The following is a 144,179-nucleotide window of genomic DNA, read 5'->3' as shown; positions in this document are numbered from 1 at the left end:
GCATTCTGCCCATGCTCAGAGGCCCTGATTATTTTATTAGTTGTTCAGACGGTTCGGTGCTGGTGAGCCTTTGCTCAAGATATCGGCTCTCAGAACAGCAGATGGAGCCAAAGGCAGGTGCATTCAGGATCCAAGAGGGGGGAAAGGTTACTAGTCCTCATTAAAGGGCAGATCGTGGGGAGGTAAAAAGGTAAAGGATCCCTGGGCGATTACGTCCAGTCAAAGGTGACTATGGGGTTGCAGCGCTCGTCTCGCTTTCAGGCCGAGAGAGCCGGCGTTTGTCCACAGACAGCTTTCTGGGTCATGTGGCCAGCAGGACTAAACAGCTTCTGGTGCATCGGAACACCGTGACGGAAATGCCGTTTACCTTCCCGCCGGAGCGGTACCTATTTATCTACTTGCACTGGCGTGCTTTCGAACTGCTAGGTTGGCAGGACCTGGGACAGAGCTCACCCTGTGGCAGGGATTCGAACCGCCGACCTTCTGATTGGCAAGTCCAAGAGTCTCAGTGGCTTAGACCACAGTGCCACCCACATCCCTGGGGTAGATATTGGTGGGAATGCGCAGATGGTTCTAAAGACCCGGGTGCACCCAGGGCATCGCTTGCCAGGGGACTTACCTCATCAGACGACTGGGACAGGGTGTGATAGGGGTAGGAGCACTTTGTCGTCTCAGGATGAGCTCCACTCAGGATCTTGGGGCTGCTGCTACTGCTGGGAGGGGTGGAGTCATCACTCAGGGTAGATTCCTGTTGGCAGGACAGAGAAGGGTTAAGGGAAAGTCCTGCAAGGCGACTCTCGGCCTGGTCCATTATTGATTAGGGGTTCCTGCTGGAGTCAAGATTCAGTTTGGGATATGTGTTCAAGTTTGCTACTTTATCCGCACCTTATTCTTTATCGTTAGCTCTTGCTAGCGGCAAGTGTTTTACTGAACATTTATTCATAGGAGCCTATTGTTTATATTTGTGTTACTGTTTAGAAATGTTGTGGTAGATTGCAATTCTTACAGAATTAGCTGGTCGCTTTGATGGCATGCGGTACATCGAGCATGGTCGACTGCAGAAAAGGGGCACGTGGACAAACCATTATTATACCGGAGGGAAGGGGGGGGCGGGGACAGACACCAGTCTTATGCAGGAGTAACACCACTCATGCAGCTGTTATATTCTGGAGCCCTGCACCGCATATGCAAAAATCATGCAAGAGGCTAAAAGGGCCTCTAAATGCCTGTTCCCTTCTGCTCTGGCTCCTGCTCTCTCTCTACACACACAACTCCCTCCTCAACTAAAGCTGCTGCACTACCCTGTAAGTCAGCTGCTAGGCGGGGAGGCTGAGCAGCCTAAAAAAAAAAGCCCCATGGGGCACCTCTGGTCTCTTTGGGCTTCTTCTGCTTTCATTGACATCCTCTCTGGGCTCTGGGGAGGATGTCTTCTCCAGCACAAGGACTCTCCAGCTCTCCCCCACCATTTCCTGGTTTGAACCTATTTATTTATTTCCCGGTGCCATGCATATACATGGTTGTACATGAGTTGATCACGTGTAACGGGGGGTGGGGGGTGGCAATGCCTGCATACACAAACTGTATGCAAAACGAGTCTCCTCATTTGGCGAGGCATATCCTCTTTCCCGATCACCCAGCTCCCGCTCCCTAGGAAAAGCTGCTCTTTCTCAACCTCACCAAAACAGCACAAGCTGTCATTGGCGTAGCGTGGGTTGTCAGTGCCCGGGGAGGTGCGGAGGAGAATGGACACATGCACATTCAACGGCCTAATGGCACCAGTGTCACCCAGGAGAGTGCAGAGGTAAAAAAAAAAAGAAGAGTTGTTCCATTGTCTGGAAAGATCCCTTCCTGGTTTGCATGCCATTTTCAACGGAGCCCAGTGACTGCATTGAGGCAGCACGAGGTGTTGACATTTTGTGCCCCCTAACAATCTTGCACCCGGGGCAACCACCCCTGTGGGCCGCCCCCCCCCCAATACATACTGAGTGCCTGGAGGTGGTTAGAGGATTGGTGGCGGTTAATGGATTGAGGTTGAATCCTGACAAGACAAAAGTACTGTTTGTGGGGGACAGGAGGCGGCTGGTGTGGAGGACTCCCTGGTCCTGAATGGGGTAACTATGCCCCTGAAGGACCAGGTGCACAGCCTGGGAATCATTTTGGACCCGCAGCTGTCCATGGAGACACAGGTCAGTTTGGTGTCCAGGGCAGCTGTCTGCCAGCTCCATATGGTATGCAGGCTGAGACCCTACCTGCCCGTGGACTGTCTCGCCAGAGTGGTGCATGCTCTGGTCATCTCCTGCTTGGACTACCTTTGAAGGTGACTTGGAAACTACAACTAATTCACAATGTGGCAGCTAGACTAGTGACTGGGAGTGGCCGCCGAGACCACATAACATCGTTCTTCAAAGACCTACATTGGCTCCCAGTATGTTTCCGAGCACAATTCAAAGTGTTGGTGCTGACCTTTAAAGCCCTAAACGGCCTCAGCCCAGTATATCTGAAGGAGCGTCTCCACCCCCATCGTTCAGCCCAGTGACTGAGGTCCAGCTCCGAGGGCCTTCTGACGGTTCCCTCACTGTGACAAGCGAAGTTACAGGGAACCAGGCAGAGGGCCTTCTCGGTAGTGGCACCTGCCCTGTGGAATGCCCTCCCTTTCAGATGTCAAGGAAATAAACAACTACCTGACTTTTTAGAAGACATCTGAAGGCAGCCCTGTCTAGGGAAGTTTTTAATGACTGCTGTTGCAATGCATTTTAAATCTTTTGTTGGAAGCCGCCCAGAGTGGCTGGGGAAACCCAGCCAGATGGTCGGGGTATAAATAATACATTCTTGTTATTGTATTACCGTCCTGCAAGCCATGCCCTAGTATGGGGCTTGGGGTACCAACCCATTACCCATCAGACGGGCTCATAACCTGTGAGGCAGACTTCTTGCGGCTGAAGGCCTCGTTCTTGGGGGAGGAGGTGGGGGAGGCGGTGCTTCCTGAGGAGGCGGAGCCTTTGCCGCTGTCCGTGAACCAGGAGAAAGGCATGAAGGTCGAGGCAGAGGCGCGGCTGGGGCCCTCCATCAGCTCCCTGCAGGAAAGGGGGACAAGTATTAACAACAAGGAAAAGGGGTTGCAAAGCAGTATGGGTGACTTTATGCAGAAACTGAAAGAAGGAAACCATATAAGTGGGATATAACTTGCATTTCAAGATACCACTCATTCTTAAAAGGGGGAAAAACTACTTTTAAAATCTGGGAATCTGGCATATACTGTAGAATATTCATTGTTTACATGAGCACATCAGAGTCATAAGGACCGTGGTGCGGAAGATCTAAGTTAAAAAGTGACGAAGGATCTGCTTTCTTCATAATAGTAAAAAGTCATCATCTAACAATTATCTTTTATGGGTAGATCTAAACACGGGGACGACGACGCTATAAATAAGTCAGAAATTAAATCATTATAACAAAAGAAAAAAAAACGCTATGTAAAAATTGGATAGAATTTCTTTCTTCATCTTTTTGCTTCTTTTTTCTTTTCTTCTTCATTTTTTATACTTTTTTTTTAAAAAAGCGAAGCGTATTGCTTTGTTATTGTTTAGACTGAACAATAACAAAGCAATACACTTCACACACAAGATTGCTTTTTTCATTGACTTCTGAAATGCTTATTGAATGCTTTTGCTTTTTTTAAAAAAAAGTTATGTTAGCTTGAAGTTGCCCATCCTTCTGTGGCTTGTACTTGCTTCTAGAAAGAGCCATTGTGTTTGCCTTTCCTTGATGTCTTTATCTGCTGCCTTTTGGATACAACAAAAGCCTTCGTTCGAAAGCATCGCAGACAGGAAAGAAGAGGCAGCTAGCAAGTCGGCTTATGAAGCCATGGCCTCCTCATTCTCCATCTCCCCCATTAACCAGCTGACACACAGAGAATGTGCAATTAACACTTTGATTCATTAACCCATTGATTAAAGTTTGCCAAGCTGCATTGGGGGTTGGCGGGGGGGGGGTACCTACTAGACAAGCACATTTGATTACAACATTTGTGCTCAAAAGCAGCGTGCAGCTCATAAATAGCCTGCAACGTGCGAGAAAGAAGTGATTCCCGGCACTTTCATTGTGCCAGTACAATTGAGAAATCAAGGTTGTGTTGATTTAAATGGCTAACACTTCTAACAGGGTCTTGCTTTAAAATCAAACCTGAAATATTTAACCACTGCCTAAGGTGGCCACCTGCCACTCTGTTTAAGCAGGCATCCCCAAACTGCGGCCCTCCAGATGTTTTGGCCTACAACTCCCATGATCCCTAGCTAACAGGAGCAGTGGTCGGGGAAGATGGGAATTGTAGTCCAAAACATCTGGAGGGCCGATGTTTGGGGGTGCCTAGTTTAAAGGGCTGTCAGATGACAGCCCTCTGCTTGATGAAGTCTTTTATTTGATCCCGGAATGTCTTGCTGTTCCTTAGAACGTCCCTGTTTTCATCAGAGAAATGTTGGAAGGTATGGAGTTATCCGACCACAGAGCCAAGGAGATATGTAACTATGCAACTTTTAGAAGACATGTGAAGGCAGCCCAGTATAGGGAAGTTTTTTTAAAAAAATGTTTCATGTTTTGTTATGTTTTTATAAATCTTGTGTGTGTATATGTTGTGTAGGCTCCTGTGATGTAAGTAATGGGCCCCGCCTGCTAGCCTGCTCCTTAAAATATCACTGGGTTGCTCATTTCTATTTAATTACTTCGATAAAATACATATTTTGTTATGTGCAAATGGCTTTAGATACCTATTAGGTCCATAAATTACCATATAGCATATATTCAATACAAAAAAACAGCGACAATTTGTTGCTGACAAAGGACAGCGGGACATAAAAAGGGCCCCATTACCTTCAGTAGCTTAGGGCCTCATCAAACCTAACGTGCACTGGCGTGCTTTCAAACTGCTAGGTTGGCAGGACCTTGGACAGAGCAACGGGAGCTCACCCCGTTGCGGGGATTCGAACCACCGACCTTCCAATCTGGGTAAGGAAGGTGCTCAAATGGGCCAGCTATCCTACCCAAAGCCAGTTCCTTCCTGATCTTATGCCTTGCAACATCAGGCATCTCTCTTACTCTCCACTGGACCAGCTAGCTAAGGATAAGGGGAGCTGTAGTCCAAAAAACAGCTGGAGACCCAAATTTGGGACACCTTGTAAAATCTATCGCTAGGGGCATCTTAAGTAAAGGTAAAGGTAAAGGGACCCCTGACCATTAGGTCCAGTCGTGACCGACTCTGGGGTTGCGCGCTCATCTCGCATTATTGGCCGAGGGAGCCGGCGTATAGCTTCCAGGTCATGTGGCCAGCATGACAAAGCCGCTTCTGGCAAACCAGAGCAGCACATCTTATTCAGACACAATTGCATGACACTTTTTGGGGTGGATGTTTCTGACGCCCCTGTGTGTGTGTGTCTGTGTGTGTGTGTGTGTGTGTCTGTGTATCATCCCACCTTCCACATAATTTACAGGGTTCTACGAGAAATCAATTTGAGAGGAGCCTCAGGAAATTGCCAATTGCTTACCTGTTGCCCATGGAAAGTCGATTGCCCCCTTTTTCTTTCCTGCTCTTCCCAGAAGATGCCCTTCTGAGGGTGACCCTGTGCATCAGGAAGGGGAGAATTAGGCACATGTGGAAGAACCAGGTGCAGTTCTGAGATATGTAGAAAGCACACAAGCAGAGGGGGCTGTGAAAGAGATCCCAAAGATACAGAATGAATCAGTGTGGTCCACTCCTTGTCTTTGAATAGCCAGCTTTCAAGACTCACCCTAAATCCAGAAACTTCCGCCGGGTTTTCTTGTCGAGACCAATAGTTGGGCTTGCAGGATCTGGTGGGCTCGTGTCCCGGCTGTCATCTGGAAGCGGAAACAGGGAGGTGAGAGGGAACAATGTTTAATTTCTGAAATGAGAAGTGCTTAGGCCAAAGCCTGATACACAAATAATGTCGGGATTTTAACCACTTTTGAATTACAGTGGTACCTCAGTTTGCGACCACAATTGGTTCTGGGGAGCAGGTCGCTCCCCAAATTTGTCGCTCCCCGAGGCACGCTTCTGCGCATCTGAGCGCTGCGGAACCCGGGTGTAAACACTTCCGGCTCCGCAGTGGTTGGAAACCGAAGCGGTTGCTCCCCGAGGCGGTCGCAAACCAAGGTTTGACTGTAACCTGTTTTGTTGCCTGTTTTTCTGACTGCTGTATGGAAAAGCACATGAACCTGACATTTGAAGTGTTTGTAAGTAAACATTTTTAGCTTTCCAAATGTGTGGTCTTTTTCTGTGCTAGGGAAAATGGAAGACTTTGGAAGGACCTTAGAAGAGCATATTTTAAAGGCACAGTAGCCTATTCAGTGGTACCTCGCAAGACAAATGCCCTGCAAGACGAATTTTTCGCAAGACGAATGCGTCTTGCAATTCTATGGGTGACTCGCAAGACGAATTCATTTTGCGAAAAATTCGTCTTGCGAATCACGGTTTCCCATAGGGATGCATTGAAATTTAATTAATGCGTTCCTATGGGCAAAAAAAGAAATTTCAATGCATTCCTATGGGAAACCGCGATTCGCAAGACGATTTTTTTGCAAAACGAATTGACTCACGGAACGAATTAAATTCATCTTGCGAGGCACCACTGTATTTACATGCTTTGCTTGGTTGCATATTTTGTGATTTAAAATCTCTGCTGGGGGGTTTTCACCAAAGATTTCTTGCACCCAAACCTGGATCTCAGCATCTGGGGAATTCTCCTTTTTATACTCCCTCCTTGCCAACCAACTTTCTGCACATGCTCAAGAGCTCTGTTGCTTTTACTAATGTTTCCCATGTTCTGCGCATATGGCCTGGGGTTGGGAAACTAAGCTCTGAAATGAAGCCCTGGCTGAAATGAAGCCTTGGAAAGATGTGCAAGGAATATTATTCAAGAGCAAATTAATTTAAGAGCAAAAACGTTCTGCTTATGCTATGTCAAATTAGTCGGTCGCCTCGGTTGGCCGTGGGGCCGGGTAGGATTTTTTCCACTTGGATTAGCCAATCTGGTTTTTTCGCCTACCTCATAGCATTTCGTCACAACTTGGTTTGGTGGTTAGGCATTGGAAATTTGCATAGATAAAGAATGGGGGGGCAGATTACGTCATCCTCTGCCCGAAATTGGAGATTTAATCCCGTTAAAGGGGTTCCGGGGGCGGTAGCTTTGTCCTGGGCCTACGGAGGTCAGGGCCTTAGAGCACCCCCCAACGGTGGCCACAGGAGGTGTCTCGGTAGATATATATCACCGGGCTCCTTTCTGGTGGTTAATTTCTCCCGGACTGTAACACACGGGTTGCAGTTGGATATAGTCGGTTAGGGTCCAATGCCTAAGCCAATACCGCTCAACATCCTTAACCAATAAAGTTGTGGCCTTTTCACCCACTTAAACTTATTTCACTGTGTCTTGTGCCTTATTTCTGGGGAGGGAGGGACATTGCCACACAATAACCTTTTTTGAGGTTATTGTGTGTTTATTTTCTTTAAGAACTTACAGGATATTTCTGGGAGGATGGAGGTATAACCTTTTCGGCATCAAGTCAATATAGGGAGAGCAAGGCCCGGGGGCCGGATGCGGCCCAATCGCCTTCTAAATCCAGCCTGCGGACGGTCCGGGAATCAGCATGTTTTTACATGAGTAGAATGTGTCCTTTTATTTAAAATGCACCTCTGGGTTATTTGTGGGGCATAGGAATTCATTCATATATTTTTTCAAAATATAGTTCGGCCCCCACAAGGTCTGAGGGACAGTGGACCGGCCCCCTGCTGAAAAAGTTTGCTGACCCCTGCTTTAGGCTCTTCTTTCTTCAAGGATGCCATGTGTTGTGGCAAGATCTATGGCAGGCACCCCCAAACTCGGCCCTCCAGATGTTTTGGGACTACAACTCCCATCACCCCTAGCTAACAGGACCAGTGGTCAGGGATGATGGGGATTGTAGTCCCAAAACATCTGGAGGGCTGAGTTTGGAGATGGCAGATCTATGGTTTCCCCCCAGCCCCAAGCTGCCCAGAGCCCATGCTTACCTTCACTGTGCCTCTCCCTGCGTGCATAGATGGGTGAGCTGTCTGAACTGTGGCAGGACTTGGGCGAGGAGCTGGTGGGGGTCCCCCCTAAGGCCTCCTGGGAGGGGGTGTTGGTCAGAGGCCGGTAACGGATGAGAGGCGACGACGGCTGCTCTTCCTGCTCCACCGACCTCCGGACTGTCGGGGCATCAAAGGAGAACTCGCCAGCGCGAGTGAAGGGTGAGGAACCGGAGAGAGGAGATGAGGCCTGGAGGGAACCGCGGAGAGGAGATCTCAGGCGGTGGAGAGGACTTCCAGAGCTATCACCTGCCTGCAATGAGAAGTAGACAGAAAAGGCTCCAGCTGCGTTGTGACTGCAGATGGACTTGCATGCCCAGTGGACCAGGAGTGGGGCCTCAGAGGACAATAACTGGCCACCTGGCCATCCATGGTAATGATAGTAATAATAATAATAATAATCATTCATTCATTAATACCCCGCCCATCTGGTTGGATTTCCCCAGCCACTCTGGACGGCTCCCAATAGAATATTAAAAACACGATAAAACATGAAACATTAAAAACTTGCCTAAACAGGGCTGCCTTCAGATGTTTTCTAGAAGTCAAGTAGTTATTTATCTCCTTGACATCTGATCGGAGGGCATTCCACAGGGCGGGTGCCACTACCGAGAAAGCCCTCTGCCTGGTTCCCTATAACCTCACTTCTCACAGTGAGGGAACCGCCAGAAGGCCCTCGGAGCTGGACCTCAGTGTCTGGGCTGAACGATGGGGATGGAGATGCTCCTTCAGGTATACTGGACCAAGGCCGTTTAGGGCTTTAAAGGTCAGCACCAACACTTTGAATTGAGCTTGAAACTTACTGGGAGCCAATCTAGGTCTCTCAGGACCAGTGTTATGTGGTCTCAGCAGCCACTCCCAGTCACCAGCCTGGCTGCCACATTCTGAATTAGTTGCAGTTTCCAGGTCACCTTCAAAGGTAGCCCCACGTAGAGCGCATTGCAGTAGTCCAAGCAGGAGATAACCAGAGCATGCACCACTCCGGCGAGACAGTCCACGGGCAGGTAGGGTCTCAGCCTGCTTACCAGATGGAGCTGATAGACGGCTGCCATGGACACAGAATTGACCTGCGCCTCCATGGACAGCTGTGAGTCCAAAATGACTCCCAAGATAGCGTCTTGAAAATGCCCAATAGTCTGGAAAAGTAGATGCCGTTTGCAATCTTCGTTGGAGAGAGGCCAACACAGCACCCAGTAAACCAGGTGAGAACAGGATGCTGTACTAGATGGGCCATTGTCCTGATCCGCATGCTCCTTTTATGTTCTTAGTCTTTTTGATAGTCTATATTTCCTCCTTTTATGGAGCGTATTTAATTGCTCAATTAATCTGGGGAGCGCTCATATAGATACTGCAAGAAATGTACAGATCAGTGGAAACAGACACAGTGACATTTAAGCTTTTTCTCCTACCCAAGCAGTGGTGAAAAAAGCTTGTGAAACTATCTATCTCTCTATCTATCTATCTATCTAATCTGTAATATCTGATGATGTTCCAAAATAACCTGAATTTGAAATGTTTCTCCTTAGGCTAGGGTTGCCATATTTCAAAAGTCCAGACACAACGTTATTGAGCTTTTCTTTTTGGCCAAAATTGTTGACTTGTTTGTTTTTTGTTTGTTTTTTTGCTGAATCTATAAAATAAAATAAAATAAAATAAATTGAGGGATTAGCGATTTCTGCCCGGACACTGCTTCCGACTGCAGTATTCCAGCTATGTCCAGGAAATTCGCTACTTTAGGCCAGCCTTCCCCCAAGATGGAGCCCATCAAATGTTTTGGACTACAACTCCCATCAGCTCTAGCCAGCGTATCCAATGATCAGGGATGATGGGAGTTGTAGTCCAACAAACCTGCAGAGGGCACCATGTTGGAGAAGGCTGCTGTAGGCTGTTTCCTGACTGTTTTGGCCACCAAATTTCGCATGGTGTTTCCTGATCAGTTAAATGGGTGAAAACTTTCAAGCCACTTACAGTTTGGGAAATAAATGCAGACTCAAAACAGCTAGGCAGGGCACAGCTTCACAGCCCACAACCTGTTTCGTTAAAAAAGTTCTAGTGAAACTACTGAAAATGTGAAATTGTGCCGGATGATGCTTTTACCTTGATACGACCCAACACATGGAGGGGAGTGAGCATGCACACTAATGCCACCTGCAAATACAAGCTAGCATCACTTGATTCATTTTCTAATGGCATCTGGATCCACATATCTTTTGCCTGTGCATGCTTAACTGTGCACAGGCAGGTGACTTTTGGACATTCTGTCTCTCTTTGTACAGGTGGGGCTTGCAAACTGGATGCTTAGCAAGGAGGAGATGGACACACTTCCTCCCCGCTATGCGTTGGAATTGTAGTAGTTCTCCAATCGGCACCTTCAGATCTTTCCTGAGAGGTGGAGTTCAGAGAGTACAATTATGGGGGAAGAAGGCAGCTACTAGCATTCAGTAGGATTCAGATATACACTAGTGTCGTCCAGAATTGCTACAGACTCATTGCGAGGATGTGGGCAAGGCATTATCTCCCAGGCTCAGTTAGAGCACAGCGCCACCCACTTCCCGCCACTCGCAATGACATTAAAATACTGTTAATTAAAACATACACTGAAACAAACCATTAAAAAGCACAAACATTAAAGCAGTGAAACAAAGAGAGTTACACTATAGAATTATAGAGCTGGGAGGGACCACAAGGGTTGTCCAGTCCAAACACCCCTGCAATGCAGGAATCATTTGCCCAACGTCTGGTTCAAACTCATGACCTTAAGATTAAGCGTCTCATGGTGTTCCAGCAGAGTTATTCAGACTCATTGCGAGGTTGTGGGCAAGGCATTATCTCTCAGCCTCAGTTACTCGGTCTAGAAAATGGGAATACTGTGGCCTATCTCACTGGACTAGGATGAGGAAAGACCTAAGACCCCCAGCGAGATCATCCCATTAACTCCAGCATCCTAGTTCTCACAGTGACCAACCACATGCCGGTGGGAAGCCCACAACAAGGACAAGAGGACAATGAAGTTCCCCTTCTGTTAGGCCACAGAATAGGCGATCCCATGGCATACGGCCTCTGAATCTGAGGAGGTGCCTATAGCCATCGTGACTAGTAGTCATTGATGGACTCATCCTCCAGGAATTGGCCCAATCTCCTTTTAAAAAGCCATCTAAACAAGTGGCCATCAAGCAATTTGCAAAATGGAGATGAAAACGCTAATGGGCCATAATTGTAGTGATCCTCTAAACAGCCCCTCCAGATCTTTCATGAGAGATTTCATCCGGGGGCGGAGTGGAGTGAGTACAATTATGGGGACAGAAGGCGGCTACTAGCAGGATTAAACACATTCACTGCCTGGGTGTAAATAACAGGATAAACACAATCTATGAGCACCTTCCCTACATAATGTGTAGAGAGCAGCAACACTAATGTGGAAATTAGGGAGGCTTAGGGACCCAGGTGGCGCTGTGGTTAAACCACTGAGCCTAGGGCTTGCTGATCAGAAGGTCGGCGGTTCGAATCCCTGCGACAGGGTGAGCTCCCGTTGCTCGGTCCCAGCTCCTGCCAACCTAGCAGTTTGAAAGCACGTCAAAATGCAAGTAGATAAATAGGAACCACTACAGCGGGAAGGTAAACGGCGTTTCCATGTGCTGTTCTGGTTTGCCAGAAGCGGCTTTGTCATGCTGGCCACATGACCTGGAAGCTATACGCCGGCTCCCTCGGCCAATAATGCGAGATGAGCGCGCAACCGCAGAGTCGGTCTCAACTGGACCTAATGGTCAGGGGTCCCTTTACCTAGGGCTGGTCCACCCACAATGTATCTCTATACAACTGTTATAAATTAAAAACCATCATCTGAATGGGTGAACTGGCCCCACTGGGGATTCTGTTATTGGGGTGGTTAATGGTCTATCTGTGATATTATACATAGGAATAAAGGAAAAGTCGGACCAATGGCTTATCCAGTTTAGAACCTTGTTTAACAATGGCAACCTGGATGAAATTTACTAATTTTCCTTTTGTTTAAAAGCATTTATATACAGTCATACCTGGGGTTGTGTTAGCTTTGGGTTGCGTATTTTCATGTTAAGTACTCATGTTAAGTGTTTACTTCCGGGTTCCGCCGCTTGTGTGCGCGCAGAAGTGCTCTATCAGCGCTTCGCGCATGCTCACTATCGCCGCTCTGGATACGTACTTTTTGGGGTGTGAATGGCACCCTGGAACGGATCAGGTACGTATCCAGAGGTACCACTGTACTTCTTAATGTTTAAAACTAAGCGATGCACAACATAGAAGCAAAACAATGTTGTGGAAGCAAAAACACAACATGAAACTAGTAAAATGGTTGTGTCAAGACATATAAAACAAGAACTTGGGTACTTAATGAACGCTCAAACTTTCACCTGGGCAAAAAGGTATATTTTCACGAGTGATCTGAAACAACTGGTGGCTACTGCTTCACATAGCAGTGAAAAGGGCATCCCATATTCCAAGGGAAATAGTGTGAAATGCCAACTTTTGGGTCACTGCCCTATGATATTCTGTAAGGTGCAGTACCATGAGTGCATTTTGCCCAGATTATCATCAACCAAAGCTTTGAGTTTTAGCACACATGGAAAAACTTAAAACAAATCCTTATTCCCTGATGAAGAGCCTTTGGACTATAAGGTAACTTAAATAGAAAACTATCTTTAGAAAGATATTTCCCTCCAAAAGCATTTTATTTTTTTAAAAAAAATCTGATTTAAATTTTAAAAATCCGTTTTAAATAAAAAAAATCCGATTTAAAATTTCAAAATCCGATTTAAAATTTTAAAATCCGATTTAATTTAAAAATCCAATTTAAATTTTAAAAAATCTGATTTATTTATTTTTATTTTAAAAAATAATAATTGATTTTTATCCACCTTGGTCCGTTGGTGGAGTGAGTGAGAAATAGCCCTGTTTTCATCCGTGGGATGTTGGAGGGTCTGAAAGCGAGAGTAATGCATAGGGAGATATTGGTCGGTCATTGGCCAGACACTGACCTTTTTCTCCAAGGTATCATCCCCTTCTGTGGAGCTGACGCTGTCTCTCAACCGGGACCTGGAGGGGCGCTGCCGCCTGCCCTTGGCGGAGAGCTGGGCTCTGGCCTTCTGCAAGCTGCTGTCCAGCCTCTTGGTCTCTGGAATCACATCATTAAAATCTGGGGGTGAAAGAGAGAAACGGGAAGGGGGGCAGAGCGGTGGCAGGCGAGGAAAAGCGAGTGTGAGAGGAAGAGGTCGGCGTAGAAGTGGCCGGGGAGGGGCGGCCGCAGGAGGAAGGATGGAGTGCGGAGAGGGCAAGATGCAACGTAAAGGCAGGAAGGACGGAAGAGGGGAGGGCAAACGAGTGAAATTCAAGCCCCACCGAGCGGGGGGGACGGGACGGGACATAGAAAAGGGGTGGTGGAATGGAGGGCAAGAAGGGAAGGAGACACACAGAGAGAGCATTCAGAGAAGAGAAAAAAGCACAGTCGTCATTCAGAAGTATCCTTTCAAAGACATGACCAGAGACTGGCTTTGACCTCCCAGAACAGAATAGGTTACCTATAGGGCGGGCATCCTATTACTGTACACCTATTTGCCTGGGAGACCTTCCAAAGGGCAGTCCTGCATTTACAGAAGCCGTCCCAGTTTCTGATTTGATCCTGGAATGTCCCGCTTTTCCTTAGGTCCGGACGTCCCTATGTTCATCGGAGAAATGTCGGAGGGTATGGAGTTATGCGACCCCTGGGCCAAGGAGATAAGTAACTAGACAACCTTTAGAAGACACCTGAAGGCAGCCCTGTATAGGGAAGTTTTTTTTTAATGTTAATGTTTTGTTGTTTTTATATATGTTTGAAGCCGCCCAGAGTGGATGGGGCAAGCCAGTCAGATGGGCAGGGTATTATTATTATTATTATTATTATTATTATTATTATTATTATTATTATTGAATATGATGTCCCTATTTTTATCGGAGAAATGTTGGAGGGTATATATGTGGAGACTTGTTTAACTTGCCCCTACTGCAGGGCTGGGGGACCCTGTTGAAGTGAGGAAACCTCAGCTCTTCCCATTTTGATTTTAAAACTATGCTCCATCCACCCCTCACTTTCATACCTGCCAAGTTGCAGTCAGAGAAATAAGGGACCGGGACGGAAATAGCAGACCGGAAGTAGCGCTGCCGCCATTTTGGAACTGGGCGGAGCATGCTCAGAAGTGACTTTTGATGCTGCTTTGCCCAGTTCCAAAATGGTCGCCGCGCCAGAATGAACCAGGAAAAAACAAAAAAAATCTGTTTTTTCAGCTAGGAGCAGCTGGAAAAACGGGGATTTCCCGGGGGAAACGGGAGACTTGGCAGCTATGCCTCACTTTACACAAGGACGAGGAAGGCAGTGTGAACAAGAAACACGCCTGAAGCAACGTAGTTTGGTTGTCAGGACCCCTTTTCAAAATGGAGGCCTGCGTGTGTTTTAGAAACTGCAGCTACTACTAAATGGAAAGGGCAGCAAGTTGCTGCTGTTATTGTCGGTACGCCTCTTCCTATAGGATTTTTCCGCCTCAGATGGCAAAAGAACTAGGCCGTCCTTAGGTACCTTGGTGGTTTTAAGGGCACCATTTCTGTTCTGCCTCAAGCAGCAAAATGTCTTGGGTCTGAAGCACTGTGCTATCAGAATGTGTTGTGGGTTTTAATTTTTATATTGGAAAAAAAAATTCTTATCATTTTTTTTTGCAGTCGGTGTTTTAGACTCCACGGCTTCTGATTTATTTTTGATTGCAAGCCTCCCCAAACGTGCAGGGGATTACAAATGTCCCAACCAAGTAATAAAATCAAGGTTTTTCAGGGTGGTATAGAGAGAGCTGTGGAAAATCGTCTGTGAGGTATCGACCGCCCTGTTCCCCATTGTGCAATATCTGGACTTGGCATTTCTCACTTTGAAATTCTGCTGCAGATGCTCACCAGAAGTTTATTGCTGTAGGTGTGATCTTGTTTAATGTTGGCATTCACACAGTGTGGCCATGTGTCCTCTTTTACCGGGCAAGCTTCTGGTTGAAAGGTTGTCTCGAGATGATCCTCTCTCTGTTTGAAGAACCGCTTGGGCCAAGCCAGTTGAAAGACAATGGACTCTTAAGGAGGTGGGCCTTAAAGTTGACCATCAACAGTTTTGATGCCTTACTGGGTTTTCCTTTGTTGGAAGACACCCAGAGTGGCTAAGTTAACCCTGTCAGGTAGGTGGCATATAAATAGTATATTAATCATGTCACAAACTTGACATGAGTCAGCATTGTGAAGAAGCAGCTAAAAAAGCCAATGCAATTCTGGGCTGCATCAATAGGAGTATAGCATCTAGATCAAGGGAAGTAATAGTACCACTGTATTCTGCTCTGGTCAGACCTCACCTGGAGTACTGTGTCCAGTTCTGGGCACCACAGTTCAAGAAGGATACTGACAAGCTGGAACGTGTCCAGAGGAGGGCAACCAAAATGGTCAAAGGCCTGGAAATGATGCCTTATGAGGAACGGCTTAGGGAGCTGGGTATGTTTAGCCTGGAGAAGAGAAGGTTAAGGGATGATATGATAGCCATGTTCAAATATATGAAAGGATGTCATATGGAGGAGGGAGAAAGATTGTTTTCTGCTGCTCCAGAGAAGCGGACACGGAGCAATGGATTCAAACTTCAAGAAAGAAGATTCCACCTAAACATTAGGAAGAACTTCCTGACAGTAAGAGCTGTTCGGCAGTGGAATTTGCTACCAAGGAGTGTGGTGGAGTCTTCTTCTTTGGAGGTCTTTAAGCAGAGGCTTGACAGGCATATGTCAAAAATGCTTTGATGGTGTTTCCTGCTTGGCAGGGGGTTGAACTGGATGGCCCTTGTGGTCTCTTCCAACTCTATGATTCTATGATTCTAATATTATTGTTATTATTGCCACAGCTGGACAGCAGACTGAGCAGCTTTTCCTGCCTTAGTGAAATGCACTGTATTTCTATTTAAATGATAATAACTCTTTCTAAATTTTCTTCTATTCTTACAATTCAGCATATGCAACTTTTATGCAAACCTATGCCACCTATCATCCTAATTTATGCGAAAGGTAGTGGTGGAGGAAACTACCACTAATCCAGAATGCGGCAGCTAGACTGGTTACTGGGAGCGGCCAATGAGACCTGATATTATTACACTGGTCCTGAAAGACCTACATTGGCTCCCAGTACGTTTCCGAGCACAATTCAAAGGGTTGGTGCTGACCTTTAAAGCCCTAAGCGGCCTCGGCCCAGTATACCTGAAGGAGCGTCTCCACCCCCATCGTTCTGCTTGGACACCGAGCCAGTGTGGTGTAGTGGTTAAGAGTGGTAGATTTGTAATCTGGGGAACCGGGTTCATGTCTCTGCTCCTCCACCTGCAGCTGCTGGGTGACCTTGGGCTAGTCACACTTCTTTGAAGTCTCTCAGCCCCACCCACCTCACAGAGTGTTTGTCGTGGGGGAGGAAGGGAAAGGAGAATGTTAGCCGCTGTGAGACTCCTTCGGGTAGTGATAAAGCGGGAAGCGGGATATCAAATCCAAACTTCTTCTTCTTCTTCTTCTTCTTCTTCTTCTTCTTCTTCTTCTTCTTCTTCTTCTTCTTCTTCTTCTTCTTCTTCTTCTTCTTCTTCTTCTTCTTCTTCTTCTTCTTCTTCCACTTCCAGCTCCGAGGGCCTTCTGGAAGGTCCCTACCTTCGAGAAGTGGGGTTACAGGGAACCAGGCAAAGGGCCTTCTCGGTAGTGGCGCCCACCTTGTGGAACGCCCTCCCATCAGATGTCAAGGAAATAAACAACTACCTGACTTTTAAAAGACATCTGAAGGCAGCCCTGTTTAGGGAAGCTTTTACTATCTGATGTTTTATCACTTTATTATTATTATTATTATTATTATTATTATTATTATTATTATTTCTGTTGGGAGCTGCCCAGAGTGGCTGGGGTATAAATAATAAATTATTTATTATTATTATTATTATTGTTATTATTATTATTATTATTATTATTATTATTATTATTATTATTCCCTCTATTTCTGGTGTTGCGCATGTGGTCACCCTGAATCTGGTGCAAATCGACTGTCAAATATGAGTCTCATGCAGTTAAATACCAGATGTGACACAAACACACTCCGTTCTTAAAGAAGCATTTACCCCGCTCTTAATACAGACATCTTATGTGTACTCAGAAGTAAGTTCTGTCGAGTTCAATGGGGCAAATTCCCAGCTCAGGGTGTGGTGAGTTGCAGTCCGAGCCCCACACAGAGAGACATACTGTATTTCTTTTTCATTCATTTTCTTCTTCTTCAGACACAGAGGTACATGAGAGCTGTACATAACACATATGCACACCTCTGTATTTCTCACACATATTTTTTTACTTTTGTTGCTGTTGTACACAAGACTTTTTTACTCTCTTCCTCCCCCCCCCCCCCCGCAAATATACATTCAACATCTTTCAGGGAGGAATGCTACGGGTGTGTGTGTGTGTGTGTGTGTGTGATTTAGTAGGGGGAAATGGCGGCTGAAGAAAGGTTAAGGACCTTCCCTGTGTGCCACTTTTGCAACCATGTCCTTCTGAAGTGGCTTTTAAAGCAAACAAACGTGGCTGTCAGATTATAGTTCCCTATGTTTGCAGTCAGTTTGACCACAGACTTTGACCCCGTCGTGCACAGATTTCCATTCTGAGACTAAACCATTTATCTGTACATACCTCTCTCTTTCACACACACAAACAGACACCCACACATGCCTGCCTGATCCCTCAAATGCTCCAATTATGCCCCACACCCCACACCAACGGTACAGTAGTCCTATCTCCCTTGCCATTTGCAATGCATGTTTGCACCATCTCCCAACAGCACCTTCCCCGCATACAGAACAGCCTCATGAATTAATCAGATCCGCTAGGCATCTCGAGGCAGGAAGCGCGAGGGGCTCGCTTGTTTGTGTGAGTGTGTGTGTCGCTGTGCGCGTAGCCATGTGTGAGGCAAGGTGTCTCCCGGGAGCAAAAAGTCAGCCACCGCTTAATTGACTGCACAGGGATGCCAGGAGTGGGAAACGAGGAACAACGGTATCAAGAGGCATGAAATATCGGCAGGCAAAGTTGGAGAGGTGGCAGAGGACCTGTGCTCGCACATACAAGACAAAACACAACACTGCTTAGTTTTAGAAAGGGCTTGGGTTGCTCTCTGCCATAGGGCACCTGCTCCCCATATCTCAGGTGCATCAAGGCACGGTGCAGGTAGCACTGTGGTCTAAACCACTGAGCCTCTTGGGCTTGCCGAATGGAAGGTCAGCGGTCCGAATCCACACAATGGGGTGAGCACCTGTTGCTCTGTCCCAGCTCCTCCCAACCTAGCAGTTCGAAAGCACGCCAGTGCAAGTAGATAAATAGGTACCGCTGTGGCAGGAAAGTAAACGGCATTTCCATGTGCTCTGGTTTCCGTCACCGTGTTCCATTGTGCCAGAAGCGGTTTAGTCATGCTGGCCACATGACCTGAAAAGCTGTCTGTGGAAAAACGCCGGCTCCTTCACCTTGAAGTGAGATGAGCGCCGCAACTCCATAGTCGCAACTTAACCGTCCAGGAGTCCTTTACCTTTTTTTTTTTTACCTATTGGTTACTCTACAAAGAGAGTTTTCTGCACATGCTCAGAGATCCTCTCGTAATGCAGACCCTTATATGAAATATGCATGAGTGCATATGCAGAAATCTAATTTGGGGGTAGACTTGAAAAAGCTGGAGAAAATCTGGCTCTGGGTGAATAATAGGATGAGGAACAGAAGAATGTGGAGCAGATGTAGCTTTTTGCACTGCCTGGATTCAGCCTGCCCTCATTGCAACCAGATATTCTGAATTGTTTACCATGAGCATTGCCACGATTGTTCTGGCAGGAAGAAAAGCATCACTAGATTTAAAATCTAGTGCCCTGGATGAATGTTGTGCTCTCTGTGTTTGCTTGGGAAACTGCCTCAGTCCCTGCGCAAGGAGCCACTGCACACAGGCTTTTGAACCACAGCGTAATAGAATACGTGCCGCCAATGCGAGAACAATTACGACAATCGTGTGTCTCCAATTTGCCATCTCTATGGGGGCCTTATGAATGTGAGAGTGTCTCTGAGCACATGCAGAATGTTTCCCTTGCCACATTATTTTTGTTGCTAAACGTCTATCCCGCCCTTCATCCGAAGGTCACAGGGCAGTTTACAATATAAAAAGACTCCCCCCCCAAAAAAAACCCACCCTCCCGCCAACATGCCACCTGCGATGAGGGTCCTAGGAGGTTTACGAATGCTTCTTTTTAGGCGCAGCCCCTGGGTGGCGCAGGGATCGGGTGAGGCCGGGGAGGAATAAGGAGCTTACCGAAAACCTCATCCGCATCTTGGAGTTTGGAGGAAGACATAGTGAAGTAAATCTGCAAAGGAAGAGAGAGAGATGGAGGGAGGGAGAGAGAAGGAGAGAAAGAGAAACAGTAGTCAGTCTTTACAACTAGCATGAGGAATTTCCAGACCTCCCTGTCTGGCACATGGGAGTCCCTGTAAGACACACCTCCTCCTCAACCCTTTTCCATGCCCTTCCCAACTGGAATGTCTTCTTGAATTGCGATAGCGCCTTGTGAGACAGCCTTGCCTTATGTTTTAGCAGTTACGCAGCCGCGGGATGGTTTTTTCACTTTGTTCTCTGGCTCGAGGTATCACAGAACCCTGCAACTGCAGAGTTGGAAGGGATCCCCGATGGTCATCTAGTCCAATCCCCTACAATGAAAGGATCTCAACACACCCGACACCCATCCAATTTGAAAGCTGACCAGGCCCTGCTTAGCTTTGCAAACGTGCTTGCAGTTTATTGCTGCACTGCACGTCCAAAAAAAAACCCAACCAAGCATATACATTCCCTTCTGCCCCTGCATGCTGCTGCTTTTCAGCTGCTGGGGCGGGACAGGAAGGAAGGAAGGAAGGGAAGCAGGGATTCACACTTCTTGGCCAAGTGGATCTGAATAAGCCATCTGAATGGATTTGATTGCTTTTGCAATCAAGTACATACTGGAGTACATACTCTGTGTGTTCAATTCTTGCATCACAACACCCCATCACTCAACAGGGCCTGCCCAGTATCGTACAGCCGGCAGCCTGCCTAGTCAACATCTCCGGTATCCACCAGCCTTGGGCTGGAGCGGGGGAGAGAAAAATTCAAACCTCCTCATCTAATCCCACCCTCTGCCTTGACGCAAAAGTTGCATACATTTCAGGAAAAAGCCAGGGACTAAAGAGATGGTGAAAATACAATTCTATGTCCAGGGCAGCTGCCTACCAGCTCTATCTGGTATGCAGGCTGAGACCCTACCGGCCTGCGGACTGTCTTGGCAGAGTGGTGCATGCTCTGGTTATCTCCCGCTTGGACTACTGCAATGCGCTCTACGTGGGGCTACCTTTGAAGGTGACCCGGAAACTACAACTAATCCAGAATGTGGCAGCTAGACTGGTGACAGGGAGTGGCTGCCGAGTCCATATAACACCAGTCCTGAAAGACCTACATTGGCTCCCAGTACATTTCTGAGCACAGTTCAAAGTGTTGGTGCTGACCTTTAAAGCCCTAAATGGCCTCGGCCCAGTATACCTGAAGGAGCGTTTCCACCCCCATCATTCAGCCCAGGCACTGAAGTCCAGCTCCGAGGGCCTTCTGGCAGTTCCCTCCCTGTGAGAAGTGAGGTTACAGAGAACCAGGCAGAGGGCCTTCTTGGTAGTTGTGCCCGCCCTGTGGAATGCCCTCCCATCAGATGTCAGGGAAATAAACAACTATCTGACTTTTAGAAAACACCCGAAGACAGCCCTATTTAGGGAAGTTCTGAATGTTTGATGTTTTATTGTGTTTTTAATATTTTGTTGGGAGTTGCCTAGAGTGGTTGGGGAAACCCAGCCAGATGGGTGGGGTATAAATAAATTATTATTATTATTATTATTATTATTATTATTATTATTATTATTATACCTAAACTCACAGTGAACTATTGCTTAGGCCTGTCTACCAGCAACTTTGACCTACCAGTAACTTTGGGTGGGGTAGGAGAAAAGATTTGTTTAACTAAACAGGAAGCTGCTTTATACTGAGTCACAACATTGATACATAGAACCATAGAACTTAGCTCAGTAGGTTCTTGTGTTGTCTATCCTAGGTTTCAGGCAGAACACACCCTCAGCCCTACGTGGAGAAGCTGGGGATCAAACCTGGGACCTTCTGCATGCAAACCAAAATGCTCTACCATGGCCTACAACCACAGAGCAATATATCATTGCCTGTTTTCTGATGGCCTGGATAGGAAAAAGTTGTAGCTTGCGCAACACCTCCCATGTCCCAAGCTGCATTTTTGTTCTCATCCGTCATGTCCCAGCTACACTTTTGCAAACAGGGGTGTGTTTTAGCTCTGCCTGACATTATAAAGGCCAAGATAGCTTATCTTACAAGTTCTTTCTAAGCCATGAAGGATAGGTAAAGGTAAAGGGACCCCTGACCATTAGGTCCAGTCGTGACCGACTCTGGGGTTGCGCGCTCATCTCGCATTATTGGCCGAGGGAGCCGGCATATAGCTTCCAGGTCATGTGGCCAGCATGACAAAGCCGCTTCTGGCGAACCAGAGCAGCACACGGAAACGCCGTTTACCTTCCCGCTGTAGCGGTTCCTATTTATCTACTTGCATTTTGACGTGCTTTTGAACTGCTAGGTTGGCAGGAGCTGGAACCGAGCAACGGGAGCTCACCCCGTCACAGGGATTCGAACCGCTGACCTTCTGATCAGCAAGCCCTAGGCTCTGTGGTTTAACCCACAGCAACAAGTAAATAACCACTGCTGGTTTTTATCTAAATGCCCATTCTTTGGGGGCATATGAACTTCATACCCGTCCCAGTCCAGAAAACAAATGAAGCAGCCTTTTGTTTCCAAAGAGAAATGTTGCTAAAATTGCATGTAGTTGGAACATGTGGAGGGAGACCTTTATGGGGAATATGCGAAGAGCTGCACATACATTATAGTATCCCCCCGAAATTGCCTTTTGTTTCGTGCCCCCAGAGGCATCTTGTACAGGGCACAGCTGGTTCCAGATGTGCTCACAAATGCTCATGTTAGCACATTTGCAGGATCAGTTTTTCCTTTTAGAGGCGCAGAGCTCCTGACTATTATTCTTTTCCTTCCCAGGTGCCTGACAGAGAGAAATTCAGGAGGGGAAAATGGGGAGGAAAAAGCAGAGAGGGGTGGAAGGGCTTGTGGGAACGCCGAGGGTGTGTGTGTGCATGAAAACAAAGAGGAGGGGAAAGAAGGGATTCAGAAAAGAGCAGGTCTGCAGAGATGCAGAATGGAGGATGGGAAGCAGGAATGGGAAATGGATGCAAAGGCCAAAGGTCCTTGATTCATGCAATAGCACTCAAGACACGTGAAAGACGGTAGCTGGGCTAGGATCACACCCAAGGCCTAGATCTGAGCTGGCAGCCCTCCTCACCTCAGCAGCATTAAACTGCCCGGCCCTTTTCTTGCAAAAAAAGAAAAAGCAATCCAAAAGTAAGAGCCTCATTTATGTGTTGCATTTCTCTGTTCCACCCTTCCGCTTAGCTCACAGCAACAGTTCACCCTCACAACAACCCTGGATGGTAGATTAAGCTAAGAGAGGGAAAGAGGGAGATATTGAAAAGGCCACCCAGCGAGCTCCATGGCTGAACAGGGACCCAAACCTGCTTTCCCTACACCCAAGCCAAACATTGTAGCCAACGCACCACGTCTTCCTAACCCTCCGAATTCACAGTGACATGCAGAGAGCGGGGTGGGTGGGGGGAAAAGACCGATTAGCTGCTCAGAATCTCTTCCAGGGTCGGAGAAAGGCAACAGAACGAAGGAGGGGGGGGGAGAGAGGAAATCCACCCACAAATTGGATTTTAAAAACACAGTGTGGAATGGCTAGTGTCGAAGGCCAGGAAAGGGGCTTGAATAAACGGCAGTGCAACTCTCAGCACACTTACTAGGGAGTAAACGGAACAAGGCTTATTTTTTGAGCGAACATGCTTAGAATTGCATTGTAAATAATAATAATAAATCACACACACACCGTGACACACAAGCATGTCAGCAGCCCAAGGCCCGCCTATAGACTAGCGTAAAGAATAACAGGAAAGGGAAATAAAGGAAAGGGGGGGACACACGAAGGTAAAGTAGGAAGGTAATTCAAAATACTGTTCACATCTCAGGTATGGGCATAGTTTTAGGATTACTGTATACTAAAGAGGTCGATGAAAGGAGAATTTCCAAATATTCTCTATACAGCAAAAATTATGGTAAAATACTGGTTTGAATGTCCAAACCTGCAGAGCCATGCATGCAGACGCCCAAATATGCAAATAATAATAATAATAATAATAATAATAATAATAATAATAATAATAATAATAATGCCACTGTCCCTGGGCTCTGCTACACCACAATACTGTAATTAGAGGCTGGGAGTAAACGTTTCTTTTATCTCCCACTAGGCAAATTTCATTCATGTTTCCCGTTCTGATCCGACGTGCGGGAAATCCTGCAGCCAGCCTTTCCCAGCGAGAGCAGAAAAGAAGAAAGAAGGGGGAGATATACTTTGCAGGGCCAAAAGGGCAAGTGAGATAAGAATGGTGATGTTGATGGTCGTGGGAAATCTCCAGCGAGCCACAATGCAGCAGCAGCAGTAGCAGTAGCCCAAATCCAAGGCAAGAAAAAAGCAGGAAGGAGGAACGATGGAAAGATGGAAAGATGAGCGTCAAGAGAAAGTGCCGCCGCTGAATGCAAGGGCCTACATTACCACTCATTCGTGTTTGGTTTTTTTTTTTTTGTAAACAGCACTGCTTCCAATTCTTAGCCCCCCGCCCCCCTCCACTTTCGCTCTTAAGGACTCTCTCAAAGTCCGGGTGGGGCGAGGGGAAAGTGAAATGGATAAACCCCACCAAGGAAGAGCAAGCGTAGCTTACCTGGCGCGCGGAGGCATCCTCAACAAACGCCTAAAGGTCTCCTACAAATCCCACGCCCGGCTGCCAGGGCCATTCTCCTTTCCCTGCCATTCCCTTCTTCTCTGTTAGTCTCCCGCCGGTTGTTCTCCCGATGCTTTATCTTCTGGCCCTTGCGATGTTTGCCTCCAAAAATCAAAGCATCATCGGGAGGCAAAGCCGGAGAAGAGAAGGAGGGGAGAAACACAGGCAGGATCCGAGGCTGCCGCTGTCCAGTGCTGAAGGTTGCAACTACTTTGCGGTGCTGTATTCCCCACCCCCGGGTCTGGGAGGCACCTCGGTTTTTGTTTTTTTTCCAAAGGGACCCGTGAAATCGCCAAACTGGGATTGGGATGGTCCCAGGGAGATGCTGGGAGGGGGAGGGGGAGGAGGCGGGGAGTAACTGGAACCCGGAAGCAGCAGCTTGGCTGGAAGTCATCCGGAGGAAGGCGCGCTCACTGCGCTGCTTTTCCTGAAATCCCCGCCCAGATGCTCTCGCTTGGCTCGGCTCCTGTGATTTCCCAGGAGCCCGGGATGCGATTTGACGACGCGAGGCTCGCCTGCCCTCCTGAGGGCAGGGCAGGGGAAGCAATAAAGGGGCGGGATGGAGGGGAAGAGATGGAAAGGGGGTGATGGTGCAAGGAGAGGAAAGCGCAGGAGCCTTCACGCTGACATATCCTCTAACATTTCTCCGACGAAAACAGGAGCGTCCTGTTCTAACATCCTCATAGTTTTACGATCTATACCCCCACCCACCTGACTGGGTTGCCCCAGCCATTTTGGACGCCTTCCAACATACATAAAAACATAATGAAACAATAAACTCCCCCCCCCCCAACTTCCCTGTACAGGGCTGCCTTCAGATGTCTTGGGTCAAGGGTCGCATAACTCCATAAGCTCCAACATTTCTCCGATGAAAATAGGGACTTCCTAAGGAAAAGTGGGACATTCCGGAATCAAATCAGAAACCGGGACGGCATCTGTAAATGGTGACTGTCCCTTGAAAATAGGGTGACTAAAAGGTGACTGTCCCTTGAAAATAGGGACACCTGGAGGGCCTGCCTTGCGCTTGCAGGTAAACCCACCACCCCCTGGATCCTAAGCATCATCTCCTTGGTTTGGGCTTTCAGAGATGCCTGTTCATCTCCTGGTGGCTGAAACATCAAGGGATCAAATCATGTTGCCTAGAACAGTATTTCCCAACCTTGGATCGCCTGCTGTTTTTGGACTACAACTCCCGTCATCCTTAGCCAGCAAGATCAGTGGTTAGGGATGATGGGAATTGTAGTCCAAAAACAGCTGGAGACCCAAGGTTGGGAAACACTGGCCTAGAAGTCTGCCCACCCCTGGGTGGACCTGGAAGGTCACTTAAAGGCCCACTGGGGGTTGCGGCCAGGTCTAAAATTGGGCGCAGCAGGAACACTGCCAGCATTGCAAATCTAGGGTGAACGCATAGCAGACAACTCCTAGGGGCTGAGGTCCCTTTCCTCCCCCCCATAAAATATAATGGGGGGGGCAAAGTTGATGGGCATTGATTATGCAGGGCAAGGCTTAGCTGCCTCCCCTATTTTATTTTATTCAGGTTGGCACACCGGGGTTAAGAAAAGGGGTCCCCAGAGGCATGTTTAGATTAAAAGTGGGTTCTGGGTCTGAACAGGTTGACAATCATCTGGGCAAAAGGCACTCGTGGTAACAGACCTAACAGAATATCCTAGGGCAATGAGCCAAAAGTTGGTATTTCACACTATTTCCCTTGGATTATGGGATGCCCTTTTCACTGCCATGTGAAGAAGCCGCCACCACTTTTTTGGCCAGGGGAAATGTTGAGCCTTCGTTAATGCGTTTGAAGTACCCAGGTTCATGTTTTACATGCCTTGACACTACCATTTTACAAGTTTTATGTTGTATTTTTGTTTCCGCGATATTGTTTTGCTTCTGTGTTGTACATCACTTAGTTTTAAACATTAAGCAGTATAAAAATGCTTTTAAATACAGTAAATGAAAAATAAGTAACTTTCATCCAGGCTGCCTTTGTTAAACAAGGTTCTAAACTGGATAAGCCATTGGTCCGACTTTTCTTTTATGCTTACATATAATATCACAGACCATTAACCACCCCAATAACAGAATCCCCAGTGGGGCCAGTTCACCCATTCAGATGACGGTTTTTAATTTATAACAGTTGTATAGAGATACATTGTGGGTGGACCAGCCCTAAGCCTCCCTCATTTCACATTAGTGTTGCTGCTCTACACATTATGTAGGGAAGGTGCTCATAGATTGTGTTTATCCTGTTATTTACACCCAGGTAGTGAATGTGTTTAATCCTGCTAGTAGCCGCCTTCTGTCCCCATAATTGTACTCACTCCACTCCGCCCCCCGGATGAAATCTCTCATGAAAGATCTGGAGGTGCTGTTTAGAGGATCACTACAGTTATGGCCCATTGGGACGCGGGTGGCGCTGTGGGTTAAACCACAGAGCCTAGGACTTGCCGATCAGAAGGTTGGCGGTTCGAATCCCCGCGCGGGGTGAGCTCCAGTTGCTCGGTCCCAGCTCCTGCCAACCTAGCAGTTTGAAAGCACGTCAAAGTGCAAGTAGATAAATAGGTACCACTACAGCAGGAAGGTAAATGGTGTTTCCATGCGCTGCTCTGGTTTGCCAGAAGCAGCTTAGTCATGCTGGCCACATGACCTGGAAGCTGTACGCTGGCTCCCTCGGCCAATAATGCGAGATGAGCACTGCAACCCCAGTGTCGGTCACAACTGGACCTAATGGTCAGGGGTCCCTTTACCTTTACAATTATGGCCCATTAGCATTTTCATCTCCATTTTGCAAATCCTGCTAGTAGCCACCTTCTGTCCCCATAATTGTACTCACTCCACTCCGCCCCCCAGATGAAATCTCTCATGAAAGATCTGGAGGTGCTGTTTAGAGGATCACTCCAATTATGGCCCATTAGCATTTTCATCTCCATTTTGCAAATTGCTTGATGGTCACTTGTTTAGATGGCTTTTTAAAAGGAGATTGGGCCAATTCCTGGAGGATGAGTCCATCAATGACTACTAGTCACGATGGCTATAGGCACCTCCTCAGATTCAGAGGACATATGCCATGCGATCGCCTATTCTGTGGCCTAACAGAAGGTGAACTTCATTGTCCTCTTGTCCTTGTTGTGGGCTTCCCACCGGCATGTGGTTGGTCACTGTGAGAACTAGGATGCTGGAGTTAATGGGATGATCTCACTGGGGGTCTTAGGTCTTTCCTCATCCTAGTCCAGTGAGATAGGCCACAGTATTCCCATTTTCTAGACCGAGTAACTGAGGCTGAGAGATAATGCCTTGCCCACAACCTCGCAATGAGTCTGAATAACTCTGCTGGAACAGCATGAGACCCTTAATCTTAAGGTCATGGGTTTGAACCCGACGTTGAGCAAACGATTCCTGTATTGCAGGGGTGTTTGGACTGGACAACCCTTGTGGTCCCTCCCAGCTCTATGATTCTATAGTGTAACTCTCTTTGTTTCACTGCTTTAATGTTTGTGCTTTTTAATGGTTTGTTTCAGTGTATGTTTTAATTAACAGTATTTTAATGTCATTGCGGGTGGCGGGAAGTGGGTGGCGCTGTGGTCTAAACCACAGAGCCTAGCGCTTGCTGATCAGAACAAGTGTAGTGTAGAAGGTCAGTGGTTCAAATCTCCGCAATGGGGTGAGCTCCTGTTGCTCAGTCCCTGCTCCTGCCAACCTAGCAGTTTGAAACCACGTCAAAGTGCAAGTAGATAAATAGATACCACTCCAGCAGGAAGGTAAACGGCATTTCCGTGCACTGCTCTGGTTCACCAGAAGTGGCTTAGTCATGCTGGCCTCGGAAGCTGTCTGCGGACAAACGCCGGCTCCCTCGGCCTATAGAGCGAGATGAGTGCCACAACCCCAGAGTCGTCTGCGACTGGACCTAACAGTCAGGGGTACCTTTACCTTTACCTTTAATGTCATTGCATATTTTAATTTTGGAGACATGATTTTGTTGCTTTGGAGTCTTTCTCCCCCTCTTCCCTCTTCAGCTTTCCCCATGCTTTCTGTAACATCCAGCTTGATGTTTTGGCAAACCCAAATGCTTTCTCACAAGAGTTTTGGAATTCATCTTGACAAGACACAGGAGTTATTCAAACACCCCAATTCTCTTTTGTATTTTAACCCACTTCTCTCTCTATTGTGCCTTGTGAATATAAGGTAAACAATTCAGAGGTCGAAAATAACTTATCTCAAGAGGACAACCTCTCCTTAGCACAGTGTTTCTCAACCTTTTTTGGGCCACGGCACACTTGTTCCGTGAAAAAAATCACGAGGCACACCACCATTAAAAAGTTTAAAAAATTAACTCTGTGCTGCTCTATATTATAATTATGACTGTAAGAAACACTTGCCAAATATTGCTTTCCGGCGGGTCAGCGCTGCCAAGTTCTTAAAAGATCCGGGTTTCTGATCCACCCCACCCGACCCCGCCGTCCCGTATCTTACCCTGTGCGTGTTCTCGGACTTGTGAGAGGACGATTTGGTCTTCATGCCTCCATGAATTAGCAACAAACTACCTTTTGAATGATGGAGATTGAATATTTTAAAAGTAGCTACTTGAAGTCCGCTCGATTTTCCAAAAAAGAGACACACGTGCGGCACTATTAGCTGCTGGGGGCTGCCATCTTGGCTAAAGGATTCTGGGATGATCCTGTCATGTGAGGCATGGGGAAAATTGAAATAATGAAAGCTGATTGGTCTGTGGAAACTAGAAGGGGCAAAGAAATAGGACGCCCAGGGAGGTGGAGTTTGCAGCTGCAAAATCACCCTTCTCGTCGCCGCACGTCGTGGCACACCAGCCAGCGTCTCGCGGCACACTAGTGTGCCGCGGAACAGCGGTTGAGAAACACTGCCTTAGCAGATCAATTATTTGGCTTATTAATGCCTCACTCTGATCATGCAGAGATTATCCCCAATAATTATTCTTGCTTCCCTAAGATGAAGGAACCGAGATACCCACCTCCTCCACACTGAGACTTGAACTCAAGTTCTTCCAGCACCTTCCTGGAGCAGCCGGCTCTTGGGAATGAAAAATTGGGTATGGGAATTAAGGTATGAATTTGCTTGTGATGGGGAGAATAGTTGGTGCTGAATGGACAGCTCCAAGAAAACCACTCTACCAACTTGCAGAAGAAGATAAAAAGGGAACCTGTCTTGCGGGCTGACGTTGTTGATTTACATTTAAGTATTTTGTTACATGCAGTGAAATATTCTAATCTAAGCAAAAAAAGGCAAAATCTCAGATGAAGAGGGAAGATATAATCTGATTCCCACGGTGTCCAGCCAATCTGAGGGGTTCATTGTTTCACTTTGAGACATGTTTCAGTTTCTGACCAATCAGGTATAGATCTTTTTTTTAATTTTAATTAGTTTTTAATTAAAATGCAAAGGTGGATAAATTACAAAAAAACACCTTTTCTTTTAAAATGTGGACTATCCGGGATATCCAAATAGGTGAGACTTCTGGCCAATCTAATCAGCCATTATCCGCTAGAGAGTTGCTTGCCTGGGCATTTAGAAAAACACCGCTAGATCAAAGAAATATTTTTAAAGGATATGTGTGAAACCAGGGTCATCTCTGCTGGCTACAACTAATTGAAATGGGATTTAAAAGTCCTGATGTAGCAGATATTAAAATATAACACACTCAATTGGCTCTGCTTTATTAGTCCTTAAGGTGCTGCCATGCTCTTGTTTTGTTTTATTATAATTGTTGCTGCAAAAGAGGAGCTGATATGGATATAAGACAATTCCCATATGCAGATGACACAACTTTGATGGCAGAAAGTGAGGAGGAATTAAAGAACCTCTTAATGAGGGTGAAAGAGGAGAGTGCAAAATATGGTCTGAAGCTCAACATCAAAAAAACTAAGATCATGGCCCCTGGTCCCATCACCTCCTGGCAAATAGAAGGGGAAGAAATGGAGTCAGTGAGAGATTTTACTTTCTTGGGTTCCATGATCATTGCAGATGGTGACAGCAGTCATGAAATTAAAAGACGCCTGCTTCTTGGGAGAAAACGATGACAAACCTAGACAGCATCTTAAAAAGCAGAGACATCACCTTGCCGACAAAGGTCCGTATAGTTAAAGCTATGGTTTTCCCAGTAGTGATGTATGGAAGTGAGAGCTGGACCATAAAGAAGGCTGATCGCCGAAGAATTGATGCTTTTGAATTATGGTGCTGGAGGAGACTCTTGAGAGTCCCATGGACTGCAAGAAGATCAAACCTATCCATTCTGAAGGAAATCAGCCCTGAGTGCTCACTGGAAGGACATATCCTGAAGCTGAGGCTCCAATACTTTGGCCACCTCACGAGAAGAGAAGACTCCCTGGAAAAGACTCTGATGTTGGGAAAGATTGAGGGCACTAGGAGAAGGGGATGACAGAGGACGAGATGGTTGGACAGTGTTGTTGAAGCAACCAACATGAGTCTGACCAAACTGCGGGAGGCAGTGCAAGACAGGAGTGCCTGGCGTGCTCTGGTCCATGGGGTCACGAGGAGTCGGACACGACTAAACGACTGGAACTCACAGAAACTCAGTTCTGGCACCTCTCAGGTGGGCACCATTGCCATTCTAAGAGAACAAGGGAGGAGTTCATGGTGAGTTCCGGCACTTCTTTGCCTAGAAAAATAGCAGTGTATATAGGAAACAATGTCACAGAGGCATTAGCCAGAAACCCTCCATTGATCTGACAGTGCTGAATAGGTCCCACTGCATGCTGTATGGTATATACATGCTGAAAAGCTACAATGAGTTCCTGCAGTAAAACAGGTGGGTGTTCAGGTGGAAAGACATGATTTAATTCCACCCTGGGCTCCCATTTGAGAGGAACAGTAGTATAAAAATAAAGTCAATAAATAATGAACATAAAGTAAATATGTTTAAGTAGTTTTCTGTTAACACTGAGTGACCGTCACAGCGCAATAGCAAAACTAGTAGTGACAGATATGTCTCAGGCAACTCTGAAATTATTAATTTAACTGATTGCTTTTAACTGTTTTTTGAAAGGCAACTTTTAACTGTTTTTAGAAATTTTCATTGTATTGTTTTAGTATTGACATGTTTGCCATCCTGGGCGCCTTTGGAGAAAGGGTTGGGTATAAATTTCATTTTTAAAACTATCAAGAGGGAGGGAGAGGTCCAACCTTTTTCTTCTCTACCTAGTCTCAGGAATTGGAGAGGAAAGATAACTCTGGCAACTGGGAGGGCCTGTAGCAAATCACATTGGGCTAGTTTGGGCCCAGGGGCCTCTAGTTGCTGACCTACAATCGAATTCAGTGTTCATTCCGAGGCAAGATGACCATACCAGAGGCCTCTCCATCTTCTACATTAAACCCTCCAAGAGACAACAATTCCACAGTTGGCTCCATTGCTGAGCTGGTCTTCTGGTTAGAAGGTTCACTGAAATGTACTGTATAACCCATCTACACCTCTCCACAATTTAACCCTCCCTATGCTACTCGTCTCATCCTTGCAGGGCAGTTTGGAATGGATGCTGTTGTTTGTTCTGTGATCTTCGCCTATATCCATCCCTTTATTTATGATGACTTTTCTTCTGCGGCCTCAGCATGCCCAGTTCCTCCAGCCTTTACCTGCTATTGTTAGGAATGGTCTCCTCAAATCTTTTTTTATCAGCCTCACAGGTCTGCTCTGAGCCCTTGCCAAGGTCACTTCCAGAAGCGAGATGCTTCTACCTTATCTCTGAGGGGTTGCAAGGGGGATGAGCCCATCAGATTTCAGATCCTGCCCCCCTCTCTGTGCACAAGTAGGATGCTAAGAGGAGGTGGAGAGGAATCTGCCTCCTTAAGTTTGACCTACATAAGACCTGCATTGTTTATTATGTGTCAAATGATTATGGTTCTAGGGAGACCTGCCATCTGTTTCACATTCGGACCTGGGTAAACAGTTCTATTAATAGGATTGCTGTTGCGATTAGAGGTAAATTAGGAAGATGTTGATTTAGCCCAGCATGGTCTGCTCTGACAGCAGCTTTCCAGGGTTTTGCTGGCAGCAAAAGTCCTTTCCTATTACCACTCAATCCTTTCTTAAGAGGGGGTGCCACAGGGACTGGGGAGCCATGCAGAGTGGCTGGAGAAACCCAGCCAGATGGGTGGGGTATTATTATTATTATTAAACATGGAACTTTGTTCATGCAAACTGCTTACAAAACCACTGCATCTATCTTATACAACACATGATTCGCATGTAGAGGTTCCAGGTTCAAATCTCCAAAATCTCATGAATGAGAAAGGCTTTAGGAGACCCCCTGCCATTCAGTCTCTTCTTCTTCAGCGAACACTCATAGCTGAGTAAGATTGTTTTCCATGAACACATTCTTAACAGTGAGTCCGTAAGTGACTGTGGAGGCCAGTTTTGGATCCGCACGTCCTTCCACAGTAGGGACATTGGATTCTAGGCAGGAGTTGATTAAGGTTTCCCAAACGTGCCTTCCTCTTAGCACGTATCTCCCTTTCGTCCTGAGTTCGAGCGTCTTCAGAGTCCATGACACCTTTGGTAAAGGCTGTTCTCCAATTGGAGCGCTCGCAGGCCAGTGTCTCCCAGTTGTCGGTGTTTTTCATTTGGTTAATATCTGTACACAACTCTCCCCGATTTGATGATACTGCAAGCTCCTCTCTAATTTATTTTTGCTGAATTTGTGAGAGGACGTCAGCAGCTAAGGGGGAGTTGCAGTTAAGGAGTTGCTGGTAATGTTCTTTCCAGCACAACGCAAAGCTTCTTTATCTTTTAGAAGTGTAATTTGTTTTCCTTTAATGTCTTCATCAGCACCCAGTGTTGGTGCATAAGAGCTTAAAATAGTAGCCTGCTGGTTCAAAGAGTTGAAAGTCGCTCATTAATGCCCGTAGGGACTTCTGACAAGAGCTTCACAATATCATTTTTGATAGCAAAGCCTACTCCATGTATTCGACGTTCTTGTTCAGGTAGACCTCTCCAGAAGAACGTGTAGCCTCCTTTTTCTTCCTTCAGTTGTCCCTCTCCTGCTCTCCGAGTTTCTTGAAGCGCTGCAATATCGATGTTAAAACGTCACAACTCTCTTACAATGATGGCACCCGGAATGCTCATTATCTGTGTTTATCTAACAAAGCCCGTATATTCCATGTTCCAAAGTTCAATTATCTTTTACGACAATTACGCTGGTGGTGACCCCACTGGGTGCGATAATCCAGTCCGGGAAACAGGGAGGCAAACGACTTTTCTAGTCCCTCCCCCTATGGGGGTCAGCAGAGTGGATCCTAAATAGGACTGTTCAGTCATGGATACAGCTGCCGAGCTACTCAACTGCCTCATTCCTTGAGTCTAAGTAACTGAATCTGTATCCACTGCCCATGTGCCGGTTCATGACTAGGGGCTTCCAGATTTCCACGGTCCTGCCCCCTTTACCATTTGCTGATTGCTATGGGACTTGTTTGGGTTTGGGATGGGTCTTCGGAAGACGCATGTACAGTGGTACCTCGGTTTATGAACACAATTGGTTCCGGAAGTCTGTTCATAAACTGAAGCGTTCATAAACTGAAGTGAACTTTCCCATTGAAAGTAATGGAAAGTGGATTAATCTGTTCCAGGCAGTCCGCGGAGTACTTAAACTGAAGCGTTCATGAGCAGATGAATATATATATTCAAATATATTAAAGGGTGTCATATAGAGGAGGGAGAAAGGTTGTTTTCTGCTGCTCCAGAGAAGCGGACACGGAGCAATGGATTCAAACTACAAGAAAGAAGATTCCACCTGAACATTAGGAAGAACTTCCTGACAGTAAGAGCTGTTCGGCAGTGGAATTTGCTGCCAAGGAGTGTGGTGGAGTCTCCTTCTTTGGAGGTCTTTAAGCAGAGGCTTGACAGGCATATGTCAAGAATGCTTTGATGGTGTTTCCTGCTTGGCAGGGGGTTGGACTGCATGGCCCTTGTGGTCTCTTCCAACTCTATGATTCTATGATTCTATGATACCAAGAGTGGATCCAACGGTCAAGCTAGGCTAGTGACTAGGAGTGGCTGCCAGGACCACATGACACCAGTCCTGAAAGACCTTGGCTCCCAGTACGTTTCCAAGCACAATTCAAAGTGTTGGTGCTGACCTTTAAAGCCCTAAATAGCCGTGACCCAGTATACCTGAAGGAGCGTCTCCACCCCCATCATTCAGCCCAAACTCTGAGGGCCAACTACAGGGGCCCTGTAGTTCCCTCCCTGCGAGAAGCGAAGTTGCAGGGAACCAGGCAGAGGGCCTTCTTGGTGGTGGCGCCTGCCCTCTGGAATGCCCTCCCACCAAATGTCAAGGAAATAAACAACTAGCTGACTTTTAGAAGACATCTGAAGGCAACCCTGTTTAGGGAAGTTTTTAATGTTTGATGTTTTATTGTGTTTTTAATATTCTGTTGGAAGCTGCCCTGAGTGGCTGGGGAAGCCAGGCCAGATGGGCGGAGTATAAGTAAGAAATCATCATCATCATCATCATCATCATCATCATCATCATCAAATTGGTGGGGCAGCAAATGCCAATTTCACCTTCGTGCAGTAGGCTGGTTTCTGCACACACTCGCATGCTGCTCTTTAAACTCCGAACAGATCAGCAAAAGTCACAATCGGAACTCAGGACACATCCCAGGCAGGCAAAAGCGCTTGCACTATAAAGCAGGACCAGCGAGGAGGGGTGTGGCCTAGAGAGAGATTTGAGAGTCAGACAAAGATTGGAGGGGTGCCTTTGGCCCTTGGGGCTGAGGTTCCCTACGCCTGTCTTAGTGGATGAAGAGATTTGGCTACTGGTGAATCCTACCTTGAAACGAAATGCAGCTGGTTCCAGCCTCTATGGTGGTGAGAAACCTGTTCCTGTCTTCTTCTATTCAAGCTGGTCTGCTAGTTCTGCAGATGAACTGTGGTTTGTAGAAATGGCAGCTCACCATATTCCTGCTCCGGTCTGTGCCCTCCCAACAGCTGACTGTATATTGGCTTGGAGAGCTTCATTGCCATGGTTTAGATCAGGCATCCCCAAACTTCGGCCCTCCAGATGTTTTGGACTACAATTCCCATCATCCCTGACCACTGGTCCTGCTAGCTAGGGATCATGGGAGTTGTAGGCCAAAACATCTGGAGGGCCACAGTTTGGGGATGCCTGGTCAAGAAGGTGGTTTCTGCACGTGTTGTAGAGAGAAGTGAGGGGCAGATTGGGACTCGTCAACCTGGGAAGGTAGCCCATCTGGGAGAAGGGAAACTCTGATCCTAAACCTCTGCTTCCTTGCAGTATATCTTTGGGAGAAGAAAAGGCTAAGGAGTAAACCCTACACAAATCTCGAGTGCGGTCCCTAAGACGCTTGGATGGCATCTTGTACACCTCCTTTTGGCAACCTCTGCAGCCAAGCTGGTGCCAAAGGTATTGCTCTGCTTTTCTTTGGACCACATTAGTGAGGACAAGAAGGGGATCTTGTCATCTGGGCACCCCATGCACATTGCAGAGGCTTGCACCCCATGGAGATCACTTCAGTACTGCTAATGTAGTGGTTTGACGTCACCCCCAGAGGAGCAATCCATTGTCTCTCTCAAGACAGACAGATGCCAGCAACGTGGGACCATATCTTGTCAAAATGGTTGTGCTTACCTGGACCTCTAACAACCCTTTTGTGCTGCATCAGAACCAGAACCCAAACTTTCCCTTGCCATCCCATCAAAGATGGACCTTTGGGGTCTTTCCAATGGGAGGCCACCTCTCTAAGTGGGCAGTGGTGAACATCATTACAGTTAGCTCCTTATGTATAAGGGGAGGGTCTAGTCACAGAAGGCCCAGGACAGTGTTTGGGTTAAATGGTTGACACATATGACCAGAAACAACATCAGGAACCCAGTAATCTTGACATACTTCCACCATGAGGGTTCTTCTCATGTTAAAGGTAAAGGTAAAGGGACCCCTGACCATTAGGTCCAGTCGTGACCGACTCTGGGGTTGCGCGCTCATCTCGCATTATTGGCCGAGGGAGCCGGCGTATAGCTTCCAGGTCATGTGGCCAGCATGACAAAGCCGCTTTCTGGCAAACCAGAGCAGCACATGGAAACGCCGTTTACCTTCCCGCTGTAGTGGTTCCTATTTATCTACTTGCATTTTTGACGTGCTTTCGAACTGCTAGGTTGGCAGGAGCTGGGACCGAGCAACGGGAGCTCACCCCATCACAGGGATTTGAACCGCCAACCTTCTGATCAGCAAGCCCTAGGCTCAGTGGTTTAACCACAGCGCCACCTGGGTCCCTTCTTCTCATGTTACAGCCCTGCTAATGTTGGAATGAAGCCACAGAGGTGATGTGAGGGAGCTTGACCGGAGTCCAGTACCAGAGAAAACTACCCTCAGCACTGCCTCCTGGACTATGGCCGAAATGATCTTCATAGGGGGATTTGTCCCTATTTTAGACCAAGCATTTTGGTCTGTTGTTATGCCTAGGTTGTACTCCTATGCCTGGCTCGATCTATTTGCATTTCCCATCCTACAGTCAACCAGCAATTTATAAATAAAAGAATAACTCTTCAATTATGAAGCAGATCGAATCAAATGATGTTCAAAAGCCGCCGTGCAGCGCAGACTAGTCCCTTCCCTGCGTAAGCTTTTCAGGAATGTCGTAATCTGTAGCAGCTGAAACCAGGAAAAACTGGGGCTTGTCACATAAGGCATTGGCTTTATGGGTCTCCCTCTATCCATAAAGTTTCTGATTCTGTATAACCCTTCTGTATAACACCCCACCCTCTCTTTTTTCTTAAAAGCAACCAGTTTAACACGGTTATGCTGAAACTGGGTTTTGGTTATGGGGAAATAATGGTTAGCTGTGCCATGCCCTGTATTTCGAGAACATTCCCTTCTGTAGCCAATGATGTAATGTGTTATACTAGAAGACATTTCTCAAGATCAACAGCCTTCTGTGCAGCAGGAGCTCTCCGTGATGGTTTGGTTGCACTTATTCCTAAAGAAATTGGACGTACCTGGTGCATTGGCTAGGAGATCAATCGCTATATCGCCCCAAACTGGTTTGAAGTCCGTATCGTAATATTGGTTTCATAATTTCCGACCTGGCAATATACTGTGAATCATGATGTGTGTGTCTGTGTGCTATGCAAAAAAAACACAATGTGGGGGGAAACCGTGAAGCCAGCCAATGGGGCCTCCTTATTTCAGGCATCATGATATATCAGTGTATCGCAATGTTTAGCTGGTGATATATCACAATGTTGGAAACCAGATATTGTCCAGCCCTACACACACACACACACACACACACACACACACACACACACACACACAGGCTGCCTTGAAGATCTCTAGAAATGCCAACAGCGGATACCCATAGCTCTGCCCCCCCAGAGAACATAGTGGCATTTGAAAAACCGAACAGGGTGGAAACAAAGACCTGCAGTTTATCTGATATGACCGGATGATAGGACAATTGGAATACAAAACCAGGAACAATACGTACATACATACATACATATATATATTATATATATACATACACATTTATACCTGTGTAAAGGAGATTAAATTAAAATTTAAGATGATCTTTTAAAAAACTCATTTGTTTTTCAGAACATTACATCTCATTCCCCTGCATGTCATTCCCCACCCCTCTCCTCTGACCCTGCACCCATTTACTGTTTACAGTACACTGTACACCTCTTGAACCGACTTTTTTTGGGGGGGGCGGGGTGCAAAATCTGTTTCATCCTCTATGTAACCCAGGATGGCGGTGGCATGGAGACACCTTGTCACCTAGAGAATCATTCCTTGCAGCCCTCGCGGGGTAAAGGGGTGGGGGGAGAGTTCACTGGCCAGTTTTGCCTGCCTCTGTGGTCACCGCCACTAACAGTCTGGAAGCTCTGCATTTGGCAGGTGTAATGGCAGCGTGTTGCAGCGAGCAAAGGGCAAGCTGGAGAGAGACCTGTGCCCGTTTCAGACGATGTCACTGCATCACAAAATGGCCAAGCCTCTTGTGGACTCTGCCAACGTAGAACACAATAATTCACATTCCGTAAAGGGTGTGTGCGAGTGTGAATGAGAGAGAGCTGCTTACCTCCAGAAGTAGGGATGCGTTTCAGGGCGTACATGTAGCAACACACACACAATTTGACCACTGAGGTTTAAAGGAGATGGGGAAGCGGTCAAACCCCCTGAAACACATTGCCCAGCTCTGGAATAAAGGACACAACATGTCACCTTTGAATTTTGGGTTGTTGGATCCAGGGTACTTGCCATGCCCAGGTTCTCTACTCCCAGATCGTGATATGTGGATTAGAATCCCCACTCCAGTCCACAGAAACATACCCTGGAAAACCGACCCACCATTTTATCACAGTATTTAATACTCCGGGGGAGTGCAAATGGATTGTTAAAAGCGCATGGAGGCAAATCTACCCACATTAAGTTGTCTTGAGTGGGACACATTCTGTACATCATTGCCATGAACTGTTTTCGCCCCGTGATAAGACAAAACAGGGAACTTTTGTGAAAGAAACATGGGAGACGTCTATCCTGAAGTTATCCTCATTATGGGATCCGGACATTTCTGGGCTAGGTCCATCGAAACTGGAGGAAAGACTGGTTCAATGTTCAAAATGAACTCCTTCCCCCAACCAGAGCTATCATGCAGACTGCTGAAATTCCCACCGAGTTTCTGTCTGAATCACAGCAAGAGATGAGCAAAGGATGTCTTTCTTCCAAAGCAGCCGCTATTAAAACCCACAAGAAGTAAACAATAAAAGGGGTGGGCACCTCTCGAGTCAACAGGAGGAAAGCACCCTGTTGTTCTCCCCCCGCCCCTTTCCTTCAAAGTGGAAACCTCGTGGAGGGGACAAGGCAACAGCACTTTCTACTCCCTTCGCAAATTCCAGTTTAGAGGTGAAAACCCAAAGGCATAGCCTTTCCTGGCAGAATACTGCTTTAAACCAAACAAAACATACAGGCTTTTGTATCAGCATTATTTTGGCTCTTTTTGAGGGGGCAGGGGGAAGCAACTTTTTCCAGCAACCGCTTTACAAAACGTAGGTCCAGCTCCACTTTACATAGTAGACATTCCACAGCAGCCTTAGCGAATGGCCATGCCGGAAAAATAATACTGTCAAAAGGTTTGTAGATGATGCAGTAGGTGAAGACCTGCTTGAGTGGGTAGAGGAAACGTCACCCGATTTGCATCGTTTTTTAAAAATGTAAAACTGAATCTAGGTTAATAAATATGAACAGCTGAAAGAGGACCAGTGAATGTCTATGTGATGCTCAGTTTATAACATCCTTCCCCAAGCAGGTGCTATCCAGGTATTTTGGACCACAATGCTCAGCATCCCAGACCATTGGCCATGTTGGCTGGAGATGATGGAAGCTATAGCCAGATGGGCGGGGTATAAATAATAAATTATTATTATTATTATTATTATTATTATTATTATTGTCCAAATATCAGAAAGGCACCAAGTTGGGAGAGGCCCCCAATGGGACCCGATTGTGAGTACCTGTGTTATTTCCAAGTTGGGTTGAGCGATGTGCCACACTCAGCCAAGCTCTGGGGCATGAATGAATCATGGTGGCCAAAAACCATGCCCAAGGATGGGGATAGCGAAAGGTCAGAGAGGCCAAAATGCAGGCAAAGGAAGCCTCCAAAATGTGATTACACAAAGCTTCATCTTGCTCTATTTAAGGTAAGATGTTTTCTGACTTTTTTCTTTTAAGAACCTGATTCCAACATTACGCACAACACACAGAAGTTGCCGTCAGGCCAAACTGCACCCTTCTGGTGCCATGGATGCTGATACAGAAATTCCCTCTAAGCTTGGTGCCATACAAAGAGCACCTTTCCAACATCTTGGCCCTCTAGGCAAAGTGCAGCTCCACGGAAGTGTTGCTTTGGTGCCTCTGTGTATGTCAGCACAATGTTTTGACTTGGCCCCTGATCCCTGGGTTAGGGTGTAAAAGCATGGGCAGCGTAGGAGCGGCAGTCAGGGACTTCTGCTCGTCAGATTAAACAGATGAGAAAGAAGCTGCAAAACCCTCTGGCATCTTAGGGATGAACAGCTTTTGTAAGTCGCTTCCAGCAGCTGTTATGAAGGCTTGCGCTGTAAGACATCCCCCCACCCGTCCAGTTTACCCACTAAGGTGACCCAGCACTTTTGGGCTTTCAGGCTACTAATAACGATCTCAACTATTTCTCTAGAAAGGGGCGTAAAATGCGGAAGGCAAGGCGCTGACTGGCTGGCCACTGCAGCAACAGTTATGACACCCTTGTGTTGCTTCAGAGAGGAATTCCCTGCCAGCTAGAGATGCCATGTAAAAAAAAAAACCCAAACGAAATGCACCCGTGCAGCTCAATCCCTGGAAATGGGGGTGACGTGAAACAAAGGGACATCTACGATGGTCCAGTGTTTAGTCCTGGGACAAAGGTTGACCCCATAAAATAAGGAACATAAAATAAGAAAATAAGGATGCCCCTAAGATCTTAAGAGACTGGGTCCTCATTACCTGTGCGTCTAAGGCACTCGTGCCTCTGTTTTTTATCTTTTGCTGTCCCCCGGCTGTAAGCACACCCACCTCTGCAGAAAACCCTGGTATTGACAACAGCAAAGCAGAACCCGGTCAAGGTGTTGGGCTTCAGAAAAGGTGCTCCCCTTCACAGCTTTCTTTCTTCCAGTCAAATGCAGAATGGCTGGTGCAGAACCATGAAACTGAAGGCTTGATCAAGAGCGGGAACAGTTATTTCTTCCCTGCTCAGTTCCATGTTTTTTCTCTCTCCAAAGTCTCTAGCTTCAGCTCCTGGCTCGATACCTTTGATGCGTTTGCTCCCAGCTCTTAGGTTTTAATACTCAGCTCCCTTGGGAGGGTCCAGTTCATAAACCTCCTGGGCGTTGATTCCCAGAAATTTTCCAAGACAAACGTGAATAAAAATGCAGTGAGGAGGGTGTGTGTGTGTGGAACAAGGCGAATGCTCTTTTCCTGGTTGTAAAAAGTCAGCCGTAGCGTCTTTTCAGATGCCGACAGGGGTTTTCGGAGGCCGGAGCCTCTCCTCACGTCGCAAAGGTGGCGACCGGCAAAATCGCCTGCGGAAACCCTCCTTAAAAAACACAGACATATTTCCCACCATCGCACGAAACATAGAAAATAATGGATTCCATATTGTCCAAAGGATGGAAAATTAAAGGCAAGATCATCCAAACCCTCCCCACCCCCCACCAAAGCCCAACAATAAGACCCCCCCTCCCAACCCCGTAACCCCTCGCTCAAACGATTAAGATTCAGGAAAGAAAACAAAAAGAGAGAGAGAGCTGGTCTCGCTTCTTGCCAGCAGAGTCCTGCTATGTTCCAGTTTTGTCCCCTGCTCCACATGAAGGCAGTCGCGATCCCGATCTGCAATGGCTGGCGCAAGGTTCTCATCAGGCAGAGAGGACAAGGGAAACACAAATGGCCGGACATATGGGACCACAGCCTCCCCACCCTCCACGGTTTGTCGATCCAGTTGACACAAGACGCACACCGGACATGGAAACTGACAAGTGATTCGCCACCCTTGTCAAGGTGTCTGGGTTTCGCCTCTGCGGCCCACGTTGACTTTCGCCATCCCGCCTGACCCGTCCCGGCCTTTGTGTCTCTCCCTCACCCTCAACGGAAGGCAAGGCCGTTGGCTACTCTCGCTTGCCGTAGTTCTTCTGACTGTGTCGGGGGTCTTACACTTCCCTGCTGGGAAACCGGGCAGGGGGTGAGGGAAGAATAAAAGAGTGGGCAACAGGCAGGAGGCATTTCTAAACAGGTCCCTTGCAAATGATAGTAGTAGTAGTAATAATAATAATAATAATAATAATGAGAAGAATTAATTGCTCTGGTTGGATTATATGTGTTTTTTTTTCTGCTCTCTCTCTCTCTTTTTAAGTCGGGTTGGAATTTTTCAAAGTCTGCAGCTTCGCCTCCAGTTCAGAGATCTGAAAAACACACAACAGAAAGGGGTGAAGAGGAGATTTCCAGGTAGAGAAATAGTGGTGGGGCTGGGGGGGGGCAGGCGCGGAGAGAGATGGGAAGACACGAGGGAAGGAGACATAGTGGAAATTGGCTGGCTGGCTCAGCGCCATTAACAGCAACGGGAAAGGGCTGGTGGAGAAGAGGGCTGTGAAAAAGGGGAATGAAGGGACACGGCAAAGGGGAATTGTATGAATACAAATGGGGGGGGCTCATTAACACGGCTTCTGAACGTTTAGGCTTGCAGTCTGCTTCACGTCCGTTTTTGAGACAGGTTCCTCTGCTCTGAGTTGGGCAAAAGGCCGCCCAGTGTAAACCAGTGTTTCTCAACCAGTGTGCCTCCAGATGTTTTGGGACTACAACTCCCATCATTCCTGACCACTGGTCTTGCTAGCTAGGGATGATGGAAGTTGTAGCCCCAAAACATCTGGAGGCACACTGGTTGAGAAACACTGGTGTAAACTATGCAAATCTAGCTAAAAGTTGCATTTGCCAGATAAGCTTTGTATAATCAGCTCTGCTTCTGGGGAATTCTCGGGGAATACGTTGCTGCACTTTCTGTAGTGTAAGCTGCCTGGGTATATTTAATGAAACGCGCGGATTATGAGTAGTTAAAACTAAATAAGGAAATGAAACGACCGGAGGCTCAAGGGGCGAATCAGAGGTGGAAAGAGAGGAAGGAAATCTATGCTGAAATCTGGGTTTCTTACTTGCCAGAACTGTGCTCTTTTATAATACCAGAGATGTTAAATCTCTCTCTGTGTGTGTATCTGACATTCCTTGAAAACTGGTTATCTGTGGCCTCAGTCCTCAGAACCGTGGACAGTGGGACTGGGTCAGAGTGGGACTCTGGGATCAAATGTCCGGGAGTCCACTCAGCGGAATAAGGAGGTAAAGGTAAAGGGACCCCTGACCATTAGGTCCAGTCGTGACCGACTCTGGGGTTGTGCGCTCATCTCGCATTATTGGCCGAGGGAGCCGGCGTATAGCTTCCAGGTCATGTGGCCAGCATGACAAAGCCGCTTCTGGCAAACCAGAGCAGCACATGGAAACGGCGTTTACCTTCCCGCTGTAGCGGTTCCTATTTATCTACTTGCATTTTAACGTGCTTTCGAACTGCTAGGTTGGCAGGAGCAGGGACCAAGCAACGGGAGCTCACCCCGTCACAGGGATTCGAACCGCCAACCTTCTGATCAGCAAGCCCTAGGCTCAGTGGTTTAACCACAGCGCCACCTGGGTCCCCCAAATGCAACACTACGGGAGTTTCACATTTTGAAGTAATACAAAGATAGCTCAGTTGGTTAGAGCGTGGTGCTGATAATGTCAAGGTTGCAGCTTGGGCTGTGCAGTCAGAGAGCAAGCTCCCTGGGAAACAGCTCTTTCATTATGCAAATGTACCCATTCCTTCCTTCCCAATTCCTGCCCAAAGATTCCTGCCACCATCTCCCTTTCAAGGCAACCTTTCAAGAATCACTGTGCCTAATTGTGAAAAGGCAGCGGATCGGAAAGAAGGGGAAAGTTGGCCTGGAGCAGTTCTAGGAGAAATCACTGGGGTGATGGCGGTGAAGCACAGTCATACCTCGGTTTAAGTACGCTTCGGTTTGAGTACTTTCAGTTTAAGTGCTCCGTGGACCCATCTGGAACAGATTAATCCACTTTCCATTACTTTCAATGGGAAAGTTCGCTTCAGGTTAAGAACGCTTCAGGCTAAGTATGGAATTCTGGAACCAGTTACACTCATACTTCAAGTTAAGTACGCTTCAGGTTGAGTACTCTGCAGACCCGTGTGGAACGGATTAATCCACTTTCCATTACTTTCCATGGGAAAGTTCGCTTCAGGTTAAGTACGCTTCAGGTTAAGTACAGACTTCCGGAACCAATTGTGTACTTAAACCGAGGTACCACTGTAATAGTTAGGGAATGAGAGCCGATGGACATGGCTGAGAAAATAAGCATGGCGGAAGCCTTCGGCCCGATGCTTGGGTCAAATCGAAGGTATAACAATGGGGGCAGTGTCCTGATGTGGGCAGGCTGCTGTTCAGGAGACTAGTTCGACATACTTTTATTCATTAGAGAGAGGTCAGCCCAGGCCAACTTCAGACACAGTCAGCAGAAGGCATCCTAAGAAAATAGGGAGATCACAATTAAGGTAAAGGGGAGGTGATGGCTTGATAGGCTCTATCCACAGCCGTGTTTCGTAAAGCAGGGAAGGCCTGACATAGTCAACCTTCTCAAGATAAAGGGCAGTGGCTCAGGATTTGCACCGCTTTCCTGGCTGTGTGTGTGTGCGTGCCTTGTCTTGCTTGTGCTCAACTACATCAGCCTGTCAGCACCTTTCCGCAGCGTCCTCTCTACCTGGGACTCTATGATTGCATGTGCTGATTTGTCCAGGTTGACACCAATTAAGGTAGGGGGCGGGGAGGTGAGGTGGTAAAGCGGATTGTACCACTTCAGACAATGCGGGAGGCTGCCAATGCTGATGTTCCCTTATGCTAAAAACTCACAAATAGAACGTTTCTCCTTGCTGTGCTAGTGTTCAATTTGCAGGGAGAGGTTGGTAAGCCCCCCCCCCAAACTGTCTCATGGCCTTGCTTTTTCCATCCACCACAATTGCTTGCCTAGTGCTCTAGAATGTGGCTCGTGCTGCCTGTTCTCCGCCGAGTGGCAGGCCGCACCCATGTTGGAGTAAAATGACTGTGCAAAGCACAATGCGGTCCTGGCAAAATGTGCACCTCGGCTTATTCTGGGCCCTGTGCAGGTGATCCTCACTCTTTCCTTAAGAGCTTGGCACTTCGTAAATGCTGAAGAGCAGGAGCGGTGGTAGTGCTCAAATGCATGTGCTAGCTTGGTTGATCCCAATGGAAATGAATGGCGCGGCGGTGGGGTGGGGTGGGGCATTGCGTTCAGTGTTCTGTGCAAAGAAGAGGAGCACACTGAGACCTGCCGCTGTGATTTGGGTTTTAGAGGGCGCTTCTAGGAGCTGCAGTACAAGTGATGCCCTCCAGAGGGAGCATGGGGAGGAGTCTCCTGGATGGTGGAAGAGAGCAATTCTACATTGCTCTCCGATCCGTGTAGCCGCAGTACAGAAACCCAGGTGCATTCACACACACACACAAATGCACACATTTAACACACAGAGGCATGAGAACAACCTGACGAGTCTGACATGACCCACTGCCTGATGTAGGAACCAGGGTGTGGCAGGGATCCGCAACTGGTCCAGCGAGGAGAGATATAGATTTGACATGAGACCTGTTGCAGGATCAAGTGAAGGCCCAAGGCCCATGTATACGTGGTGGAGAGACAGCGCTCGATCTAGGATCAAGCGTCCGCAAACTGAAGAGGACACTGCACAACCTTAAGAGATCCCTGTAGATCTGGGATGTGGAATCCTGGTGTGTTTCTCACATCACAGGATCTGGGGAAGGTGGGCGAGTGTGGCCTTGTAAAGATCCACTTTGTCCTGGTGGAAGTTTCAACGAGACTCTGTCGAAAAGGACACCCCGGCCACCAGCGGCCCCAAAAATCTGAGTGCGATATAGGTGTGGGATGTGTTATCAATTTGAAAAGATAACGAGTCTTCCCACCCCCTGCCTTTGAGCAGCAGGATCTGCTTAATTAGTGATCCACCACTTGACACAAGGTCCTACAAGACTCAAGCACTGATGCCCAACTCTAAAGGAGTTCAGAAAGATGGGTGTGTCCCCCCCCCCCACTCACGTCAATAACCAGGCCCTTCCAAGTACACACATCTCACATGTATCCCTGAGCTGAACTGAACCAAGGCCTTTCCAGTCACAGCAAAGCCCTTTCTTTCTTTCTTTCTTTCTTTCTTTCTTTCTTTCTTTCTTTCTTTCTTTCTTTCTTTCTTTCTTTCTTTCTTTCTTTCTTTCTTTTCCTCGGGGCCTCAAGGCAAACCCCCAGTGCTGTCCTTGATGCCCACCTTCTCCTGCAACTTGTCAACTTCCTCCTTGTGGGCCAGCTCAGACTCCTCCTGGATGCGGCGCTGAGCGGTCTCCTTCTTCAGGAACTCGATCTCCCTGTAAGAGGGGAGGGGGAAGAGCCAGAGTCAGAAGCACTCCTTCAATCAAAGATGGGCAACCAGTGGCCTCCGTACATGTTGGGGCTCCAAGTCCCACCAGCCCCAGTCAGTATGGACCAGGGATGGTCAGGGATGAGCTGAGCTGCAGTCCAGCAACATCTAGCTATCCTAGAGGGTCCCCATTCCTGCCTCCAGAGGAAGCTGGTTAAGAGGCAAGCATGGGGAGTCTCCTGGACGTTGGGAAATGGTCCAAACTTAGGGCCATCAGAAGAGTTCAGATTGGTTGGAAGTTGCCCAGAGTGGCAGGGGCAACCCAGTCAGATGGGCATCATATAATGATGATGATTATGATATAGGCCTGCTCTACATATGCAGCAGGACATAGCAGAGGTAAAGGTAAAGGACCCCTGGATGGTTAAGTCCAGTCAAAGGCGACTATGGTGTTGTGGCGCTCATCTCGCTTTCAGGCCGAGAGAGCCGGCGTTTGTCCACAGACAGCTTCTGGGTCGTGTGGCCAGCAGGACTAAACCGCTTCTAGTGCAACAGGACACCGTGACGGAAACCAGAGCGCATGGAAACACTGTTTACCTTCCCGCCACAATGGTACCCATTTATCTACTTGCACTTGTGTGCTTTCGAACTGCTAGGTTGGCAGGAGCTGGGACAGAGCAACGGGAGCGTCACGGGGATTTGAACCGCCGACCTTCCGATCGGCAATCCCAAGAGGCTCAGTGGTTGAGACCCCAGTGCCACTCGTGTCCCAGAATGCTGAGTTGGCAAAGCGAATTGGTCCCTTTTAGGCTAGAGGCGGGAGACACCCTTTTTGAATGCTTTCTCCATGTTTTTTTTTTAAAAAATACTTCTCCTTGGAAATACAAGAAGAACCATAAGTAGCCTAGCAGAGAGAAAGGCACTTGTTCTCCCTTCTTGACTAGTTTTATTTGCAGGCAACCTTTTACATGGGGAAGCATTCAAAACGTCATTCCACACCTATAGTCTGAAGGGGTTCAGTCCATTCCACCATGTCAGGATTCCCCCACCTTGTTCCCACCAGGGTCTTGTTCTCCTGCAATAGTCCAAGCTCTCTCATGACAATCTTGCGATACTAAGGGTAGTAGACCAGTGGGGTTTAAATTTAGCTGAAGCCAATAATGAAATGTCCTACACCAAATCTGTAATTTAGTGGAGGGGAGATTAGCCTCCAAGCGCAATGAAGCATTTGGAACACAGGGTGAAAGATACAAAATTGCCTTAGGAACTTAGATTGAACGGCTTCTGTAGATCCAAGATGCGTGCCTGTCCCCATGTTATAACTGTGCTAATGGATTAGCTTTAAACACTTCAAGGCCTGATGGTATGTGATTGCCACCTTTTGTGTGGAAAAAGAGAATTTTTGTGCCTTTTCCTTTGCACTGTTTAATTTATATATAAATGATATTGCCCAGAGCTTAACATCCCCAGAGTATCAGGGCCCTAAATTGGCCAGAAAAGCCATCTCTATACAGTGGAACATCAGTTCACGAATGAAATCTGTTCAGAAAGCCCATTCGGCTCCCGAAACGTTCGAAAACCGAGGCACGGCTTCCCATTGGTTGCAAGAGCTTCTTGCACTCAGGGGAAGCCACGTCGCATGTTCGGGTTCTGAAAAACGTTCGAAAACGGAAGCATTTACTTCTGGGTTTTCGGCCTTCGGGAACTGAAATGTATGACAACGGAGGCGTCCGGGAATCAAGGTTCCACTGGATTATTATACGCAAATGATGCTGTACTTCTATCTCAAACAAAAGTGGGCCTTAAAAGCTTGATGAGGGCAGGGGCGTAGCAAGGGAGGGGCGTTGGGGGCGCTCCGCCCTGGGCAGCGTGTGATCCCGAGGGCGCCATGGTGGCTGCCCCCGCCCGCCCGAGCTGGCCACCCCGCCCCCAGAACGCGCACCACTCCCCTACAGGCGGCGCAGCCCGCCCCCACAGGCCCTGCCCCCAAAATGTGTGCCCCGCCCCCATGGGCGATGCGTCCCGCCCCAAAACATGTGTCCCACCCCTGCGGGTAACGTGCCCCACCCCAAAACGCAGCCCCACCCCCAGAATGCGCGCCAGCCCCGCCCCCGCCTGCTCTCCGCCCCCAGTGGCAGAGCATGAAGCTACGCCACTGGATGAGGACATTCTCCCTTACAATTCTATGGTTCCAGGATTCTTAGCAGACATGCATATCATTGCCCTTGATGGGACAGGGCTCTGGAAAGGGAGTCCTTACTTCTGCTGATACTCCTTGATGAGCCTCTTGGCTTTGCTGTACTTCCTCTCCAGAGTCTGGTACTGGGCTTGGGTCTCTTTCAAATGCTCGTCCACAGCCTGGCACAAGTTCTGGGCTTCCATCCAGTAGCCCTCCAGCTTCTCCATCCGCTCCTTGTTCTCCTCCACACTCTGTTCTAGCTGGGCTTTCTCGAGGCGCCAGCGGGATTTCTCTTGTTCGATGGACTGCAGCTGAGGGAAGACAGTGCGAGGGAGAGGTTGACTCCTTTTCTCAGAAGCTAACTAAATCAGTGCACTGCTTTGAGCCGTAATGAAAACAAAACGGACGGCAGCGATGTAGCCGGAAGCCATCTCAGCGAGAGTTAGAAATTGACACAAAAAGCAGCAGCAAACATAATAAGGAGTAGAACTCACAGGAGGGTGCTCAGCTGAGCAACTGGGGCAGCAACCGAGGAGGCTCTGTTCCCTGCAGAGGTCAGTCAAGCCTCCCTCCAATCAGGGTGGATTTGATTTAAATCCAATCATTTTAAATCACGATTTAAATCACTAGTCAGTAAGACTTGATTTAAATCGTTGTTGTTTTTTACAGAAAGACTCATTCTTGCTGGTATAATCTTAATACTTACAACCAGACGAAGGTTTCATTTTTTGGAATAATAAATTTTCAGAGTAGTTTTTACCGTTATATCAAAAATTACTGATTTGGTTATACTCTTAGAAATACATAGACAGATAATTATGAAATTATTGTGAGCTTTAATAAGTTCACTGTTTATATTTGGACAACTTTTCCGCTGTACTTTATCGGAAGGAGAAAGCAATCATTTCCTTAATAACAATTTAAACAATTTATTTAAGTAAAGCAATAAACATCATAGCTTATGTATCCATGTTTGTTAACTGATGCGGTTAAACTTAAACAAAAACAAAAACAAAAAACCTTAGATTGAATTTTAGCACACATGAAAAACTTAAAACAAATCCTTATTTCCTGATAGCCTTTGGACTATAATGTAACCTAAATAGAAAACTACAGTCATACCTGATGTTACGTTCGCTGCGGGATTCGTCTTTTCAGGTTGTGAATGGGCCAAATCCAGATGTGCCGGAATGGGTTACTTCTGGGTTCGGCGCGCAGGAGCACTAAATTGCGCTTTGCGCCTGCACATAAGCGCCGAATTACGTCACGCGCCTGCGCAGACGCGGCACTTCAGGATGCGGCCTTTTCAGGTTGCGAACGGGCCTCCGGAACGGAACCCGTTCGCAACCAGAGGTACCACTGTATCTTTAGAAATATTTTTCCTCCAAAAGCATTTCATTTTAAGAAGCCGATTTAAATTTTAAAAAAAATATCTGATTTAATTTTTTAAAAAAATCTGATTTAATTTTTTTAAAAATCTGATTTTTGTTTTGTTTTATAAAAACAAACAAACATTTATTTTTATCCACCCTGCCTCCAATGCTCCTTGTGGTCTCCTTTCTTGGCAGAAACAGATATATCTCACAGTGCTTCTGGCAAGCAAGGATGGGAGGTGAGGTGAGATGAGATAAGGCAGGCAGTTTTGCTAGGCTGGGCAGCATTCCCAGGAAGCTTCATAGTGGGTGACCCCTGGCATATTTAGGTCTCCAGACCTAAGCAGCACAGGGCAAGGGATGGGATTTCTTGAAAACCTCTGCGTCTGCACACATTTCTCCCTAAGGACGTGTAGACACCATGCAGTTAAAGCACATGGCTTTCCCCAAAGAATCCTGGGAACTGTAGTTGGCCGCTATAGTTCTCAGCACCCTACAGTTCCCAATATTCCTCATATCCTTTAAATGCATGGCTGTTTCCCTTCTTGCTCCTTGAGCTTGTCAAGATGCGAGCTACTGCCCCCCCCCACTAAAAACACAAACAATTCTCGCACGTTATATATGCCTTACTATAGGCATAATACAGTGGAACCTCGGTTTATGAACACCTCGGTTTATGAATTTTCGGTTTATGAACGCCGCGGACCCATCTGGAACGGATTAATTCATTTTCCATTACTTTCAATGGGAAAGTTCGCTTCAGTTTATGAACGCTTCAGTTTATGAAGAAACTTCCGGAACCAATTACACCCATGCTTCGGGTTAAGTACGTTTTAGGTTGAGTATTCCACGGACCCTTTTGGAACGGATTAATCCACTTTCCATTACCTTCAATGGGAAAGTTTGCTTCAGTTTATGAATGCTTCAGTTTAAGTACTCTGTGGACTGTCTGGAACGGATTAATTCGCTTTCCATTACTTTCAATGGGAAAGTTCGCTTCAGTTTATGAACGCTTCAGTTTATGAACAGACTTCCGGAACCAATTGTGTTCATAAACCGAGGTACCACTGTATACCCATATTAAATGCAGATGCATTGCAGGTTTCCAAAAGTTAAACGGCACAGAAAAATGTGAATACAACTTTATATTAAAACAAAATAAAACACTTAAGTAGTCATGTTTAGAAGATTATGCTATGGAAATGTAGTGCCACATGGAGTTGAGTCTTCCATGCCTATTATACCAATTATAGTCTTATTTTTTGTGTGTATCATTTTCCATCTAATTAACTGTTTAAGCACATACACAACAGTGCACAAGTGGTTGGAAAATAAGCAGGTGTTTGATGGTCTGATGTGGTCAGAGCTGCCAAAAATCCCTGCATTACCGTATTTTTCCATGTATACCACGCCCCCGTGTATAAGACGCTCCCTATTTTGGGGGGACTCCAAATTAAGAAAATGGGGGGAGATTGCCCAGAATTATTGAGCTTCTTTGGGGGGGGGGGTTGCCCATAGCTGTTGAGCTTTTCGGGGAGGGAGGGGGTGGCCCAGAATTGTTCGGTGTTTTTAGGGGGGATTGCCGAAAGTCGCTTACCCTCCAGCTATCATCTGTCTCCGCACCGGCGGAAGTGGCCAATCGCCCGCCCTATTGCTGCAGCGACAGCCAATCAACACCAGCCCTTGCCGAAGCCACCAATAACATGCCGCTGACAATTTCCAGCTCGCGGCAGCAACCAATCCCACGCCCTCCCCCTATGCACTGTTATCCGTGTATAAGACGACCCCCAATTTTTATCATACTTTAAAAATTAAACAAAAACAAAAAAACCCTCGTCTAATACACGGAAAAGTACGGTAACTCCATTTGATAAGGATTCCTCCACCATCCCTAGTAAGAACAGTCAAACCAACTGGCAAAATATTAGATCCATTCAAGAATTTTATTTCAGGCACAGACATATCGCTTTGGTCTCATCCTTCCTCCAAGAAGCTCAGGGTGGCTTTTATGGGGGCTGTTTCTATTTTATCTTTGCGAGAGAAGAATCTCGGGATTGTGACCATGAGGGTGGGGCAGGGCCGCCCCGCTCCAAACCCTACGAAAACAGATTAAAAATAGCCCCGCTATTAAAAGCCAACCCGGGAAGAAGCTCTTACAGCGCTTGTGGAAAACGCGCTCTCCGGCGTGGATTTGGGCAAGTCTCCAAGGGGAGGGGAAAGGGATATTCATAGTTACCTTTCTTTTCAGCTGCTGTATTTCAGCCTCAGTCACGGCATGCTTGATCTGGAGCTGCCAAAAGAGAATAACAGAGTTCAGGGCGGGGAAACCTTTTCCAGGCTGAGGGCCACATTCCCACCTGTGCAGCCTTCCGGGGGGCCACTGCTGTGGGCGGGAGCCAGAGGCAAAAGCAGAACACAGAAGCAAATGTAAATCCTGCCTCTGTTCCTTATACAGTGGAACCTCGGTTTACGAATTTTCGGTTTACGAACGCCGCGGACCCATCTGGAACGAATTAATTCACTTTCCATTACTTTCAATGGGAAAGTTCGCTTCAGTTTATGAACGCTTCAGTTTATGAACAGACTCCTGGAACCAATTACACCCATGCTTCGGGTTAAGTATGCTTCAGGTTGAGTACTCCGCGGACCCGTCCGGAACGGATTAATCCACTTTCCATTACTTTCAATGGGAAAGTTCGCTTCAGTTTATGAACGCTTCAGTTTATGAACAGACTTCCGGAACCAATTGTGTTCATAAACCAAGGTACCACTGTATTCAATTCCTTTTATCCAACAGTTGCCAGTTCATCAATTCCTGCCCATACATTTATGAAACAATATTGTATACCTCTAAAGAACAAAAGAGGTTACACCCCTACCACACTGCCTGTCTATTTTAAATCATTACTTAGTCTTTCTACTTTAATTTCCCTTTCTTATCATCTTGCATGTGTAACTTTTCTTTCCCCCCAAAATAATTTTTATTTGATTTTACAAACATGAATTTATAACCGTACTAAATACACATCTAATGATATCTAATGAGATTTCTCTGAATCTCGAGACTTCCTCTCTGGCAGACACTCTTTCTTCTTTCCACTTCTGGGCTGCCTGTGTAACTTTTCAAAACAAACAACAACAACAAAATCCTACTCTCCATCCTAGAGAGATCCCTATTTTCAAACTTTAATCTGGTTTTGCCCGATTCCTATTTCCCAACAACTATTGCTTTATCAATACTGGGACCCAGGTGGCACTGTGGTTAAACCACTGAGCCTAGGGCTTGCTGATCAGAAGGTCGGCGGTTCGAATCCCTGTGACGGGGTGAGCTCCCGTTGCTCGGTCCCAGCTCCTGCCAACCTAGAAGTTCGAAAGCACGTCAAAATGCAAGTAGATAAATAGGAACCGCTACAGCGAGAAGGTAAACGCCGTGTCCATGTGCTGCTCTGGTTTGCCAGAAGCGGCTTTGTCATGCTGGCCACATGACCTGGAAGCTGTATGCCGGCTCCCTCGGCCAATAATGCGAGATGAGCGCGCAACCCCAGAGTCGGTCACGACTGGACCTAATGGTCAGGGGTCCCTTTACCCTTTACCTTTATTGCTTTATCAATACAAAAAACAACAACCCCCCAAAACCAATAGAAATTACACCCCCACCTATCTATTTCAGATCACTTATTATTTCTATCTTTTTTCCCCCTTCTTATCTTCTTGCGTGTGCATCCTCTTTCTTCATTCATTAGTTGTTCCTCCTCACTTTTCCACTCCCTTTCAATGTCCAATTCCTAGCCTAGTGTAAATCCTCCCTTTGCACCAGTTAGCTATTTCCTACACTGGTCCCTTCTCCAGCTTCCATTCATGCAACCAAGAGGCATTGTCTGGAGTTCAAGGGCACGTTCCAGCCAGGCAAAAACCCGGAAGGGGGCTATGAAGTAGGGCTGGTGGCCTGGGGAGAGGGGGTGAGCCTTGGGGAGTCTTGAGGGCCAGGCAAAGAAGCCCGGGAGCCATTTTTGGACCCTGAGACTCAAGTTCTCCACCCCTTCCCTTGTTGAGATAGGACCTTGGAACCCGAATGGTGTTCAATGGCCTCTCGGCTGGAGAATGTGCCAACCCCCTTAGGAGTTGCTTGCTGTGCTTCCTTTTATCTTTCTCACTGGTTGATGATTATAATAAAATGATGGAGTGCATGGACGGCTCAGGACCGCAATACCTCAATGACTGCCTCTTTCCATATGAACCTACCCAGACCCTGAGATCATCTTCTGAGGCCCTCCTTCGCGTGAAGAAGGCCCTTCTTCAAGAGGTCCGGAGGGTGGCAACATGAGAACAGGGCCTTCTCTGCAGTGGCTCCCTGTCTATGGAATGCTCTCCCCAGGAAGGTTTGCCTGGTGCCTTCATTACACACCTTTAGGCGCCAGACAAAAATGTTCCTTTTTAACTAGGGCTTTGGCTGACCTGATCAATATCCTATACAATTTTAAAATGCAGCTCTTTTGGGGGGGGGTGTGTGTTATTGGGCTATGGATTTTATTTTGATTTTATATGTTGTGATCTTTTTTGTGAACCGCCCAGAGAGCTCCGGGTATAGGCAGTATATAAACTCTAATAATAATAATAATAATAATAATAATAATAATAATAATAAATAATGGCTGGGTGGGTAAGTGAGTGAAAAAGGACACATTAAGATCTGAGCTGGGGGTTGTGAATAGGTATGTGCACATAACCATTGGGGGGGGGCTAAAGGGCCATATCCGGACCTTTGCCATCTTTATTATCTCCCCCAAAGCTGCTATTATTTCCCTACCCCCCTAAACCCTTTGATTTGGCTTCAGCCAACTTTCTTCTTCTTCAGCTATGTAACTACAGCTCTGAGAATATTTTTGCAAAAAAAAAAAATTGTCCCTCCACTTTCCCCGGGAAAACCCGCTCTTTACTGCTGAATCGGAATGAACGTCCGCACAAACCCCGACTGACTTTGTTACGATTCAGCGGCTTTTCCGGGGGAAATCGGGGCGGAAGAAAAGCCTCTCGGATCCACACCTAGAAAAAGTATGGGGCAAGGGAATAAAGTGTGGACAAGCCGAAAAGCGGCAGCAGCTCTCCAGGATTTCAAGCTTACTTGGAGATGCTGGGAACTGAAACCCGGGTCCTTTTGCTTGCAAGGCAGATAGCCTGCCAGTGAGCTATGGCCCTTTTGCGTCTGTCTGTCTGTCGAAATCTAGCACAGCATGTCGGCAAGCCAGCTTTGATTCTAGGTGCCTAAATGGAAGCTTGCTGACTCACATTCCAGGGTTATCTAGAGGCCGCTACACACATTACAGAAGAAGCAGAGACATTAAAATTTAGTGCCCCCCAGGCTGCCATGTGCCCTTTCCTTTCTCTCGTCTTTAATTGCCACTTACACACTGCAGAAGATGGGGAGGGAGAGCTAGGGCTGCCTGCAGCTGCTCATCACACTTGGCCAAATATATTTATTGAGGGGGGGGGGGTTGAGGGAGGAAAGGGGTAACTTCCTCACAAGCCGCTGGGCAGAAGCAGACACATACGGAGCTGAACGTTTGCTAGCTTACACAAGAGCTACGCATAAAGCAGCCTCCAGCGAGGCGCCTGAAAGCGATTCCTCCTCCTGGCAAGGATGTGGAGGGGGCTGCCGCTTTAGGAGGCTTGTATCACACATGCAATATCCGTGTGGCATCGCGGCTTCTGTGCAGCTGAGCTAAAAGAGGAGGGGAGCAGATCCCACCCAGCGTCATGTTCTACATATACTTAGAGACAAGCCGTCGGGGAACAGAGGGCTGTGTCTGCCACTAGGGGTCAGCCGAGACGTGCAGGGATATGAAAAGCACAGAGGCACCGATATCTCGCAAACCGCACATCAAACACAAGGAGCCTCGTGGCAGTTTGGCCGTCGCCACTTCCTTCCTCTCCACGCTCCTCGGCCTTGCTTCCTTCCCACCTCACCACCTGAAGGTTTTAATCGATTCCCCCCTTGCTGGGCTGTGCAACTCGGCACAACCCATTCTCTTCTTTCCAGACGTTAGGGTCCTTTTCAACACTGCGATCCTAAGGTTCTGTGATTTCAAGGGGTGCCAGAACTGCCATCAGTAGGAGCCCAACAGTGTTCCTCCTTCAGACATAGGTGGCGTACATTCCAAGCACGACTCCTCCCAAAGAGCTGGGGAACTGTAGTTTACTCCCTTGTGGTGCTACAACTCCCAGCGTCCTCAACAAACTATGGTTCCCAGGATTCTTTGGGGAGAAGTCATGCGCTTTACATGCGTGAGGTGTGTGTTATTTACAGCATACCTGCCAAGTTCCTGCCAGAGAAATAAGGGATCGGCAGACCAGAAGTAGCGCCGCGACCATTTTGGAACTGGGCAGAGCAGCATCGAAAGTCGCTTCTGAGCATGCTCCGCCCAGTTCCAAAATGGCCGCCATGCCAGAAATCGCTTCTGCGCATGTCCAGAGACTCCAGACATACGCAGAAGGAGCCTCCCCCGGCCGGTAAGTAAACTGGGAAAAAACAAAAAAATCCGTTTTTCCAGCTGGGAACGGCTGGGAAAAACGGGGGTTTCCCGGGGAATACCGGAGACTTGGCAGCTATGATTTACAGGTGCATCCTTAAAAAAAAAACACCATAAAAGAGAGATATGTTTACCAAGACTGTTCCTGGGAAAGGAACTATGGCCATGTCATTGCTCCCAGATTAGAGCACTCCCATGGAGAAATTCCCACCCACTCCAAAGGTTTTGCCAAATCTCTTTGCCCCTATCACAAAAAACCCGAGTGCTGCTTTGTCCCCACTTCCTGAAACCTAGGAAAATAAACTGAATTCAATCGATCTCCTATCTCTCAAGCCACTGTGACCGCTAGGTGATCACAAAAACAAACTGTGCTTTTTAAAGTCAATTAGTAAATGTAAAGGTAAAGGGACCCCTGACCATTAGGTCCAGTCGTGACCGACTCTGGGGTTGCGCGCTCATCTCGCATTATTGGCCAAGGGAGCCGGCGTATAGCTTCCAGGTCATGTGGCCAGCATGACAAAGCCACTTCTGGCAAACCAGAGCAGCACATGGACACGGCGTTTACCTTCCTGCTGTAGCGGTTCCTATTTATCTACTTGCATTTTGACATGCTTTCGAACTGCTAGGTTGGCAGGAGCTGGGACCAAGCAACGGGAGCTCACCCCGTCACAGGGATTCGAACCGCCGACCTTCTGATCAGCAAGCCCTAGGCTCAGTGGTTTAACCACAGCGCAAAGGTTTTTAATTGTTTAGTCAGTTAAGCGGTTAAAGACTGCACCCTACTTCTCATATCTGCTTCCTGGATCCTCTTGGTTCTCTAACCTGAGCTAGGAAGCGGGATCAGCTAGCAGCTGTGGCCTGCCACTGTCTTACCTAGTTTTTGCCAATTGTGCCTCATCCCTTACAAAGTCTGTTTTTTCTGGTCTCCCACCCCTCTTGCTTCTGGAGAATGTTTATTTTTAAATCCAGACTCGGCATTTGTGCAGCCGCGGGCAATGTTAAATTTGCATGTGTTTAAAATATATTAGCAGATTCAACTGCCTTTCCCCACCACCGCCACTCCCTTCTGGGAAGCGAAGTGCGCATATGCACAAAGCCATGCGCTCAAGTGCTACTGCAGCCAGCTCCACAACTCAGCAAACGGCACCCTTCCCTGTTTGTCTGAGTCAAAGAACAAAGGTTTTCAGTTCCCTAAGCTGCAAGTAATGGGAAGCCATTGTGTGCTTAGAGACAAGGAAAGGTTCCACAGATGTTTTTATTAGTCGTGTGACACTTCCATCAGCCATAGAAGCCACTTTTAGGTCCCCAGTGAGGAATATGTGGCCTTTTGGAGTTTGTTGGACCTCACTCCTCATCATCACAGTCCTGCTGGCTGAGACTGATGGGAGCTGGGAGCCCAACAACATTTAAAAGCTTAGGTGAATTTAAAGATGATGAAGAAGCTGCATGGAACATTGTTCCCTCAGTGAGGGGGGGCGAGGACAGGACTCATGCTTGATTCAAAGAGCCTTCAAAGAAGAACCAGCATGGAATAATACCCTCCCAGTGAGAGAGGGAGGACAGGATCCATGCTGGGGCCAGAACTTAAGGGGAACCAAAATTGAGACAGGGCTGAAAAGTGGGAATGTAGTTGGATGGTATTGTGCAACAGCTAGGAAATTGGGGAGGCAGCAGGGGGCGGAGAAGGGAGAGTGGTGGATAGGTGGTGAAGGAGCGGGAGTGGGGTGAGGAGACTAATCATGGATGTTGTTGGTTTTTTTGACTGATCAAGATGGCCCAAAACTGGAATAATAATAATATTATGATAATTTTATTATTTATACCCCGCCCATCTGGCTGGGTTTCCCCAGCCACTCTGGGCGGCTTCAAACCGAATATTAAAACAGTACAGCATTAAACATTAAAAACTTCCCTAAACAGGGCCGCCTTCAGTTGTCTTCCAAAAGTAAAATAGTTACTTATTGCCTTGACATCTGCTGGGAGGGCGTTCCACAGGACGGGTGCCACTACCGAGAAGGCCCTCTGTCTGGTTCCCTGTAACCTCACTTCTCGCAATGAGGGAACCGCCAGAAGGCCCTCAGTGCTGGATCTGAGTGTCCGGGCTGAATGATGGGGGTGGAGACGCTCCTTCAGGTATACAGGACCGAGGCCGTTTAGGGCTTTAAAGGTCAGTACCAACACTTTGAATTGTGCTCAGAAACGTACTGGGAGGAATGACCTATGGAACTGGCTGATTCATCTGGGAGACCCTGAGTCCAAGGCTGAATTAGATTTAAGTGTTTAAATGTTATTATGATAAAAGAAATAACGTTTGAATGTATGGGGGGGAAAATTGGGTATAAATTTGAGGCTAAGGGGAGAAATAGAGGATAGATGGATGGGAAAATAAATTTAGATTAGATAATTCATAAGATGAATTATGGGTGGAAGATAGTCTATGCTTTTAAAAATAGAAATAGTTGTGAGATAACGAAAAAATGTGTTAGAATGATTTAAGATAATAAATGAAAATTGCTTAATTTGGAGTTAAAAATGGACCCAGTGCGAGGGGAATCGAGGAAGTCTACAATGTTAATTAAAACGTTAGAATTGATATGTTTTTCTTTTTTATGTTTTTTTGTTTTTGTTTTTGTGAATTTTTGTAATTTGTAATGTTTGAAAATCAATGAATATTATTTGGGGGAAAAAACATTTAAAAGCTTAGGGGTTCCTTATCCTTGTTGTTTAGGCCTTTACTTACCTCCTTAAATTTATGCACCAGCTTTTCCGGGTCCATCTCAACTGGAGACAGCATGTCTTCATTTTCAGCCAGCTCAAAGACCTCAATGGCCATCTCGCTGCTGGGGAACATGGGACTCATCTCCTCATCTTCGTCTGTGGCGTATTCACCCGTCTGCAAATTGCAAAACAGGCAAGCTTTTATAGCACCCTGGGACCCAGGAAGATGGAAAAACAGCAAAAGGTCTTGTGGAACCTTAAAAATCCCACATCAGCAATGCCGTTAAGCCTTGCCACTTCTGATGCCAGATTTGAGCCTATTCTTCTGATTGGACTACAGTCTATGAAAACTCGTGCCATAATGCACTACTTGAGTCTTTAAAGGTAAAGGGACCCCTGACCATTAGGTCCAGTCGTGACCGACTCTGGGGTTGCGGCGCTCATCTCGCATTATTGGCCAAGGGAGCCGGCGTACAGCTTCCAGGTCATGTGGCCAGCACGACAAAGCTGATGCCAGAAGGCCAAAGAACATAAGAACAGCCTGCTGGATCAGGCCGATGGCCCATCCACGCCAGCATCCTGCTCTGACAGTAGCCACCCAGATGCCTGTGGGGAAGCCCGGATGTGAGGCCTGAGTAGAAGATCACTCTCCCCTCCTGTAAAGGTAAAGGGACCCCTGATCATTGGGTCCAGTCGCGAATGTCTCTGGGGTTGTGCGTTTATCTCGCATTATTGGCCGAGGGAGCCGGCGTATAGCTTCCAGGTCATGTGGCCAGCATGACAAAGCCGCTTCTGGCAAACCAGAGCAGCACATGGAAACGCCGTTTTCCTTCCCGCTGTAGCGGTTCCTATTTATCTACTTGCATTTTGACGTGCTTTCGAACTGCTAGGTTGGCAGGAGCTGGGACCGAGCAACGGGAGCTCACCCCGTCGCAGGGATTCCAACCGCCGACCTTCTGATCGGCAAGCCCTAGACTCTGTGGTTTAACCCACAGCGCCACCTGCGCCCAGTTGAGTCTTTAAGGCACCACAAATATTCTTTGGTGTTTTTGCTGCAAAACAGACTTTACACAGCTATGCATCTGGAAACTTAACAGAGAGAGAGAGAGAGACGTAAAAGTGAGTGCTTTCAGTTTTCACATGGCTCGAGTAATACTTATGAAGAAATCTGGAACGAATATTTAAGCGATAAGGCAGATAGTAGTAGGGGAAGGAGAGAGAGGTGGGAATATATTGTTAAAGGGGTGGGGTCATAGGTATATATTAACATGCTTAAATCTGAAATGTCAAAGTGTGTTGTTGTGGTGGTTTTTGTTGTATGTGTTTTTTGCAGTTGTTGTTTGTGTTGAAGAAATGATTAAATAAATAGACTTTTTAAAAATGGCTTGAGTAATACCAAAAAGGGATGTGTGGAGGAAATGCACAAGCTAATTCCACCCCGGGGGACTTGCATATCTTCCCAAAGCCACTCTCTTTTCAAATGTTACCATGTAAAAACAGCAAGTGGAGCTTGCTTGTACTTCCTCTCTCCCAGCATCGAGAGAATGTCTGAAACCATACACACAAACATAGCAGGCGTATTCAATGTCCTGATACAAGAAAGCAGGCTGATTGTTCCCTTGCCCTCCAACCGTGGCCAGCCAGGGATCTCCATGTAACTTCCAACAGGTTGGTTCAAGGGAGAAACCCATTCTCTATATTGTTTGTACCTAGCAGGTATCATGCTGTTGGAAATGGAGGTTCCATTCTTAGCTCTCATGGTCAATAGCCAATGACAGACCTGCCTTCCGTTAGCATGTATTGTCAAAAGCAGAAAGCACTTCGGTTTGCTTACCCCGAGACAGTTAACCTCATGCTGACCTAGGACTTACAGCAAGCAATCTGAACTGTAATGTGCTACAGAATTTTGTGATGACTGGCAGCAGGGCCGTCTTACCCATAGGCGCTAGTGGTGCAGGGCACCCGGGCTCTCAGGGGCACCCGGCCGAGAGTCCGGGGCCCGAAAGTTGAGTCCGGGGAAGAACCTGCCCGTCGGTCAGAGCACCACGGTGGGCTCTTCTGCTGCGGGCGACTCTGTGCCGCGAGTTCAGGGGCGACCAAGCCAGCGAGACGCTGAGGCGGTTGGCCGACTCCGCCCTCCTGCGTGCCTGGGACTGGGGAACCTGGGGGGGGGGTGCCGGGCAGATCTTTGCACCCCAGCGCCGCATATGCTTAGGACAGAGACTGGCAGAGATGGTTGCAAACCTTTCAGCTAGTATGACAAGCGTCATTCAGCTGGAGACAAGCATAACTCTCAGCTACCACTTTAAAAGAAACCAAAGCTTACATTTATGGATGGCACACGGGAATCTGATTATTTTTTCTTCCAAAGACTGGTTTCGGACATGGGTAGCAAGCATGACAAGAGGCCTGGGAATATGAGTGGAAGAAGGGACAAAGGGGACTTTTGGCAGTCAGCTTACAAAAAAATTGGGGAGGGGGAGAGACAGAGAGAGGGTGAGAAAGAGACGGCAGAGGGAAGTGGCTAGAAGAATAGGACAGGGATGGAAGGCTGCTCTTCCAGGCACAAGGAGCAACAGGGCAGAGGGATGGGAAGGGAGAGGCATGAAGAAGGCATGGAAGGGGAGATGAAGGAGGAGACAGCAGAGAGCTTTAAAGAAGGACTAGAAACTTAAGAAGGGCTCCAATTGTGTGCGAAAAGGTAGGCAAGGCTTGATGCTATCAATTTGTTCCGTTTCTTTACTCAGGGCCCCTCCTGACTGGCATTTTGTGGGTTTTTATTTCTCGTTTCACAACGAGATAATAGTGCATTTGTGGCAGACTTATGCTGGGCCACCCTGCTTTCTTAGTTGTCCTGCTCTGCTCCCCCAGTGCAGCCACATTGCTGCTGTTTGAAGAGGCTACAGAGCGACAGAAGTCGGGACCAAACGAAAAAAGCCCCCTCGGAACACCTGTGGTATGGAAAGTGACAGGATATGCGCCGGTCGGAAAGGAAGCTGCACGACTGTGCCAAAACCTTCTGCCAGGCACAGAGCAGTACTGAAAGTAGGACTGTGCAGGGCCGCCCCAATAACAGCGCAAACTGCCAGGAACGCACAATGAAAAGAATTTGTCCGGAGTAGGCCTCGGTTTCAGCCAAAAACGTAGCCTCTGGGAGACCATCACAAAGAGTAAGCAAGGGAACCACAACTTCCTCTGGCTCTCCTTTATGTTCAGAGCGCTGACAAGAGGAACGAGGAGGGGAATCGGGAAGCCACGTCCTTTTCGTCCTCTCCCCAACAGGCTGAGAGAAGCCCGTGCCACTTACTTCTTCGTCCTCCTCCGTGTACTGGGTATACCTCTGCTCCATCATTTCCCGCTGCCATCGTTCCTGCTCCAGCGTCTGTTGGATGAGTTGAGCCACCTCGCTCTGCTCGCCCGGCTTCTCCCTCCCAATCAGGAACCTAAGGGAAACGAAAAGAGGTGGGAGAGAGGGAATAAGAGTATGGATCTCAAAGAAGTGGGTCAACACACCAGGAGTTATGCGGTCAGGCTATATATATATACACACACATATATATGCACTGGGCTCAAAAAGACCCCAGGACAGTCAGTTTCTGAGCTGGCACGGATTTGCTTATTTTCTACAGTCAGTTCTTCGGTCACGCACAGAGGACAAGGAGGCAAGCATGAGCACCGAAGTCCCATAATCCCACTAAGTGGAAGGCCTTCTCCACCACCATTTTTGAGGGATAAAATAGCTGCGCTGTGGGGGAATCTGTGATTAGATATTTTGGCATTTTTAAACTTAAAAACAATTGCCAGCGCTCCCTGATTTTGATCGGGAGAGTGCTGCTGATGAGGGAGGGGAGGTTAAACTCTTCCTCCTCCCTGTTTTCCCTCATCTAACTCTTCCACCACCTAAGTTACAGCAGGGGAGGGAATATAGATATTGTATTGTACCTGTCTTTCTCCCACAGCAGGACTTATGGCACTTTTGGGTGTGTGGGATTTTGGTTGATTAAATCATGCTAAAGGGTTAAAAAACCCTCCAACCATAGCCACTGATTCACTAACAATTGGGAGTCCCACTGCCACAGTCCTCTAGACCAGGGGTCCGCAAACTTTTTCAGCAGGGGGCCGGTCCACTGTCCCTCAGACCTTGTGCAGACCTTAATTTCTTTTTTGGGGGGGGGGAATGAACAAATTCCTATGCCCCACAAATAACCCAGAGATGCATTTTAAATAAAAGCACACATTCTACTCATGTAAAAAAAAAAAAAACACCAGGCAGGCCCCATAAATAACCCAGAGATGCATTTTAAATAAAAGGACACATTCTACTCATGTAAAAACACACTGATTCCCGGACCGTCAGCGGGCCAGATTTAGAAGGCGATTGGGCCGGATCCAGCCCCCGGGCCTTAGTTTGCCTACCCATGCTAGTCTAGACAGATCTTCTGCTTTGGGTTTTTTTTTAAAATTAAGAGCAGTATAGAAAATAAACAAATCTTTCTTATTGTATCTATTGGGACCGCCAATCATAGCTGCCAAGTCTCCCACTTAAAAATGCGGGATCAGCAGCGGTGCGGCACCGGAAGTCGCTTCTACGCATGTCCGGACATGCCTATAAGCGACTTCCGGTGCCGCGCTACCCATGTCTGGGCACTGGAAATCGGGCGGCGCCAGCACCCAAAATGGAGTCTCTGGCAGGTAGGAAATCCGTGGGGTTTCCGGGATTTTTTTCCATTTAGGAGAACAGCAGGAAACGGATTAAAATCCGGGGGTTTCCTGCAAAAAACGGGAGACTTGGCAGCTATGTCCCGAATATTTGACAAGTTGCTACCCATTGTTTTTAGGCTGGGGGGGAGGAGAGTTGTTGCAATCAACTAATCAAGGAGGCTGTGGTTCTATGTCCCATGGATCCAGAAAGCCATACAGATTTCAGGGGCCTAGTCTTAGCCTGGGGCCCGCCACAGCCCGTGTCTGCAAGCGATGCTCAATGACAAGGCTCAGAAACTGGTTGTGATGTGAAAAGTATAAAGACGAGTGCCCCTGAGCATGCGCAGAGTACGTTTCTTTCCCAAATGGGCAGCTACTACATCCAGTTGCCCACTCCCAAATGGGATCAGGGCTAGGGCTTCTAGTTGAGGGGAAGTGACTTCCTGACACAACTCGCATTCCACCGGAATGCCCTGGGGGGGGGGGGGGGAGGACATTCTATTCAACATCAGTGAGAACGTCTTATTTTCTGGAAGGTTTGCTAACTCTTGTTTCCCGAAAGTGACATTTAGGGGCGGTTCTTGTGTTTGTGCATCCTGAGTTCACGCGGCACAGTGTCAAGGGGTGTGCGCGTGTGGGGTGTGTGTGTGTGTTTTTTTAGCAGTGATTTTTTAAAAAGGGGCCGGAGCACCAGTTAAATGGATTACCAAAACCTTTAACTGGTTAACAGGGCCTTTCTATCTGGAAAGGCAGAATGGTGCCTGTGGAGTATGGAGGAAACTAGTTGCCTAGCAACACATTCTCGTAGTTGAGGTTCCCGTCGCTTGGGAACCGATCAGCACTCGAGTCTCGGAGGAATGGGTTAGGTTCTAGGTGTGACCCCCCCCATCCATATACTGCCCTGCCCTTTTTGTTGAAGGAACCAGGGAGTGCCCATATGTTCCTGTGTGTGTGTGTGTGTGTGTGTGTGTGTGTGTGTGTGTGTGTGTGACACAGAGCAAGTGTGAGAGAGGTTTTCATTCTTTCAAAAACCACCGACTCAAGGATCCTGGGATGGGGCCAAGCCTCTCATTCTTAATGCTGCCAGGAAAAGTCAGGCCAAATGCCTCTGGTGAGATTTAAAAGAGAGAGAAAAAAATGGGGGGGGGGGGCACAGAGGCAGCCATATAGATGAAAGGACGAAAACAGAAGAACCGCAGCTGACAGGATAATTCAACAGCCCACAGCCCTATGGTCTCCCTCCCTCACACATATACACATTTCAATTGAACCAAACCCTTGTTTCGTTTCGTAGGAAATAATAAAACAGGCATGACATTGGACACTTTCCCGTGGTGCATCGGGGCGCATTCTGGGGCCCCATGGGCACTGCTCCCCACTTTAAAATGGAACCGAATGCAGACTGGGCAATGCTGCCAACAACTGCCTACTTCCTAGGAAGCCAAAGGCCTATTCGCAGACTCCCTTCCGGTTGCAGTTCTCTGGGCCCTGCTGGGCAAGAGCAGTGGAAATAGAGATATACGAATAACTGGGTGGGATGAAAAACAGGCCAAGCAAGGAGGGTTAGTGGGTCCCTTTCGTTGCTGTGCTAACGCAGTGCTAACCTCGCTTTCTTTTCTCTCCCCCCCCTTTTCCTCGCTTGATGGCAGGGTTAGAATTTGGGGGTTTCGACGGCGAAACGCCGAGTTGGTGGCGAGTGTGAGGGGCAGCAGTAGAGAAGTTAAAAAAAAAACCTGCCAATCTCACGTCATGGGATCCCATGTCGAGGTTTACTGCAAAAGAACGGTGTGCTAGTTCATGCGATTAACCCAAAGGGTTAATCCATTGCGGACACGGAGCAATGGATTCAAACTACAAGAAAGAAGATTCCACCTAAACATAAGGAAGAACTTCCTGACAGTAAGAGCTGTTCGGCAGTGGAATTTGCTGCCAAGAAGTGTGGTGGAGTCTCCTTCTTTGGAGGTCTTTAAGCAGAGGCTTGACAGCCATATGTCAAGAATGCGTTGATGGTGTTTCCTGCTTGGCAGGGGGTTGGACTGGATGGCCCTTGTGGTCTCTTCCAGCTCTATGATTCTATGATTCAAAGGGGCTAGCTTTACGTGATGTATGGATGCAGGGTCGCGATCTGCTGGTCCCAATCCAGCCAGACTTTATAGGCTAAATTTAAAACCCTGTATTACAATATTGGCTTGTTGGGGGGGGGAGGGTAACAAACTAGGATCGTGGGTTCGCACCAGCCCTCTTTGCGCGAAGGGAGAAGTGAAGTTGAAGCCAATGGCCTGCGTGCTTTTTCAGTGAAGTCAGAAATCCCATACCCTCCAACATTTTCCCGGGGGAAATAGAGACTTCCTATTCCGTAACCTCCAACATTTCTCTGATGAAAATAGAGATGTCCTCTTCAACATTTCTCTGATGAAAATAGGGATGTCCTAAGGAAAAGCGGGACATTCTGGGATCAGATCAGAAACTGGGGCGGCTTCTGTAAATCTGGGACTGTCCCTGGAAAATAGTGACACTTGGAGGGTCCGAAATCCTCACTCACTGTGTTGCGATGTGCAAATCTAGCCAGTACGTGTCCTCTTAAAACACAAGAGTTTATAAAGATCAAGTGATTCAGAGTCTCGGTGCCCCCTGGCTCTTCAAATAACGCTATAAAATTGGCAGAACACAAGGCAGCATTTAACTTTCTGTTGAGGTTGGGGGAGATTTGCCAGAGAGGCAGGAAAAAGGAGATACGAATTGGGCACTCAGACCTGGAAGGAACAGCGAAAGGGAGGAGCGCCCACTTGACCAGGAAATGAAATGAGGAGTGTTGAACCAGAACTTTCAAGAGGTTGAGATGCAGATTTGAAACCTGCCGCCTATCAGAACTGAAGTAGGCTTTTTACATGCAGGTACAAGTACGCACTGAGAATATGCTTTGGAAAATTCATCTAAAAGGAATCTACCTTCAAAAGACAGCATGATAAGCAGAAATTCCAAAGGTTCTGGCTGTCTCCCACCATATAGCCATTATGGGGGAAAGCCAAACCAGTTGAACTTCTGTGCATCACAGACTTAAAGACACAGCTGCCCCTGCCTCTTCCTCTGTTTTTATCCCTGCGTAGCTTGTTCTCTGCTTGCAAAATGCCACAGCAACAAAAGGAAGCCTTCAAGCTACATTTTAGTGCCTTAAAAACAACAACGAGGACAACAGCAGCTAACTGACAGGTAGCAATTTAACAGGAAAAGCCTCCCTCTGTTGCACTTGTGTCTGGAAGAAGGCATTTAGAAACTCAGAAAGAGAAAAGGAGAAAAAGAAAAGATGTGAACTCTGCCGGGGGGGGGGGGATGTCATCATCATCTAGGTTCTTTTATATTTATACTTTTTGGCATGATTAGCTGAAAGCACTTCAATGAAAGGGAGCTTCTAACCTTGCCTGCTTTATTTGGTTTTTTAAATCCATTCCTGTGCATTTCTGTTGCTGTTGCTTGGCACACAGAGTAGTCTACCAACTTCAATTGGGAGCAATAAATATCTCCAAAGGACCATTAAGAAGGTAGCCCCTTGATGTAATGAACTCACCAAGGCTATATCTGCCCAACTCGACATAAATAAGCAGATAGGGTTGCCAGACTCAATAGTGGACAGGACTCCTGTGCCTTTAATTGCCCTGCTCTCTTTTGAGTCTGGAAACCTTAAAGAGAAACCAGCAGACCCTTTGCTTGGAAATTAAACAAAGGGTCTGCTGGTTTCTCTTTAAGGTGTCCAGACTTAAAAGAGAGCAGGGCAATTAAAGGCACAGAAGTCCCTGTCCACTATTGAGTCTGGCAACCCTATAAGCAGAAGAAGCAGTTCCACGGCTGCTAGGAAAACCTTTCAGCTGCCATCTCACACCCACAACCATTTCACAGCAAACAAAATGACTGCTCCGAGAACATTTTCCCACGATGCATCAGGGAGCTCTCTCTGAGGCAATACTTCCGATCTTCTCTATATTTGTCCCCCCTCCCCCCGACAGACAAACAAAACAAATTCCCATCACAAAACTGGGGTGCACACCGTTCCCCTACCGGACTCTACCCTTGGTATTCCTCAGCACGGAGGCAGCAAAGCTTTGGGTCACACCCACCAGGCTGGTGCCATCCACCTCGACGATAAGGTCGTTTACCTGGATCCTGAGGAAGAAAAGGATGGAGACAGTTAGAAGGGGACTGACCATTCAGTTGCAATATATATGTGTGCAAAGCCAAAGAAGAGGCCTTCTGCATTCTTTAACTATCGGAAAGCACACCTGTGCCAAACTTGCATATAGAGCGGTACCTCGGTTCTCGAACGCAATCCGTTCCGGAAGACCGTTCGGGTTGCAAAACGTTCGGAAACCGAGGCTCAAAGGGCTGTCTGCAAATTCGATTGAGAAAATTGAAAAAACACGCAGCGGAAGCCGTTCGGCTCCCGAGTCGCGTTCGAAAATGGAAGCATTTACATCCGGGTTTTCGGCGAAACGTTCGTCAACGGAGACGTTCGAAACCCGAGGTACCACTGTATTTTTAAAACCCAGTGAGCATTGTGGAAGTTGGCCACATTCTCATTTGTGGAGAAAATGGAAGACGTGTTGTTGTTTTTTAAAAAAACTCCATCTGCAATACTCTGGTTATTTTTAATCAATCAGTTCTTTAACACTTTCCTGTATATAAAGAGCTCTTACTTAGTTGCCAGTAGGTTAGAATGCAACAGAGTGGCATGACTTGCCCAAGGTAATATTTGGTCTTCTCTGTTCAAAACCAACATTTTTAAAACTATAACACACACACACACACACACACACACACACACACCAATCCCCATACACAGCTCTCTCTCTCTCTCTCTATGTGACTTTAAGGCACTGAGAAAGGACATTTCTCTCGTTCTTTGCATTCATGCCACTACAGCTCACAATGCGAAGTCAGAATTGCCACCACCAGGCCACTCTTGTTAGGGGGGGGTGGTGGTGGTCCTGGATGAGCCTGCATAGGCCTCAACAAATAATTTCCACGGGGAAACAGAAACACTACTTTTTCCCAAGATTAAACGGAGAAGGAAAAAAAAACCAGCAGATGAGCAGGTAGAAAAGAAAACCCAGGCAGGTCAGTTTTAAAAGAGAGCACCTCCATTATTTCTGTATGATGTAGAGTTACTATTTATACTAATGACCTATATGTTTTGTTCTTGTTTTTATATTTTATATATATGCCAATAAAGGTGTTGAATTGAATTGAATTGAAAAGAGAGCAGGTGGCGTCCACACATTGTTTGACCAGAGGTTAAAAAAAAAAAAGCAATAACAACAACATCTGGAGCATGCAAGAGATCCTTTGCCAGATGCGACTTGGTGAGCGGTTTCTGTAATCTTACCAAGTGTTCTCCCATGAATACCCCTGTTTATATTTCACTGGTGCCCCTGGAACTGGGCAGGCAGCCATGTTTGTTGCTATGGCAGCGAGCGGCAGCCCGGCTGGCATTTAGCACCAGACTTGCTTCTCCTCTCCCCCCCCCAACCACCCCTTCATTCCCCCCACCCCCATTTCAATTCTGTGAGAAAACGCACAGGGAGCATTAAGGCGTTCAGTTGCAGCAAAGAGACAGTGGTTGCTTCTTGATTTAAATTGGTGGCCTGGGATGGGTACGGGCTGGTTAAGGATTCTATTGTAGCATTCTGTGTTGTATATATTTATTTCAGCTTCTGTCCCTTGACAAAACTTCACGATGGGGAACGGCACATTAAAAACGCTCAAATACTGCTTAAAAACCTGGAGCGAGCAATCAATGAAAAGCCTGCCAGCCCTGAAGCATTTCAACCTCAGCCCCTAAAAGCCCGTTCCAATTAGGTTAACCGAATATAGCAGGAGCAGGATGGGGCCACTGGTCCCATCACCTCCTGGCAAATAGAAGGGGAAGAAATGGAGGCAGTGAGAGATTTTACTTTCTTGGGCTCCTTGATCACTGCAGATGGTGACAGCAGTCACGAAATTAAAAGACGCCTGCATCTTGGGAGAAAAGCAATGACAAACCTAGACAGCATCTTAAAAAGCAGAGACATCACCTTGCCAACAAAGGTCCATATAGTTAAAGCTATGGTTTTCCCAGTAGTGATGTATGGAAGTGAGAGCTGGACCATAAAGAAGGCTGATCGCCGAAGAATTGATGCTTTTGAATTATGGTGCTGGAGGAGACTCTTGAGAGTCCCATGGACTGCAAGAAGATCAAACCTATCCATTCTGAAGGAAATCAGCCCTGAGTGCTCCCTGGAAGGACAGATCGTGAAGCTGAGGCTCCAATACTTTGGCCACCTCATGAGAAGAGAAGACTCCCTGGAAAAGACCCTGATGTTGGGAAAGATGGAGGGCACAAGGAGAAGGGGACGACAGAGGACGAGATGGTTGGACAGTGTTCTCGAAGCTACGAACATGAGTTTGACCAAACTGCGGGAGGCAGTGGAAGACAGGAGTGCCTGGCGTACTCTGGTCCATGGGGTCACAAAGAGTCGGACACAACTAAATGACTAAACAACAACAACAAAGTAGGAGTAGGGAACCTCCAGCCCAAATTTGGCTCATGAAGCTGTTTTCCCCAAACCGTGCCCTCCTGACCCATATAAACATAGCACTGCAGATCTGGTACCACGACGGTCATCTAGTCCAACCTCTTTCAATGCGGGAATCTTTTGCCCAACGTGGGGCTCGAACTCATGACCCGGAGATTTAGAGTCTCGTGCCATATGTGATGTCAGGATGGACTGTGCAACCAAGTTCTCTGTTGCAAACTTGGATCGTGCAGCGAATCGCTGCAGAAAAAATCGCTGCCAGAGGGGATGGTATTTCAAGCCTGCCGGATGGGCTGCGTGTTCGAGTTCCGCATGCGGATTGCCCTTGCCGGGCCAAGGACACGAGAAGATGAGCCCCGCTGGGCCAGACCAAAGTCCCATCTAGCCCAGCATCCTGTTCTCAGAGTGGCCAACCAGATGTCTGTGGGGAAGCCTGCAAGCCCAGGACACAAGCGCAACAGCGCTCTTCTCTCTGCAGGACAGAATTGAGAGAGATCCAGAGGATCGATTCGCCAGTGAAAAGGCCTGACCACCCCTTAAAAGAATCTGAGAGCAGACGACTGAAACATTTTGCAGGAGGAGGGAATCGTTTGTTTGTCATATACTGGAGCACTACAGAAAGACACGCCAGCATGCTCCGCCTGCTTTGCGACTGCACTGGGACCTGACAGGGTCCGCTTTGTTTTGAATTTTGCTTAATCAGCCTTGCATTTAAGCCAATAGCCGCAGGTGACAAGAAATCACACGCAGGCAAGTGAGGAGGCTGGTGGAGAATAGATGAAGTGCCCTGTCCCAGGCACTTTGTTGTTTTCTGCTGCTCCAGAGAAGCGGACATGGAGCAATGGATTCAAGCTACAAGAAATGAGATTCCACCTAAACATTAGGAAGAATTTCCTGACAGTAAGAGCTGTTCGACAGTGGAACTTGCTGCCAAGGAGTGTGGTGGAGTCCTTCCTCTGAGCCTTGCAGAGAAATGCAGTGTGCCACTGATGGAAGGCCCTGCTCATCTCTGCCCCTTTTGCACCTCTGATTGCCCTTTGCCCCTTCATCACAATTCCTCGTTCTCGTGGTCCCTCGGGTTATTGGTTTTTTAGTTGGTTTATGAAAACAAGCCAAGTGGAGGAGGGGATGGGGGCAGAGGAGGGCGAAAGGCATGAAGGAAATATCCAAAATGATTTGAGGAACCTTTTCTCGCGCAGTTCTAGAACTCAAGGTCACCCAATCCCATCCCTTGGCAGCGGGTCCTGAGCTCAGAACAGGAAGAAGTTCTTCACACAGCTAAGCCTGCGGACCTCTCTGCTACAAGGTGCACAATCAGGGGCGTTACAAGGGGGGCGATAGGGGCGGTCCGCCCCAGGTCCCACTCGGGGGGGGGGAGGGTGTCAGTCGGAGCCCCATCCTGCGACTCCCAAGCTGAGCCTCCAGCCTCCCGGTAAAAAGCCCGCTCGGTGTGGCGCACCGAGTCGGGGGGGTGCAATCCCCCTCTATGTAGCACGCATGCACAGTGTGATGCTGCACATGCATGCTACGTAGAGGGGATCGCGCCCCCCGTGCCTCCAAAACCACGCCTCCAGCTCCAGCCTGGAGGCTGGAGGCATGGTTTTGAAGTTGGGGGGAGGTGCACGATCCCCCTCTATGTAGTGCGCATGCGCAGCTTCGTTATGGAGCGACGCATGCACCATTACGTAGTGACACATGCGCACTACGAAAGACGCCCCGCCCCCCGGTGCACGGCAATTTGCTGCCCCGGGTGACACAGCGGCTTCCTCCGCCACTGTGCGCAATGACTAGCTACTAGATGCGTTCTAGTGGCGAACAACAGATATCACAGGGAAACGGGCCCCTTGTGTTCAGTAATGGTGTTATGCCTCTGATTAACAGCTGATGGGTATAAACAGCGGAAATTGGATGACCTTCTCATTGCTTGACGGAGACCTGGAGCATATGACAGGCTCCCTTTGGAAGTGTTGGGCTGATCTAGAAAGGCAGCAATAATTTACAATGCTCCTTGTTTATTTCAGAGCTGAGGTGATTTTAATCTGCTTTAATATTTTAACTTTTGTATGTTTTAAAAGTACAGTCATGATTTTTTTCTTGATTTTATTGTTAACCGCTTTGAGGTTCTTTACAACCAAGCAGTGCATAAATTTTATGAAATGAATGAATAAAATGAAAATAAATAAATATCCACGTAACTACCTTTCTATAATATCAAATCTTACACCTTGTGATTACTCAAACATGGAACACATCACAAATGCCATAACTCATTATCTCATTGCTGTCAACCCATGGGATTCTTTATTCCTTCTACAAGGCCACAGTCTTCAAGGTTTTAATTGCTCTTTTCATACTACAGATCTTCCAGCGGTGATTTCAGCTCAAACTATTTTGCGCAGAGAGTGAATCCTGCAATGGCAGGTGTAATCCCAGCAATTAAAAAATAGCACAGTAAGGTGTGTACAATTTAACTTCCTCTAATATGACAATGTTTTCAGGGTTCAAAGCTAGACCAAAGCAGGTTACACTGCTCAGGAGGTGCTACTGATTAATCAGAAACATGCCTTTTCAATTTTCACTGGGTAAACAAAATTATAAATCATAGGACATGACCAAACTGTTATTTCAATAAGTGTTCCCCTAGTTGTGACATACCGTATTGAGATCAAGAATCTCTGCTACGTTGTGGTCACGTATAACAAAGCCACCCAAACCCATTCTTCTTTCCAAAGCACTTTTGGAAGGGGGAAATTAAAAATGAAGGCAGGGGGTGCAGTTTAAGAGAAAAGCAATGGGCAGGTGAAGGGTTATGGATTGCCCATTCCTCGTGCCCTCCTTCCTCTGATGCACACCACACCTTCCAGAAAACTGTCAACAATGGATAAGATGCTACTGCAACAGAGCATGCTTTCTGCCACCTTAAAAATTTGCTCAGGGGGAAAAGGTTGGCTCTTCATTGCAGAACAGTACGAGAATTGTTGCTTCGCCATATCATTGTTTTATGATATTATTTGGGTCTGTTATGAAACCGGGAAAGCAGTTGGTTAAATAACCCTGCCTTCCACAAAAACATTCCATCTCTTTTATTTATTTCTTATTGAAACAAACATGCAGCCCTCAACACATTTATAAGGGAATGAAGTCAGTAACTCAGTAAACTCCCCTTCAACTCGGTGCTTAGGATCACGATGAAAGACTCTGAGAGCCTGGCCGCAAACTAACACTCGCTGCACGAGAGCATCGCCGCCATGTGAAATTTTTTGCCTGCTGAGAATTCTGTTTGCTCTCCCATGAACGAGCCAAGAAAGTTGGAGGGAACAGAAAAACCGCAGTCATATACACACGCACACAAGATGGTGAAGGAAGAGACTCGTGTCACATCAAAACAACATACATTTAAAGCAAGTTGCTTTCCCCAAAGAATCCTAGGAATAGGAGAACTGGGAATTGTAGCTTGGCGAAGGGCCAAACTACAGTTCCCAGTATTCTTTGCAGGGGGACAACAACAATGTGCTTTAAAGGTGCTTCATATGTACAATGTGGGTGCGGCTTCTGGAAGCCTTTCCTCTCTGTTCTTCCTCTCTCCTTAGCAGATTGTTGTCCCTACTGCGTCCGTTCCCAGTTCCTAAGGAAAGTTAGGAATTTTCTGAGCAGAGGGCTAAGGAACGGATGGAGATACGGTGTTTCCGTGCGCTGCTCTGGTTCACCAGAAGCGGCTTAGTCATGCTGGCCACATGACCTGGAAGCTGTACGCTGGCCAATAACATGAGATGAGCGCCACAACCCCAGAGTCGGTCACGGCTGGACCTAATGGTCAGCGGTCCCTTTACCTTTACCTGTCGGCTCTTGTGCAGTGAGCATAACATGTTTGAACATTGAGTATAATCTGAATGCTCCCTCTCCTCCCGTGTTTCACTTCCAAAAACAGATAAGCACTCATCATCCACCTGCGTTCTCCATTTCTTTCCCAATGTCTTTGTTTTCTCTGTTTTTAGTTGTTCTTATCTGATAAGCCACCTTGAGTCCCTGTCCGGGGAAAAGGCTGTTTGGTTGTTTGCCAGTATCCCTTCACCCAGAGCTGGGTTTCCCAAACTTGGGTCTCCAGCTGTTTTTGGACTACAATCAGTGCCGGATTTACATATAAGCTAAACAAGCTATAGCTTAGGGCCCCACTCTCTTGGGGGCCCAAAAAAAACCGAAAGGAAAAAAATTGTATTTCACTATTAATATACTTCTTCTTAATTGTATTTCAGTTCAACAATTACTTTGATAAAATACATATTTTGTTATGTGCAAATGGCTTTAGATACCCATTAGGTCCATAAATTACCATATAGCATATATTCAACACACACACACACACACAAAAAAAAAAACACCAGTGACAATTTGTTGTTGACAAAGGACAGCTGGACACATAAAGGGCCCCATTACCTTCAGTAATCTGGCCCTGACTACAATTCCCATCCCACTGATCCTGCTAGCTAGGGATGATGGGAGTTGTAGTCCAACAACAGCTGGAGACCCAAGTTTTGGAAGCACTGACCCAGAGGCATGGAATGTTTGGCTATGGTAACTTGATAAGCGCAGGAGAGACACGTCACCTTACCTTCCAAGTCCCGGACTGCAGAATCTGGGACCGGCAGCCGTGTGACACCGGAAGTTGCGTCGACGTAACTTCCGGTGTCGCTTTGCCCTTCTATGGGCACCAAAAATGGCCGCCGCCGGCTTCAAAAGTCGCTTCTACGCATGACCGGAAGTGCGTCGACACAACTTCCGGTGTCACTCCGCCCATCTATGCGCACCCAAAATGGCCGCCGCTGACACCGGAAGTCGTGTCTACGCACTTCTGGACATGCGTAGATGCGACTTTTGACGCCGGCAGCGACCATTTTTGGTGCCCATACAAGGACAAATCAGAAAGGAAAAAATGGCCGCCGGCAGGAGAAAATAACGGAGAAAAATGGGAGACGAATTGATACGGGGACCACCGGGAAAAGGTAAGTAAAAACGGGGATTTCCCGGGGAAAACGGGGTACTTGGCAGCTATGCACGTCACACTGCAGCTAGCAGAGTTTTTCTTTCCCCTGCTCCCAGCACTGCCTTCTGTGAGTCAAAGGTAGCACGTTTGCAGTGGGTTCAATGCCAACCAGACTGACCTGCCATCTCGGTGAGCTGCTCCGCCTTCTGTCACCGTCTTGACAAAGATGCCAAGTTTTTCTAGGCCCATATCAGCACCGGCTCCCATCCCGATGATGCTGATTCCGAGCCCCTCGGAATCTGCAGGGGGAAAGCAAAAGGTGATTTTCTTAAGAACATGAGGTTCTAGGAAAGTTACCAGAATTAGGTCACATGGCAAGTTACAGCCCTGGACCATATTGCAAAAAATGCAACAAATAAGCACAAGGATAAGTCAATAAAAAAAACTCATTTGAACTACAAAGTCAGACAATCACAATGCTTTTCACAATGTAAATGTAAACTAATAGCAGGGAAACCGGGTGGAATTTTCTCTGCACACATTGCGGTGCAATGTGCCTGGACCACAGGCAAGAAAATACAAGCATCGCCCATGAAATCAGAAGCGCAGAAGAAAACCAGGACGTGCAAGTTAGGGACGGTTGATGTATCAGTGCTTCAGGTCTTAAGGATTAACGTTCTTGGTGGTAGGGTGGAGGAAACATTATGTGCAAACACAAACACAGACACACACACACCCATACAGGTGGCAAATCTTTGCTGCTAACACAGCTGTGATCATTCCTGCAGAGGAACAGTTTGGCCAATATGGTCAAGGTGTTAGTTAGCTCAAGAACAGATAACTTCATAACTCCATTACAGTGCTACCTTGGTTCTCAAATGCCTTGGTTCTCAAACAACTTGGAACCCAAATGCTGCAAACTCAGAAGTAAGTGTTCCAGTTTGCGAACTTTTTCCGGAAGCTGAACGTGCTCCGTTTTGAGTGATGCGCTTCTGATTTGAGTGTCACAATTCAGGGCCGGCTCTAGGCCCGGGCTGGGTGGTGCAATGCGCCAGGGCGCCTGGCCACCAGAGGCGCCGAAGGGGCTGGTGTCCGGCTGAGCGCGGCAGCCAGGAGCTCCATGCGAGGCGGCAAAAGCTTCCTCTCCTCCTCTTCTTGCAGAACCAGCGAGACGACTGCCTAGAGTGGCAGCAGGCGCGTGGTGCCACTCTAGGCAGGAGTCTCGCTGGTTCTGCAAGAAGAGGAGGAGAGTTCCATGTGAGGCGGCAAAAGCTTCCTCTCCTCCTCTTCTTGCAGAACCAGCAAGACTCCTGCCTAGAGTGGCACCACGCGCCTGCTGCCACTCTAGGCAGTCGTCTCGCTGGTTCTGCAAGAAGAGGAGGAGAGGAAGCTTTTGCTGCCTCGCATGGCTGCGCGTAGTTAGGCAGCCCCAACAGCGCCCTCCGCCCCAGGCTAAATTTTGGGAAAGGGAGGGGCGCCGGAGGGACCTTTGCGCCACGGCGCTAGATGTGCTTAAGACGGCCCTGCCACAATTCCGTTTTGAGTGTTATGCTGAGGTCTGTCTGTTTTTGCTACAGTATTTATTTTGCTTTTTTGTTGCTCTCTCTTTCTGTTTTGTGTGGAACCCAGTTCAGCTACAGATTGGTTGACTGTGTGACTGCAGTACATTGTTTATTGCTTTCATTTTTTTTGGATCAATGGTCTCCTTAGATAATAAAATTCACGTTAAATTGCTGTTTTAGGGGGTTGTTTTTAAAAGTCTGGAACGGATTGATCCATTTTACATTACTTTCTATGGGAAAGCGTGCCTTGGTTTTGGAACGCTTTGGTTTTGAGAACCAAGGTACCACTGTAGTTCACAAGCTGCCCCTAAGCTGCCCATTAAGCCACCGCGCTCAGTTCAAGGTTTTTCTTTTAGCATTCAGAGCCCTATACAACTTGGAGCCAATTGTGTTCCTCCCGACTGGACACGGTTTAGAGTCCCATACGCTTAGATATGCTTGACATCAACTACAGGTGAATCTCGGAAAATGAGAATATTGTCGAAAAGTGCATTTATTTCAGTAACGCAACTTAAAAGGTGAAACCAATATATGAGATAGATGCATGACATGCAAAGCAAGATATGAAGCCTTTATTTGTTGTAATTGTAATTATTTGTCGTTAGCTGGGTAAATTATAAATGGAATGTAATTAATGAAATGTAATAGTGATGTTTATTTTTGTATTATTGTTACTATTTGTTGGATTACTGCGGAATTTCCAAAAGAAAGCATTTGTAAAAATTAAAAGAAAAAGAAAAAAACAGTAAGTTGCATTACTGAAATAAATGCACTTTTCGACGATATTCTAATTTTCCGAGTTTCACCTGTAGATACCAGGATTTTAGTTTGGGGGCACCAGTTCTATGGAATCAGCTCTTGATCTCCTTTCATTTTTACTCTTAGGCAGCTATCAAAGAACTTCCCTCTCTCTCCACCCCTTTTAAACAATGGCTTTCCCTGAAGAGTGACTCAGCCATTTTACATTGCATCCCACACAGCACCTGTGTTTTTAAAGAACTGCTTTTCAGATGGTTATGCACATTTTTGCTACCTATTGTGTTGCTTTTTAAATTATTTCCTTCGCGCACACACTGCTTCGAAATAACTTTTTGGGGGGAGACAGTTTGTAAATCCTTAAACAAATAAATGAATAAAGAAGGTGAGGGAATGTAAAGGCTGGCATTAATGACAACGGAATGCAAAACACCGCCTGGGACAATTTAATTAGAATGTAAATGTATGCAAAACTACCCTTCTCAGCAGCAGTAGCTGGTGATAACACAATAATCTCAGCGTCCCCGAGTAAATCAGAGCTTAAATGTATGTGGAATGAACACGGCCGCGCCACTTCACAGCGGCAGCGGCAGGTGACAACAAAATCATCTGGATATGAGCACTTGCAGTGGGGCTAGGAAACCATTGTCGCTATCCAGGCCCAAATGGGAAAAAACCAACTGTCGGATGCGTTGCAGTTTCACCTGTAGATACCAGGATTTTAGTTTTGGGGCTCCAGCTCTATGGAATCATTTTGGACTCACAGCTGTCCATGGAGGCGCAGGTCAATTCTGTGTCCAGGGCAGCTGTCTATCAGCTCCATCTGGTACGCAGGCTGAGACCCTACCTGCCCGTGGACTGTCTCGCCAGAGTGGTGCATGCTCTAGTTATCTCTCGCTTGGACTACTGCAATGCGCTCTATGTGGGGCTACCTTTGAAGGTGACCCGGAAACTACAACTAATCCAGAACGCGGCAGCTAGACTGGTGCCTGGGAGCGGCCGCCGAGACCACATAACACCGGTCCTGAAAGACCTACATTGGCTCCCAGTATGTTTCTGAGCACAATTCAAAGTGTTGGTGCTGACCTTTAAAGCCCTAAACGGCCTCGGTTCCTATATACCTGAAGGAGCGTCTCCACCCCCATCGTTCTGAGGTCCAGCACCGAGGGCCTTTTGGCGGTTCCCTCGCTACGAGAAGCCAAGTTACAGGGAACCAGGCAGAGGGCCTTCTCGGTAGTGGCACCCACCCTGTGGAATACCCTCCCACCAGAGGTCAAAGAGAACAACAATTACCAGACCTTTAGAAGGTATCTTAAGGCAGCCCTGTTTAGGGAAGCTTTTAATGTTTGATGGATTTCTGTATTTAAATATTTTGTTGGAAGCCGCCCAGGGTGGCTGGGGGAACCTGGCCAGATGGGCGGGGTATAAATAATATATTATTATTATTATTATTATTATTATTATTATTATTATTATTAGTGGCCAGGGCAGATGCTCACCCATCCCTCAGCTGAAAATCTCTGACAAAGACCTTCCTAGGTGATGTGTGTGCGAATGTAAAGAAACACCTTACTTTCCAACACATTCCCCAGCTGGCTGAATCAAAAAATAAGCTCCCACCTTCTCCACTCCAGGAAAGCCATTTTTTTTACCTCACATCTCTACCAGATTTCTCCATTACCTTTGTCTAGTTCCACGGGAAAGAGGTCTAGCCTCTCCACCCGCTTCTCGAGTTCATATTCTGCTGAGGCAGCCATGGGATCGACATCTTCGTTCCGCCGGTCATATTCCTCGTTGGAATAGGTGCTAAAAACCTGGATAGAGAGAGAAAAGAAATGAATTAGCACCAGGGAGGTGAACAAGGCCTGATCTGAGCCAAGCCTTAGCCGGGAAAATGTTTTTTTCAGTGGCAAGGCCCAATCTGGAACATGTTATTTAATGTTGCTGAGAACGTGCAGAGTGCCCTTCCCTCAGCAATGAGTACCCTCAAACCAAGGCAAAGGTTTGACGCCCTGACAAGGCTGGCAGAATCTCATATACCTGGTTGCCTAAAATACAGAAATCTGTTAACACCCCCCCCCCACTTCCAGACAACAACACCCTGCATTTTATATCTAGGTTTTAGGATCAAATTCCCACTTGAATGGGTGAAGGAGCATCCTGGCATTGAGTAAGGCAGACGCCCAATGTGGTCAGAGTCAAAACACAACATATTCTCACATGCACAACCATTTGCAGTGACTCCCTTGTGAACAAAGGTTGCAACGTTTGGGGCATTTTGGTTTAGGAAAATGGCGAGCAAGAGGCAAACGTCATAGAAGTTTGCAAAAATTATGCTTGTCGTGAAAAAGTGGATACAGAAGTCATGAGGAAAGTGTTTTTCTCCCTTTCACATAAGGTTTTTCTCCCTTTTACATAACACCTTTAAAGCCCTAAACGGCTTCAGCCCAGTATACCTGAAGGAGCGTCTCCATCCCCATCGTTCGGCCCAGACACTGAGGTCCAGCTCCGAGGGCCTTATGGCAGTTCCCTCACTATGAGAAGTGAGGTTACAGGGAACCAGGCAGAAGGCCTTCTCGGTAGTGGCACCCGCCCTGTGGAACGCCCTTCCATCACATGTCAAAGAGATAAACAACTATCTGACGTTTAGAAGACACCTGAAGGCTGTTCAGGGAAGTTTTAAATGACTGATGTTTTAATGTATTTTTAATCTTTTGTTGGAAGCCGACCAGAGTGGCTGGGGAAACCCAGTCAGATGGGCAGGGTATAAATAATAATATATTACTACTACTACTACTACTACTACTACTAGAACTAGTGGACACTCAATGAAACTAAATTTGGGAAGAGTCAGGACAAATAATAGAATTGTAGAATTGGAAGGGCCCCAGAGAGTCATCTATGCAGGAATATTTTTGTCCAATGTGGGGCTCGAACCCATGGCCCTGAGATTCAGAGCCTCATGCTCTACCAACTGAGCTATCTGCTTGTTAAAAAGAATAAAGGAAAGGAAAGGAAAGTACTTCTGCATGCCGTGTATAAACTGTGGAACTCACTTCCACAAGATGGCCACCAACTGAGATGGCTTTAAAAGACGACTGGTCAGATTCGTGGAGGAGAAAGCTATCAATGACTGTGCTCTGTCTCCACAAATGGAGGCTTCTGTTATGTATTCAGTGGTCTATGTTTGCCTCAGCTTGAGTCTGGACTCTGAGCCCCTGTGTTCTGATTCGATACATGATATCCAATCACAGAACATTTCAGGATTTGGGCCTCTGCCATTGGCCCTGAAACTCTGAGTCATGATTCGCAGCTTGGAAGTTTAGACAGCCAATCACGCTGGGAGTGGGAGTGGCCCAGGCCTTCAGAAATGTATATAAGCATTTGCTTTGCCCTTGTTGTTAGTTCTGTTAATTCAATAAAGGTTCTTGCTGTTATCACTGTGTCTTGCCTCGTTGGAACCCACCTACACTTCAGCTTCCAAATATCAGTTGCCAGAGGCCACAGAAAGGGAGACTGCTCTCGTGCTCAGACCAGCATCGGGTTGGCTACTGTGAGAACAGGACATTGGGCTAGATGGGTAAAAAAAGGTAAAGGACCCCTGGACAGTGATGTCCAGTCAAAGGCAACTAAGGGGTTGTGACGCTGATCTTGCTTTCAGGCTGAGGGAGCCGCCGTTTGTCCACAGACAGCTTTCCGGGTCATGTGGCCAGCCTGACTAAACCACTTCTGGCACAATGGAACACCGTGATGGAAGCCAGAGCGCACGGAAACGCCGTTTACCTTCCCGCTGCAGCGGTACCTATTTATCTACTTGCACTGGCGTGCTTTCGAATTGCTAAGCTGGCAGGAGCTGGGACAGAGCAATGGGAACTCACTCCATCACCGGGATTCAAACCGCCGACCTTCTGATCAACATGCTCAGGAGACTCAGTGGTTTAGACCACAGCGCCACCCGTGTCCCTGGACTAGATGGGACACTGGCCTGATTCAGCAACACTCTTCTTATACTCATTTCTCTCTTCTTATGTACACACATACACACATACATTGTGCGTTAAGAAAAGCACTTCCCTTTGTCAAGTTCTGTGCTGAGAAAGGGAAGTCTCTTTCTCCATGTACAGCGCGGAAAACACAACTTAGGAATTCAGGAAGAGATCACAGGAAGGGAAATTCGAGACACTGAACAATGGAGAAGGGAGCTGATTTTGGTGTACTTTGGATGGGATTTGGAGGGAGACCTTAGTGACAGCTAAAGCAAGGAGCATTCGGAATCCTACGCCAAGTCTTTCCTAGAGTAGATGGGTCACCCGGAAATCATTCTCAGTGAGCAAGGCCTCATTGTTACGGCCTCTTGGTGGCCCTCGACAAATGAACAGGGCTTGATTCCTTGTTCCGCCATCTCATATGGGCAAACCTGGCTCTCATTTCTTATCTCCTAAGTCAGAATCCACATTTATATATCCTCTCATATTCACACGAAACAGTCCTTATCCCTGGGATGAGTTTGTAATGAATCTGTTCAGTATTTAACCTTTCAAACTCCCATCATTTTAGAATTGATATTTGCTTTTATTGCAAGCTGACTTCTAGGTCTGCCATAGCGAAAGTGCTGGTATATGCTTAAATAAAATGTATAACTTGTCCTTACTTTGAGCAATATTGGATAAGTAGTGTTAATTCAGTTTGACGTGGAACACTGATTTGGTAAAGTGACTAGTTGTTTGAACGCAAGGTGAATTCAGTTTGCAACGTTTTGACTGCTGCAATGCACTCCACGTGGGGCTACCTTTGAAGGTGACTTGGAAACTACAACTAATCCAGAATGTGGCAGCTAGACTGGTGTCTGTGAGTGCCTGCCAGGACCATATAACATCGGTCCCAAAGGATCTACAGTGGCTCCCAGTACATTTCCGAGCACAATTCAAAGTGTTAGAATTTGAGCTGAGGTAGGAAAATGGCGAACTCCTCTCTTTGCTGTTACATTTGTTTTTAGGTAGACACACAACCTTACTTTGGACATCTAAATTGTTTTATATGGCGCAGCAATCACTTCTCTACCAAGGACCATAATTAAAGGCTTAAAAATGAACCAAGAAGTTTCTTCTCCAGATGACAGGAGTATCATTCTAGTTCCCTTCTCTTTGTTCTATTGGCTAGATCCACTTTCCTAAATTACTTCATTTATTGGTTAAAAACATTGAAAGGCTGGGGCAGGCTAGTTTCTCGCCGAATGAATGAGCAGAATTAGGGTTGACACCATTTTGCCTCATTTCTCTGGTTGTAGAAGGCAAGAGGCTTGCAAACAGGGAACCCAGGGATTATGGCTCATCACCCCCGCGGGCACCCATGGTTTCACTCTTGAGTGGCAGACCCTGGTTTGTCGCAGGGCTCCTTTGCCCTCCAAACGGGCAAGACTTTAGTTACCAAAAGGGCTCCTGTAATCATGAATAAGTGATGTCTCTCCTCTTGTTTTGCCACCTCGCATCCACCTGTAATTACAGCGCGAAATTAACTGATGGCATCACCTCTGTGCTCGTCTTGATGTGAGTTGCCAACATCGCAAACAGTTGGCATCAGAGCACAGATGCAGGGAGGTCACCCCAATCAACCCCTCTGGATGACTACAACCGAGACTTGTTTCCATGGCCCAGGTTTGTTGTTTCACTGCACAATTTACAAACACAGAGTGAGTGAATGAATACCCCAGCTGGTACGGTATTTAGACCATTCTGTGTAAGCCACGGGTCGCCAGCCCAGTGCCTGCGGGCACCAATGTGCCTTTCAGTACCTCTACTGCAGCTCGTGAAAGTGCTCCAAAGAATATCCTCTCGGAAATCCCCAGTTATGTATTCAGTGGGGTCTGTGTTTGCCTGAGCTTGAGTCTGGACTAAGTATTCAGAGCCCCTGTGTTCTGATTTGATACATGATATCCAATCACAGAACATTTCAGGATTTGGGCCTCTGCCATTGGCCCTGAAACTCTGAGTTATGATTCGCAGCTTGGAAGTTTAGACAGCCAACCACGTTGGGAGTGGGAGTGGCCCAGGTCTTCAGAAATGTGTACAGTGTAACCTCGGTTTATGAACACCTCGGTCTATGAATTTTCGGTTTACGAATGCCACGGACCCGTCTGTAACGGATTAATCCACTTTCCATTACTTTCAATGGGAAAGTTCGCTTCAGTTTATGAATGCTTCAGTTTATGAACAGACTTCCGGAACCAATTACACCCATGCTTCGGGTTAAGTACGCTTCAGGTTGAGTACTCCGCGGACCCGTCTGGAACGGATTAATCCACTTTCCATTACTTTCAATGGGAAAGTTCGCTTCAGTTTATGAACACTTCAGTTTATGAACAGACTTCCGGAACCAATTGTGTTCATAAACCGAGGTACCACTGTATAAGCAGTTGTTTGCCCCTGTTGTTCGCTTCTGTTAGTTCAATAAAGGTTCTTGCTGTTATCACTATGTCTTGTCTTGAGGGAACCCACCTACACTTCACCCTTCACCCCCCAGGCATGAGACTGCTTGCTCTTTCCAGTTGGCATCTCCTATATTTAACATGCCTTGCTCAACATGTCCACTTGACCTTCTGTTCTGAACAGAGAGACGCAATGAGCATGTGGGTGCCTTTTTCTGTTGAGGGGAAAGGCATACAGTACATGCAACATTATCATCTAATGCCCTTTTAAAGAGGGTGGGAGGGCTATTGGGTTGTTTCTATTTTGATTATGTGTTTTGTCTTTTTACATTGTAATTCTATCCTGTGAACTGCCCCGAGACCTGCGGGTATAGGGCAGTATACAAATTTAAATAATAACAACAACAACAGCATCTTATCTTCCTGTCTCTTTTTCTGCTCTTTTACATGAGGCGGCCATTTTATGTTATGCCGCATCCCCCACGTCAGCCATTTTTTGAATGGTGCCCACGGAACTGCCTCGAAATTTCAAATGTACCCACTGGCCAAACAAACCAGTAAACCTCTCTAGGCATTGCAAGAAGGAGATACAGTAAATGAGCATGTGGAGGGATGACAGTAGGAACCAGGACCTCAATCTTTGCTGTTAAGTGAATAGTCCTCATTCCCCCTTTTTCCTTAAATGTTCTCTCTTGGGTCCAGCCCAAGGCATTTCGCTGCCTAAGGCAAAGCACAAGACCAACTTCTCCCTGATCCACATACAGAACCCAGGCTGAACATAGGGCAATTGACTTGAACGTTACTTTGACACTGGTGACAAGACAGCACCCTTCACTAGCTTAGGAGATGAAGGGCAAGCCGACTGGCACAACACAGCTCTTTCCTCCAACGCCTTATTGCTTCTCCCCAACCCCCAATATTGCACCACCTGAGGCAGCAGCTTCACTCTGCCTAATGGCAGGGCTGGCCCAAAACCTCTCCTACATTTGTTCACCCTTTCCGGCCTTCCTTTCCTAGATCCATAGCTGCCAAGTTTTCCCTTTTCTCGTGAGGAAGCCTATTCAGCATAAGGGAAAATCCCTTTTAAAAAGGGATAACTTGGCAGCTATGCCTAGATCAAAGGACAAATTCTTTCCCTTTAGCTTTCTCACTCTTTTCCCTTGACTTTGGAAAGTTCATGTAAGGGGGAGGGATTACAGAGAACCCCCCCCCCTCATCAGAAGCAGCCCGTCTCCAAGCAGTCATGAGAGCAAGGGGCCTGAAGGGGTGAGTCAGGAAATGGAGAAGGAGTGCCAGGGCTCTGGCAGCACTGGAGAGCCCCTGCTCCACAGGCAGGAAGAGAGAGAGGCGGGAAGAGTGGACAGGAATAGGGCAGACCGTAGACCCTTCCCCCTGACACCGGTATTGAGAAGGAGGAGAAAAGGGAGGAGGAGATTCACTGTCCCGAGGCTTTTATGTTGGTCAAAATCGCGAAAGGGGGCAGTGCCGGATTCTGATTCGGAATAAGGAGACATGAAACCAGCAGCTCGCTACACTGTAAATAATGTGCACTAATAAAGACCTTTGAAAGACAAGCATGTGGAAGGTCGTTACTCAGGAGTAGTCATAACAACCCTGACAGTTCATGTCTCCCCTCCTACCCCGCCAAACACACGCTTTGAGCCCTCTGCAGATCCCGAATTAGCTGCCATCCCTTTCCGTACCCTTCCCCACTTGGGAGATTCATCCCCGCCCCTCTGCAAATTCCATCCTCTTCCGCCCCCAATCCTTTCCCGCCTCTCAGGCTCGCTCTATCCTGTAATCAAAGCCGCAAAGGCTGTCACAGCCAGAGACGGAAAGCACGACAACACCCCACTGCCAAAACCCACGGCGGCATTAATTAAGCTGCCAGGGTAGCCATTCAGCTTGCCCTTGCCTTGCCTTTGTACCCACCACCTGCGATGCCTGGTTGAGGATGGGGAGTGGGGCTCCCCATCTAAGGATGCAAAGAAATGGGGAATACAAAATGGGAGGAAAACACATGCTTTCTGAGCTCGTGTGTGGGAAGAGAATGGAAGTTTGGAATAAATATGAATCCCATTCTCCTCCCCACCCCCTTCCTCTCAGGGTTTACTGAAACCCTCAGCAGATTCTTTGGGCTCAGAAAATTATTACTCAAAATAGACCTGTCAGGGGATTAAAATGCAGCTGGGAGAGTGAGCGCCACTGGTTTAGGTGCATTCATGGAATTTCCCCCTAGATTTCCTATTTTTGAACTGTACCCATTGTACGGAAATTGACAGCAGGAGAGGGAAAACGGATTCTACGCGCCCTAATTGGAAGAATAAAGATACGGTTCCCTGTAACCAATTGTTTGACGATACAACAACTTTGGCAGCATATGAACGGACAGCTTGGATAAATACAATGGTATCTGGAATGAAGTTACTGTATGCAGAATATATTAGTTTATTGACAATTATGTGTGTATTTGGCTAATAAGAATATACACATCTGTATATTATTGCACAACAGTATTTTTTCTTTTTTTCACTCTTACTCTCACTCTTTCCTTTCTTTTTTTTCTCACTCTACCTTTTCGTAAATGAAATTATTCTAATAAAATATTAAGAATAAGAAGAGTAAAAATCTATTTTTCCTTAGGAAACTATGAATTTTCCTTTATCATCCTTCTAGACCAGGGGTTTCCCAAACTAAGGCCCGGGGGCCGGATGCGGCCAAATCGCCTTCTAAATCCGTCCCACGGACGGTCCGGGAATCAGCATGTTTTTCCATGAGTAGAATGTGTCCTTTTATTTAAAATGCACCTCTGGGTTATTTGTGGGGCCTGCCTGGTGTTTTTACAGGAGCAGAATGTTTACTTTTATTTAAAATGCATCTCTTTTATTTGTGGGGCATAGGAATTCGTTCATATTTTTTTTCAAAATATAGTCCGGCCCCCCACAAGGTCTGAGGGACAGTGGACCGGCCCCCGGCTGAAAAAGTTTGCTGACCCCTGTTCTAGACTGTCATTTTCCTCTCCACGCCCATGTCAAGGGCACTCTTGCCTATACGTACTTGGTCTGGAAGGAATTACCTGTCTCGTCAGAATGGGTAATCGTGGCCTTTATTTCACCATTTCATTCTCTAATAATACATGGCTGGGCTCACTTACGCGAGCCATCTCTTTATACAGTCTGAGGGAATGCCTGATGCAGCACCACCTTCTCTGCTCAAGTGCTCAACCATACGGCACCCACAAGTATATCCTTGCTGTGCCCACAACAGGTTTCAGTAAATATCCCCTCCAAAATCCACAATGCATGAGAGATTGTTGGCTCTTGCTGTTCAATTCGTGTTAGCACTGACTTGGACTCTCCTACACTGAACACATCCTCTTAAACATGCCCAACCTTCACTGCATGCCAGGATTTGCTGCCCACCCTCTCATCTGTTCCAAACACAACATGTACGGCTAATGTACGAGGCACATGCAGTGCCAGATTTACGTAGAAGCGGCGCTGTGGGTTAAACCACAGAAGTCTAGGGCTTGCTGATCAGAAGGTCGGCGGTTCGAATCCCTGCAACGGGGTGAGCTCCCGTTGCTCGGTCCCAGCTCCTGCCCACCTAGCAGTTCGAAAGCACATCAAAGTGCAAGTAGATAAATAGGGACCGCTCCGGCGGGAAGGTAAACGACGTTTCCGTGCGCTACTCTGGTTCACCCGAAGCAGCTTTGTCATGCTGGCCACATGACCCGGAAGCTGTCTGCGGACAAACGCTGGCTCCCTCGGCCTATAGAGCGAGATGAGCGCCGCAACCCCAGAGTCGGACACGACTGGACCTGATGGTCAGGGGCCCCTTTACCTTTAAACAAGCTATAGCTTAGGGCCCCATTCTCTCAGGGGCCACAAACAAATTTAAAAGGGGGGGGGACATGGATGTACATTTCCAAAATATAAGATAAAAATCAAATCAAATGAAACCTACATACAGCAACAGTGTTCTGTGTTTTGTAGGCTCCTATGATGTAAGTCATGGGCCCCACCTGCTAGCCTGCTCCCTAAAATATCACTGGTTTGCTCATTTCTATATACTGTACGGTGGTAACTTGGTTCTCAAACTTAATCCGTTCCAGAAGTCTGTTCCAAAACCAATTCCCCTATTATGTAATATACTTCTCCTTAATTGTATTTCAGTTCAACAATTACTTTGAAAAATACATATTTTGTTATGTGCAAATGGCTTTAGATACCTATTAGGTCCATACACTGCCATACTGTCATACCTCGGTTTAAGTACGCCTCGGTTTGAGTATTTTCAGTTTAAGTACTCCGCAGACCTGTCTGGAACGGATTGATCCACTTCCCATTACTTTCAATGGGAAAGTTCGCTTCAGGTTAAGTAAAGACTTCCGGAACCAATTACACTCATACTTCGGGTCATGTACGCTTCAGGTTGAGTACTCCGCGGACCTGTCTGGAACAGATTAATCCACTTTCCATTATTTTCAATGGGAAAGTTCGCTTCAGGTTATGTACACTTCAGGTTAAATACAGACTTCTGGAACCAATTGTGTTTGTAAACCAAGGTACCACTGTATAGCATATATTCAACACAAAAAAACAGGGACAATTTGTTGTTGACAAAGGACATATAAAAGGCCTCGTTACCTTCTGTAGCTTAGGGCCTCATCAAACCTAAATCTGGCCCTGTGTGCATGTAGGTCTCTTTTCTGCTCTTTCAGAGGTGGCATCTTGCGTTATTCCATGCCCTCACGACAGCCATTTTCTGTTACGCCATATCCCCACAACCGCTATTTTTGTGGCTGGTGCCCAGGGCACTTTCCTAAAAATTCCGAATGGGTCCCCTAACCCAAAGATATTGGCATCCCTCATCTCAACTTCTTGCCTTGTCTGTTGCCTCAAGCAGCAAAGTGCTGGCCTCGGCTACGGCACGTTGCTGGCAGATGCGCAACACTGGTTTCCCACCATGAGCTGAGGTGGGTCAGGGAGAACCCTGTTGAAGCTTTGCTGGCGGCTGCCACATGAAAGGGCATTTGTCGATTCTCTGCTTTATAGACTCGGATGAAGGTGGATGGGTCCAGCAAAGGAACCATCACGGGCTCAGCCCCAGATCTGAGGGACACAGTGCAATGGCCACCCTTCTACCTTAAGGTAAAAGGTAAAGGGACCCCTGACCATTAGGGCCAGTTGTGACTGACTCTGGGGTTGCGGCACTCATCTCGCGTTATTGGCCGAGCTGATGGACTATGCTGAAATAGCAAAGCTGACTGGAAAACTCAGAAACCAAGAGGAGAAAACTTTAGAAAAGAATGGGGGGAAATTATAAGTTACCTAGGAGACCACTGTAAGCAGATGGAAACAAGAGCAGGATTTTGACTCACTTATAGTGAAAAGAATACTATAGATAATATGGTTTGATATAAAAAATTGGAGTATGTATGAATATGCAGTTGCAGATGCTTAAAATAAGACTCCAAGGAAGGGATGGGGGAAGTCTTGAGATTCAGAGAATCTCTTTATACAGATAGGTTTTTACTAATTTGTGTTTATTTGTACTTTGTATTTGTAAAACCAATAAAATGAATATATATATATCCCACAATGCCCTTGTGCATTGTGCAGGGCATCGTGGGAAATCACCATGGCAACGTTTAGGGCTGACCTGCGCATTCTCTGCGTGTTTGCCAGCTCATATATATGCTGCCTGCTCACATGAAGTTGTGCAACGGATGAAAAGAGAAATGATGCAGTATGGACACTTCTGTGAACGGGGCAGGTCTGTGTCTTGTTTCTTTGTTCTTTGCCAGGGTCGGAGGAGCCGGAGGGCAACATTCCCCGCTGATCAGCCTCCCAGGAGCCACATACCATGTGAATTTTGCCTTTGTCTCATAGGCTGATTTCTTCACACACAAACAAACACACAATCCTTCACCCAGGCAAGCAAGAAGCATTCTCAGAGTTCAGGGACACATTTCAGCCTGGCTAAAACACTCACCCCTGCTCTGTTGCCGCATAATGTGATCTGCTTTACTGAGTCCGGTCCTTCCTTGTAAAGGTAAAAAGCTAAAGGACCCCTGGATGGTTAAGTCCAGTCAAAGGCGACTATGGGGTTGTGGTGCTCCTCTCCCTTTCAGGCCGAGGGAGCCGGCGTTTGTCCACAGAAAGCTTTCCGTGTCATGCGGCCAGCATGACTAAACCATTTCACAATGGAACACCGTGATGGAAACCAGAGCGCACGGAAACGCCGTTTACCTCCCCGCCGCAGGGGTACCTATTTATCTACTTGCACTGGCGTGCTTTTGAACTGCTAGGTTGGCAGGAGCTGGGACAGAGCAATGGGAGCTCACCCCGTCACAGGGATTCGACTGCTCACACAAGCAGTGTGAAGCTCTTAAACGGACATAGCACCAGTTCAAGTCACGGAGCACAGGTACATTAATGGCTATTGCCCTCGAGGGACAAATGAAGCCTCTGCATTCAGAGGTAATCTACCTCTGAGGACCAGGCACCAGGCCGAAGCAGCAACTTGAAGGTGGCGACCTCCTTTGCGCCTTGCTTGGAAGCATCCCAGAGGCTGGTTGCTATTGGAAACTGAATGCTGAGCGAGATGGATCTGGTGGTAATCCAGCGAGGCAATTATGGAGTTCTTAACATTTATTGCATAGCTCAGCCCCCTAGACATAGCAAGGAAGTAAGTGTCTGGCGAAGCAGGAACCCAGACCAGACCAAGCAATTGGACATCACTTGCAGAAAGCTACTTTCGGCTTTCATGTGCTCTGCATAGTCATGATATGGATGGATTTTCACACTCGCTGTGAAAAGACGGCTTGCTCCATAATTATGGACCTTCCCTTGCCAAGGAGGTACCCCAAAGCCCGAGAATCTTGCAGAAACAGACTGGTTAGGATTATAGACACAAAGATTTAGAAGCTGCCCCCCCTCCCCTCTCTGGCACAGTCCCTGCAAATTAACACTAGGCAGCTTCCTTTGCTGTGTTGTTTTCAGCACCTGTTTTCAGCACCTGCTAAAAAAACTTCTTTGTTTAGGCAAGGCTACCCAGCGCGGGTGGCGCTGTGGGTTAAACCACAGAGCCTAGGGCTTGCCGATCAGAAGGTTGGCGGTTCGAATCTCCGCGACGGGGTGAGCTCCCGTTGTTCTGTCCCTGCTCCTGCCCAACCTAGCAGTTCAAAAGCACGTCAAAGTGCAAGTAGATAAATAGGTACCACTCCGGCGGGAAGGTAAACGCCGTTTCCGTGCACTGCTCTGGTTCACCAGAAGCGGCTTAGTCATGCTGGCCACATGACCTGGAAGCTGTACGCCGTTGCCGGCTCCCTCGGCCAGTAAAGCAAGATGAGTGCCGCAACCCCAGAGTCATCCGCGACTGGACCTGGTGGTCAGGGGTCCCTTTACCTTTACCCAGAAATATAATGTTAATACATAATTTTAACATGTCATTTTATTGTGTATATTTTATTTAAAACTCCTGGTTTCACATTTCAAATTTTGCGCAACTTTCGATTTTATCGGTACGTTTTAATGGATGTTTAAAATGTCATGTGCCCTGCTTAAGAGGTTCTGGCTGATTAAGCAGTATATAAATCTTGTTAGGGACCCAGGTGGCGCTGTGGGTTAAACCACAGAGTCTAGGGCTTGCTGATCAGAAGGTCGGTGGTCCGTATCCCTGCAACGGGGTGAGCTCATGTTGCTCGGTCCCAGCTCCTGCCCACCTAGCAGTTCGAAAGCACATCAAAGTGCAAGTAGATAAATAGGGACCGCTCCGGCGGGAAGGTAAACGGCGTTTCCATGCGCTGCTCTGGTTCGCCAGAAGCAGCTTTGTCATGCTGGCCACATTATCCGGAAGCTGTCTGCGGACAAACACCGGCTCCCTCGGCCTATAGAGTGAGATGAGCGCTGCAACCCCAGAGTTGGACATGACTGGACCTGATGGTCAGGGACCCCTTTACCTTTTTAAATCTTGTTAATTAAAAATAAATGAAAGGATAAATCTTACCCTCCACAAACCAGCCCCTCCCTTCTGCATTTTATCCCGCGAAAATCCCCACGATGGCGTACAGTCGTACCTTGGAAGTCTAATGCCTTGCAAGATTAACATTTTGGCTCCTGAACACCGCAAACCTGGAAGTGACTGTTCTGGTTTGCGAATGTTCTTTGGAACCTGAACGTCCGCTGGGGCTTCCGTGGCTTCCGCTTGGCTGCAGGAGCTTCCTGCAGCCAATCAGAAGCCGAGCCTTGGTTCCCGAACGTTTTGGAAGTCAAACAGACTTCTGGAACGGATTCCGTACGACTTCCAAGGTACGACTGTACTATGAACAGAGAGAATTGGACAAGGAGCTTGCAGAGCCAATGACAAAAAGTATAAGAACAGATGGGCTGACAATTCAACTCTGGCTATCTAAAGACATGAACATAAGAAGAGAGCGCTGGATCAGACCAAGGCCCATCTAGTCTATCAATCTGTTCTCACGGTGGCCTGTGGGGAGCCTGCAAGCAGAATCTGAACACTCCCTGGCATTCAAACTGTGGAGGCAGAATATACTTTGAATTGTGCATGGAAATGTACTGGGACCCAACGTAGATCCTTTGAGATTCTTAGTAGCCGTAGTGGCTGAGGAAACCCAGCTCGATGGGCGGAATATAAATAATAAAGTTGTTGTTGTTGTTGTTGTTGTTGTTGTTGTTGTTGTTGTTGTTGTTGTTGTTGCCTAATTCTCTGTAAATCTGTCTGATCCTCTTTTAAAGCTATCCAAAGTGGTGGCCATGGCCCATGACAGGCCTCGGGTGAAATCTCGACACCTCAAAGGTGGAAGCGAAAGTAGCCAGATGTCTCCAAACTCCCTTGGGGCGGAAGCGGCCTGGTCTTTGCTGCATCCGGTCACTCCGAGTTGAAGCCATCTGGGATGGCCTCGCGCTCCATCTCTTGTCCTCCACCCCCATCCTGGCAGCTGACTCCTCTCGCTTTTCCCTGGAACAACGGAGAACCGAGCAGAGCTGTACCAAAAAAACTGCCCACTCACAAGCTGCCAAGCCCTGGGAAGGAGCGTGCCAACCTGCCAAGCAGTGTCGTGACTCACCAGGCACACATATGGTGGAAGTCACGCCTGCGAGCTAACCGAGGCCAGGACATCTTCAGGAATTCAGACCAGGATTCCTACCCAACGGCACTGAGATGGCAAAACAAGAACCGGGACACCCACACACCAAAAAAAAACTGTGGGTGCTTAGCACCCACAATGTGGGGTTCCGATGCGACTTCTGATTTCTACTGGAAGTTGGGTCAGGGCTCCGACCTCCCAGGTGACGTCAGAGGCCCTGCCAGGCCTCCAAACGCGATTTCCGGTAGAAACAGGAAGTTGCGCCGGAGGTCTCATGAGACCCTACGAGGCCTCGGAAGCACCGCTGTGCCACCGACGCAATGTGACGTCATGACATCACGTTACATCACGGGCGCCATTGGGCACCCATAACCTGAGGCTCAAGTCAGCGCCCCTGAATGCCATTCATTAGTGGTGCCTCTGCAGTTGGCTGCAAAATGCATGGAATTAAAGAACAGGGCACCTCTGAGCACCTGTTGAGCCGAGTAATCTGTTTGCAGAACTGAAAAAAGAGTTCTCCGTCCTTTTACACGGAAGTCTGTTCTTGGTAAGCTTTCTTCATTTCAAGTAGCCTAATTTAGGTGGGGAAAGTTGGCTTGTTGTTGCTATTGTTAAACAGCTGGAGAAACCCGCGGACATCTACTGCAAACTACCTGGAGATCTACCTTCTGCAAGGAACAGACGGATTCATCCATCTCAGTTTCTCCCTTTTCCTGCCCTTTCTTCTCCACATTCTGACATCAGTTTGCAATTGTTAAAAAACCAAAATTTGCACTAAAATACTGCACTTTAAAGTCTTCATGAAGACACGTCAGTGTACTGTATTTTATTGCAAATTTCTCCTAAGAGACAGATTTGCCTAATATATGCATTTCTAGGAGCAGTTTATACCCTACTATGCAATGCATCTTTGTTATTTTTACTAGCAGATTCATTTCTAGGCACACTTTACTTAGTACATGGGTCAGCAAACTAAGGCCTGTGGGCCGGATCAGGCCTAATTGCCTTCTTGATCCAGCCTGCGAACAGTCCAAGAATTGCCATGTGGATCACCAGCGTGCACATTCTTTCCCTCTCCCTCCCTCTCCCTCACACGGTGGCGGTGGCGGCGCCTCCTCCCTCCCTCCCTCCTGGCTTCTCCCTGCCCTGACTAGAGGAGGAAGGGGGCTGGGCTTTGTTGGTGCCAGCAGCAGCAGCACTCGAGTGGCCGCCATTTTAAGCAGCCGCTCTCTGGAGCCCTTTCACGCACCGCTCATCGTCCCTCCACTGCTGCCACTAGCCCCTGCCGCTCGCAAGACACAGGTAAGCAGCCACCGGGGCTCGTGGTGCTCTTGCATCATTCCCCCCCCCCAAAAAAATATATAGTCTGGCCCCCCACAAGGTCTGAGGGACAATGGACTGGCCCCCTGCTGAAAATGTTTGCTGACCCCTGACTTAGTAGATGCATTTCTGAACGCATTATTTAGGTTTATGCCATAGCCCTTTCTTCTCCTGAAGATATTCCGCAAGGCAGCAGAGGTTTAGGATCAGAGTTTTCCTTCTCCTAGATGGGCTCCCTTCCCAGGTTGACGAGCTCCATCTGCCCCTCACGTCCTCCTACAACTTGTGAAGAAGATGCCTTCTTGGCTGTTGGATCCGCTATTGCTCTCATCCGCTCAATCTGCCTGAGCCTGTCTTTGCATGCAGAGAAATATATACAGTGGTACCTCTACTTACAAATTTAATGCGTTCCGAATGCACATTCGTAATTCGAAAAAAATTGTAAGTCGGAATCCCATAGGAATGCATTGGGAGACAAAATTCGTAAGTCGAAGCAACCCTATCTAAAAATTTGTAAGTAGAAAAAATCCTATCTAAACCACATCCAAGATGGCGGACAGAGCTCCATTCGTAAGTAGAAACTTTCATAAGTAGAGTTATTCGTAGAGGTACCACTGTATATAAAGTACACACACATACAGGTAAACAGATGCTGAAACAACCATTTGTTCAACTTTGGTATAATCAGGTGCTACAGGAAGCCCTGGCACAGCCTTTACTCATCGCATTTTCATGGCCAATAAGCATTTTTGCAATGCAGCACTCAGGCAAACCAAGAAGCAGTGGCAGGTGTGAGACGCAGTCGTTGCTTGCTTGCTTACTTAGAAACTTACTCTGCTTTTCCAACATTTGCTTCTCGGTCAACACAACGACCCGCCTGTGCTGCGAACAACAACACGGCTTTGATTACCCACTCATCAAAAGTTTGGTGCTTCACTGGATGTCCAAAAGTTACAAGGGAGAAAACAACATTTCTCTCTTCACCTTCTCCTGTGCAAACTCAGATCCCCACGTCTGCCCATAGCTGCCAAGTTATCCCTTTTTTTAAGGGATTTTCCCTTATGCTGAATAGGCTTCCTCGCGAGAAAAGGGAAAACTTGGCAGCTATGCGTCTGCCCCAAACCTCGCCCCAAGCGTGCACTTTGCATGTGACTGTGGCATCCCTTGCTCTGCAACGGCAGAGGCGGAAGGCCTTGAATGCCGCCTGCCTAGGAACCAGAAGAAGTTGCTTCGCTTTGCAAGATGTAGCCTGTTTTATCAAGGGTTGGTGAGATACTGAGAACCAAACAGAAAAGGGAGGTGCACCACATAGCTCACGCCAGGAACGCTAACTCTGCTGGCCTTGCACTACGACAGCTGAAAAGTTATTTTATATCCCATCTGGGTGACCTTCCAGGACTTTTGTTTTCCAGCAGCAGCAGCAGCAGCAGCAGCAGCAGCAGCAGCAACAACAACAACAACAACAACAACAACAGAACCCCCATTCCTGGTTTCCTTTTGCATGCTAGCTTTGATTTTGGGGAGAGACAATATCCCTAAATGAAGCAGCTGAGCCTGAACCAGACATGTGTACTCGAACGATGGAGCAGCACAGGAGGGGGCGGGAAAAGTGAGGCAGGATTTTACTTGTGCATAACCTAGACAAAAGGATGGAGGAGGGAGTATCGATCTCAGCCAGCTGTCCGGGTGTAGATGCTCCAGTAATACTGCTAATTCCCCTGCCCCCGCCCCCACTTGCTGCCCTGCACGCCATCTCTTGTAAACAAGCCACGGTCAGTTTCAATTCGAAACACCAGAGAGGCATCCTTTCGCCGTTTTCCACGGACGCCGTTTGCAAAGACACCAGCCATAATCTCCTACACAGGGAAAGCGGCCCTGTTGCATTGCCCCGAATATCCCATTTGCGTGGGAAATGGGGAGAACAAAATATACCATCCAGCCCGGACACTGAGGTCCAGCTCCGAGGACCTTCTACAGGGGTCAGCAAACTTTTTCAGCAGGGGGCCAGTCCACTGTCCCTCAGACCTTGTGGGGGGCCAGACTATATTTTGGGGAAGAAGAAAAAAGAATGAATTCCTACGCCCCATAAATAACCCAGAGATGCATTTTAAATAAAAGTGCACATTCTACTCAAGTAAAAGCACGATGATTCCCGGACCGTCCACGGACCATATTTAGAAGGTGATTGGGCTGGATCTGGCCTTTGGGCCTTCGTTTGCCTACCCATGTTCTAGCGGTTTCCTCACTTTGAGACACAAAACTACAGGAAACCAGGCAGAGGGCCTTCTCGGTAGTGGCACCCACCCTGTGGAACGGCTTCCCATCAGATGCCAAACAGATAAACAACTATCTATCTGAAGGCTGCCCTGTTCAGGGAAGTTTTGAACGGTTGATGTTTTACTGTGTTTTAAATATTTTGTTGGGAGCTGTCCAGAGTGGCTAGGCAATCCAGTCAGATAGGCAGCATATAAATAACAAAATTATGATTGTATTGTAATACGGATGAAGTTCCTCTGGCTAATGGTCAATTGTCCAGGGCTCACTCCTTCAGTATCTGGTGGCTCTGATCAGGAATCCATTTAACTATCACAGCTCGTCAAGCTGCACGTAGCCTTATTATGGGCAAAGTCTGCTTTGAATGCTAGGTTTGTCCCAGGGACAACTGAGGTCACTATCAAGGAGAGAGTGCTTCTAAGCATGAGAGGAGTGCCCCATAGATAGCACGGGCAGAGATGGATTTAGGGCAGCACGACCGGTTCCCCCGCACTGGGAGGCAAGCCAAAGCGAGCACCACAGGGCATCACAACCATGACATACTGCATGCACAGAACAGAAGGCAAGAGGAAGGGGGTGCAGATTTTGGCCTCGCACAGGGCACCATTGAAATTTGAAAGACTGGAGTCCCGCCCCCCCATCCCCCTGCCATGGACTTGGGGGTGAGGGCTTTAAGGCCAGAGGGTTGTGATTTGCAGGAAAGTCTGATCCGGGCACCTCCCGTTTCCAACAAATCAATCACTTGACCCAAATGGAGAACTTGTTGTTAAATGCCAAGGCTGAGCTTTGAAGTGTGAGGTCACAGTCAACAGACTGCCTCTGGGCATAGGCAGAGTTTGTTTTCAACACACACACACACACACACACACACACACACACACGACCCCACCTCTGCACCCTGGGAGTAAGTGAGCTGTGTGCAGAGGATCTGACTTCTTTCTTTAGTGGCCTGAGCCCCCACCCTGCAGCACCATAGCTCAGTGGCAGAGCAACTGCCTTGCACCCAGAAGGTCACAGGTTCAAGCCCTGACATCTCCAGGTACAGGAGGGAGAGAGCTTGGTCTGAAACCCTGGAGAGCCATTGCCAGTCTGAATAATAATAATAATAATAATAATAATAATAATAATAATAATAATTTTATTTATTATATATACCCCACTCTGGGTGGCTCCCAACAGAATACTAAAAAGACGATAAAACATCCAACATTTAAAAATTCCCTAAACAAGGCTGCCTTCAGGTGTCTTCTAAAAGTCAATAGTTGTTTATCTGCTTGACATCTGGTGGGAGGGCGTTCCACAGGGCAGGTGCCACTACTGAGAAGGCCCTCTGCCTGTAACTTGGCTTCTTGCAGTGAGGGAATCAGCAGAAGGCCCTCGGAGCTGGACCTCAGCATCTGGGCTGAACGATGGGGATGAAGACGCTCCTTCAGGTATACCAGGCAGAGGCCATTAAATATCAGCATTTAAACTTTGAATTGTGTTTGGAAATGTACGGGGAGCCAATGCTGGTCTTTCAGGACCGGTGTTATATGGTCTTGGGGGCTGCTCCCAGTCACCCGTCTAGCTGCCGCATTCTGGATTAGTTGTAGTTTCCGGGTCACCTTCAAAGGTAGCCCCATGTAGAGTGCATTGCAGTAGACAATTCTAAGCTATGGTGTGACTCAATATAAGGCAAGGAGGAATCAAAATGGAACCCTCATACACAAACTAGGAAGAGAGTCAAAAGGACCAGTACCACATTTCATAGTGTTTTTGTGTCCCAGCACCACCACTTTCTCTTTGTACGTCCAGCAAAACCATGGAGCATCGTTACAGATAGCATGCATAGTTTGGAAGCAGAAAACAAGGTTCTCCTTTCACAGCAATCTCCCTCTCCTCCTCCACCCCACTACCCCTTTTTATCTGCCTTCCCCGCTCTTGAGAATTCCTATTGTTGCCATTTCCCTCTGCGCTGGTTTGCACAAAATGACCTTCGTGACACTTCTCAGTGCACAGCACCTGCCCCCTCTGCTTTGGAAGGCAAAAGAGAAACGGCTTCGTCCATCTCTCAACAGCCCCCTCTGCCCCATTGCACCACGTCCCCACTCCCCACCTGATCTCCATGCGCCCCTCTGTCTGAGCACACACACACACCCCAATCTGTCTTGAGCTACAACAAATGCCACGGACATGGGAGCAGTACCGGTAAGCAAGGTGGAGAAGGCGGAGAGAGGGTCAGTTGAAAGGTAACAATTATACCAGCAACCTGAAAGGTAACAATTATACCAGCAATCTGTTCAGCCATTGGTTTCATCCCTGTGCTTCAAGTCTGCTTTTTAAATATATAAGGTGTAAAGTAGCATAGATATCTGTATGAATCCATTCTTCACCTTTTCACACACACAGTATTACGTAAAACTGCTCCAGGGAGTTGGTGATGTCACAGATGCTGGCCAATAAGTTCTTCCCCTTATACAATGTACAGTGCATTGTTTTACTGCAAGGGGGAATGACGTAGAAAAGGGGTCTTGGCACTGCACAAAATGTTTTCAAACTGTATCCCCTGCTCTTCAAATGCTGCATCTGGCGTTCACTATTCTGCTGATGAGTCTATGCTTCAGTCAAGCACGGCGGAGAAATCTCTTCTCCTAAGCATCATGGATGGGACAATGAAGCTGATTAATGGGTAATTAGTTGCAACAAGATGCCATTCGGCGGGCCAAACATACCTGCTTTATAAGGCTGGCAGCTGAAGACATTCTCCAGGTTTACATTTGTAAGAAGAGTTTTGGTTTGCTGTGTGTGGCGCTGATCAAAATTTCAGTGACCTGAACAAAATCCATATTACGGGGTCACAAGGTGTTTGCTGTGACCCGGTTCACATGATCCTATCTTGGCTTACATTAGCTTCATGTAGCACCCCCTCCTTCCTCCCTTTTCTCAATGCACCAGAAATAAACCTGTAACTCTTTAAGTAACCATAGTTTCATTTTACCTCCAAACCAGGACTCTATGGTTATAAGCCTTGGAAGAAGCCAGAATCTCAAAGGATCTTCAATCTCTCTGTGTGTTATTATCACGGCTTGTTTTGAGGCTGATAACCACAGTTTCCCAGTTCAGATGAAACAAGAAACTATGGTTAATTGAAGGCTGCACCAAGGCACACCAAGAAGAGAGGAGGGAAGGGGTGGCATGTGGAACCACAATCCTTGTTTACATCTTGGCTTATTAAGCCAAGATATAATCATCCGAACTGGGCAAATAACTGAGCAGTGCAGATTTATAAATAAAGGTCACTATCCAAAGGACTGAAAGACCAGTTCCATCATTCCGGCAGGGTTCTGGATTTGTGAAACAGCAGTGCCTTCCTCCCCAAGCTAAACTACTTTTGAAACTCAGGTGAGTCTGCATCTAGGATATGGTGGGAGTCTGTTATTTAAAAAAGAAAGACTCCCTCCGGCTTCTGCTTGAAGTAGCTGCCTGGATCTCAGTCAATGAGATTATTTCAAGGACACCACAAGTTACTAGGGAAGGGAGCTGACCAGATGATAGAGCAGGGTCCCCAAACTAAGGCCCGGGGGCTGGATGCGGCCCAATCGCTTTCTAAATCTGGCCCGCGGACGGTCTGGGAATCAGCAGGGAGACGAGAGTGCAGTGTGAGGGCTGTTCCTGCCATTGTCCCCCGGCAAGCCCCCTGGCTCAGCCTCTCAGCGCTGGCCCCAGCCCGGACAGTGATGCCTCTCATGCCCAGAGCCTGACTGCCTGGGCCTTGGAAGCCTAGACGAGGGAGGAAGGCAGCGTAGCCTCACACTTGGCTGTGCTCGCTTGCCTCTAGCCTCCCTCGCTCCCTCCGTCCTTCTGGTGAACTTGCAGCAGGGGACAGCCCCCCAGTATTCTATTCCAGTTGCCGCCACAACTTCCTGGGTTCCTGTGACCCAGAGATTATCACAGAGCAGGCAAGACACATGTCATCTGGTACGCAGGCTGAGACCCTACCTGCCCCCAAGATTGTTTCGCCAGAGTGGTGCATGCTTTGGTTATCTCCCGCTTGGACTACTGCAATGCGCTCTATGTGGGGCTACCTTGAAGGTGACCCGGAAAATACAACTAATCCAGAAGGCGGCAGCTAGACTGGTGACTGGGAGCGGCCGCCGAGACCATATGACACTGATTCTGAAAGACTTACATTGACTCCCAGTACGTTTCCGAGCACAATTCAAAGTGTTGGCGTTGACCATGAAAGCGCTAAACGGCCTCGGCCCTGTATACCTGAAGGAGCGTCCCCACCCCCATCGCTCAGCCCAGAGACTGAGGTCCAGTGCCGAGGGCCTTCTCGTGGTTCCCTCACTGTGAGAAGTGAAGCTACAGGGAACCAGGCAGAGGGCCTTCTCAGTAGTGGCACCTGCCCTGTGGAAGGCCCTCCCATCAGATGTCAAGGAAATAAGCAACTCTCTGACTTTTAGAAGAAGCTTTTAATGTTTGATGTTTTATTTTATCGTGTTTTAAATATTCTGTTGGGAGCCGCTCACAGTGGCTGGCGGTATAAATATTATTATTATTATTATTATTATTATTATTATTATTACTCCTGAACCGTGGTGCCTCCACATCTTGGTGACAACTGATCAAGTGGTCAAAAGCAATGTGGCAGGAGGTGGCGGGTGCCTAGGAGAAACAGCAAATGGATTAACCCCCCACAAACATCTGCTGCTTCAAGCCTTCAGATGCCCTCCCAAGGGGGGCTCTGCAACAAAAATGTCATTCTGACCTAAGTCTCCGCATAGCAACTAAAAAGAAGCATCTTTTCTCCACAGCACTAACTCAGAAATACGATTATTTAAAGAAAGAAAACTTGCCCTTTCTCTTTCTGAAAGGTCTCTCAAAGGTGCACGTGTTCAGAAAAAAAAAGCATATTCTATTTCCCCTCCCCTTCATGGTCTGTGGCGCCATCAGGGCAGGATTTGGGGGGGGGGGAGACTGGAGGCTCACGAAGCAAAATGAGCAAGAGTCCCCTTCCCCCAACCAAAACAACAACAACTCCACAGCGGGGCTGGCTTAGCACATGTTGAAGTCAATGAAATAATGCACAGATGGGGTCCATTCATACATCACCACCACCACCACCACCCTGAAACAAGGGCAAGTTCTGCATAAAACTCAATGCACCCATTTATATTTATAGTAGCAAATCTGGGAACCGTGTCTAGAGTTGAGATACGATACATCTGACTGTCGTGGAGAAGAGGGCGAGTCTGGGCTGCATCCCTGCTCATTCAGCGCTCCTAACTGTTGATGGGAAAATCCAAGGTCCCTGACAGTTCTCCCTTCTCATTGTCCTTCCAGCCGGACTTAGACAGGGCAGTTCTTCCAACAGAGGACTGTCCTCTGTTAGGTAGGGCATCTTCAAAGGGGACGGGGAGGGCATTCGAGTGCAGAGTCTAAAATTACCTAACCGCAGTGCTGTTCACAATCACCAAAGGCACGCTGTTCCTTTCCGCAGGGTTGGATAGAGGGCTGCCAGCTCCCTTTCGAACCGCTGACCTTCCTGAAACCAAGGTGTTGTGTGTGTTTTTTTTAAACTCCTTTCACAACTGAGGAAGACGCAAGGCCGGCCTGGTTCTGTGTCCAGACAGAGAGCTAGCGGTGGCGAAGTGGGGAGCCTGTTGGACCAGGAAACCTGGGAGAGCAGGGTTCGAATCCCCACCTGGCTGTGAAGCTCACTGGGTGACCTTGGGCTGATCGCTGCCTTTCAGTCTAAGCTCCCTCGCAGGGGCTGTTTGAGGGTAAAATGAAGGGAGGGAGGGAAGCCACCTACGCCACGTTGAGACCCTCAGGAAGAAAGCTTGGATAGAATCATAGAACTGTAGATGTGGAAGCGGCCGCAAGGGGTCAACTAGTTCAAACCCCTGCAAGGCAGGAAACTTTCACCCAACACGGGACTCGAACCTTGGGATGAGGAGTCTCATGCTCTACCATCTGAACAGTATAATAACAAAACAAAACAAAAAACCCAAATATCGCCATGAAACAGCGCTAAATTCACTCCTCAAAAAGCTATGAGTAGGCTGTGTGTGTGTGTTGATGCTCCTACTTGTCTGACGGTGCTGAGAGCCGCTTTGCCGTTTGTTACAGGAACTGGAACCGAAATGCAAGCCAGAAAACAGGAAGTAGTTGCCCCCGCCTAGGGCTTCTGCAGACATTTTTCATCTCCAGACCTGCCCTATGACATTTTGCAGCCTGACGCAGAAACTCCGAACGGCATGCCACCCAAGGCTACTGCTGGTAGTTGTCGGTAGGATGGCAACGCTCACCTGACCTCCTAGCACTGGTGTCACTGTGACGTACTGGGAGGGAGAGGGGCAAGGCGGTGGTGAGGCCGGCACGGTGCAAATGCATTGGTGGAGCCAATCCAAAGTTACAGTATTGTGTGTTTGCACTACGCTAGCCTTGCTGCTGTCGTGTTCCTCTCCCTCCTCGTAAACTGCAGCAAGGCTGCTGCCAGGAGGTCAAGTGAATGAAGGAACCCCGTGTCATGGCTGGATGCAAAGGAATGGTGGGAGGCACCAGCTGGGGAACCCCCAAGGGAAGAAAGCTAAGAGCCCGGGGAGTACTGGTGGGACAACAACAAAAACAATATTTATACCCTGCTCATCTGGCTGGGCTTCCCCAGCTACACTGCGCAGCTTGCAGCACATATCAGAACATACCAAAACATCAAACATTAAAAAACTTCCAGATACAGGTCTGCCTTCAGATCTCTTCTGAAAGTTAGGTAGCTGTTTACTTCCTTGACATCTGAAGGGAGGGTGTTCCAAAGGGAGGGCGCCACTACCAAGAAGGAGCAGAATGGGAGGAGGAGGTGTCAGAAGTTGAAGAGGTAACAGGGTTTTGTGAGCAGGAAGGAGCTGTGGCAGAGGGCAGTTCAGAATCAGAGGCAGGAGCAGAGGCTGGAGAGGAGGGGGACAAGAGGCAGAGATCTGGCAGGCTGCTGAAGAAGCCAGGGGGTCTCCCCCTCCTCCTGTGACCAGCTCCCTGCCACCTGGTCTTCCCAGAACCCGAAGAGGTATGAAGAGGACAGAGCAAAGACAGATAAGACGAAGGAGTCTCAGATTGCTTGGGAAGGAACTGGGGGAAGAGGAGACTTAAGGAGCTGTGGGGAGACAAGAGCAACAAGTGAGTTGCTGTGCTCACTAGGTAAGGTATCTGGAGCTGTTTGAATAAAGCATTAACTTCACTGATGCTGTGTGTGACTTATTACTGGCCTGCTCCTGGCCCCCACCCCCTTGACACCCTGCTGGTCACTGTTACCTGTTGCATGTGTGCCAATATACGCCTGTGTTAATTTGCACAAAGCACAACTCACTGAGAAGTGTTCTGGTGAAAATTTGGTTGAAATGAGCAGGAGCCCATTGCCAGCCAACCCTTCCCTGATGGGTTGTGCGGATTGAGTATCTGAACAGACGGTGTCATGACACGACAGACAGGGCCCCCCAGGTCAAACTGAGCCTGCCTTGCCCATGCTTCTGCCCTTAACATCATCCCAAAGTCCCAAGTTGAAAGATCTTGAGGGAGGAGGAGGAGGAGGAGGAGGAGGAGGAGGAGGAGGAGGAGGAGGAGGAGGAGGAGGAGGAGGAGGAGGAGGAGGAGGACTGGATAAAGGTGCAGGAAAGGGCAACCAAAGTGATCAGGGAAGGGAGGGAGCTGGGGCAATTCCCCGAGAAGGAAAATTTGTAATGGTTGGGTCTTTTTATTTTAGGGGAAAGGCAGTGATCGTGGGGAATGGGAGATATGATGCATAAAAATTATGCACAGTATTGAGCAAATGAGGAGAGGGAGGGAGGGAGGGAGACGGAAGTCCTCAGCCTCCCCCCTCCCACTTGCTCTCATAATGCTACTTGTGGTTACCCGATGAAATTGATTGACGGGACGTTCAGGACAGACAAAAGGAAGCACTTCTTTGCACAGCATGTAATTAATTTGTCGAATTCATTGCCGCACAACACAGTGCCAGCCAACATCTCGGATGGCTTTAAAACGGAAGTGGGGATGCTGAGGCCCTGAGGACGTTGTCAGACTCCAACTCCCATCAGCCCCAGCCAGCGCGGTCAAAGGTTGGGGATAATGGGAGTTGTAGTCGAACAACCTTTGGATGTCTGCGAGGTCCCGTCCCCACCCCACCCTGATCTATGCTTTCTGCCTGGATTACTTTGTTTTCTATCTTCTCTACAGCGGTCCCCCAAGACTTAGAAGTCCATCCTCGCAAGCACTGTGGACCCTCACAGCCCATCCTCCTTGGGGGCAGGGGTACCATTCCCCTGTTGCCAGGCCTTGTGGACACCTGTCGGGTTACCTGCTCTACAGGCAAACAGCACACCCTCTTCCCTCTGATTTGGCACCTGTTAAGCCGTTTGTCACAGGACATGGGTCTCTCCTCCTTCCAGACTTATATACCCTTCCCTTGACCATCCAGATCGAGGGAAAGCAGAGAGCAACTAAAGCTGGCCGGCAGCAACGGGAAAAGGGGCTATTGTCTAATAATTTGCTCTGTTTGGCTTATCCCCAGTGCACAAAGAGTCCACCTGATGCTACATTGCAAGGCTGAGCAGATGGCCCATCAGCCTGAAAATGGGGGCCACCTAGGAAGAGGATAACCCAGCATCCTCTCCTGGGGTGGGGGTGGGGGTGCGTGGGAGGATTATAGCAGCAGGGGGTTAAAGACAGCAGACAATAACACCACTCCAAGGAACCCTATGGGCCAACATAGCGTGTGAGAGAGAGCACTGCGGTAGAACATGCGGCTCAGTTCCAATTTCCCTACACAAACATGATAGGGCTGGACCAATTTTGCTCCTGGAAACTATCCTCAAAAAACAGTAGCGGATTGCTTGGTGTGGGCTGCCCTACTGAAATGAGGAGGCGACGGCAGGGAGGGTGGCACAGTGCGGTCCCGGCAGCAGGAGCTCCGGATCGGCTCCGCTGCTGCGTCGGCACTGCACCCATCTCGCCACCGCCACGTCCCTCCCGATAAGAAGAAGAAGAAGAAGAGTTTGAATTTGATATCCCGCTTTATCACTATCCGAAGGAGTCTCAAAGCGGCTAACATTCTCCTTTCCCTTCCTCCCCCACAACAAACACTTTGTGAGGTGGGTGGGGCTGAGAGACTTCAAAGAAGTGTGACTAGCCCAGGGTCACCCAGCAGCTGCATGTGGAGGAGCGGGGAAGCGAACCCGGTTCCCCAGATTATGAGTCTACCACTCTTAACCACTACACCACACTGGCTCTCAGTGATAAGCAGCCGTGATCCGCCTGCCAGGACAGGTAAGCGCCTTCTCCCCGCCCGGCTGTCCGCTATCGCTCGCAATTCTCATTTGCTACTTCTGCCAATCCTGTAAACGGCTGCATGTTTCCCAGCTGTCTTCAACACCCCATCCTATCTGATTTCATTGTTTTGGTATCTGGCAGGTTGATATTTGACAGTGATCTGTCGCTGACGTGCAGTGGTATTTAGCATCTCACCCTGCTGATAGCTGGTATATGAAGGCGGATGCTGAACTGTCTTCGGCAAAGGCTTTCTACTTTGGTTTACCTTCCAAGGAACCCTGCCCCCCGTTACCAGACTCAGAATAAGCACCCAGCACTCTCAGGAAGCTGCTGTGACCCTGGCACCCTGACACGGCCCAACCACACGCACCAAGGGGTGGTGATGTGCCGTTTTAAATATTCCACAAAATGGGCTGCCTCTTTATCCTTTGCCTCAAAGGATTCTGGGCACAACAACCAACTTGGATGGCTTCGAAAGCGGATTGGACAGATTCACGGAGGCTAGGGCTATCATTGGCTACTAGCTATGATGACGATATTTGCTCCACTATGAGACTCATGTTCTACTAGTAGACAGCCCATAAGCATCTTTTGGGGCATTGGACTAGGTCAGGGGTCCCCAGACTTACCGGGCTTTGGGTCGGTGCCCGCCGCGCCGTCTGCGCAGCGGGCCGGAGGGCAGGGGAGTGCGCGCGCAACGGGCCGGAGGGCGGGGGAGTGCGCGCCAGTGCGCATGCGCGCGCACACTTACTGGCGCACTGGCGCGCTTCCCGGCCGGAAAAAATAGCTGAAAATCGCTTGTGCGCATGCGTATGGGCCTCCCCGACTCGGAAGTGCACCTCCCCCGACCCGAAAGTGCACCGGAAATGACCTCTTCTGGGTCGGGAGAGGCCCATACGCATGCGCACAAAGGATTTTCGGCGATTTTTTTTCCAATTTGGAAGATTGCCGCCGCGCTGCGCGCCGTAAGAGCGAGCGGCGGCAGCGGGCGGCGGGGGTCGTCGCGGGCCGGATTGGGAGGCCAATTGGGCCGCATCCGGCCCGGGGGCCGTAGTCTGGGGACCCCTGGACTAGGTAGACCTTTGGTCTGATCCAGCAACTCTCTTATGCTCATAACATGAAGGGAATCTAAGATTTCTGGTTTCATGGTAGTAATACTCCACCCATCTGACTGAGTGGCCTCCGCCACTCTGTGCAGCTTCCAACCAATTAGAAAACCACAGTAAAAATGAAAAAGAAAGAAAGAAAACCACAGTAAAACATCAAGCATTAAAAACTTCCCTAAACAGGGTTGCCCTCAGATGTCTTCTAAAAGTCAGGTAGTTGTTTATTTCCTTGACATCTGGGTGGGTGCCACTACCAAGAAGGCCCTCTGCCTGGTTCCCTGTAACTTGGCTTCTCGCAGTGAGGGAGCCTCCAGAAGGCTCTCGGAGCTGGACCTCAATGAACGATGGGAGTGGAGACACTCCTTCAGGTATACAGGGCCGAGGCCATTTAGGGCTTTAAATATCAGCATTTAAACTTTGAATTGTGTTTGGTACTGGGAGCCAATGTAGATCCTTTAGGACCAGTGTTATACAGTCCCAGCAGCCACTCCCAGACACCAGTCTAGCTACCGCATTTCCAAGTCACCTTGCAGTTTCCAAGTCACCTTCAAAGGTAACCCCAAGTAGAGCTCATTGAAGTATTCCAAGCAGGGACTGGGAAATCTGGATTTATTTCCCAGATCTACCTTGGAACCATTATAGGGCCTTGGAATTACTGCAGTTTTTCAACCACAGCCCCCCCCCCCCCCCCGCCTGCAAAACATGGCATTTTGTATAGGAATATAACATGCCGAAAACTCTTTGAAATTGGAAAGTCTATGCTTCCCCGCACATCAGTCGCTGAGCAAGTGTGCAATTATGACATGTTCACAAATGTTCTAACTGATCACGGGGAAGCTGACAGCAATGGAATATTACCCACCAGTGTAGGCTCCTGTCAGGAAAATGAAAAGATAGGCCCGGCTAGCGAGGGAATTTTACACAGCATCTGGGATTTTGTTGGGGCTGCGAGTTGCTGGAAGAAGAAAGGGTGCTGTCAAAGGAAGAGGGGCTGGAAAAGGCGCAGAATTTGGCACCACTGCTGAAACCAGAATTTCAAATCAAACTGCCCAAGCCCTGAAGAGAGCCAAATTGTGATGTAGTGATCACACCAGGGCAGGGAGGCTTGGATCAAATCCAATAGCTCAGCTATGAACCTCTCTGGGGTGACCTTGCCCATTCTCTCTCTCTTTCTCCTCGCCTACCTCACAGGGTTGTTGTGAGGAGAAAGGGGAACGTGACTGTAGAAGCCGCTCATTAACGAGTAAGAATAATGGATTAATTTTTGACCAGGTCTTCATTTGAGCCAAGACTCCGCTCCAGAATCTGAATTCAGCAACAAGAGCTCAACTAGTTGCAAAAATGACTTCTGAAGCAAGCCGGAGCACCAGTCAGAAGCTTCATGGTAAAGTCTGATGATAAGTTAGCATGAGGGGCTGTGAGGTTTAATTGCACCCTTTCCACCGAAGCTTTCATCAGGGACTAAAACCCACCACCCCGCCCTGACTGATCCCTGGGGTTGACTAAAGGACAGACCATTTGAGCAGATCTCATATGCACACAAGCAAGCTAGCTTCCTCTTTCCACTTTCTGCAGAAGTTGCAAAAGTTATTTAAAGACGGCTTTCCCTTTCAGTTTGGACCTTAAAAGAAGCAGGCGGTTTCCCTTTCAGGGTGAAACTTTAGATGCGTTTCCCACTAGCAAACAATCGCCGCAGTCGGTGCCAGCTCATCTCGTATACTTGTCTCAACTTTGGAACCGGCTTTGGCTCTTGTGTGCTAGATGAGAAAACACTGCGTTCCCACATGTGAGGAAAAATAAAATATTAAAGATGAGGCTCTTAATCTCAGGGTCGTGGCTTCGAGCCTAACATCAGGCAAAAGATTCCTGCGTTGCAGGGGGTTGGACTAGATGAGCCATGGGGTGCCTTCAAACCCTACAATTCTATGATTGAAACATTACATGGTATTCATTATATGCTTCGGAAAGCTGTTTCACCATCCGCTTGGATGCCTCTTATGATATCACAACCAAATTTTGCACGAAGGTTCCAGGGACCAAGGAGCAGGGTTGTTGGTTTTTTGTCAATGTTTTGATACAAACGGGCGCCATTTTGAATCAAGATGGCAGACTGAACCTTCCAAAGCTGGTTTTAAACACCGATTTCAAAACTGCGCTGTTTTTGTTGCTTCGTATTTCCGAGCAAAGCTGGGTATGCGGCTGCTAGTACAAAACAAAGCAGGAACATTCCCACCTAACCACAAGGTTTTAATATCCTATCTGATTTTATCATTGGTTTTGTTTTTTACTCGGCTATAAATGACTTTGGGATATTTTTTAGCAGGACGCAATATATGATTGTTGTTATTATGATTGTTGTTATTATTTAAATTTGCCCTTCATCCATAGCTCTCAGCGTGGTTCACAACATAAAATCACAATATGAAACACACAACATACATAATAAAAACAAAAACAGACCGATAACCCCCCCCATCCCACAACACATTTAAAAGGGAGTTGGGTGGCAATCAGCCCAAGGCCTGGTTGAAGAGGAACGTTTTCGCCTGGTGCCTAATTGTGTATAATGACGGCACCAGGCAAGCCTCCCTGGGGAGAGCATGCCACAAATGGGGAGCCACCACAGAAAAGGCCCAGTTCTTGTGTTTCCACCTCTGGGCAGAGGAGGCAGGTGAAGAAGAAGGGCCTCAGGTGATGATTGCAGGGTCTGGGTCGGGTCGATTCATATGGAGAAAGGCGGTCCTTGAGGTATGGTGGTCCTGAGCCATTTAAAGCTTGATAGGTCAAAACCAGCACTTTGAATTTGACCCCAAAAAAACTAATTGGCAGCCAGTGGATAGGGGCAGGATCAGTGTAATAGGCTCAAACCGCCTTCCCCCAGTGAGCGATGTAATAAGGTAAAGGTAAAGGGACCCCTGATCATTAGGTCCAGCCATGACCGACTCTGGGGTTGCGCGCTCATCTCGCATTATTGGCTGAGGGAGCCGGCGTACAGCTTCCGGGTCATGTGGCCAGCATGACAAAGCTGCTTCTGGCGAACCAGAGCAGCGCACAGAAACACCGTTTACCTTCCCGCTGTAGCGGTTCCTATTTATCTACTTGCATTTTGATGTGCTTTCGAACTGCTAGGTTGGCAGGAGCTGGGACCAAGCAACGGGAGCTCACCCCGTCACAGGGATTCGAACCGCCGACCTTCTGATCAGCAAGCCCTAGGCTCAGTGGTTTAACCACAGCGCCACCTGGGTCCCGCGATGTAATAAACCTGCATCTAAATCATTGGCAATGAAGCTCTCCAAGCCAATATACAGGCAGCTGTTGGGAGGGCACAGACCGGAGCAGGAATAGGATGAGCTGCCATTCCTACAGACTACACTTCGTCTGCAGAACTAGCAGACCAGCTTGAATAGAAGAAGACAGGAACAGGTTGCTCACCACCATAGAGGCTGGAACCAGCTGCATTTCGTTTCAAGGTAGGATTCACCAGTAGCCTAATCTCTCCATCCACTAAGACAGGCGTAGGGAACCTCAGCCCCAAGGGCCAAAGGCACCCCTCCAATCTTTGTCTGACTCTCAAATCTCTCTCTAGGACACACCCCTCCTCGCTGGTCCTGCTTCATAGTGCAAGCGTTTTTGCCTGGCTGGGATGTGTCCTGAGTTCCAATTGTGACTTTTGCTGATCTGTTCGGAGTTTAAAGAGCAGCATGCGAGTGTGTGCAGAAACTAGCCTACTGCACGAAGGTGAAATTGGCATTTGTTGCCCCACCAATTTGATGATGATGATAACGATGATGATGATGATGATTTCTTACTTATGCTCCACCCATCTGGCCTGGCTTCCCCAGCCACTCAGGGCAGCTTCCAACAGAATATTAAAAACACAATAAAACATCAAACATTAAAAACTTCCCTAAACAGGGTTGCCTTCAGATGTCTTCTAAAAGTCAGATAGTTGTTTATTTCCTTGACATTTGGTGGGAGGGCATTCCAGAGGGCAGGCACCACCACCAAGAAGGCCCTCTGCCTGGTTCCCTGTAACTTCGCTTCTCGCAGGGAGGGAACTTGCCAGAAGGCCCCCGTAGTTGGCCCTCAGAGTCTGGGCTGAATGATGGGGGTGGAGACGCTCCTTCGGGTATACTGGATCAAGGCCATTTAGGGCTTTAAAGATCAGCACCAACACTTCGAATTGTGCTTGGAAACGTACTGGGAGCCAAGGTCTTTCAGGACTGGTGTCATGTGGTCCTGGCAGCCGCTCCTAGTCACCAGCCTAGCTGCCAGATTCTGGATTAGTTGCAGTTTCCAGGTCACCCTCAAAGGTAGCCCCATGTATAGCGCATTGCAGTAGTCCAAGTGGGAGATAACCAGAGCATGCACCACTCTAGCAAGACAGTCTGCGGGCAGGTAGGGTCTCAGCCTGCATACCAGATGGAGCTGATAGACAGCTGCCCCGGACACAGAATTGACCTGCTCCTCTGTTCTCACCCGCCACTGGCCCACAGCCCCTTGAAAGCTGGAAATGTGGCCCTTGATCTAATAACAGTTCCTCCCCCCCCCCCCGCACTAACCGATCAGCAGAGACGCAAAGCAGACGAGGGGCGAATCCAGGCCAAGCCCACCAAGCAAGAGAAACAGGAAAAAGACCAAAGAAGACCCACCCTTCAGGGTCACCGGCAACGGGGGAGGTTTCCTTCCCAGCCACACATGCGGCAAATGTCGTGCCTTCTGTTCGGCACAAGGTTCGCCCACGGAGTCTCCCTAAAAGGAATTTCATGAGCACAAAAGATCTGCCAGGCATTCTGCCGCTTTCCGTGGAAGTCCTCGGTGCCTAAGACGCCTCGCTGCCTGGGGAGGAACAACAGGTGTTGCCCCCAACTCCCGAGAAGCACAAAATGCACCGTCCCCCAAAGGCTGGCCAGGTTTATATTTTGCTACCTGAGACGGAACATCCCGAAAGCACCTCTCCGAGGGAGCAAAAAAATACTACAGAAGTAACCATGCCTGAGGCATCTGATTCAGTCTGCCCAATGACAGAGCCGCCCTTGCCAATGTCCTAGACTAGGTCAAGGTTACCTGCTTTATCTCCCTGAGGAACTTTGAGTCTTCTTGTTGTGTTGGCAATTGGCAGGTTCATTTGTTCCCTGTGGGGGTCTAACGCTCAGCTCCCTTTCATGCGTAAAACACATATAATAATAATTATAATAATAATAATTTATTATTTATACCCTGCCCATCTGGCCGGGTTCCCCCAGCCACTCTGGGCGGCTTCCAACAAAACATTAAAATACAGAAATCCATCAAACATTAAAAGCTTCCCTAAACAGGGCTGCCTCGAGATGCCTTCTAAAGGTCTGGTAATTGTTGTTCTCTTTGACCTCTGGTGGGAGGGCATTCCACAGGGTGGGTGCCACTACCGAGAAGGCCCTCTGCCTGGTTCCCTGTAACTTGGCTTCTCGTAGCGAGGGAACCGCCAGAAGACCCTCGGCGCTGGACCTCAGTGTCCGGGCAGAACGATGGGGGTGGAGACGCTCCTTCAGGTATACATAAAGCAAGACGGCTCTGTTCACAGGTAAATTGTGGTGGCCCCTAGTTTGGAGTTGGTGATCAGGGATCTTAGGACCCCAGGGTCTTAAAATCTGACCTTTGAGCCTATAAGCTAGCACTCCCAGGGAACCTGGACTCTCTTATGCCAGCCTGACTGGAGCAATGCTTCCTCTTCTGCGAGGGAGAGGTTCCATATGCCATGACTTGGTGCCAGGATGTTGGCTAAGACCGAATGATACCAGAAGGCCAAAGAACATAAGAACAACCTGTTGGATCAGGCCGATGGCCCATCCACACCAGCATCCTGTTCTGACAGTAGCCACCCAGATGCCTGTGGGGAAGCCCGCATGTGAGGCCTGAGTAGAAGATCACTCTCCCCTCCTGTAAAGGTAAAGGGACCCCTAACCATTGGGTCCAGTCGCGAATGTCTCTGGGGTTGCAGCACTCATCTTGCTTTACTGGCCAAGGGAGCCAGGGTACAGCTTCCAAGTCATGTGGCCAGCATGACTAAGCCGCTTCTGGCGAACCAGAGTAGTGCACGGAAACGCTGTTTACCTTCCCGCCGGAGCGGTACCTATTTATCTACTTGCACGTTGACGTGCTTTCGAACTGCTAGGTGGGCAGGAGCTGGGACCAAACAACAGGAGCTCACCCCGTCACGGGGATTCGAACCACCAACCTTCTGATCGGCAAGCCCTAGGCTCAGTGGTTTAGACCACAGCGCCACCTTCTCCCCTCCTGTAGTTTCCAGCAATCGGTATTCAGAGGTATTACTGCCTCCAAGCATGGAGAGCAGAGCATAGCCATCATGGGGGGGAGCCACTGACAGCGCTCTCTCCTCCATGAATTCGTCCAATCTTTTAAATTCACCCAAATTGGTGGCCTTCCCTGCCTCCTGAGGGAGAGAGTTCCACAGAGTAACTATGCACTGTGAGAAGGTAAGAGCTTTGCTGCATCCCATCAAAGGTCTATCTAGCCCAGCACCCTGACCCCACAGCAACCAACTAGATTCCTATGGAAAGAGCACAGTTGCAACATCGCTCTCCCATTCCTGTTAACTTATTGGCACAGGGCACCTTCTTCGCAGCGTTAGAAACTCACGATATATATGAGCCAGGCGTCCCATGGCATCTTAAACCTACGTAGATTACGGTCGCCACAATGGAATGCCTGGGGCTGGACTAGATGGCCCTTGGGTTCCCTTCCAACGCTACAATTCCACGATGTTATGATCTCGACGGCATTGATGGACTGTAGCTTACTCCAGCAACAGTTCACTTGTCCCAGAATGCAAGAAGGAGAATCATACACAGGGGAAACGGAAGTCGTATTAACTGTGGACCCAAGGCAGAGGTTTTATAAACTGTGGTTGCCAGCCTGGCACCCAGAAAACTCCACATAGTCACAACCAGACCCACACCTGGCATTTGGTAAATTTCGAACACTGCTTCTTTGCCCCTGCCATCTGCTCATGGGACATTCACCCATGTTCCCACGATCTAATCTCTCTCCATACGTATTCCATTTTTGTCCCAACTACCCAAAGAACGACCTGTGTTTCTTCCCCTTTATCTTCATAACAACCTAGCAAGGTGGGTTAGGCTGAGAGATGGGGGACAGACCCAGGAAGCTTTGTGGCCGAGCAGGGATTTCAATCGGGGTCTTGCTGGCCCGGCTGCAACCCGCTAACCACTACAACACACCGAACAGAGTGGAGATATCATGGGCAACATGAGTTAATGATCTATGTTGAATCCTATCTCAGAACCTGAAAATGGCCTGATTGACCATCTCCTTCTATCCAGGTCTGTGACCCCATGGGCACCCGCCAGAGGGCTGCCATGTCCCCCTGCCCCAGGTTCCCAGTGCTGGCCTGAACATGAATCTGATTCGGATGACACACCTGTCAACCCACTGGAGGGGAGACCCTTCGGCAACAGCCCCTTCTACACTGACCAGGCCTGAAGATGTGGCTCTTGCATATGAGGGTGACCCCCATGCAGAATCTCCTGTGACTGAAGAATAGGCCTCTCTGGGGTCAGAGCACGGGGGGCTTAGCTACTGGGAAGTCAAGCCCTGCTAGCCTTTCAAAGGCTTCAGGTGACCCTAAGCCTTCTGCTGAGACAACATCTCCCTAAGCTCAGCACACAGGGCCCAGTGGGAGCTGTCCGTGGTCCTGATTTGCCTCGCCTTACCACACCCCTGGACAAGGCTCTGGTTATCGATTGCCCCTCTCCCTGTGAGCCCCAGTCCCCAGCAGAACAGGAGAGGTGCCATTCATTTCCCTCATCTGGGGAAGATTAGAGAGACTTCCTGACTTCAGATTCCCCCCTGGCAAAGCTGGCCTTTTTGCAGGGGACAAAACCTAGCTAACTGTTTGGGAATTATGGTCAGTACACCTTGCTTTGATCCTTGCAAGGTGTTGAAGAGCGGAAAGGTAGCCTATTGATAGCAACTCCGAGAGGGAATAAGGGGCATTGGGGCGGCAGGAAGGCTGGAAAGGAACAGATGGCGATGAGCCATCTCCCTGAATTTGTGTCAGTGACATCTCTCTCCCCTCCCCACCCCTCGCTCTCCCTCTTCCAGAAACATGCAGCCCCCAGCCGAGGTGGGATGGAGTGTGAGAAACGGAGATTTCACATCCAATGTGTTATCCCCTTTACTACCAGCAGCCAGACATAAACGGGTTCATTAATAATCCCTCCCTCGCCATGAGCGTTGCATAAAAGCAGTGGTTTTGCAAAGCGGGGGGGATGGATGGATAATGGTTTCTCCCTCTTCCACCCCCAGCCTACTTTGCAATATCAAGTCAGCTCAGCAACATCTCCCTGTCTGCCGAAATCTCGGGCTAGGGAATGGTCTCCTTCAACCCCACCCATCCCCTGATTTTCCACCCTACACAAATTCTCTCTCTCCCCCTAGGATTCTACAATGGAAAGGGGAAAAAGGGGGGGGGGGAATTGAGTGAGAATAGGGGCGGGGGCACTCCAAAACAATGTCACTATCTGCCATGATATTGTCTGGCCTAATGCTCCTAAAACCACCTTTGAACAGATAGTCTCGAGTCCTGTAGATTTGCCTCAGAGAGAGGCCAACCCTGTTAAAAGCGGCACCGAGACCCCTTTTTTTTCTGCCACTAGCCCTTAGGATGAGAGTTTTGCTCTGCTACTCTTGAACAGAACCTTCCCTCCAGTGTTTCCAAAGCTCCCAAAGTTCAAAATAAAAATACATATATTCAAAAGGGGAATACACAACCCCTTTCCCGTCGGTCTGTAGCCCTCAGGTCAATGTCTGCTATAGGCTTTTCAATATTGAGGCCTTCTCATTGGAAATCTTACTGAGGAGAGGGTTGGTGTGGGGAGAAAGCCCATCTTTAGGCCTGGTCCTCCCCAACAGGCCAGTGGGTTGTGGGAGTCTGTGCCACGACTGGGCCAATCCAGATGGCAGGTTTTTGCAGCTCCACACAAACAAGTGCATGTCTATTTACACGCCTTTCCTTTCATGTAGAAATCTTGCTGATCAGGAAGAAGGTGGAGTTTCATATCTTCTCCTTGGCATGGCATGTACAGTGGAACCTCGGTTTATGAACACCTCGGTTTATGAATTTTCGGTTTATGAACGCCGCGGACCCATCTGGAACGGATTAATTCATTTTCCATTACTTTCAATGGGAAAGTTTGCTTCAGTTTATGAACGCTTCAGTTTATGAACAGACTTCCGGAACCAATTACACCCATGCTTCAGTTTATGAACGCTTCAGTTTAAGTACTCCGTGGACCCGTCTGGAATGGATTAATCCACTTTCCATTACTTTCAATGGGAAAGTTTGCTTCAGTTTATGAACGCTTACTCCGCGGACCGTCTGGAACGGATTAATTCACTTTCCATTACTTTCAATGGGAAAGTTCGCTTCAGTTTATGAACAGACTTCCGGAACCAATTGTGTTCATAAACCGAGGTACCACTGTACAGGGAACATATTAATTTTTGGATGGAGGAGCCACCCCATCAAGCAAGCTTGGCTTGCAGCCTTTGTGGAGGTACAATCGAGATACGGGGACTCAGAAAGCCGCCTTACACTAGGTGAGACCTCTGGCCATCTTCCTCAGTATTGTCTACACTGACTGGCAGCAGCTCCCTGGAATTTCAGGCAGGGGTCTCTCCTACCTGTCAATGTCAAGGGCTACACCTGAGACCTCTTGCATGCAAAGTAGATACACTACCCCTGAGCTGTGGCCCTTCCCCACCTCATAAGCTACATGTGAGAACTAGGCCAAACCCGGAGAGGCCAAACTGAGGGGTAGCTCAGTTGGCAGAGCACGAGACTCTTAATCTCAGGGTCATGGGTTCTAGCCCCACATTGGGCAAAACATTCCTGCACTGCAGGCCATTGAACGAGATCATTCCCGTGGTCCCTTCCAACTCTAAAATGGTTCGAAGATTCTAGCTCGGAAATCTTCCCTCTGACAGGGACCCCCAGCAGCCGATGGACTTCCCAGACCCAAGAACAGCTGAGCCTTGCCAAGCCCAGTCGTCCGTCCTGCCTGCTCAGAACATCTCATGCCTTGGCCTACCTGGATGGGAGCAGTGCTGAAATGGATCTTGCGGTTGGGGGCAGCCTCCTCCTCTTCCGACAGCCCGGCGATCTCCATGCAGCTGGATTCTGGCGCGTACAGTCCATCGGCGTCTTCATCTTCGTCCAGCCCGCTCCCTCCCGAATCCTCCCCCAGCCCGCTGTAGGCACTGATGTCCACCAGGTCGGCCTCGGAGAAGTCCTCTCTCTTCGACTCGTCACACAAGTCGTTCTCCTCCGGCCCTTCCGCCTTGGCCCCTTCCTCGCCGTAAGCGTCCGCCAGAGGGTCTGGCGTCTCCAGGTGCCTCTCGCCACCCGGCCGGCCGTTCTCCAAGGCAGCGTGCACCGTGACCTCGGCCTGGATCACCTCTGCCCGGTTCGCCTCAGCAAGCCCCTTGGAAGCGGCCTTGCTGCGCTCTTCGGCAATTGCCGCCGCCACTGCCACCTCGGCCGCCTCAAACTCCTGCTCCGAGTCCCCGCTCTCCTCCACTTCCACGGGCTTGATCTTGCGCACCTCCTGGACCTTCTGGGGACGCAGAGCTCCCGTGTTGCCGTCCCCCGGCTTCGCCACAGCCCCTCCGCCAGCAAGAAGTTTGGCCTGGCTCTTGTCGGCCTCGGGCAGCCTGCCTCTCGCCTGGGGAGCAGTAGGCCCATCACTACTACTACTACTACTTCTCCCTTCCGCTTTGGCCCCTTCTGGGGCCTGAAGGAAAACCCTGGGCCTCTTGGGGACGATCTTGGAGTTGAGGGGTCCGACTTTCCCAGGGGCCTTGTGGAGGTTGTTCCTCAAGTCGGCCTTCTCAAAGACGGCACTGAGCTGGCTGACGGTGGGCGACACAGCCTCGGTGTCCAGCTTGTCCAAGGACTCCGTGCTGCCGTTGAACCTCACCACCACGTCCAGCTTCCTGTCCTGGAATCCGCCCCTCTCCTTCCTCAGCAGAAGCTTGTTGCTGGTCTCCTTCTCCTGCAGGCTCCTCTCAAAGATCTTCCGCGTCTCCTGCAGCTTGGAGAGCGGCTTGTCTGTCTTGGAGTCGAAGCGGCTCACCCTCTCAGACACGCTGGTGCCCAGCTTCAGAAGGGCGCTGTGGTCCACGTTTTCATTCAGGCTGCTGGCCCGGGGCAAGGACAGCCGCACGGGCTTCTCCTTCAGCTTGGCCAGGTCCATGGTGCCCTCCCCGGCAGGGCCCGCTGTCCCCATCTGCAGGAACATGTTCTTGATCCGGTGGACGTTGGAGCCATACTTCTTGTTCCGGGCTTTCTTGGCCTCCTCGCTCTCGGCGTTGCCAAGGGCATCCTTGGTGGCTTTCAAGGCCTGGATGCCGGCTTCGTAGGCGTTCCGGTGAGGCGAGGCACTCCGTAGGCTCCCTCCGCCGCCGTTGTTGCCACCACCACCGCTGCCGCTGCTGCTGCTGCTGCCACCAGGACTATTCTGGGGCTCAGTCTTCATCATGGTTCAGCGAATCTTCGGGTGTCGTGGACACCACATAGCCCCACGTTTGGTCCTCTTTCCACGCGCCCACCCTTCCTCCGATCCCCCTCCGAGCTGCCTCTTCCCAGACGAGCTGCGGCAGCGGATTCACATCGCGAGAAACAAGGGATGGAGGGGAAGAGGAGGGGGGGAGGCAAATGCACGCTTCTCCTTCTTCCTCCTACAACACGGCGTTCATTGTGTCAGGGAAATGTGGTCAGCGGGGGCGGAGGAGAGAACGTTCCCCAAAAAAGAGAGGCTTCTTTTCCTTACCGATGGTTACAGGGAAGCGCGTCCCTTCAGGCTCGGATCAGCTCAGGCCCACGGTCGCCGGCTGCTCGGATGCGTTACGCCTCCCCTTCATCCCTTTGCCTCCGTCTTCTTCCTCCTCCTCCTCTTGTTTCTGATCTTCCTCCCCTGGTCGCTCGCTCAGTCTTTGCAGCCCGATGGTGGTGGAGACCCGGCGCTTCTGCGAACGGCGCAGCCTGTCGCTCCTAAAAAATAAAATAAAAATATAATCATGATAAGGTTGGGGGAAGAGAGGAGGGGAGAGAGAGAAGGGGGGGGCAAACCCGAGAGAAAATTCCCGCTGGGTCTTAAAGAGATCAGATTCACACCCCTCTCTCGCGCGCCTTGTCCACCCCCCTTTTTTTCTGCTGTGGCAGGAAAGGAAGCTAAACGGCAGCCAGCGACGCGCTCTTCTTCCTCCTCCCCCTGCGCGTCCGCGCCGCCCTCCGCCCCCCTCGCCATTGAAAGAGAGAGAAACCCACGGAACTCATCCACCCCGTTGCAACAGGGAGGGAGGCAGGCACGGCCATCCTATCCCTCCCCCCCCCACCCGCGACCGACGGGTTATTAAAAAAAATAACAGCAAGCGATCGATGCAATCCAACCCCTTCTTCCGCGCGTTTTTGCGCTAAAATGCAAACGCAACGCGCGCCCCGCACTTGCTCCGGAATAAGATCAAGCGCGGCCAGGGAGATTTGCCACCCTGATCCCTAGCGCGCAGTTGGGGACGGACAGATTGTTTTGGGGTGGACAGATCCATCGGAGAGGAGAAAGCGCCCCGGGATCTTTGGCGGCGTTGCAAAAGCCGCAGAAACGGAAAGGGGACCTTTACGAGGCCGAACTGGAAATGTCACAAAATTGGGAGGAAGCTATTGTTTGGGGAAATTTTAGCTGGCCCTAATATAACGGTAGTGTTTGACCATGGGATATTTTGGGGGGGGGTTAATTCTAATGGGCCAACTCTTCCCCCCCATCATTGCAAAAGATTGCAAAGATGCAACTGCTTAACTAGGTGCTTAAAAAAAAGCAAACAAAATATAAATATATAATGTGCCTCGACGAGTGAGAAAATATGATTAGTACAGAGGGCCTCCATTCATAAGACATCTATTCTAATTAGTGTAAATGAAAACTTAGATTCCATACAACATCTTGAAAGGACCTGAAACCCAGTTTTCGAAACTCCCATTGTGCTAGGCGCATTTTGCAACAGGGAATTTCATTAGCGCGAGCTCTGGGCGCAGTACTGGGCCTAAGATTTCAGATTGGAAGGAAAGGAGGACCTTTTTCTGCCTCCCCACTTCCAGCTACTCTCTGAAAATTAGAGAAGAGACCCTCTTCAGAATATTAGGAGGGTGAGCAGGGGAAGGACCAGGCCATATGAAAAATGAACATAACATTTTAGCTGCAGTTCATTCATTTTTTTTCAGCTTTGTGTTCTTACATATACAAAAGTGTGCCTAGACATTCCATTGTTGCGCCCATAATCCTTGGTTTAAGGTGCCATTTAGCTCCTAGCTTTCATATCTCAGTTTCTAACACTGCTGACATCACCAGCTCAGTCTAACACAGTTTGCTATGTATTATTATCTTACTCCAAAATAGGCCACTGTAGCTAGCTTGTTTGGACAGTGGCAAACTGAGCTGATCCCAGTTTTCAACTGCTGTTATGTTTATCATGGACAATCCATTATCAAGAGCTTAGAATAGTAATGCTGATTCACAGCGCACTGTTTCTCAGCCGTTTGCTTGTTTATTCTCACAACCCCCCTGTGAGGTAGGCTGTGGGCAGCTTAGGGCAGCAAGGGGGCTTGGGCGTACAGTTTGTGGGTTTTATTAAGGGCCCACCATTCCCTGCATAATGGCAAAAAAACAACAACCCCAAAATGTAAAATTGTTTCTGCCACTGTGATTTTGGCTTTTGTGTAGTTTTTTTTAAAATGCATTTATATACTGTATATTCCTGCGTATAAGACTACTTTTTAACCCAGGAAAATCTTCTCAAAAGCCGGGGGTCACCTTATACACCGGGTCGTATTTCTTATATGGCAAGTATTTCCCAAATTCTATATTTTAACTGGAAAAGTTGGGGGTCGTCTTATGCACCCAGTCGTCTTATACGCCGGAATATACGTGTGTGTGTGTGTATGTATTTTGTCCAGTGCTTTGGTAATGTAAGTTTTTTATGCAATTGCAGCAAAGAGGTATTTTTTTAAAATAAATATGTTGCACATTGACTGATAAATCTGAAATTGCTCACAGCATGGTGCCATGAAGGCAGCTTCAAGTGGCCTCTGTATGGTGAGAGTTTCTTTTGAAATAGCCTCCAGTTACCTCACAGACAATTACCTTTTTCAGAAAAAACAAACAAAAAGCAAACCCCATTGTTGTATGCATGTGGTCAGGGCCGGATTGAGGTTTGATGAGGCCCTAAGCTACTGAAGGTAATGGGGCCCTTTATATGTCCAGCTGTCCTTTGTCAACAACAAATTGTCACTGTTTTTTTTTGTGTTGAGTATATGATGTATGGTAATTTATGGACCTAATAGGTATCTAAAGGCATTTGTACATGTTGCCATGCAACCAGTCCACGCAGAATGTAGGCACCCTATATATAGAAATGAGCAAACCAGTGATATTTTAGGGAGCAGGCTAGCAGGCGGGGCCCATTATTTACATCATAGGAGCCTACACAACACAAAACACTGTTGCTGTATGTAGGTTTTATTTTATTTGTTTTTTATCTTATATTTTGGAAATGTACACCCAGGTGTTTTTTTTCCCTTTAATTTTTTTTTGGGGGGGCAAGAGAGTGGGGCCCTAATCTAAAGCTTGTTTAGCTTATGCATAAATCTGGCACTGCCTGTGGTCACATAATATAAGATCATAGAATCATAGAATCATAGAGTTGGAAGAGACCACAAGGGCCATCCAGTCCTACCCCCTGCCAAGCAGGAAACACCATCAAAGCATTCTTGACATATGGCTGTCAAGCCTCTGCTTGTTGTTTAGTTGTTTAGTCGTGTCCGACTCTTCGTGACCCCATGGACCATAGCACGCCAGGCACTCCTGTCTTCCACTGCCTCCCGCAGTTTGGTCAAACTCATGTTCGTAGCTTCGAGAACACTGCTTAAAGACCTCCAAAGAAGGAGACTCCACCACACTCCTTGGTAGCAAATTCCATTGCCGAACAGCTCTTACTGTCAGGAAGTTCTTCCTAATGTTTAGGTGGAATCTTCTTTCTTGTAGTTTGAATCCATTGCTCCGTGTCCGCTTCTCTGGAGCAGCAGAAAACAACCTTTCTCCCTCCTCTATATGGCATCCTTTAATATATTTGAACATGGCTATCATATCACCCCTTAACCTTCTCTTCTCCAGGCTAAACATACCCAGCTCCCTAAGCCGTTCATAATAAGGCATCGTTTCCAGGCCTTTGACCATTTTGGTTGCCCTCCTCTGGACACGTTTCCAGCTTGTCAGTATCCTTCTTGAACTGTGGTGCCCAGAACTGGACACAGTACTCCAGGTGAGGTCTGACCAGAGCAGAATAGATCTCTAGTGCTCACACAGTGCGTTCCAATTACCTCGAGCGATTCCCGCTTGCCTGGGTGCGAACCACTCATGCCGTGTGCAAGTGTTGTGGCAGCTATCTCAGACTCCTTTGCAGCAAGGGTAGCTGTGCGTAGGTCCCTGCCTATTGCATCGCTGCCTCGATATTTTGGTCCGGGACATTTCTTCAGCTCCTAGAGAACTGTCCTGGTCTGGGCTGACTTTCTCAGAGGCACTGGCAAATCCAGCAGCAACTAGGTTCGGATTTCTATGCTCTGTCTTCCCTGCTGAAGTCTGATCTTCTATACTGGCATAGATACTTCCACACTAAACATAGCTCCAACGGACCGATGGGAGCATTTGAAGATGACTTATACTGAGTCAAAGCGTTGGTCCATTTAGCTCAGTAGGAGCTGGCAGCAGCCCTCCAAGGTTTCAGGTAGATGAACCTGAGACCTTCTGCGTGCCAATCGGATGCTCAACCACTGAGCTATAGAATCATAGAATCGTATAGAATCATAGAAGAGACCACAAGGGCCATCCAGTCCAACCCCCTGCCGAGCAGGAAACACCATCAAAGCATTCCTGACATATGCCTGTCAAGCCTCTGCTTAAAGACCTCCAAAGAAGGAGACTCCACCACACTCCTTGGTAGCAAATTCCACTGCCGAACAGCTCTTACTGTCAGGAAGTTCTTTCTAATGTTTAGGTGGAATCTTCTTTCTTGTAGTTTGAATCCATTGCTCCGTGTCCGCTTCTCTGGAGCAGCAGAAAACAACCTTTCTCCCTCCTCTATATGACATCCTTTTATATATTTGAACATGGCTATGACCCTTCCCTACAGAGCCGTAGCTGGGTGATATTGCACCCCTGGCAGAACCGTCCAGATTGTGCCCCCTAGCCACGGACAAATTAGCTCTTCTTTCCGCCTCTCCTCCACCCATTCAATTCACCCTCTATTTCAAACATTTTCATATGAGGCAATAATCAATATTTTTATTTATAGACATATTTATGGACATATTTTAAGCCCATTTTGCATGCCCCCCCACCTGCACCCCTGGCGGGGCCCCAGTTCGCCACCTCTTAGCTACGGCCCTGCTTCCCTATATGTGATGCTAAAAAGCCTCTGTTTTAATCTGAACTGTGTCCTTTATTAATCACAACGCAGGAGAGAATGGGGAGGGCAGCACTTTTAAATCGAGCACTTGCTCTGTTTATTGTTATTATTATTATTCCGTTTATTAGTCACTTGCCACTTACGGTGCTTCCGAGCGACTTGCACAAATTTAAGAGCATGAAGCAGGCATAGGCAAACTCGGCCCTCCAGATGTTTTGGGACTACAAGTCCCATCACCCCTGACCACCGGCCCTGTTAGCTAGGGATGATGGGAGTTGTAGTCCAAAAACATCTGGAGGGCTGGGTTTGCCTATGCCTGGCATAAAGCATAACAAATCCAAAGGAGCAAGACATCACAATTAAATAATAATAATCCAATGACCCAGTAAAACATGCAATTCATTGACAGCAAAATTATCTGTCAAATGTCTGGGAGGACATGCTAGAGCAGGCATCCCCAAACTGCGGCCCTCCAGATGTTTTGGCCTACAACTCCCATGATCCCTAGCTAACAGGACCAGTGGTCAGGGAAGATGGGAATTGTGGTCCAAAACATCTGGAAGCCAACGTTTGGGGATGCCTGTGCTAGAGGATCCTCACCAGCAGGCCGGATCTATGTTCTGCTTAGAGAAGACCTATTTAAATTAATGGACCTACGTTTGTTAGGTCCATTCATTTCAATGGGTCTCCTCTGAGTATTATTGGATACAACCAATCGGGCATCCTTTCAATTTCATGGCCTTTTCACATATGAAGGAGCAGCAGAGCCAAGTTTCCCACTGAGGGTGGATACATTCCTTAGGCTGCAGTTCACCAACAAGTAAATTTGTAAATGTATGTTGCAACCAGTTCCCCTTTTAGGAACTTCCAAGGGCAGCTGTTCTGCAACCTCTCTTGGCAGCTTCCCCTATGACTCTGCTGATTTTAGTGACCCCCAGCTCCCGACTGTTGAACCTCAGTCAACTTTTCTGTAGTTTATACCCATCAAACAGCCTTTTCCCAACCTGGGTGCCCTCCAAATGCTTTGGGACTACAACTCCCATCAGCCCCTGGGATCAGCACGTACTGGCTGGGGCTGATGGAGGTTGTAGTCCAGGCATCCCCAAACTGCGGCCCTCCAGATGTTTTGGCCTACAACTCCCATGATCCCTAGCTAACAGGACCAATGTCCAGGGATGGTGGGAACTGTAGTCCAAAACATCTGGAGGGCCGAAGTTTGGGGGTGCCTGTTGTAGTCCCAAACAACTGGAAATTTGGGGAAAGCTGTGATCCTTAAGTGAAAGCCAGCCATCTGTGGAAGCAGGCTGCTGTCACAAGCAGAGCAAGTATACTCCATATATTTAAATCAACCTACAGCCCCTGCGAAGACTCCTGGGAACTTTAGTTTAACCCCACAAAACTACAATTCCCAGCACCATTAAGCTATAGTTCCCATGCTTCTTTGGAGGGGTACTTTAAATGCATGGTGTGTAAGCAAACCCCAGTGTACAAGAGCCTGTTTATGAAGAGAGGGGAAGGGTTATTCATGGTTTGCTCCTAAGGATCACAGTGCACCCCAAGCTTGCACCGTTTCCCCACAAGCTGAAGAAAACCGATGCATTTAGCAGCTTCCCTTCAGCTCGTCCAGCAAGCTCTGGGGATCTGGGTCGTGGCTTCTTGTTGGGAAAATATCGATCCCAACAGCACGGGGATTGTTTGGCGTGGCCAAAACAAACAAGCGAGCCCCCAGTCAGCCACAGAAGCGCCCATCACCCCCGAGGCTACGCAGAGATGCGGAGGGCGCAAGGACCCTGCGGGACATGCCTGAGCAAAGCTTCCCTCCCAGGCTACGCGGTTTCCTGCATCTTTCCCCCTTTTTTTGGCATGTGCGCAAAGCAGCCCTCTTTCCCGTTTCCTCTTTTGCAGTCTTATCAGCTGCTGCAGATTCTCCAACGAGAGTGGAGGAGGACGCATCAATTTTCTCCATACACACGAGCTGGAGCCAGTTATTTTGGCTGCCTGCACCTTTAAAGCACAAAGCACATTCATCCAACCCCCCCCCCCAAAAGAATTCTGGGCGCTGTAGTTTGCTAAGGGTCGCTGGGAATAGTAACCCCGTGAAGGGTAAACCACAGTTCCCAGAATTCTTTGAGGGAAAGGCTCTGCTTGCTTGGAGATGGGGTTAGGGGTCCTCCTTCTATAGCTCTCCAAGCTCAGAGGGGCCTGAATTCCTCCGTTTCTAGGATGCTTTTGGGAGCGGGGTTTCTCTGCGGCGAAGTGGAAGGCACTCTGCGCGTGCTCAGAGGCGCTTGCTTCTCAATTACTGTTTCATAAGTACCAGGTGCCTTGAGTTTGGGGACGAGAGTGATGTGGAAATTGGAAAGGCGCAGAACCTGTAGGTTTGGTCACTTGCGTAATTTCTCCCTCTCTGCCACATGGCCTCTGGTTACAGCAGTACCTCGGTTTATGAACTTAATCCATTCCAGAAGTCCGTTCTTAAACCGAAACCGTTCTTAAACCGAGGCGTGCTTTCCTTCCCTAATGAGGCCTCCAGCTGCCGGTGTCCTTCCGTTCTTAGACCGAGGTAAAGTTCGCAAACTGGGGCACTCCTGGTTTTGCGGAGTTCGTAAACCGAATTGTTCGTAAAAAGGGCTGTTCTTAAACCGAGGTACCACTGTATATTCCCCTGGTGTGCCTTGCATCCCTTTCCACTGGTTGGCCCCTCTCACCTTCCTACCATTTCCCACTACTGTATGTTTCTCTTCTGACATAAAGGTCTGCTCAAAATTCTGCAAAAAAACAAATGTGAGTGACAATGTGATTGCCATGCAAAATCCCCAGGTGGGCGGAACTCATGTATCGCAAGCCCCTGCTGGACACATTGCACAGGAAATGCGAAAGAGGAAATGGAAACCGCAGATGCTTTCACTGGCACGTCCTCTCTCTGCCGCCACTTCTTGAACACCCAAAGCCACAGCAAACACACATGATGGGGAAATAATCTATGTGACAGAGGGAGAAGCTGCCATTTCTCAAAGCTACAACTGGTGCCTTCCCAATTTCCCACCTCACTCAGGACTAGGAGCATAAGTAGAGCCTAGTGCAGGCATCCCCAAACTTCGGCCCTCCAGATGTTTTGGACTACAATTCCCATCATCCCTGATCACTGGTCCTGTTAGCTAGGGATCATGGGAGTTGTAGGCCAAAAGATCTGGAGGGCCGCAGTTTGGGGGGTGCCTGGCCTAGTGGCTCAGATGTGACCAAGGCAGGCGTGAAATCTGAGGTATATATATATGCAAATTTAGAAACCATCACAACCATTTTAATAGATACGCAAACAAAACATCATGCATACCCTGCCCCAGCAAACACTTCTCCAATGAAAACAGGGACGTCTCACCCCATAATGATAATTGTACTAAAAATACCCCACACATTTTACTGGGTTGCCCCAGCCACTCTGGGCAGCTTCCAACATACAGTGGTACCTCGGGTTACGAACTTAATTCGTTCCGGAGGTCCGTTCTTAACCCGAAACTGTTCTTAACCTGAGGTGCGCTTTTGCTAATGGGGCCTCCCGCTGCCGCCGGCACGCGACGTCTGTTCTCGTCCAGGGGCAAAGTTTGTAACCCGTGGTACTACTTCCGGGTTAGCGGAGTTTGTAACCCGAAGTGTTTGTAACCCGAGGTACCACTGTCTATATAAAAACACAATAAGACATTAAACAACCTTCCCCATACGGGATTGCCTTCAGGTGGCTCGGGAGTCGGATAACTCCATACCTTCCAACATTTCTCCAATGAAAATAGGGATATCCTAAGGCAGTGATGGGCAACCTTTTGAGCTTGGTGTGTCAAAATTCGCCAAAAAACCAAGCATAACTCGGGTGGTGTGTCACTTCGAGGAAAAAACCCATAATTTCATGACATTTATAGTTTAAATAACAAAAATGTATAATTGTAATATATAACTGTATTTAATAAACCAAAAACTAATTATTTAACCAAACCAAAAACCCCTTATTTACCACAAAGTGCCCAGAGTTGTCGAGCTTTTGGGGGGGAGCTGCTGACCAAAGTTTTGGAGGTTTTTTTGGGGGGTGCAAAAGTTGCTTTGCTTTTTTGGGGGGATGCCCTAAAGCTGCTGTGCTTTTTGGGGGGGGGGGGAAGAGAACAGAAATAAATGACGAATAATACCTTCACTGGAACTAACACGCAGCACCGACATAGTCTGCCAAAGCGCCAAAAAACCCCAGCACAGAACGGGTTAAAAAACGAACGCTGTTACACCCAATCATCGTCTGCTGAAGCGCCAGAAAGAAACAGCACACAAAGGGTTAAAAAATCCAATCTCTAGCTACCAGCAGCAACAACAACAACAAAAAAGGATCCGGGCTTTAACAGCGGAGTTTTAACAGCGGAGACAAGCTGTAGCGCGAGGAGGAGCGGGAGAACGAATGGGGGAGAAAAACAACAACAGCAGCAGTGAGGGCTCTGCATGTCACGTCTGACACGCGTGTCATAGGTTCGCCATCACTGTCCTAAGGAAAAGTGGGACATTCTGGGATCAAATCAGAAACCGGGATGGCTTCTCTAAATCATGGACGTTCCCTGGAAAATAGGGACATTTGGAGGGTCTGTACATCTCTCCCTAGACCATGTGACCTGTCTGCTATCTTCTGGATTCTCCTCTGCAAAGTAGGCCACCCAAACTGTATACGAATGCAAAGGCTTGCTGGATAGAGACCACCCCTTAAAGTTCCGCATCCGTCACCCTGCCTGGAATCCCGTTGCATCCTGCGCACTCACACGCAACGACGTCTCTGGCAGTGCAGCGGTGTGCAGACAGCATCCTGCTGCTGAACGTGGGCGATTCCGTGGCAGCCGTCTGTGTGTTCAACCTCCGCATGGGCTTGTAGGTCATGAGGGGAAATACCTGGGCACAAGGCTCTTAGAATAGCCTTATGTTAGGATTTAGGTGTGCTAATCCAGGCCTGGAATAGAACAGTGCTACATGGAAGGGGACCCGCCCACCTGGTGCTGTTACCTGTAATACACCTGACTCTGCCGCAGAGCTAGCTGGCTCTTTGTAGCCGGGCCTTACGGAAGAAATATTGTCCCATATTGACTTTCCAGGAAGGCACCTGGAAATACAGGTGCTGGAGGTTTAAAATCAAAAATACCTAATTGAGGCTTATGATTACAGGTAGGTAGCCGTTTTGGTCTGGATCGAAGTAAAATAAAAAAATTCCTTCAGTAGCACCTTAAAGACCAACTAAGTTTTTATTTTGGTATGAGCTTTCGTGTGCATGCACACTTCTTCAGATACCTAGGCTTATGATGCGAGGCTTATGATGCGAGACATACTATTTTTGGTCTGAAGTGGTTGTGTATTGTCGGAATCCTTGATATTTACAGGAGTCCGGGTACAATATAATAATAATAATAATAATAATAATAATAATAATAATTATTATTATTATTTATTTATACCCCGCCCATCTGGCTGGGTTTCCCCAGCCACTCTGGGTGGCTCCCAACAGAATACTAAAAACACGATTAAACATCACACATTTAAAAAAAACTTCCCTAAACAGGATGCTGCAGAAATCCAAAGGGTTGCATCCAGTGCTAATTCTGCTCCAAGCAGTCCCATTGAAGTTAATGGACATGCCTAACTTGCACCCATTAAATTCAGTGGGTCTACTTTGGGTGGGATGAGAAGGGACTGTGAAGCCATCTAGCCCAGGGGTCCCCAAACTAAGGCCCGGGGGCCGGATGCGGCCCAATCGCCTTCTAAATCCTGCCCGCGGACGGTCTGGGAATCAGCATGTTTTTACATGAGTAGAATGTGTCCTTTTATTTAAAATGGATTTCTGGGTTATTTGTAGGGCATAGGAATTCATTCACTTCCCCCCCCCCAAAAAAAAGATAGTCCGGCCCCCCACAAGGTCTGAGGGACAGTGGACCGGCCCCCTGCTGAAAAAGTTTGCTGACCCCTGATCTAGCCCATTTCTCAGAAAGTGCATCCTGCATGACAGTCAGGGATGGGAGAGGAATTCACTGCCTTGGTTTCCGCCCTTCTCCCACATTTTTTTTATTTTTTATAATACAGTAATAATAATAATATAATAATAATTTATTATTTATACCCTGCCCATCTGGCTGGGCTTCCCCAGTCACTCTGGGCAGCTTTCAACCAAATATTAAAAACACAATACAGCATTAAACATTTTAAAAAAACTTCCCTAAACAGGGCTGCCTTCAGATGTCTTTTAAAAGTTAGATAGTTGTTTATTTCATTGACATTTGATGGGAGGGCATTCCACAGGGCGGGCGCCACTACCGAGAAGACCCCCTGCCTGGTTCCCTGTAACCTTACTTTCCCCAGTGAGGGAACCGCCAAAAGGCCCTCGGTGCTGGACTTCAGTGCCTGGGCTGAACAATGGGGGTGGAGACGCTCCTTCAGGTATACTATATCCCTCTCCTATGAGAACTAATGGCAGGACAACAAAGGTGGATTGTGCTGCCAAGAAGTGTGGTAGAGTCTCCTTCTTTGGAGGTCTTTAAGCAGAGGATTGACTTTGATGGTGTTTCCTGCTTGGCAGGGGGTTGGACTGGATGGCCCTTGTGGTCTCTTCCAACTCTATGATTCTATGATCTCCTACCATCCCCTTGAGCCTGGAAGAATGAACATCTAAATGCAGTAGTCTGAAGACTTCACTGCCCTTTCTACATCTGAACGTTTGCCCTGTCAATGGCAATCTTCTGTGGACACCTAGTCAGATATCTTGTACTGATTTATACATTTAAAATGGGTGCATTTACAATTATTATTTTTTCCCAATTTCCAATGACGTTCTGCCATCTGCAGTTCTCGAGGGCCGATTCCAAAAGATCTGTGGAGATGGTAGTATAGAATCAGTGGCGCATGTCCTCCTGTCCTTTTCCCTTTATAAAGACTTGAGGAACGAGGTCATTACGCCACTACTTCTAATCATCCCAGGGCGCTCAGCCATGGCCATAAGGCATTTCCTTCTATCAGACCTAAATGACCAGACAACAGCTAAGGCTGCTAGCTTCATTGCTGGGGCAATTAGAATAAGGGCCACCAACTGATTGATAATTCAGGATTTTAATTTGTGCTTTTAGCAAATATTTTATTGTACACAGTGTACCGTTTTATTGTTGCTATGGCCTTTGGCTAATGCAAATAAAGTTTGTTGTTGTTGTTGTTGTTGTTGTCCCTTCCTCCTTCCCCTCCTTCTTCACATTTGTCTCCCATTTGTCTTCCTCCAAGGAGCTCAAGGTGGCTTACCTAATTCTCTTGCCTTCCCATTTCATCCTCACAGCCGGTGCTTTTTTTTCTTTAAAAATGTTGCGGGGTGCTCTCATTTTGACTCAAGAAAAATCACAATTTTATAGTTCAAATTGGAAAAATAAATACAGTAAATGGACAAAAGTACAAAGATTCACAAAATGTTTAGGGGTATGTGTATCGCTGCAACCCCCCAGGAAAAAAAGCACTGTTTACAACAGACATCCCCAAACTTCGGCCCTCCAGATGTTTTGGACTACAATTCCCATCATCCCTTGATCACTGGTCCTCTTAGCTAGGGATCATGGGAGTTGTAGGCCAAAACATCTGGAGGACCGCAGTTTGGGGATGCCTGGCTTACAACAACCCGGTAGGGTAGCCTTGTCTGAGGGGCTGGCCCAAGGTGAGTTTGATGGTTGAGCGGGGGATTCGAACCCTGGTCTCCCAGGTCCTAGACTGACACTCTAACCCCCACAGCAGTGTTGCTTTCTATATTGCTTCCCCCTTACTCCAACCCTCTCTTGTCTTTCTTTCTCTTTGTTAGATTCTCTATTAAAAAAGCAACATTATTATTATTATTATTATTATTATTATTATTATTATTATTATTAAAAAGGAGGAAATACCCTTCAGAGCAGGGCAAGAAGAAAAGCTGGAATCAAAACACTGAGTCAGCAGCTCTGATTCATCTCTCCACCCACCAATGATATGTTGCTGTGAAAAAGAGGAGGGGGGGTGAGGTTTAATGCCAATCTTTTGGCTATTACTGTCTTGTAATAATCGGTTTCCATGCAATTTGATAAAGAGCAGGGGTATTCATCCTGCGTTGTCATAGGCAGTCCCCCCTAAAGTCTCTCCTTGACGTTTTAGCAATTCTTCTTTATATTTTTAAATAGAGTTCAGATGAAATTTGGGGAAATACACACACACACACAGAGAGAGAGAGAGAGAGAGAGAGAGAGAGAGAGAGAGAGAGAGAGAGAGAGAGAGAACATCAAAAACTAATATTTGGATTTCAAAATTAAATGCTATAATGTTTTCTTTTATATGTTCGATTTGCATTCATAAGCTGCTTTTCCACACAGAGGCCTTTAAAGTGACTTACAGAAGCTAAAGCCCAATCTGCAGCAAGTGCGGTCTTAAAATATCAAAAATGCAAACTGAGAAACAAAGAGAACTGTAGCAAAATTGTCGCTGAGACGCCAGAACGCTGCAAGAGAATCACTTGAGGCCTAAGGCAAACTAGCAAACTAAGGGCAGGTCTGTTGGTTTTAATGCATTCGAAATGCCACATACACTTGGATAGAAACAAATGTAGTGCAAGCAAATTATCAAGTTTAATAAGATGCCCGAATATAGACTGTGCTTAAAGGCGGGAACATTTCTGAAGATGAGCATCTAAAATGTCCCAAGGCCATGACTACAACTCAGGTGTTTTATTTTGATTGCAGCGGTGAGAAAATGCTTCTGATAATAGTTTACTTTTACATTTTGAAGAGTTTTCTCGTTTCTGCAAGGCATCTGTTTTTGAAAAGAGAAGTTAGCAATTTTGGGAGTGTGTACAAGTAGTTATAGACCCTCCAAGTGGCCTCCTTTTCCAGGGACAGTCCTGGATTCACAGAAGCCATCCCGGTTTCTGATTTGATCCCAGAATGTCCCGCTTTTCCTCAGGACGTCTCTCTTCTCATCGGAGAAATGTTGGAGGGTATGGAATAGGATGCCCCTTTTTCATCAGAGAAATGTTGGAGGGTTTGTAGTTAGCCTTGCCGAGGCTGCAAAATAGCCTTGCCTAGGCTGCAAAATAGCTTGGCAGCAGCACTGGGCGCAAGTTGTAGCCCAACAACATCTGAAATTACAGCTCAACAGGCTTCAGACCCCTGTGCACTAAAGGTACAGAAGCCCTGGCAATTATAGACAACAACAACAACAACAACAACAACAACAACAACAAATTATTATTATTATTATTATTATTATTATTATTATTATTATTATTATTATTATTATTATTAATACCCTGCCCATCTGGCTGAGTTTCCCCAGCCACTCTGGGTGGCTTCCAACAAAATATTAAAATACAATAGTCCATCAAACATTAAAGGTTTCCCTAAACAGGGCTGCCTTCAGATGTCTTCTAAAAGTTGTTTTTCTCTTTGACATCTGGTGGGTGGGCGTTCCACAGGGCGGGTGCCCCACTACCGAGAAGGCCCTCTGCCTGGTAGATATGAGAGAGAGAGAGAGAGAGAGAGAGAGAGAGAGAGAGAGAGAGAGAGAGATGGTAGATAGATGATTGATAGATAATAGATGTCTTGGGGTTCCATGGAGGTATGTAAACAAGACTGAGCCCCAAAATCCATTTTCATTGTCTGGGGCGAGTCCTGGAATGTTTCATTGTGGTGTACATGAGCATGTGCAGAGTGCCTGCAGCCCACACACCGCTGGACTTGGAGGTGTGTGGTTTTCAAGTTCTAATAGAATGAGTTCTAAGCAGGCTTGAGCACTGTTTGAGGGGGTGTGAAGGAGGACACACGGTCTCGAAACATATGCAAGCTTTAATGTACCACCGCGGCCCTTGTCGGAAGTCACGCCTTTTAGGTTTGGACAGTTTTAAAAAAATCGGAGTGTGCACATTTCCTCCTAAGACGGCTGTTTTCCCATTAAAAACTTTGCAGGCTGAAATATACTCGGAGTCGAGAGTGAATTTCATGCTCTTTATTCAGCTCATAGTCATCAAGGAGGAGAAGAGAAGACGAATGGCTCTTTTCCCAAAACCATCTGCTTATATACATTATTTACACAATGGGCCTTGCGTGATTGGCTACTTCAGGGCTACACCTGTGGGCCAATTATATTGTGGATTGACTTCTGCCTGCAGCCTGATTGGCTGCTCCTACAGGCCAATCAGGTAGCAGATTCACTTCTGCCAGCCGCCTGATTGGCTGCTCCAGCAGGCCAATCAGGTTGCGGATTCACTTCCACCTGGAGTTGGATTGGGTAGCTCCCGCTGATTCTGAATCCTATTGTTCTAGGATTCAGCTCAGTACATAACACAGGCGGAAATTCCCCTCGTCCGCGCCAAAGGGATAAGCGACACAGCACTATAACGTCGGCCCTCTAGCTCTGCTAGACTAGAGCTCCCATCACTTGTGACACTTGGCCATGCTGGTCGGGGTTGATGAGAGCTGGAGCCCAGCAACACCCAGAGGGCAACAGATCTCCCACCGCTGCTACGTAAAACCGACACCCCGGGCTTCAAAGGGAGCTTCCACAATCCTCATGGTTGGCATTGGCAGCCAATGATAAAGGAGGAACATGCCCTCCCAGCCTCACCCACCATCCAGGTTCTCCGAGGAAGAGTAGAGTACACAGTGTTCCCAATCCGTCGCCCGAACCATCTGCGCCGAGGACAGGCATGGGAAAAAAAAAGAGAAAATCTCCATGGAGTTTTCTGCACATGCTGTGCCAGGCAAAGTAAAGTACAGTAGTGTAATTATTTTAAGAAGCGGAAGAGGCACGGGGTTTCTTCTGGGTTCGTTGTGGCAACAGCCCATAGCTACAATGGGGTCCAAGCACCAGGTCTTTGGCCTGCCCCTTCTGCCCTTCTCCCTTTCTTTTAAAATGTTCTCCCTTTGTATCTCTCTATCTAGTGGCGGCCCACCCAAGAGGCAAGATGAGGCAACCGAATCAGACAACAGGATCCCCAAAGGCAGCAGACCCCGATGTAAATTTTTATCCCCTCGCCCTTGTTCCTGAGGTAGATCTTCACTCACCCCTTCTCCCCTGGCGGGGAGGGAAGAACCCTTTTGCGGCTCGCTTCAGGTGCCAAAATATCTTGGCCCTGCCCTGCCTATATCTATACCGATACCTAGAGAGAAAGATGTGGAAATTTGCAAAGAGGGTCCATTGAAATGTGTCCTGAATTTGTATCTGTACATAAACATTAATCAGCATCCGCGTACGCTAAGCAAATCGTAAGGATCTAGCAATGTGTGTGGGGAGGGAAAGAAAAAATTCTGAAAACTGAAACAATGCCCCCCCCCCCCAGGGAAAACGTTGTGGAGAAGTACAGAAGAAGCAGAATATCCCACATTTTAAATTTTGTTGGAGGTAACTTACATAAGAGGATGGATCCCTGCTGCTGCACCAAACTGATGACCTATTCAGTTCCACATCCTGTTTCCCACGGGTGGCTCTGTGGTCTAAACCACTGAGCTTCTTGGGCTTGCCGATTGGAAGGTCGGCGGTTCGAATCCCTGTGGCGGACTGAACTCCTGCTGCTCTTTCCCAGCTCCTGCCAACCTAGCACTTCGAAAGCACGCTAGTGCAAGTAGATAAATAGGTACCAGTGCAGTGGGAAGGTAAACGGCGTTTCCGCGCGCTCTGGTTTCTGTCACTGTTTTCCGTTGCGCCAGAAGCGGTTTGGTGGTGCTGGCCACACGACCCGGAAAGCTGTCTGTGGACAAATGCCGGCTCCCTCGGCCTGAAAGCGAGATGAGCACCGCAACCCCATAGTCGCCTTTGACTGGACTTAACCGTCCAGGGGTCCTTTACCTTTTTTGCCTCTGGGAATCCTACAAGCAGGACAGGAGTGAGGGCAGTTGTTCCTCAACAGCAGGGCATGGTGCCTTTAAGTTTGGAGGCAGAGCACAGCCATCATCTCCAGCAGCCATTTGTTCTCCATCAACGTTGTCTCCCATCCCCTTTCAAAGTCATCTAACCCCACATCTTCAAACAAGCAGGCAGAGGATAGGAGGCTTATTTAAATCTCCAAATTATGATTGAGTTATACGTAATGTGAAAAACATCTTTCGTTTAAGCAACTATAAGGGACCATCAATGAGGGGCGGAATTTAAGAACGACGTGTTTGAGGACGGCAAAGCTTGCCCCCATCCACCCTGGCACCATCTTTAAAAGGAACGTAAGGTAGGGTTGCCATATTTCAAAAAGCAAAAACCAGGAGACCTCGAAATTGTTGAGCTTTCCCCATGATTTTTCTATCGACTTGCCTAAGATCCCAGAACAAAGCGTCGGCTTTCAGAACTTTGCCTATGTCGCATCTGGTGTCTTGAGTTCAACACTGTTCAACGCTGTTAGCTAAAAAGGTTGGCTTTAAATGTTCAAAGGTGCTAAGATGCTAGGAAATCATTCATAGTGTTAAAGGACATCATCAGAGCCCCACTAACAAGTTCAACATCAGAACTAGACATGCACCAATGGAGCAATACTTGCTCCCTCTTAACTCTCAACTGGAAATTCCAAAAGCATGCAAAAGAGAGAAACAAACATTGAAACGGTGTATGTCCCCGCTGTTTCAAACAGTGGGCAAAGCAGAGATGCTCTGATGTCATTGTGCAGATGAAACTTTCAGTTCAGGAGTCTCTGAAGGCTACTGTCTCCAGCTGAGTACTGTACATTAGGAACAGAACGCACATTATTCTGTGGCAATCTCACAGGGTAATAGACCAGACCGGTCTATACTTGTTGCTACCGGTAAAAGCAATAGTGTGTACCAAGCAAAACCCAATTTGGCACCCATTCCCAAATTCGGCATCCAAATGCTACATTCATTTAATGGACTATCTTGTGCAAGTAAAAATATATTTGCTGTGTGGTCTGACGGCAAATGAAGTAACGGTCGGGGCCCCTCAATATTCCTCGATCTGCCAGGCCCCGCCGGGCCTTCCCGCAGCTAGCAGAAGGCTGCAATGACCTGCGGACTTCAGAGACTGTGAAAGCTGATGAGCTTCATGGCTGATTGGGGATCTGAACACTAGCTTCCCATGTCCTAGTCCAGTACATACTCTAACCACCACAGCACCTGTGGCCCCTCTGCAGGAAGGTAAAGGTAAAGGACCCCTGGACGGTTAAGTCCAGTCAAAGGTGACTATGGGGTCGCTTTCAGGCTGAGGGAGCCAGCGTTTGTCCGCAGACAACTTTCCTGATCATGTGGCCAGCCACTTCTGGCACAATGGAACACCGTGACGGCAACCAGAGCACACAGAAACGCCGTTTACCTTCCCACCGCAGCGGTACCTATTTATCTACTTGTGCTGGTATGCTTCCGAAGTGCTAGCTTAGCAGGACTTGGGACTGAAGAATGGGAGCTTACCCCACCGCGCGGATTCGAACCGCCAACCTTCAGATTGGCAAGCCCAAGGGGCTCAGTGGTTTAGACCACAGCACCACCCGCATCCCTCATGGAATCATGGAGTACACATGGGTAAGGCTAAGGCAGGGGTGTTTTCTCCAGATAGACAAAACCCCTTTGTGCGGATTTTCTTGTGAAAAACCCGCCAACTTATTTTCACGTGCCAATGCAAGCCAAAACAAAACAAAGCAAAAAACAAAACAAAGCAAAACTCATGGCAAACCAGGACAGCCTACCCCAAACAAATTTCTGGTTAATCTGTCGCCTCACTTCCCCACTTCCCAGGCTGCTTTCTCTTCCTCTGTAAACCAAGACTAGCCAGGAAGACTCCTGCAAGATTTGGGGGAAGCCATGCATCAGTGAAAAGCAAACAAGAAAGCGAGACTGAACATCCATCAGATGCAAAAAAAATAAAAAATAAAAAGGCAGTGTACTGAGACAGTGAGGGGGGGGGATGTAGAGATGAAAGGGCCAAGATAAACGGCGGCAGCCCACAATTAATTATTCATCAAGTTATTAATAGCCGCGATAGTTCCTTTGCCACGGCGATCCCACCCCCAGGGAGACAGAGAAGCTTCTGTTCAAATAACCGAACCCATCCCCAAATTAAACTCATTCTGCTCCTAACCCAGCAGGGCTGTGGAAGAAGGAGCTCTCTGATAGTGATACAAGTTGTGAGCGTTCTGAGGCGAGAAAAAACGCATGTAGATTATTTGAGCTTTGTTAATTGTAACCCAGGAACAATTGCATCCGCAGCGCCAAGATTAGAACATCCCGAGCTGTGAATTGATTTGGCTCTGAGAGACCCGAACCAAGGCTTGTTTCAGCAACCTCCAGCAAATGCATAAGAAATCAGGTTCCTACTTTGTAGGTCTCCTGTATGGGCTGCTTGGTTAGAGGCTGCTGGACCAGTGAGGTGTGATGGGATGCTGGGAGGGGGAACTACATCTCCTACTGTAAAGGTAAAGGTAAAGGGGACCCCTGACCATTAGGTCCAGTCGTGACCGACTCTGGAGCTGGGCGCTCATCTCGCATTATTGGCCGAGGGAGCCGGCGTATAGCTTCCAGGTCATGTGGCCAGCATGACAAAGCCGCTTCTGGCAAACCAGAGCAGCACATGGAAATGCCGTTTACCTTTCCGCTGTAGCGGTTCCTATTTATCTACTTGCATTTTGACGTGCTTTCGAACTGCTAGGTTGGCAGGAGCTGGGACAGAGCAACGGGAGCTCACCCCGTCGCAGTAATTTGAACCGCTGACCTTCTGATCAGCAAGCCCTAGGCTCAGTGGTTTAACCCACAGCACCACTTGCAATCAAGCCATTATCAGAAACCCTGGTTTGAAATGGTTTCTGCTAACTGTGGTTTGGTGAGATGTTTGAATGGACAAGCCATAGCTACAACTTTCAGAGGTCTCAAGTATGAAGTAAAAAAGTTTGGAGAGCTGGACTGATAGGATTTGAAGGCAGATAGGTACAGGCAACAACCAATTGATGAATGTCCAATTGACACATGACCATGCACGCACACATCAGGGCGACCTGGAAGTGGCCTGAAAAGGGGGCATAACGGGGCATAACCATCACACATGATGACATGGAATGTAACCCCAATTTGGGGGGCGGGGTGCCTGTAGCTTGAAACAACAGTATGCCCTGTATGTTCTGAAGTTCAAATTATCGTGTGGTTTGTAAAGTATAGTTAGTGCAAACCATGGTTTTGGGTGGTGTTGGAACTGAACCAACACCTCTGGTTTTTAGGTGCTATTTTGGTACAGGGACAAAAAACAACAATGTGACCTTTCATTGCCTACAGACAGCCACCCAATCTTAAACAACTCCTCACCCACAATAATACAACCACCAGACTTAACATGGACACTGGTACCAGAGCCTGCAATAAACCCAGATGCCAACTTTGCTGCCACATACACCCAGACAACACCATTACTGGCCCCAACAACATCCAACATACCATCTCAGGACTATTTAATTGCTCATCCTCTAACATTGTGTATGCCATCAAATGCCAACAGTGCCCTTCAGCTCTCTATATTGGACAAACAGGCCAAACCCTACGCCAAAGGATAAATGGACATAAATCTGACATCAGGAACCAGAAGACAGAAAAACCAGTAGGAGAACACTTCAATCTCCCAGGACATTCTATACAAGATCTCAAAGTAGCTGTCTTACTACAAAAGAATTTCAGAAATAGACTGGAAAGAGAAGTTGCTGAATTGCAACTTATCACCAAGCTCAAAACCATGGAGGGACCTGGTTTGAACAGAGATATCGGGTTCTTATCTCATTATACATGATAAGCGATCTTCAGCCATCTCAACCCTTGCTTTTTCATGCAAAACCATTTGCAGTCGTTTGCGGTCATCAACAGCTATCAGTCAGTCAATCACCCATTTCCACCACCCTTCTGAGTGATCCCCCCTCCCCATCCCCACCCCTCCCCACCCCTTCTCTACATAAGTGCCTGGAAACTTCCATTTCACTGTATCTGAAGAAGTGTGCATGCACACGAAAGCTCATACCAAAATAAAAACTTAGTTGGTCTTTAAGGTGCTACTGAAGGAATTTTTTTATCAAATTTTGAGTGATGCAGCCAAGATTGGGCATGGCTTCTGATGGTGGGAGGTGAAGGTTCTTTCCATGCTTGCTCCTATCTGAAATCCTATCGAGCTTTTGATGGAAACTGTCTTGACTTACAAAATGTATCCAGCTTGCAGGATCTGGTGTTCCGCTGGCACAGAATTCTCATTGTCTCAGAGATCACGCAGAGCTGCTTGCAACAATTCAAAGGGCAAAAGAAAGCGTGATTTAGAAACTCTTGCAAAATCTGAGAACAAACACATACTGAGAGCATGCAATCATTCAGGGGGCTTGAATTTAGTCGCATTCATCAAACTTTGGGGTGGGTGCGCAGAGATACTGTAATGGCTACCACGGGGTGGAAGAATGTTAGGAGACAGCCCCCCCCCAAAGAAGGCGGTCAAGCTCCCTTTTAGTCTTCCTCTGCCTGGGAGCTTGTAATGGTGTCTCACAGTTGCAGAATACAGGAGACAGTCCCCCCCCCCTCCTCGTTCTTTGCCTTTTTCGCTTGCGGCTGCCAACATTTCATGCCCACTCATCAATGAAAATCTCTGCTTCGCTGCGCACACAGAGTCACCCCCCCCCCATACACTGCTGTAATTCTAATACCCATTTTTGAAGCGTGCTACCTAAGCGGTTTCCCCTTTAGGCAATACAGCAAGTGTGCTAAGCAGAGAGAGAGGGGGGGGGAGAGAGATTGGTGTGTTGCCTCTGAAGGCTTCTGCACACACAACCCTTTCCAGACATGGGTGTAGTAAAATTCCTGCTACGCAGATGCGCAAGGGTACTCATATGCATATAAAAACACACAGAGTGTCCATTTAAGTATATGTTTTGCAATTTAAAATACTCCTTTTACATCCTTAAAATATCAATGACTTCCATTCTTCTCTTTCCATGGTTCACTTTACATATCATTAACAACAGCAACAACAACAGCAACAACAACAACAACAACAACTTATTATTTATACACCGCCCATCTGACTGGGCAGCTCCCAACAGAATATTAAAACAGAATAAAACATCAAACATTAAAAACTTCCCTAAACAGGGCTGCCTTCAGATGTCTTCTAAAAGTCAGACAGTTGTTTATTCCCTTGACATCTGATGGGAGGGCGTTCCACAGGATGGGCGCCACCACCAAGAAGGCCTTCTGCCTGGTTCCCTGCAATCTCACTTCTTGCAGTGAGGTTATCCCCCAGAAGGCCCTCGGAGCTGGACCTCAGTCTCTGGGCTGAACGATGGGCGTGGAGACACTCCTTCAGGTATACTGGGCCGAGGCTGTTTAGGGATTTAGAGGTCAGTACCAACAATTTGAGTTGTGCTCGGAAACATACTGGGAGCCAATGTAGGTCTTTCAGGACTGGTGTTATATGGTCTCGGCGGCCACTCCCAGTCACCAGCCTAGCTGCCGCATTCTGGATTAGTTGTAGTTTCCAAGTCACCTTCAAAGGTAGCCCTACGTAGAGCGCATTGCAGTAGTCCAAGCGGGAGATAACCAGAGCATGCACCACTCTGGCGAGACAGTCCACGGGCAGGTAGGGTCTCAGCCTGCGTACCAGATGGAGCTGATAGACAGTTGCCCTGGACACAGAATTGACCTGCGCCTCCATGGACAGCTGTGAGTCCAAAATGACTCCCAGGCTGCACACCTGTTCCTTCAGGGGCACAGTTGCCTGATTCAGGACCAGAGAGTCCTCCACCCCTGCCTGCCCTCTGTCCCCCAAAACAGTACTTCTGTCTTGACAAGATGCTACCTCAATCTGTTAGCCATCCTCCATCCTCCAAACGCCTCCAGGCACTCACACAGGACCTTCATAAATCCCCAACTAAACCATTCAGTATTCCATTATTGCATCCATCAAAACTTATTCACACTGTTGAATATATCTTCATGCTGCCAGCGTTTTCAGCTGTACACAATTATTTCCCATATAGTCAATAAATGTTTTCCAATCTTCTTTAAACTATGTTCTTCTTGTTCTCTTATTCTATATGTGTAGTCTGCAGGTTGTGCATATTCCATCAACTTAAGTTGCCATTCTTCTTTGGTTGGGACCTCGCTCGTTTTCCATGTTGGGGCTAACGAAACATGGGCCTCAGTTGTTGCACACATAAATGCAACTCTTATTTATGTAGAGTGACTATTTTGCTGCATCTTCAAACACATGTCCTGAGATATCTGCCTCCGTTTTCTTTGATGAAAGTAGGGATACCCTATTCAATAATAATAATAATAATAATAATAATAATAATATTTATACCCCACCCATCCGACTTGCAGTTCAAAGTGGCATGGTCCAGGAAGAAGAAGTTCACACCAAAGAAGAATGGATAAGATGGACTATGTGGAATTCACAAAGTTAACAACTAAAATAAGAGAAACTAATGATTGTTTTGTGGAGGAATGGAAGCCCTTCTCAGACTATCAAAAGAAATATTAAAGTATGGTGAATTTGCGAGCAGGATTCCAACCAGGAGCAACAGAAGGAATTAGGGATTCTTGTATTATTGTTATGGTATATGAGAGAGATGTGCAGCAAGGGGAAGAAATAATTCAAAAAACACCATGGAAAATGGGGTCAGAGGTCAACAAAACAAATGAAAAAATTATTATGTGTTGGAATGTACATGTGATTTTATTTTATTTTTTGAAAATTTGATAAAACACAATGGAAAAAACAAAACAAAATGGTACAGCCCAGATATAGCTTCAATTGTGGTTTGCAAGGGCTAAGAGATCAAGTCTGTAGTTTCTTGAATTCCTCCAGGAGAAGCAATTGCCTCTGGAATTCTTCATTTCCTGATTTCTGTTTCTCTAGCTGAAATAGAGAATGGGCATGGGGAGAAGAGGGATGGCAAAAAAAAGCCCTCAAGCACATTCACTTCATAAGATGTAACCTTAAATTAAAAACAAAGATCAATAACAAGCCTTGTCCATGTGCAAACCAGGACAAGCCTCCTCTTTCTCTGGACAATGCTATGCAACCTTCTGCAACTTCATAAACATGAATTTATTATTCTACCCCAAAATCTGGGTTGGGGGGGGATGATGTTCTGTTATATCAGGGGCAGGTGTTTGAGAACACTATGACAGAGGGAAGTGGAGGTGAAAGATCTGGAGACATCCCATGATAAGCAAGAGAGATACAGTTGCATTTTTCAGCTGAATTGGGGGGGGGGGGAACCACTCAAAGCATCTGTTGTGTTGAGCTATTTCAATCGCATTTGTTTGATTTGCTCATTCCAAACAGCTGAAAGGCTGCACATTTTGATTAATAAACCTTTGATTGCAACTATAGCAGACCAGAGCACTCGAGGTGGGTGCAAAGCAAATTAGGTGAGGGGGGTGGACTAGGGAGAGAGGGTGGCGGGGAAAGGATTTGCAGCATGGGGAAAGTCCCAAGGGCCAGCTGAAGAGATCTGGAGGGCCGCATTCAGGCCAGAGTTTCCACGCCCCTGGTTTAGTAGAACATTAGTAGAAACGATGCCCTAGGAGGAACGGCTTAGGGAGCTGGGTATGTTTCGCCTGGAGAAGAGAAGGTTAAGGGGTGATATGATAGCCATGTTCAAATATATAAAAGGATGTCATATAGAGGAGGGAGAAAGGTTATTTTCTGTTGCTCCAGAGAAGCAGACACGGAGCAATGGATTCAAACTACAAGAAAGAAGATTCCACCTAAACATTAGGAAGAACTTCCTGACAGTAAGAGCTGTTCGGCAGTGGAACTTGCTGCCAAGGAGTGTGGTGGAGTCTCCTTCTTTGGAGGTCTTTAAGCAGAGGCTTGACAGGCATATGTCAAGAATGCTTTGATGGTGTTTCCTGCTTGGCAGGGGGTTGGACTGGATGGCCCTTGTGGTCTCTTCCAACTCTATGATTCTATGATCGTTTGCTCAAAGCCAGCAATTTCAACCGATTTCTGAAACAAATAGGTAACCCAGGCAAATGGCACAGTATTCAATCCGAAAATTTGGCCCAAAAGAACATCATGGCAGCAGCATTTTGTACCAATGGAAGTACCCAGCCTGGTTTTAAAGGCAGGCAGGCACATGTTGTTGTTGCTGTTTTTTAACAATGCTTGGTTCCCACCCATCCCCCATCACGTGAACCAGATGGTCCGTTGAAAAATAGCTTTCCAAATGGAATGGTTCTGGAATAGTTTGTCTTGTGTCAAACTAAGGCTAGCATATAGCACCGACCTGCTCAGTGCACTGTTTTGAGGAGAGATGGCAACCTCCAGAGCTGAACGGTTAGCTATTAATCTGAAGGTGGGGTTTTTTGTGTGGGAGTGGGGAGATCATTCATTCAACTTTTCCCACATTGTCTAAGCAGCATTAAAAGGTAAAGGGACCCCTGACCATTAGGTCCAGTCGTGACCGACTCTGGGGTTGCGCACTCATCTCTCATTATTGGCCGAGGGAGCCAGCATACAGCTTCCAGGTCATGTGGCCAGCATGACAAAGCCGCTTCTGGCGAGCCAGAGCAGCACACGGAA

The 144,179-nt window shown here is 47.7% G+C and overlaps 2 protein-coding genes across 3 annotated transcripts in view; both read right to left on the bottom strand.

The window, feature by feature from the left end:
• Positions 1-19,520, bottom strand: part of SAMD14 (sterile alpha motif domain containing 14) — a 24,150-nt gene extending 4,630 nt beyond the window's left edge. Inside the window, exons 1-7 of the mRNA XM_035134350.3 lie at positions 19,481-19,520; positions 13,123-13,280; positions 8,054-8,363; positions 5,781-5,868; positions 5,538-5,612; positions 2,915-3,074; positions 620-748 (exon numbers count right to left, since the gene is read on the bottom strand). Of these exons, the coding sequence (XP_034990241.3) occupies positions 620-748; positions 2,915-3,074; positions 5,538-5,612; positions 5,781-5,868; positions 8,054-8,363; positions 13,123-13,280; positions 19,481-19,520 (960 nt within the window). The remainder of the gene's footprint in view (positions 1-619; positions 749-2,914; positions 3,075-5,537; positions 5,613-5,780; positions 5,869-8,053; positions 8,364-13,122; positions 13,281-19,480) is intronic.
• Positions 19,521-41,941: 22,421 nt separating this feature from the next.
• PPP1R9B (protein phosphatase 1 regulatory subunit 9B) lies at positions 41,942-119,425 on the bottom strand. 2 transcript variants are annotated; one of them, XM_035134348.3, is made up of 10 exons: positions 117,212-119,168; positions 79,239-79,371; positions 75,418-75,538; positions 67,746-67,850; positions 62,299-62,434; positions 59,014-59,166; positions 51,983-52,036; positions 48,455-48,684; positions 46,105-46,201; positions 41,942-42,127 (listed from the first exon to the last, which is right to left on the bottom strand). In XM_035134348.3, the coding sequence occupies exons 1-10, from the start codon at positions 118,658-118,660 to the stop codon at positions 42,074-42,076; spliced, it is 2,532 nt and encodes an 843-aa protein (XP_034990239.3). In that variant the 5' UTR covers positions 118,661-119,168; the 3' UTR covers positions 41,942-42,073. The 2 variants fall into 2 exon arrangements, with proteins under 2 accessions (XP_034990239.3, XP_088511803.1); XM_088655677.1 differs by lacking the exon at positions 41,942-42,127 and adding an exon at positions 119,296-119,425 and having other exon boundaries at positions 45,970-46,201; positions 117,212-119,172.
• Between the last annotated feature and the right edge of the window lie 24,754 nt (positions 119,426-144,179).

Source organism: Zootoca vivipara, chromosome 12 (assembly GCF_965207765.1).
Source record: "Zootoca vivipara chromosome 12, rZooViv2.hap1.1, whole genome shotgun sequence".
Taxonomy (NCBI): domain Eukaryota; kingdom Metazoa; phylum Chordata; class Lepidosauria; order Squamata; family Lacertidae; genus Zootoca; species Zootoca vivipara.
The sequence above is the reverse complement of the archived record's forward strand: the minus strand, read 5'-3'. Positions and strand labels throughout refer to the sequence as shown.

What these genes read in the sequence shown, in the direction of transcription:
- PPP1R9B (XM_035134348.3), bottom strand. Translation starts at nt 118,660, where the DNA reads ATGATGAAGACTGAGCCCCAGAATAGTCCTGGTGGCAGCAGCAGCAGC. An exon ending in GCAGCTCACCGAGATGGCAG is followed by an intron (nt 67,851 to 75,417) that starts GTCAGTCTGGTT and finishes TTTCTTCCTCAG; the next exon opens with GATCCAGGTAAACGACCTTA. An exon ending in ACACGGAGGAGGACGAAGAA is followed by an intron (nt 59,167 to 62,298) that starts GTAAGTGGCACG and finishes TGCAATTTGCAG; the next exon opens with ACGGGTGAATACGCCACAGA.